At 42.6% G+C, this 144,179-nt stretch overlaps 2 protein-coding genes and 1 long non-coding RNA gene across 5 annotated transcripts in view; 1 reads left to right on the top strand and 2 right to left on the bottom strand.

Annotated features, from left to right (window-relative positions):
* Positions 1-28,969, bottom strand: part of DNAH14 (dynein axonemal heavy chain 14) — a 126,794-nt gene extending 97,825 nt beyond the window's left edge. The window contains exons 1-20 of one of the 2 annotated variants that reach the window (XM_083434374.1): positions 28,756-28,969; positions 27,162-27,326; positions 24,661-24,767; positions 23,208-23,404; positions 22,611-22,745; positions 20,493-20,626; positions 19,449-19,613; positions 18,210-18,322; positions 16,914-16,976; positions 15,523-15,661; positions 14,421-14,552; positions 12,330-12,586; positions 11,740-11,905; positions 10,115-10,403; positions 7,766-7,814; positions 7,054-7,151; positions 6,336-6,499; positions 3,581-3,928; positions 1,029-1,370; positions 169-562 (exon numbers count right to left, since the gene is read on the bottom strand). In XM_083434374.1, coding sequence (XP_083290500.1) covers positions 169-562; positions 1,029-1,370; positions 3,581-3,928; positions 6,336-6,499; positions 7,054-7,151; positions 7,766-7,814; positions 10,115-10,403; positions 11,740-11,905; positions 12,330-12,586; positions 14,421-14,552; positions 15,523-15,661; positions 16,914-16,976; positions 18,210-18,322; positions 19,449-19,613; positions 20,493-20,626; positions 22,611-22,745; positions 23,208-23,404; positions 24,661-24,767; positions 27,162-27,305 — 3,436 coding nt within the window. In that variant the 5' untranslated portion in view covers positions 27,306-27,326; positions 28,756-28,969. Of the gene's footprint in view, positions 1-168; positions 563-1,028; positions 1,371-3,580; positions 3,929-6,335; positions 6,500-7,053; positions 7,152-7,765; positions 7,815-10,114; positions 10,404-11,739; positions 11,906-12,329; positions 12,587-14,416; positions 14,553-15,522; positions 15,662-16,913; positions 16,977-18,209; positions 18,323-19,448; positions 19,614-20,492; positions 20,627-22,610; positions 22,746-23,207; positions 23,405-24,660; positions 24,768-27,161; positions 27,327-28,755 lie in introns of both variants that reach the window. The other variant, XM_083434375.1, reaches the window with a different exon arrangement.
* Positions 28,970-59,324: 30,355 nt separating this feature from the next.
* Positions 59,325-61,032, top strand: LOC310674841. Its single transcript, XR_014509783.1, has 2 exons — positions 59,325-59,544; positions 60,719-61,032. It is a non-coding gene; the product is annotated as an uncharacterized lncRNA (long non-coding RNA).
* Positions 61,033-72,129: 11,097 nt separating this feature from the next.
* On the bottom strand, positions 72,130-133,670 carry CNIH3 (cornichon family AMPA receptor auxiliary protein 3). Of its 2 annotated transcripts, XM_083434595.1 has the most exons (7): positions 132,357-133,670; positions 98,676-98,744; positions 95,496-95,543; positions 77,717-77,829; positions 76,707-76,850; positions 75,034-75,105; positions 72,130-74,278 (listed from the first exon to the last, which is right to left on the bottom strand). In XM_083434595.1, exons 1-6 carry the CDS (start codon positions 132,435-132,437, stop codon positions 75,036-75,038), a joined length of 525 nt encoding a protein of 174 aa, XP_083290721.1. In that variant the 5' UTR covers positions 132,438-133,670; the 3' UTR covers positions 72,130-74,278; positions 75,034-75,035. The 2 variants fall into 2 exon arrangements, with proteins under 2 accessions (XP_083290721.1, XP_083290722.1); XM_083434596.1 differs by lacking the exon at positions 75,034-75,105 and having other exon boundaries at positions 132,357-133,669.
* Between the last annotated feature and the right edge of the window lie 10,509 nt (positions 133,671-144,179).

The following is a 144,179-nucleotide window of genomic DNA, read 5'->3' as shown; positions in this document are numbered from 1 at the left end:
AACACAGTGAAAACACTGGGCAATTTAGCCTTTTGTTGATAAACCTCCATAGCCGAACTAAAGCCAAAGTTGTTATTATTCATTTCAAAACCAAGTTTTTAATATCTAAAGAAACCATTTTTATTTCAATTAATTCATAACTACTGCAATTATATATATTTTTCTTACCTTTTTCCAGAATCTGTACAATCTGCATGAATCTGTTAACATCTCTTTGAATTAAATCCACATCAAGGTTCCAAAAAATCATATGTTTCCACTTAAAGAAAAGCCTAGTCCATTCCTGCCTTGAATCCCACAACAATTTACGCAATACTAGATCACTTTCAATTTCAGAGAGCTCAACAGTTGCCCTCTGACAGTCTCCAGACTGAGCTCCATGTGACATCTTTTCCAAGGAAGCAGATTTCATCTCACTAACTGAAGTGTCAAAAACAGTCTGGTAATTTGCATAGTTCAGTATTTTCTCACTAATATCAGCTGCTTCTTCTATTAGGCTTTCAATAATCTCATTAGCCATCTTAGGCAAGGTTTCACTGAGGAGAAGGACAGGGTTTCGTACCTAAAACACAAAATAAATGATAAAGCAATCCCAAGAATGCTGTGGAGAGGGGGCAGCCAGGAATTTTCATACATCTTGGATAAAAATCTTAGCCAAATTGGGGGTCCACCTTGATCTTGAGTTGGGTTCTAATGAGCTGCTGAAGCTTGTTTCTAAGTCTGGTTAGGGAGAACTTTGAAAATTCTGAGGTATAATTAAAGCAGCTATCCATCACACAGCTTCCATATTACCATTTGCTAGAGGCAGGTCCACTTCCAAAGATTCTTTTCCATCACATCTCTGTTTAACTTAATATATTTTTACATCAGGCACAATCTAATTTAATTAGTTTCTCATTTTACCAACACCTACCTCCGAAAACAAAAATGCAGTCAAAGCTAACAGGGAAATTAAGTGCTCCTACGCTTTGGTCTCATTCCTCTGCAACTATAAACAAGGTAAAAATTATATTTCACTAGTAACTTACTTTGTTTTTGTATTCCCTCAGTTCAGCCTGAAGATTGTCAATATATTCTGCCAATCCTTCATTGAACTTTATAACATAATCATCCTTCATTTTTTCACAAATAAGGATAGTTGACTGAAGATTCTGGAGTGTTCGCACAACAGTCTGATAGAGAGCAAGTTGCTGAAGTGGAAGAAAGATGTCATAGTCTTTTGCAATGAAGTAGAGCTCAGAAAGACTGTTATACTGAATCTTTATATTTGGTAGTTCTTCAGAAATTTGTTGTAGATATAGCAAATGTTCAATGAATCCATCCACTGTCAGTAGTTCTTTGCTCAGCTTTGCAACTGCTGTCCTGATGACCTAAATGCAATGACATATTAATAAAACATTTGAATATATTGTTAGACTGCTGGGAAGAAAAAGGAGGAAGTGGGCAAAACCATCTTGGCTGCTGACTGGAGAAGCTGCAAGCCAGAGACTGGGAAGCATGGCTGGCTACTCGGCACTCAAGATGGCTGAAGGTATGAGAGAAACAAGGAGAGACACTCTGGAGATGTAATGGTGTGGACTCTCTTCCTCTCCATGTAGATCCAGGTGTATATAGGTGTAAAATAAGGCCTATATCTTAAAATGCTACAGCTTTCTCCATGCCCTGAATTCACAACAGGAAAATGACCCTGGGTGAGTGTCTGTACCCCCTTGAATATTGCTACCACTTGACAGAGATTGGCGTGGCATGTAACAATATATATACCCCCCCCCCCACCAATATAAAAAAAAATCTCCAGAACAGTGGTTCTCACTATGGGGCAGGACCCAGAGGTTTGTGAGTAGGGGGTGAGTGTTTCAAGAAAGGAAAGGGATTTGCCACAAGCAAATCCAAAGACACTTTCCTGGTAGCAGACAGTATATTTATCTATTGAAGCATTTATATAACCATTATATCATGAAAAATCAAGGCAATGTACACTGCTAGAACATAAACAACATTAAATAAATTAAATTAAAATGTTAAAATACAACTAATCATTAAGGTGTTCTGTCTCAAATGGTTCTGGAAGCCAATAGGCTGCAGAATATTCATTCATTCATTCATTCATTCATATGAGTGTTTAAGTATAGATCTATCTAAGAAGTCGACAGTCTCAATTGGGGGATAAAGGACAGGGAATTGAGCTCTCAAAAGTAATGGATCTGACTATGAAGTGAGAGCTGGAGCATAAAGAAGGCTGATCGCCGAAGAATTGACGCTTTTGAATTATGGTGCTGGAGGAGACTCTTGAGAGTCCCATGGACTGCAAGAAGATCAAACGCATCCATTCTTAAGGAAATCAGCCCTGAGTGCTCACTGGAAGGACAGATCGTGAAGCTGAGGCTCCAATACTTTGGCCACCTCATGAGAAGAGAAGACTTACTGGAAAAGACCCTGATGTTGGGAAAGATGGAGGGCACAAGGAGAAGGGGAAGACAGAGGACGAGATGGTTAGACAGTGTTCTCGAAGCTACAAACATGAATCTGACCAAACTGCGGGTGGCAGTGGAAGACAGAAGTGCCTGGCGTGCTCTGGTCCATGGGGTCACGAAGAGTCGGACACGACTGAACGACTAAACAACAACAACATGACATAACTGTCTTCTCAGCATACTGAGCAGTAGTACTTTGTGCACTAGCTCTATATTGTTACTAGACTTCTGACTAGCTGTTGAATACTTTCCTTTTTATGCTCACCTTTCCACTTTAGCCTGCTGCAACAAGTTGCTGAATCTCACGAACCTGCTAGGTAATACTGAGTTCAGTAAGTTTATTGTGCTAGCTGAAGGCCATGACAAAAGCACAGAAACAAGCAATTTCAAATACTAAATATAAATCAAGGCATCTACTAAAACAAACAGAATCCTCAATTTCTGGTGAGACTACCACCAGGGAGCCTCCACTACTACACAAAGTGTACTTCAGCTTTAGGCCTCTGAATTCCCCTTACAGTTCATGGCTATTTTGTCCAATTCCATCTTCCTAATATTCCCTGCTGCCAGTGCAGAAAGGGGTACTTTCTGAGTCACTAATGCATTGGAGTCATTCAGTAACCACTAAACCCGCTCTATCGGGGAAAGACTGCTTCCTTGAACATACAAGGGTTTTAGAAAGTGATTCCTTGGGTTAGCGTATAAGGGGCAATAACAAATAACGAATAGTATCTTCTAACTAGGTAATATTAGAGTAGCTTCATCTCCAATCCAGTCTCCCCCAACACCTGCACTAGCAAAGAGACTGAAGCCAGGTAGCTCCCCCAAGGTGAGAAGGTAGTGGTTCCCCGTGAGATTTGCTTACATCTGTGATGGTACTGGGGCAGAAGGAGGCTGTACAGAAGACATTCTGGCTGAGCATCTCTTCTATACACACACACACACACACACACTTATATCCTACCTTTCCAAATATTTCTCTGTCTTTTCTATGACTGGCATAGCTGTTTTGCAAAATTTTGTTTTGCACTGGTGGCAGTGGAATTTTTTTTTCATATAAGGCATTTATCCTAAAAGTTTATTAAATGAAAAACTGAAATACTTACTTCTACAAGATGTACATTCTTTGCATCCATTACTTCATAAAAGCAGCTAATAATTATACTAATGAGAGCTTCAAAAAATGGGAGGCAATCCTTTTGAAAGTTGAAACTCTGGACCTTAAACATACAGATGTTCTTTTCAGTAACCATACATACAATCTCCTTTATATCAACAGTATAGTTTTCCAGAATGTTTCTGAACTCTGCTGTAGACATTTCTCTATTTAGTGAAAATATAGCGTCAGTTGTATTTTTTGCTTTATCAACCATATTGCAATAATTTAAAAAGTTTCTGCTGTAAGATTCTACTCGGCCCAGTGAACAACTCTGAAGAGACAGAAGGTTCAAAATCTGCAGAGTAAAACAGGAAATAAATGACAAACTTAGAAGTCAAAGGCACATTATTCTAAGCCAAAAGGTTTTAGTGATGCAGAAACGATACTGTAATGATCAAGAAAACCCAGGTAGCTAATTCAAATGTAATGCTATTCTGAGATTCCTTAAAACAAGCTAAACTCTGGTAAAGTCCTCCTCCTTGCTGTTTGAGGAAAAGAGAGAGTATGTGAGCCCAATGCCTTCCTTGGGCTCACTGAAGCTCATACTCAGTGCTAAATCATTTAAACACAGCCAGTTAGCAATACATTACTGAAACAGCATGGTTGCAAGTCTGCATTTAACTGTATTTTAGCTAGTGCACACATAATCCAATAAAATGGATCATCTATTGCTACTGGAACATTTTGGAAACCAGGTCCTCTGAGTGACGAGTAGAAAATCAACCCCCATTTGAATTTTTGTGCATATTTATTTGCATTACTAGTTGCAAATTGGCTTTATATTCACCAAATACCAATATATTTGTCAGCTGTCAGAATAAGACATATGTGGGCTGGATTTGTGGCAATATCATATTAATTCTTCTAATGCCATATCATGTCTATAATTGAAGCAGGAAAATGGAGCTAGCAATACAATGTAGTTTCTGGGCACTGGGGGTATTCTGCCAGGTGTATTTGTTATTAGATTAACATAAGAAGAAAGCAATGCCCCAAACAGGCTAAACAGATCTGACCTCCAGGAGTTACATAATGTTGAAAGCAACTGAGTATGAGTTTGTAGGAGAAGGGTAAGAATAGGACGCATTTGCCCTTCTTGAGCTCCTAACTACCTGCAGTATCCAGGAGGCAGGATTAAGGCTGCAGGAATATGCACTATGAGATTAAAACAGCGCCCTCTGCATGCTACATAAATCAGTTTCAAGAAGAACAACTAAAGGAATTACACATTTTCCCTTTTGTCATTGTCTCCAGCAACCTCACCTCACTATTTAAGAAAGCATGCTGGTGTTTGGACATTAGTCCTTTAGCAAAACTGGAGAAAATTTCTCCACGTCAAAACCTACTCTTTTCATTTTTCTTATAACAAAAGCTTGTTACTCTAAAAACATCTGTGATCAATAAAGTTGTGGACATTTCAATCCCAAGATGTTCTCATGTCATTCTTGCTGTTTACACAGCAAGAATGGCCTCTGGCTTACTGCGCCCGCAACCAGTTTGCCTGGTACAAAATGACTGGTCTCCCCATCAACCAGAGGGTGCCCTCTGTGTGGCCGCGCACAGCACCCCCGATCCTCCTGGCAGAACGCTCCTGGTTCACCTCCCCATGTCACAGCCCTTGAGGTTCCAGCCAAACTTCAGTTCAGAATGAATCAATTGTGATGGGCAGAGGAGCCAGGAGAATGGACCAAGAAGGGGTAGTCTTTACTCCGGTCTACTCTTTGCATATGTAAGGGGGCGGACCCTACAGTTTTAGGCCTTGGGCAGAATCCTTTAGCCCATGGGTAGGCAAACTAAGGCCGGATCCGGCCCAATCACCTTCTAAATCTGGCCTGCGGACGATACAGGAATCAGCATGTTTTTTACATGAGTAGAATGTGTGCTTTTATTTAAAATGCATCTCTAGGTTATTTGTGGGGCATAGGAATTAGTTCATTCCTCCCACCCCCAAAAATATAGCCCGCCCCCCCAGAAGGTCTAAGGGACAGTGGACAGGCCCCCTGCTGAAAAAGTTTGCTGACCCCTGTTATCTTCCCTAAATGGGGGCGGGGCGTGAAGTGGTGACACATGCCCCCCTGCAGCGGCGATCCCAGGGTTCCCCATTAAAGGGGCTGTGTTGAAGGGAGTCACTGGCCATACGCTGAAAGGTTGTCAGTGCACTCCCGTGTTGCAGCGAAATGGGGGCAGGCTCTCTGCTTAAACACACGTCTTCCAGAACCAGCCCACTCCCCAGACAGGTCTGTTAACCCTGATGTGCCTCAGATCCCCGGCTGGGGACTGGGAAGGATAAAAACGCCCAATGCCTAAGGCAAGGTCTTCCTACATCTGAAAGTTTAAATAAAGTTGTGGCCAATTTTAACCCCACAACACATTGTCATGCATCATTCATTTCACCCAGGTGGCTCCTGGGGTCGGGGGGGGGGGTGTCTCCACCTGACCACACAAAGAGCTTTTAAGCGCTCCACTTTACCAGGCTCTAGGAAGGCTTCACACCGGCTCTGGGAGGATCCTATGCAACCTTCCCAGAGCCCGGTAAGCAAAGCTGAGAGCTTAAATGCTCTCTGCCTTCCATGGCAGCAAGTCCTGCTTGGCACACCATCTTCAGAAAAGCAGGGATGGTCACACAGGGGTAGTTCCAGGTTTGTTCTGATTATATGTGATTTTGTCTTTACACACTATCCTTACACACTATCCACACATACTTTGCTTCGATAATCTGGATCTGTTCCTAGAATGAGATCACAGTTTGGCCATGTTGATAAATGCTGTCCTGGTTCAGGATCCATAGAAGGTTGCATTATTTTATGTAAAGATTGAGTTGTGAAGATCAACAGCTGGGCATCTTGAGAAAATGGCAGAACTTGATCTAATAAGAGATAATACAATAGTATTTATAAACTCAGAAACTAGCCCTGGACATGGAGTATGAATTCTTAATAAATATAAATCAGCAACCCCACCCCCCACAGATTAATCTATATTTGAAACTTGGGCTAACGACAGAAACACTTTGCAACAGTAACAGAAATATCAATTCAGATTATTTCAATAAACTCTCATGAAACAGGGAGAGAGAGATATAACTATTTTAAATAAAAAATAAAATTTTAATTTCACCAAGTTTGAAGACATCCTTTTGCAGCTTCTTGCAATTGCTTTTTGTCTTTACCATCCTCAACAATGTGGTGTCATCAGGAAACTGGACCTCACTACTCACTCTTATCTCCAGTAACTTATGAACAAGCTAAAAAAAGCACTGGTCCCAATAGAGATATTTGGGGGAACCCCACTTCCTACATTCCTTTTGTGAGAACAGGCAATTTATTCCTTTTCTCTGCTTCATCAGCAGAGAAACTATATGTTAATTAAATAGTAAAAATTACACCTAGCACTGCACATTGTTTGAGTGAGATTACTTACCAATAATGTTTTCTAGTGCATCCACAATTCCTTGGAACTGCATTGAAAACTCTCTTCTATTAGGAGCTAAATAAAAATCTGTAGCGAATGCTGGAGAGCTAGATGAGAAAACAATGCATTTCCTCTTTATTGGCAAAAGGTCTTCAGAAAATGCTAAATATAAAACAGCAAAGAGCTTAAAATCTAAAGTGTAGGGCTATGGGGGGGGTGTTTGTGCAAGAGAAAGACTCACCTAATATTAGTATTGGATTCTAATACAAATAACATTAAGGAAGTTCACAGAAAAAAAATCTCTCTGTTTTCTCCTCTTCTTTCCTCACAGCATTCCCCGTACCCCATCCCATATTGTTCAAGAAGAGCCCTTCTCTGATATTCCGAAAGGGTTTTATGGAGTTCTGATCAGGTGGGTTAATAGTATTCAGAAAAATAAGTAAGCAAAGAATACCTGAAAATAGGAAAACCTAACTGAAATAAGAGATCAGGGAGAGCCAGGACAAAAACAATGTAAGAGAAAAAATTGAGGGGACTATGCCTGCCTCCCAGAGTTCTTTGCTCTCCCGCGTCCATCATGTGATGAGAGACATTACCCCAACCCATTCAGGTCATCAGCAACCATCTCAAATTGTAAAACCACTAAAATAAATATGTATCCCTTCTGCAGAGTCAGCACAGTATATGATCTGTAAAACAAGGCTCCTATGATTAGACATACCTTTTATATTTCAGTGGTTCCACATTAGATTTAGAAGAATGTGTTCTACCTAATCCAGAAAGAAAAGCAAACACTTTTAAAAAAATTAAGCCATTGAAATTATCAATCTTTGAATGTCATCACTTTCCTAAAAGGAAACGTTTTCTACTGAATTCTTAAAACAATAATTTCAAAACATGTTATTTGGATCCATTTAAATTGGAGTTTAATAACAGCTTTGCAATGAAAACCGGCTTGGTCCATCCTGTATGATGACCTTTGTTAGGAGAGATGGGGGAGTGTGCCCCCAGGTGACCTACTCATTGAGCATTGATCTTGATTTGTTTGCAGGGAAATTAGATGGTGTTAGCTATCTAATGAACATTTATTTGGTTTTCAGGGAAGTGAGACGTGTCAAAACAAGCATTGTCTGACAATTTCCAGTACATTTCCCCATCACCTTTCTTATCGCAAAAAGTCTGGTCAACCATAATTTGCCAGTATGAAACAGAATCCCACCCAAATAGCAATAGCCCTCTTGGTTCTTTTGAACGCTTTTGTATATTTCTGGGCATAGGAGTCAACTCCTAGGAGCCGAGGTCCCTTTGGCCCCATCCTAATAATATATTTGAGGGGACCAGACCTCCCCAAAGTGATAGGCATTGCCATTCCAATAGTGTGTGCGTGCCACATCATGTGATTGATTATGCAGTGTGGGACTTACCTCTGCCTGCCCCCCAATATTTAATTCAACTTGGCATCCTTGTTTCTGGGATAGCTGTCCAAGTTGGGGGTGAGCAGTTCCACTTTGTGGTAGTTCCAGTACTACTAAATAATAATTTATAATAATACTTGGATGGCTATTTCCAGCAGAAGGTGCTAGGGGGATGTTTGGCCCCATGGAGCCTTCAATGTGGGGTGCCACTGAGGTTATTTATATCCCCCATGCTATTAATATCTGCATGAAACTGCTGACTGAGGTGACCCACAGCTCTATTTATTCTTTACAATGGCAAGAGTGGCAGTGGATATGCTGTGCCAGTGCCTGGCTCCTGTAATGGATCAGGTGAAAGCCAATAAACTGAAACATAATCCAGATAATGAGCAGCTGTTGGTGGGTAGCTTCCTACATTGGACAGGCAGGATTCAGCCTGTCCTGAAGGAGCGACTGCACAGCTTGGAGGTACTTCTGGGTTTGTTACTTTTTCTTGAGGAATAAGTGGCCTCAGTGGTGCAGTGTGCCTTGCATCCACTTTGGCTGGTGACCCAACTGCAACCCTATCTGGTCAGGGGTAGCCTAACTCCTGTTGTCAACGTTCTTGTAACACCTAGGTTAGAATAGTGCAATGTGCTATGCATTCATTCATTCATTCATTCATTCATTCATGTTTATTATTGAGTTTTATATGAACAAAGTACTTTGTGTTAGATCTAAAGAAAAAGAGGGGGGAAATACAATCTAAATATCCCACCCTCCCATGCATATTACCCAACCTGAAGGCATTGTTCAGATCTAAATAATAATAGTGAAGTTCGTAAAGCCACTAAAGTGAGGAGAATCCAAAGGTTGCTGATACCAACGTAAAGGAAAATGTTAACACAACCATACATTATGGAATGTGGCAGGTACTACTTTTGAAGATGGTTGAGAAACTGCAGCTAGTGCAGAATCCAATAACCAGCTTTCTGACTGGGGCAAGACAATCTGAGCAGATAATGTCAATTCTGGCACTACAGTGGCTTCCAATTAATTTCTGGGCTCAATTTGAAGTGCTGCTTTTGACCTATAAAGTTTTATGCAGCTCAGGGCTGCAATACCTGCCTCTTCCTGAAGAAACGTACCTGGGAATTTCTCCATGTGCCTCTTCCTAGAAAGCTGCAGAAGACTGCAACATAAGAACAGGCCTATTTGTTTTACTCTGCTAAAACATGTGGGATAGGAGGTTTAAATTATAATCTACAGATTTAATCCTCTATCCATCTCCTACATAAACATGGTGTGATAGCTGCAGAGCTAATGTCACTTGTCACTGGGCCCGTCCACATTTCTGCTTGTCCCATGTCTAGAAAGCACAGGTCCAAGCAGTTGTTTTCCTTGCCCTGATCATTTCCCATGCTCTTCGGTGCTAAATTGGAGCAAACGTGAATCTGGATAAAACTCAAAGAGCAATTTGTTCCAATTGAACACTAAAGAGTGGTTTTCCCCACGGGGCAAGCAGTGGGACAAGAGGAAGCATGGTTAAGTCCACTGGCCCAACAGTTAGATCTTGGAGAGATGGTATATCTAATGTGACTCTGAGCTGCGCATCTGTGCTCATGCAGACTCAAAGACTCAAAATTGTAATCTCAAAGAACTCAGGTTACTCTTACTCAAAATGGTTTTTTCATCGCTGGATGCATTTGACTGTAGTAGCACAGAATATTCCGATCCTTCATGTTTGCTTTGTCTGTCACTTTGAGATAATTGTTTCAAATCTTCATCTTCCAATGTTTCATTGAAAGGTACTGATAAGGTTTCTGAGAGATAATCATCATCCTCCTCCTGGATGTATTTTCGACAAAGTTCCTTTTCATAAGGAATTCTAAGCTCTATATTTATTTTAAATATTGGCACATATTCTTCCTCTCCTCTCAGTTGCCTTTTCACATCTTCCAGTATCTAAATTTGTATAAGAAAAACAAAAATGGCTTACATTTTTATTAAGTTTTTAATCATTTAAATGCAAATGGAAAATCTGCACAGTATGAAAAATTATGTGAAAAATATTATTTAAAAAGTGTTTAATTATAAAATAGAAATAATATTCAGAAAAATAATATATTAATAAGGAACAAAATTGAATAATCCACAGCATTAATATATTATAAATCTGTTTATTATTGCTTGAATATGAGGGGTTACTGTTGAGGTAGGTAGGTCCAGAGGCTACAATTGGCGCAGAACTTGGCAGCTAGGTTGCTTGTGGGGTCAAACTACTACTAGGACACAACACTTTGCAGGATTCACACTGGCTGCAGATCTTCTCTCAGGCCAACTTCAAATTATTATTATTATTATTATTATTACTATTAATTGAACTTACACAATGCCCTATACCTGGAGGTCTCAGGGCAGTTCACAGAAAATACTTTTTGGGACTGATTTCTAAAGCCCTATATACCGAAAGACCCAGTTACTTGAGAGACCACCTTTAGGTCCAATAGGTCGCTGCATTCTGCAGGAGTTTCTTCCTAAAGTCCCAAAAATATCAGCAACCTGCTCCACATTAACAACTCATAACAGAGTTTTCAGTGTGGCATCTATGTTTCATTATGACAGGTACCCAATATATGTATTTTCCAGAAACAATAGAAAACATTTTTTATTTTGACATGTTTTTTTCAGCTGGATGAAAGGATCTCTGCTCATTTGCTCATTTGATATTGTTCTTTAGCCAGTTGTTTTCATACTGTTTTATAAAGTTTTCATGATGTTTGTAAAACACTTTGAGACATGTAAAAGGTGATTCATAACTTAATAACAACAAAAATCTATTCTATATTATTATTACTGTTGTTCTTGTTGTTATTAACATTCTGAAATTAAGCTTCTTAATTTCTTACCACTGTGATTCTATTTCAAAAGAAACCCTTGTGCTTAGAACTTAATGAGATATAACATGGAAAAAAATCTTAATTTTATTATACCTTAAGCATTAAAAAAACCCTAGGAAGAAACTGCCTATAGCTGCCAAATAGCGTGTCATGAGGCATGGAGAGACTATGAGAAACGTGAACCTAAAACTCATGTATTAAGTTTGCTTTATTTTTTATTGAAATAAGCTATATTAGGATGATTTTATTTTGAAAAGTGGAGCATGAATGAATTAACAATCAAACAAAGTGAGATATAAATTAATAAAAAATCTAGCATAATGCAATCATGCATTATCTTGTAGCTACATTCAGTCCTTCATAAGGGTTAGATTAAGAGATTTTCATTGAAAACAATTTACCTTGCTTATATCACTGACAGTAATGATTTCTACTTGTGGCTCAGGCTCTTCTGAACGGCGTGATGATGCCTGCAATATCTCAAAATAATTGGCTTGAAACATCTGTTGATGTCTATTCTCAGTACTCGATAAGCTATTTGCTCTCTCAATTGTTTTTTTATATGCCCTGCGTATATGGGGAAAAACTCTAAATTATTTTTGAACAGATATAGGACAAACTATTTCTACTAAGTAATTGCACACACTTTTATCCTGCCTTTTCCCAAAGAGCTCAGGGTAGTAGATACAGAATGATACTGGTAACTGCCTTAAAACATTAAACTACATATTAAATATATCAGAAAGATTATTTAACTATTTGTTAACTATTTAATTGGTGTTTATTATAACAATTAGGAGAATTAATATTATACTTGGCTCTTTACTCATATTCAACAACAAGCATTTGCTCCAAGAAATTCTTTTTCATAATCTTTCGAAACAGGTACCTATGCTTAATCATAATATAAAATGACAAAGGAATCTTATGAACAATACAATAAAGCTAAACATTTTGGACAAGTGTTTTCGTCATAAACAGGTGAAAATACCATATAAGGTCCTCATTTGTCTTCAGTTTTGAAACTGTCATATTATTAGAGCCTTCAAATATCTCCAAAAGAAGGTTTAAAGCATTGTGAACCAATTTTCGAAGCAGTTCTTGAAACATTCGGTCAACAAGCTGAAGAAACCTAGAAAAGTCTTCCATTATGTGCCGCCATCCAGCTATCTCAAAGTGTTTTGGCTTTTTTCTGGCATCACCTGGCAAATGCAGAAAAAGCTTTTCTGCTCCCTTCATTTCAGCTATCTATAATATTTGGGGGGAAATAATTTGGAAAAAATAATTACTATATACTGAATAACCTTTTTATAAGATAAAATATTTGCAATACTTGTTCTAAGCTACTAGTAATTTAGGATTGCTTCCAATGAAAGAATTTTCTCTGGTAACAAAAAACAGTTTTTATCTGGTGAACTTCTGGTCTTCTCATTATGTATAATTGTTAGATTGGTCGCTTCATACAAAAGCTTCTACGTGGCATAAATTAAAACAAAACCAATTAAAACATCAGTTTACAATCAAAATACACAGAGTTCATAATAAAATAGGATGCTGCTTTAAGAACCATTTAGCTCAATTACGAATTTCAAACACTCACCACGCAAGCTAAAGTATTCATCAACAGAATGAAACAGACTAAAATGAACAGATAGTCAAATAATATTATCATGTTTAAAAACATTAAAAGATGAGAGCTCAGCACCAATTGAAATAAGAAAATCAGCATTCTCCAAGAATGCCGATGATAACTTGAGCACCTTGCCCATTTCCCACTAGCCTTTAATTGTTCAAGTCTTCTGGATTAAGAATGATTTTTCCAGTAGTCACACTTCTATTTCTTTTAAGGAGGCTGAGGCGACTCCCTCCCATAAAGAGGAGTTTAATACCTTACCATTGATACATTTACTCAGTATTACCTACACTGGCTGGCAGCAGTTCTCTATCTAGCGATGCCTGGTATTGACTCTGGGGCCCTTTTAAAAGTACAGCATGTACTTTGCCACTAAACTACAGCCTTTCTCCACCAAACAATTCCATTTGCGTGGACAGTCGGAGTCCCCCCAACCCCAGGCGACCCCCGAGCGGAATGATGGCTCAAGACAATGTAGTATGGGATTAAAATTGGCCACAACTTTATTAAGTTTCAGATGTAGGGAGACCTTGGCTCAGGCATTGGGCATTTATCCTTCCCAGTCCCAGCCGGGGATCTGGGAGACATCACGGTTATCCAGAGTGTGTGGGGATTGGACTGGCTCTGGAGAACATACGTTCAAGCAGAGAGCCTGCCCCCCCCCCCCCCCCGTTTCAAAGCCGTCGCAGGGGAGAGCAATGACAACCACTCAGCGTATGGCCAATGCCTCCCCACTCCAGACCCCTTTAACGGGGAACCCTGGGATCACCGCCACAAGGGGGGCGTGGGTCACTGCTTCACGCCCCCCCCCCCTTTAGGAAGATAGACTAAAGGATTCCGCCCAAGGCCTGAAACTGCCAAAGTTGTGACGTTTTGCTACGGGAAGGGCAAAACCTCCCAATGCAGGAAAATTCCTTTCCAGCCCTTCAACAGCGACCCTGACGTAGGAGACCTGCGTACCTGTGGAGAAGTGGTTAACCTGCAAAAGAAGATTTAACTGAGGGAGGGCAGGGTGGGAGAAGCTCTGGAGCCAACTGACACTTCGCAGGTAAGAATCACCTTCTGTTGTGTGGGCAGGGCAGTCCCTCCCGTTACCTGGCCAATCCCCTGGCAACGCCTCCCCAGGCGGGATTGGGCGATTGGCTGAGATAGGTGGAGACCTCCAGGTATCCAGCCTGGGGAGGATGAAGCCAGCCCAAACTACCAGGAGCCGCACTGGGATCCGGGGGGTTTCGTGCGACCACGCAAAAGGTGCCCCCATTTGATGTGGGGAGCGGTCATTCACTTAAAAAATGAATAAAATACACATTAAGACTTGAAAAATACAAAGAAACTCCAAAAGCACACCTTTTTTCTTGCTATTAGAGAATAAAATTAAATATATATGAAGTGATATACAGTACAATATTTAAAATATTCAGAATTAAAGTACAAAAAAAGAGGACTTGCCTTTAAGAAAGAGGTCCGGATTACTTTGATTACTTTATCCTTAAAATCTTGTAGCTGAGTGAGTGCCTGTTGACTTTGTTTGTATTGTTCCTCACAAAATTCATCCAAAGTGTATGTGTGGGATATGTCTATCTAAGAAAAAACCGGGGGGGGGGGGGAATATATATAGAATAACCAAAAATGCTCTAAATCTAATGCAAGATCCTGTGTCCATTGAACCACCTCATTAATCCTTAAGGGCAAAAGCAAGAAATGACACAGCATCAGCACTAAAATGCAAAAAGAGAAAAGTTAAAAATCTGTGAAATTTTGTTCATCTTAATGTTAACACAGCAATCAACTTTGATAGCACTCCTTCTTTTAAACCAGCAGTTCTCTGCTTAACTTCCCACAATAACGCACCACAAAACATAGCAATAAATATACAGAGCACTCCAAGGGAGTGTCGTGGCTGGTTATTCGCATTTGTTGAGGCACTGTTAACAGATGTAATTAAGGGGTGATTAACAAAAGCTGCTGTCTGCAAAATTGGCTTAATATTACATGTCTATGAATCACCAAACTATCACGTGGAAGCAGGGAAGCAGATATGGAGTCGTTTATTGTAAAAAGAAAAAACACATTTAAATCTTTCAATAAATAGATAAATATTATATTTAAAAATAATGTATTAGGAATTACATAGATCACCATGATATTAATCACTTTATCATATATGCAACATACTGTGAAACTGAACTGATGTAATTGATTCAGTTGTTACATGCCAAATCCCAGACTTGATGACCTTGAACCTGAACCAGACCTAAACCAGATCTTTAGTTAAAACTGAACATAAACCAGAACCAAACTAAGACATTTGATTTGATTCTCTTGTTTCTCACACTGATAGTTCATAATGCCCTCATCATTTATCAGATAAAATCTTGAGAAATGGAAACCGTACATTAATGCATTCATTTTATTATATTACATTTTAATTGGCTTCCAGATTTTCACTGGCTTCCACAGTAAATATTTCTGTATAAGTAATTAAATTTAAAGTTGTGCAAATATTTTTTCCTACACTTTTTCTATCCATTGAAAATATTTTTCTTCTCACCTTTATGAAACTGATAGTTTTATCTTCTGACAATTTGTGCTTCTCAGTGTTACTCACGTCCTCACACAACGCTTGAATATAAAGCAAGCACTTTTGTAATATCTCATCAGCCAGAAACAAACGTTTATACAACAGCATTCTGCCAAAAAGAAAACCAGTTCTAAGTATAAAACCCATATAAATTCTCAGTTCACAGTAATGAATGTTAAGTGACATAATAGGGATGCCATAGAAATTCTCCAAATTATGTGTGTGCAGTGGATAAATGGATGTGTGTGTGTACGCGCACGCACACACAACCTTTATCCCCCCTTTCCCCTCCAATTTGGAAATTATATCTCTGACTATATATGCCATCCTATGAAGGTAGACCCTGTTCATTTTTTCAATGTTACTTTTAATCCTTTAACTATTTTCCTCCATTTTTTCAATATTTCTTTATGGCTGGGGAATGACACCAGTTAATAAAAAGTTTCTCTATTTAAAATCACATAAAGAAGGTTCTGAGGAACTCAGAAAAATGGCTGCAGTCATTGGCAGCCGCAGCCCTACTGGGGATAGGATTCAGAGCCATACAGTTTCATCTGTCTCCAGTGGCGTAGCGTGGGGGGTGCAGGGGGGCCCGGCCGCACCGGGCGCAACATCGGGAGGGGGGCGCTCGCACTCGCAGCTCTCTGCCCCTACCTGGCTCACTCACTCTCTCTCACTGCAGTGCTGGCTGTGCGAATCCGATCCGAGCCGCCGGGTCGCCGCCCACTGTGGAGGGGAGGGTGCCAGGCGTGCGGTGCGGTGCAGAGAGAGCGCGAGGGACTATTTGGGGGAGGGACAGTGCAGCGGGGGGGCGGGGGGCGGCGCAAATTACTTGCCTTGCCCCGGGTTAGGGGGCGCAAATTACTTGCCTTGCCCTGGGTGCTGACAACCCACGCTACGCCGCTGTCTGTCTCTGCTTCAGTGGCCACAGACACAATCAGATGCATCTGTTTATCATTCATGGACGAAACAAGTCTCACCCATTATTCCAAGGGCACACTGAGAAAATCCATCTAACTACATCCATCAGGGGTGTAATGTATACTTCTCTGTTCCTATCCCACCACTGTAAACCATAATGGGACACTACACATTTTTGTAAAAATCTGAACTTCTGACTTACCTAATATAGTAATAGAAAATGAAAACCACTGCACAGCTTATTTGCTAACTATATTTCAGAAAAGATAGGTAATAATAATTTATTTCTACTCCGCCCACTTTGGGCAGCTCCCAACGGAATATCAATAAATAATAATAATAAGAAGAAGCGATAAAACATCAAACATTAAAAACTTCCCTAAACAGGGCTGCCTTAGTTTCACAAACTGTTTACACTAATATATTTTGTTCACACCTACTTGCTGTTCTCTATTTTTGATCTCTTAACATTGCTTTTCCAGGTGATAAAGTATTTCCTCTTTCTAGAAAGAAAAAAGTAGAGAAAGAGATCTGGAAGATTGCACAACAAAAAGATAATAGAGCCACCTGTTTACTTCAATTTTGTCACAAAAAGGAAATATTTAAATATTTAAATATTTAAAATCAGACCCTAATCAAAGGTCTCAACTCCAGTAGCAGCAGCATTGTGTAAGCAAAAGAACCGCCCCCCCATCTTTCCCAAGGAACTTGCAAATTACGCAGTGAGGGAGACAGTAGATACTAGAGAGGAATAGTAGAAACAATGGGAAGAATGAATATGAGCAAATACAGTACTAACATTGGTTACTTACTGTGAATGGGCCTTGTAAATTGGCATAGGGAAATGTCCACATGGAAGATTGTGTTTATTCCCACTGTGCACAGCCTGCCCCCTCCCTGTCACCTTGGCAACCCATGTCTGCCCAGGCCCAAAGATTCCTCTGATGTGAAATGTACGAAGTCAACACCTTTTATCATGTTAACACTTCGATCCCAGGTGAGGTCCTGGGCTTGGAAAGGAAGCTTAACCTGTATTTTTCCATTGGCCTGGAATCTTCCCTTCAATACTCCAAATATTGATTCTGACATTCGTTCATTTATTGGGAGTCTCCCCTCGCAACATCCTCAGCAACATATAGGAAGAAATAATAATTCGAATAATAATAATTCTGATTATATTGGGATGGATCAAGAGATGCACTAACAGAAGAAAATCTGGCAGTGTCATACATAGGAGCTAACTCCTAGGGGCCGTGGGGGCTTTGGTCCCCACAATAAAATATTTGAGGGGGTGGACCCCCACAAAGACAATGGACATTTCTTGTCAAATGATGTGTGTGCATTGCATCATGTGATCGATTATGCAGGGTGGGGCATACCTAGGCTCCCACAATATTTTATTCAAGTTGGCACCCCTGGTGACACATGAACAGTTGTGCAAGAGTTGGTGGAAGATATTACTTAACACTGTGCAAATTACAAAGTGTCCACGATGGATTAATTAGGTAACAGCAGGAGAAATTGTGCAATGCTTTTTGCAGGCACACATCTTGAGACCTTGTGGAAAAGACTGTAACCTTGTGCAAGAGATTTATGAAAACTGAAGCACAAAGTTCAATTTCTATTCTCCCTTCTCATGCAAAGATATTGTGTTGTAACAGAAAAAGCCCTTCTGTAAGAGGAACAGCACTCCAGGATTCAGCCTATAATGTACTGAAAATATAATACAATCTTACCTGAAATTAAAACATATATCAATACTTCGTAATGCATAATAAATTTGTCTTTCACACAACCACTCAATTACTGGTATTATTTCCATTTCTTCTTTTCCACACACTGAAGTAAACTAGAAAAATGAAGCAAAACTACTTTCAGGAGTTCAAAGATTTAACTGCTTCTGCTTATTTTAAACTATTAAGTTTCTCTCTTCTTACCTCTATAGATGTGTTATTTTATAATTAACCCTATAAACACATTACTTACCACTATTTATGGTTTTTTACATCTACTTAATAAAAAAAAATAAGAATGTCACACACAGGAATTCTATCATTTTGCCTGAAAACCTGACCATTGATTCTACAATTCAGAAACATTTGTTTTTAGATAATCTCACAATTATGTCACTCGACTCAGTTTGGAGATCCAGCCATCAGTACACAAGCAATTCCAATTAGACCCTTTGCTTTGGAAGGCACACTTTGTGTAGAACAGCGGATTGTCAGATTTTAAATTTATGAAATTTACTTCTTTCTTTTTTTTACTGTGGCCCAGGTGAGCCAACATACACCAAGAATTAAGGACAAGGTGCCTCTGAAAACATACTCAGCTCAGGAGAAAAGTCTACTCCAGGTTTCCTCCCAAGCTTTCTTTGTGTCAGAAACCTCATTTAGTATAGTGAGAGGATGAGTTTTAGTCGTTGCTTTGTTAGAAAACAGGGAATCAGGAATTCTCATTGATGTACAGCGGTACCTCGGGTTACATACGCTTCAGGTTACATACGCTTCAGGTTACAGACTCCGTTAACCCAGAAATATTGCTTCAGGTTAAGAACTTTGCTTCAGGATGAGAACAGAAATCGGACTCCGGCGGCGCAGCGGCAGCAGGAGGCCATATTAGCTAAAGTGGTGCTTCAGGTTAAGAACAGTTTCAGGTTAAGTACGGACCTCCGAAATGAATTAAGTACTTAACCCGAGGTACCACTGTACAGTAGGATCGCTTCTTGCGCGGGGTTATGTTTTTTTTTGGGGGGGGGGGAGCCCGTAAATCACATAAAGTCAAAACAACCTTCTGGAACTGCCTCTGCAAGAGCAACCTTACCTTTCGGAGCTGGCACAAGATCTTGCAGAGCTGTCAGAGATCTTGGGAGATCTCGCAAGGCCAGTGAAGTCTGTGAGCGCATTTCGCAGAGCCCAGTAAGAAGGCAGAGAGCTGAAAAGCCATTTTTATGCAGGCTTTTCCCTGTTGCTTACCTTGGATACATATGAAGCTGTAACAGTCCAATATTCTTTACTTTGTTTGGCCATACTTGGAGAGACTACTTGGAGGTCATATGGATCATAGTCTGCTTTAGGGTCATTTCTACTTCTGATGAGACAATATACAAACTCTCCATCATCTTTCTGCAATGCACCTTTCTGATAACAGAAAATCAAAATGAATTAATGAAGAACTTAACCAGTGTTTCTGAAACTTGGCTCCCCAGCTGTTCTTGGACTGCAACTCCTATCATCCCTGACCACTGGGCCCAGCTAGTTAGAGCTGATGGGAATTTAACAGCAGTTAGGACCCAAGTTTGAGAAACACTGATTAAGCTGAGATTGTAAAGACACATAAGTCTTATTAAAATCAATGTAGCTAGACAATGTGTGAATTCACAATCTTTGGGCTTTGGAAATAAACAGAAAAGCTCTTAAGGATCTTAATAATTATTAATTATGAAGCACCAGCAATTCACAATACGAACATTAAGGTGGCTAGTTCTCATTTTGAGTGCTGTTAGTCCAAAACAGACTGTAAGAAACAATAGCCTAGGAAGTAGACCTAGTGTTGTACAAGAAACAAGTGGTAGCTCTAAACAGGAAATCTTTTATTTAATAAGATAGGATATGGATCTATCTATCTATCTATCTATCTTTCTGTCTATTTATAATCATTAGTCAATACTGTAGTAAATACTGCAGAACATTTAAGAAGCAAATGCAAAAGGAATATTTAAAACATTTAATTATACCACCCAAGTCCTTAAGGTGCAATAGAAAGCTAAAGACATAATATGTAAAAGTTCTCCATCTACCAAATACTAGCTAGAGTTACCTTTCTTCCATGCCAGCCTGTCTAATGAAAACCAGAACCCAAGGCATCACTTCTCTGTTTTTTTGCTAGGATTTTGTGGCACAACCACAATACAGAATACATCAAAATCAAAGACAATTTTTCATTAACTTCAACAGGTTCCAAACTGAATCCTAAATACATAAATTAAACAAACCGAATTGAACTGAAAAGGTAAATACCGGCAATGTGATCTTCTGAAAATTAGCTAAATTTGCCGGTTTAGCTACAAATCCACGTCGTGGTAATGATGTCTCCCACCCAAGTCTATCTCTCAGTCTCAAAATATGAGATACTACATCATCAATAATGGGTTCTGGAAGAGAAAAGAATGTAGTGAGTATTATTTTTGTATAAACATTATAAATGTTCCAAACAACCCTGTAATTTTGGTTAAAGCAGTAATAACATCATCATCATCATCATCCTCATTTCCCCACCCATCTGGCTGGCTTCCTACAAAAGATTAAAAATACAAAGATTAAGTCTTTGTATGTATAAAAATCCACATGCCATTCTAAAATTATGACATTATAAAGTGATAGAACTATGACTACGTATTAAGCTTTGTCAGTCTGCGTAAGTTATTTACAGTATGCACACAAAGGATTCATCTAACTCAGGGGTAGTCAACCTTTTTTACCTACCGCCCACTAATGCATCTTTCTTGGTGGTAAAATTTCCTTACCTCCCACCAGTGCTTGATGGTAGGAGGATTCAGTTTGTGCCATAGAACCCCCTACCGCTCACCTAGAATCCTGAAACGCCCACTAGTGGGCGGTAGGGACCAGGTTGACAACCCCTGATCTAACTAAATCACACTGATGACCTACTGAAATCAATGTGTATGACTAATTTAAGTCCATTAAGAGGTGTGCCTTGTTTGGCATGGGGTGCTTCTATTACATAAACAGTAATTTCTGGTTTGAGGCAAGTCGCTTCTGCAAAACAGACATTCCCAGTTTGAAACATGCTAGTCCTTTTTAATGTGGATGCTGGCTTAAATCAAAGCAGAAATCATTATATTTAAAAACAGGTGAACTCACCCTAATTTACATTCAATTAGCTTGAAAATTATTTGAGTTCTTCTGGGGAGGAAACAGAAGAACCCAGATTTTTCTGAGCCACTCCAGGGCTCAGAAAAGTACCGTATTTTTCGCCCTATAGGACGCACTTTTTCCCCTCCAAAAATGAAGGGGAAATGTGTGTGCGTCCTATGGGGCGAATGCAGGCTTTCGCTGAAGCCTGGAGAGCGAGGGGGGTCGGTGCACACCGATCCCTCTCGCTCTCCAGGCTTCAGGAAGCTATCCGCTAGCCGTGGGAGACCCAGCTCTCCCACGGCTAGCGGAGACCTTGCCGGCACCCAGAAGCTTGGGGCGTGCTGAGCTCCGCACGCCCCAAGCTTCGGGATTAGCACAGCGCTCTGCTAGCTGTGGGAGTGCCACGCAAAGTCGCGCGGCTCTCCCACGGCTAGCGGAGACCTTGCCGGCACCCAGAAGCTTGGGGCGCGCTGAGCTCCACACGCCCCAATCTTCGGGATTAGCGCAGCGCTCCGCTAGCTGTGGGAGTCTCGCGGCTCTCCCACGGCTAGCGGAGACCTTGCCGGCACCCAGAAGCTTGGGGCGCGCTGCGCTCCGCATGCCCCAAGCTTCGGGATTAGCGCAGCGCACCTGGGGGGGAAATAATTTTCCCCCCTTTATTTCCCCCCAAAAAAACTAGGTGCGTCCTATGGGCCGGTGCGTCCTATGGGGCGAAAAATACGGTAACTCTTCCTTCCTTGACATCTTTCCTCAGACCCAAATCTTCTTGCCAACCCTCTCAAAATCCCCTGCATTTCTTCCCTGCCAAACAGTGGTTGAAGCAGGAATTCCCTCCCCCTGGAGACACAGATGACCAAAATGCTGATGAGACGTCTTCTTTGGTGAATTTTTTCCTCTCTCTTCCAAGCTTTTGAAGGTTTTGTTTAGACGCCTTACAAAATTGTTCTGAGTTTAGGATTATTCTGCACTGCAGCATTAACTATTTTATTACACTTTCAATTATGATGATTTTAGATGTGTTTTATTCATTCTAATGTGGGTCACTATGAGAGATGAAAAGTGTATGTGTCACATTTAGATGCCTTTTCAATGGATTATATTATACATAAATTACTTTGCTTAAATGCGTTATTCTGTCTGATGTAAATTTTCTTTTCATTGCTACATCACAGACAAAAATCATCCATGGATAAAACAAATGCAGAAGTACCGACTTCAAGAGTGCATGTGGCAACAGCATTTGGCTTTCAATATACACACCAGTTTTATCGTAACAGGGAGGTTGTTTCTCTCTGATAGTTTTGTGATCGTAACCAGCTTGAAATTTCATGCATGTTCTTCTATGGCAACTTAAACGGGTAGAAACAGGAAGAATTTCAGACTTTTCATTTTCACCTGGAACAGATATCCAATATAATTAATTACATAACCACTGTATTAATTAGAAGCCCAGGATATATGATTACTGAAACTCATTGCCAGTTTCCACTTAATATTCTTTGTTCTCTATAATATTCTCTATTGCTCATGAGTGAATGGCATCCATCTCTGTCAAGAGAAAATAATTTGGTAACTGCAGTAAAAGGAGCTGAATTTAGTCCTTCCTTCCCCAAATGTGTCTCAAATTACATCTCAGTTGCAGTTTGAGTGTGCATGCATGTGTGTGTATACATAACATGTCACACAATAACATACATTTTCAAGTAAAAAATCTGATTTTCCTTATATAATCTCTGCACACTTGCATGATGTGCATAAGAAATTAGGGAGAGAAGGGGGAAATTGCAATTCATAACCATTTCAGAATTCGTTTACTAGCTTAGCTATTTAATAACAGTCTCAGTCTCTCAATTATACCTTTACCTTCAATGGAAACATCAGTTGATACATCACTAGTACAGCTGGATTCTTCCTGAAGAGGAACTAAAGAACGTCTCTCATCATTCATATCTCCCAGTTCAGAGTATCCCATGCTCTGGTGCTGATCCCATTCAGTCAGTTCAGTACATTGACCAACAATTGGTTTTATCTTTTCCTTATGTATTTTTGAGAAACTAAAAACACAAAAAGAAAAATCTGAAAACTCTTCTACATGATACTTTTAGCACATGGAAACAACTTTTACATGCCCCAGAATATGCAGTGCTTGTGTGGAAACAGTGTATTAAAACATCACATTAATTAAGGAGCTGTTTTTAAATAAAATGAATTTTCAGCTGAAACATTGGCCTGTTTCTCATGTCACTTTGCAAATGAACGACATCCTGGCACACTAAGTGAGAATCGCAGCTACTTCATTCCTCACCTCCTCCTGCTGCTGTACTACCTAAAGTTGACTTAGCATTACAGTTAAACCTAAACTTGTGGTTTGGTTCCCACAAACAAATCACAAGTGGGAAGCTAAGAATAAATCTTGGTTACAGCTCTTGGGTTCGTTCGGAGAGACAAACCATGAGTCTGGATAACCACTCAGGCAAACCATGGCTTATGTTCCAGGAGTGCAGCAGCAGTGGAGGGGTGAAGCAATTTATTATGATAAAACTATGAAGAAAGTGAATGCTGCCAGTCTCATGTTTTCTCATAACGCTTATGTGGGGAACAAGGAGACACTTACAGGGGAACCTGATTGGCAGAAAGTGTGCTTAATCTCCCCCCTCCCTTCTAATCTCCCTTGCCAATGTCTCTTCCCCATCCATTTTTAATTATTTTTCTCCCAGCCGCACTCCAAAACCATCTCAGCTGAGGTGGGGGTGCGTAGCTGGATGGAGAAGCATTTTGAGGGAATAGCAAGCCCAGGAAGTAGTTCAGCCTCCAATCGTCCCAACAATTTTCTCCTGTAAGTAATGCCATCATCCTCACATTCCTGTTATCCCGAGAAATTCAGGTTTGGAAACATGCATTTCCCAAGATAGCTCCATCCAGTGTTTGTGTCTTTTGAAGCTTATATAAATGCATATATTATTTAGATAAACAGATCTGTTTCCCTTAAGTAATACTTTCATTGATCACTGAAATAAATAGTCTGCTACATCTATGTTTTAAGAAACAGTGCTGACCCGAGCTGAGAGTCTGAAAGACTCTTGAATCCAGATAATGTAATGGTATCTGATATAAATCTAAGAGACTAAGAGGCACTACAGTGTGTTGGATGGCCAGCTTACTACTAAACTCCTTCTGTGTAGATCAGCTCCCTGCTTGTGCTTTACAGAGACACACTATCAAATCAAAAAAGAGGAGGAACAGTTAAAAAGAGGAAAGGAACAACAAGTTAAATCCTAAGCAGAACGTAGACAATAGAAAGTTTACGTACACATATGCAAAACCCATTTTGCCTTCTCCTGCTTTGACTTTGTGTTTTTTTGAGCCCTCTGCTCTGTAAACAGCTGTGCGAAGCTCAGATGGAATCGCAGATGAAACCTGGAAGGAGTGAATGTTACAAATTGGTATAAAGAGGTATGGCAGATTGCATTACTGGAAAAACTGGTGAATAGATTGAGACTTGCATAGTGTTGCCATTTCTTGAAGAGCAAAAAAGAGGACAGCCTGAGCTGCTGCCAGCCTGAGCGGGTGTATGGGTGCATAGAGTTGCCAAGCCCGTGCACCTCTTTCCCCAGCTCAGGCTGGCAGTGGCCACGGCAAGCAGAGCCACCTGAGGCAATAAATAAATAAATTTAACCCCACACCCTAAAACCCAGACATTTTCATTGAAATGTAAAAATCCCCCCAGATGGGCATGTTGCCCGCCTCAGAGGACATGTCCGGGATTTCCCGGATGTATGGCAACCATAGACTTGCACAAGGCCAAATTTAAAAAGACAATTTTACTGCAACTTGGGTAGACTGTATAGATTTTATGAGTACAACCGAATATGGCAATCTTCTGGCAACAGCTCTTTGTTCTGTATGGTTGACATAACTTTCCTACCTTCCCCCCACCTTCTTTAGTGAACTAGGCTCCCCTGTGGGAAAAGGGGGATTTTATTTTATTTTTATTTTATATAATCTGTTTTTCATAACATCTCTTATATCACTAGGTGGTGCTGTATCCATATGAATATTTTGAATAAAAGTTTAATTATTCATATCACTTCAATCCATCTCAAAGCAGTATATATTTTAAGATTTTGCACTAGTATCTTGGGTGTGTTTCATTTTTTATGTGTATCATGATTTAATATATATTGTTTGTCTTTTGCTTAGTTTGTCGCAATCTTTTATGATCTTGTATATTTTATTGGCATAACACCAAATCAGTTATTGTGTGGTTACTATTATGGAAATTTAAGTTGGTGTTTTATAGCTCTTGTTTTGGAAAAGTGATGCTTGTTGTTAAACATTTAATAAAAAATATTTTTTAAAAGAAGAAGGAATCCCAGCTGGAAACAACTGGATAAGAAAAACCAGTAACATTATTACCGTGTCAGAACTGGAATGAAATGCAATGTAGCCAACATTAAGCACAAGGGTGCCAACTTGGATGCTTGACTGTGGGTGCACAACGTGCTGCACTGCATGTCATAACTTTGCGATGCAGCACGCATGCATGTGCGCTGTAAAAAAAGCTTGGCCAGCACTTCCTCAGGGCGGTTTTTTTCACAGCACAAAATATTGTGGGTGCTATAGATGGCACCACTGATTATGCACTTTAGCATTATAGTCAACCAGTCACTATAGTTATGCCACCTGCACTAGGATACTCATTCTCATTCAAGAGCACATTTTTAAAAAAAAAAACCTACATCCCTGCTCAAGATAGTACAAAGGGAAAGCACGCATCTTTATATCAGTGCTGAAATCAAGTCTCTCAGACGTACTGCACAGATAATTTTTTGAGGAGGACAGGGAAGAACATAGAAGTACTATGCTCACCCCAAGTCTTACTGTATTTACTTGAATGTAATGCACACCTATTTTGGCCAAATTATGTCATGAAAATTAGGGTGCGCATTAGATTTGATGGTATATTTACATTCGCTAGCAAATACCTTTTCGGTTTCAAGGTTTTGAAATTTGAGGTGCACAGTAGATTCGATGGTGAATTAGATTCACGTAAATACGGTATAACAGCAAGTGAAGCAGAGCGGAACAAAATGTTTTCATATTAAAGGTACATCGAAACAAGAGTTTTGATGAAACAGAAAGAGATTCTGATAAGTTTTCAGCTGGAAGAATATTCCAGAACCATAGTACCTCCACAGAAACATCTGACTCTCATGCTCACAATCTGAATACTGTATCATGAAAAGGCAATGAAACTAAGGCCTCTGAGTTTGATCTTAGGTTCCTGAAGGTTACCTGCTCCTTAACTACTTCTGGCTAGAACCAGCACTATGAATTGTGTTGTAAAACAAAAAGAATGCTAGTGAAGCCTGGTGCTCACAGGTTGGAGTTATATGCTCCAACCTGTGAGCACCAGACAAAAGTCAGTCTGCCATATTTCGGACCGGTTGAATCTTGCAGTCGATACAGAAGACATTGCAGCTCATCTTCTCCAGGAAAGATTACAGCTGGAATATGAATAGTACAATTCATTACAAGTCATTATATACCATTCCACTAGATGGTCCAATCACACGAATCCATTTCAGCTTGTGCAGGGTAAACTCCAGTTTATGTCTCATCAGTTACTGTAACATCTTACATTTGGCAAGGGAACTAGCTTTGCTTTACTTACTATTAAAACACCTTAATTTTAAATGCATTGCTACTGCTTGTTTCCAGATAAGCCACTAAAAGAACATACTATAAAGCACTAGAAATTAACAAGCAACTGCTACTCAATGTACAAATTTAAAAACGATAGAATCTCACTGCCAGCGGTCTCGCGTCTTCCATAGAAGCTTGTTTGGGCTTAATAAACTTTCCTTCAACCATATGTGGTACTTTAGTATTCTCTGGTGTAAGCTGGAGACGAGATACCAGTGATTTTTGACGTCCTCTTTTCTTTTTATCCATCTTGGATTGGTATCTTTGGTCCTATTGCCAAGAGAGTTACCATATTATTTTTGAAATGTCGCAACGTGTTTTCAATGATATTTTTCTTTATTGCCAAAAGAAATTATACTCCCCATTTATAGTGGCAACTTAAAAAAAAACCCCTGAGGTTTTGCTTGTCATAATTTTTATTAAAATATGTATCTTATAAGAATGACAATGACCAAGGGTGCCAGCTTGAATAAAATAGGGGGTGTGTGTGTGTCTGCATAACCAATCATAAAACGCTGTGCATGCAAACCCACAATTTATTGGGGTGCGGGCGCCAGTTAGTTAAGTACTTTTATTTACTTGAGTTGGGGGCAGCTCGCCCCCCAACACCTGGCTACACCCACAGCAATGCCCACCAACTTGGGGGGGGGGGTCCGAAGAGACCTTGGCCCCTAGGAGTTGGCACTTATGTTCTTACAAGTCATTTATGCTGGTAATTTACACAGCTGTGAAACTATGAGATACCTTAGAATAAAAATATTTTTCAAATGGCCATAACTGAAACCTTACACTGAGCTTGCAGAGTATCTGTGACATATGATAAAAGCTATTGTTTTGACTCAGGCTATTTACATCTCAGCCTGCCTTTAAAAGGCTAGTGCTCCATACACGTCTAACCTATTTGACCTATGTCTATATAATACCTGTACAAAATTATGGGGGGGGGGGCTTTAACCCTGGTGCAAGCGAACCTACATGCAAATCTATTTAAAAATACATAAAACATCCTAAGCTTTACAACATTTGGTTTTCTCATCAAGTCACATTAGGCAGGCAACCTCTTTCCTGTCGCGTTTCCCATTTGTTTTTGGATTTAAAAGACCTGCAAAACAGGCAGATATTCAAAAAAGTAGAATCTGTTTTCAAATACCTCCATCTCCCTGGTGTATTAAAAAGCTCTCCCTTACAGCTTTTAAGTTGCAGAAGCAAATGTTGAAACTGTATGTTTCAGCACTTTCCGAGGCTACAGAAGACCAAAGGCCTCCAGAAAGGTTGTAGGCCTGGAAAAATAGGCATAGAAATGTAGCAGCAGGGAGGGAGGAATATAGAGGTCTATGGAGCCAGGAGAGAGCGAAAACCTGGCAGGGATAAAGGAAGGGAGGGGGAAGAAACAAACAAGCAAAAAGGAAAAACTAAGGGAAAAAATCCCTTCCAATATGGTGTTGGGGTTTTTTGTTGTGCCCAGAGAAGCATTGCAATAGCCTTGCTCCTGTGGCGAAGGCAGGAAGTAGTTCTGGAGTTAGGGGGCTGTCCTGCCCGATATATTCTTCAAAAAATTAACTTTATCAAAGATCACATGCCTCCCTTAAAGGAGAAGGGGGAGGGGGGAGAAGCCTGTAAATATTTTCCTTAATGCTTCGCCCTTCTCTCACCCCACATAACCTGAGGAAAGTTTCCCAGTCCCTCTCCTCTCACCCACCTACGAAGGATGGTGGGGAAAGATGGAAGGGGTTGTGTTTCTCCGGTACAAAAACAATAGATGCTCTTCGCGGCTGCTCCTTCCTTAAGAATGGCTGCGTTAATAGTGAGTCTCTAGTGACCAGGCCAGCGGGCAGAAAGGCTCATCCCAGCTCTCAGAGGGACCAGCTGACAAAACCCACCCCACCAAGGATGAAGGAAGTGACCGTTATTCCAACGGTAGAAATAGGCCCCGCCCCCTTCTCCGCATGTGATTAGCCGCCCTACAAGGGCGTGAGTGGAATCCACTGCGGCTCCTGGACGTCAGTTCCAAGAGCCAGGGAAGAAGGGGAATAAAGATCGACATTAAGAAGTTATGGAATTATATTGGGGAGAATATTGTTCTTATGGGTGATTGGAATGGTGTGGTCTCGGTCGAATGGGATAGAACTTTTAGAGAGAAACTTACCAATGAAGGTAAATTACCGCTCTCCTTTTTCCAGATGGTGGGCAATTTTGACCTCTATGACTCATGGAGAATTAAACACCCTAATGGGAAAGATATTACACACTTCTCAGAAGCTAAAAAATCAGGGAGGAGGTTAGATGCTATTTGGATCTCTAAAGGGCTGACCCTCTTCTTAGAAAAAGCAGAAATTCTGGGAAGGACTATATCAGACCATAATCCAGTAACAATACATATGGAAATTAAAAAGCAAACAAAGGGAAGGTGAAGGATGAACGATGAGATGTGGAGAGATATGGGTGACTCAAGCAAAAATCAAGTTAGCTGAATTTTTCGAGATAAATGGGAAACAAAATACAGATATAAATGTAGTTTGGGATGCAAGTAAAGCGTACAAGAGGGGTCTTGGAATACAACAAATGGCTAGGCTGAAGAAGATAAAAGACAATAATATCCAAGAGCTAACTAAACAGATAAGAATTAATGAAAAAGAGTACCACCCAAAAGTCAGTCAACATTCTGCTTCCATTGTGCACGCTCAATATCCATGCTGTTTGTCAGTTTTCTCCTTTCTTTACGGTTTCCCTTCCCCTTTCTAAATATATTCTGTACTGCTGCAAACCTTGCTGTTGTTTAGTCGTTTAGTCGTTTCTAACTCTTCATGACTCCATGGACCAGAGCATGCCAGGCACTGCTGTCTTCCACTGCATCCTGCAGTTTAGTCAAACTCATGTTGGTAGCTTCGAGAACACTGTCCAACAATCTCGTCCTATGCCGTCCCCTTCTCCTTGTGCCCTCCATCTTTCCCAACATCAGGGTCTTTTCCAGGGAGTCTTCTCATGAGGTGGCCAAAGTATTGGAGCCTCAGCTTCAAGATCTGTCCTTCCATTGAGCTCTCAGGGCTGATTTCTTTCAGAATGGATAGGTTTGATCTTCTTGCAGTCCATGGAACTCTCAAAAGTCTCCTCCAGCACCATAATTCAAAAGCATCAATTCTTTGGCCATCAGCCTTCTTTATGGTCCAGCTCTCACTTCCTTGAGATTCCCCAAATCTGCCAAGACCTTCTTGCATATGGGTGCTGCTGTTTTGACTATGTCAGCATAGGAACTCTCTCCTAAAGATCAGGAATAGAATTTTGTTGTTGTTGTTTAGTCGTTCAGTCGTGTCCGACTCTTCGTGACCCCATGGACCAGAGCACGCCAGGCACTCCTATCTTCCACTGCCACCCGCAGTTTGGTCAGATTCATGTTTGTAGCTTCGAGAACACTGTCTCGAAGAGAATAGAATAGAATATTATATTCTCGAAGAGAATAGAATATTATTATTTATCCCATGACTGACTGAAGAGGTGGGGGGGGGGGGAACCAAACATCCTATTTCACCCATGCCAATATAATAAACACAATATTAATTGTGTAGCAATTGCAGAATGTGCTCTCCGCATCCCCTCACAGCAATGGAAATAAGTTCATTTGACTCATTTATGAGTTGAAAGGCCACAACTTTATTGGTGTGAATGGAAGCAAGCAAAGGACAGTTCCAGGACATGTTCACACTTCTCGTTTCTCTCTCCAGATCTCTCTCTAGATCTTTGTAACTTGCAGTATACAAAGAAGGTGGTAGATGGGAGGATGGGAAACAATCCAGACCTCCACAAAGGGATGCTACAGATATGAAGAGAAGGATTGTGTGCCCTAAATTGCTAGCCAGGCTCACAAATGAAACCATGTGTGAATTTTCTCTTAACTCCTTAATATATATATAGTACTTACATACTAGTGATTTATAAACTGTAAAATGTGTCCATAATTAAATAATAAATAATAATAATAAATTTTATTTATATCCCGCCCTCCCCAGCCGAAGCCGGGCTCAGGGCGGCTAACAACAGTAAAACAGCACAAACAACACTTTAAAATCATTCATTATAAAATTAATTAATTCAAGCCACTGGCAACCATTGGGCCAGAGCTCTGCGAAGATTGCCAATGGAGGGAGTCAGGCTGTGCCCTGGCCAAAGGCCTGGTGGAACAGTTCTGTCTTGCAGGCCCTGCGGAAAGATGTTAAGTCCCGCAGGGCCCTGGTCTCTTGTGACAGAGTGTTCCACCAGATCGGAGCCACGGCCGAAAAAGCCCTGGCTCTAGTTGAGGCCAGCCTAACTTCTCTGTGGCCTGGGACCTTCAAGATGTTTTTATTTGAAGACCGTAAGTTTCTCTGTGGGGCATACCAGGAGAGGCGGTCCCGTAGGTACGAGGGTCCTAGGCCGTATAGGGCTTTAAAGGTTAAAACCAGCACCTTAAACCTGATCCTGTACTCCACCGGGAGCCAGTGCAGCTGGTATAGCACCGGGTGAATGTGATCTCGCAGCGAAGACCCCGTAAGGAGTCTCGCTGCAGCATTCTGCACCCGCTGGAGTTTCTGGGTCAGTCTCAAGGGCAGCCCCACGTAGAGCGAGTTACAATAATCCAGTCTGGAGGTGACCGTCGCGTGGATCACAGTGGCTAGGTCAGGGCGAGAGAGGTAAGGAGCCAACTGCTTAGCTTGGCGGAGATGGAAAAATGCCGCCTTTGTTGTAGCTGCAATCTGCGCCTCCATTGAAAGGGAGGTGTCGAAGATTACACCCAAACTCTTAACGGACGGTGCTGGCACTAATTGCACCCCCGCAAGAGATGGGAGTTGCCCCCTCAATCCCATATCGTCCCGTCCCAGCCACAGGACCTCTGTCTTCGAAGGATTTAACTTCAACCGGCTCCCACGTAGCCATCCAGCCACAGCTTCCAGACATCTGGTCAGTGTGTCTGGGGCCGAGTCAGGGTGGCCATCCATCAACAGATAGAGTTGGGTGTCATCAGCATACTGATGGCAACCCAGCCCAAAGCTCCGGACAAGCTGGGCGAGGGGGCGCATAAAGATGTTGAAAAGCATCGGGGAGAGTATCGCACCCTGAGGTACTCCACACACCAAGGAGTGGCGCGATGACAATTCCCCCCTAAGCGCCACCCTCTGTCCCCGACCAGAGAGAAACGAGCGCAGCCATTGAAGGGCTGTGCCCTGAATCCCCACGTCGGCAAGGCGGTGGTCCAGAAGTTCGTGATCGACCATGTCAAAAGCTGCTGACAGATCTAGAAGAATCAGCAGCCCCGACCCACCTCGATCCAGCTGTCTACGAAGATCATCTGTTAGGGCAACCAGAGCCGTCTCGGTCCCATGACCAGCACGGAAGCCGGACTGGAATGGGTCGAGAGCCGATGTTTCATCCAGAAACCCACCAAGCTGTTCAGCAACCGCTCTCTCAATCACCTTACCCAGGAACGGAAGATTCGAAACTGGGCGGTAATTGGATAGATCTAAAGGATCTAATGATGTTTTCTTTAAGAGCGGGCGCACCACTGCCTCCTTCAATTCTCCTGGGAATGTCCCCGTGCCAAGGGACAAATTGATGATATCCCCCAGGAGGGCCCGCACCTCATCTGGACACGCTCTAATCAGCCAAGACGGGCACGGGTCGAGAGGACAGGTGGTGGGCTTTCCAGCTCGGAGGAGTCTGTCCACATCGGCTGGGGATATCCGGTTGAAGTGGTCCAATACTGGACCCGAGGACAGTCGAGGGGCCTCCAGTTCCTTTATTGTATCCAAATTGGCAGGGAGGTCATGGCGGAGCAACAAGACCTTCTCCGCAAAAAAGCTCGCAAATGCCTCACAGCTATGTGTCAAATTGTTATTTAAATTTGGCTGTCCCTCAAGGGACGTTAAAGACCTGATTATCCTAAATAATTGCGCCGGGCGAGAGCTAGCGGATGCAATGGAGGCCGAGAAGTAAGACTTCTTAGCAGCCTTCACCGCCATCTCGTAGGTTTTCATAAAAGCCCTATAAGATGTTCTTGAGGCTCCGTCACGGGCACCCCGCCATACTCGCTCTAGCCGTCTGAGGTCCCGCTTCATTTTCCGGAGCTCCTCGGTAAACCAGGGAGCCCGGTTTCTGCGGGGTCGCAGAGGGCGCTTAGGTGCGATCTCATCGATGGCTGCCAGGAGCTGGATATTCCAGCCCTCAACAAGCTCAGTCAATGAGTCGCCAGGGGGAGCAAGGTCCCGCAAGGCTTGGCGGAATCTATCAGGGTCCATCAGCCTCTGCGGGCGAGCCCAAATTGGCTCGCCACCTAAGCAGGGTGGGGGTGGAAAGTCAATCCTGGCTTTCAGAGCGTAGTGATCAGACCATGGTACCTTCATCGAAGGAGACATGATCACATCTATACCTACGCCAAAGATCAAATCCAGCGTGTGACCTGCTTGATGTGTGGGGCCCGAAACAAACTGGGAGAGCCCTAGTGTCGCCATGGAAGACACCAGGTCCAGAGCCTGTGAGGAGGGAGTGGCATCAGCATGGGTGTTGAAGTCCCCCAATACCAATAGGTTAGGGAACTCCAAGGCCCAGCCGGCCACCGCCTCCAATAGGCCTGACAGGGTGGCTGCTGGTGCGCTAGGTGGCCGGTACACCAGCCAGACAGCCAAGCTCTCCTCGGAGCCCCACACTAGGCCAACACATTCAATGCCGGGGATCGATGGCGATGGTAGAGCCCTGAAAGGACAATCTTCCCGGATTAATAATGCCACCCCTCCCCCCCGGCCCACAGTCCGCGACTGGTGGAGGACAGAGAAACCATCTCTCGCAAGGTAACTGTTGCCCCTTCGCGCACCCAGGTCTCCGTCACACAAGCCAGGTCGACCCCCTGCGAGATAAAGAAATCTCGCAGGGTGGCGGTTTTGTTGCCTATAGACCTGGCATTGCACAACACCAGTGACGGAGGTGAGTAATCCTTGCTCACCCTACCCTCGTTCCTCGGGATGAGGCGCAGATTGGAAGGGGTACGAGCATATCCATATCTCGATCCCCTTCGCCTATAATATCTGCCCCCACCGCCATACCTCCCTCGCCCCTCCACGGTAGGAATCCCAAGCCTCATAGTGGCCTCCATTGATGGCAATTAATGTTATTCTTCCGCAGCCTAACACAATAAAACCTTAAAACAATAAGTACAAAAAACAAAAACAGCCCAGAAACAATAAAACAATACAAATAAAAACTGCCAAAATTACAGATTCGTCAAAACTAACAAATTCCCAAGCCCACCCAAACATCCATCCCACCCCCATATATAAAAAATCTAAAGGGAAAGGGAGATTTAAAAACATGTTAAAAAGAACTCTGGACCCCTCCGGGTCCTCCTGGGCAGTAGCAGCATCAGAGGCAACAACTGTCCTTGTGAGGCCCCACCCTGGGCCAGATAGTAGGTGGCAGGAACAGTCCTTGTGAGGCCCGTCAGGCCCCGCCCTAGGCCAGGTGGTAAGTGGCAGAAAGGAGCAGGGCCCTCAGGCACTCACTCAGGGAAGTCCTCCTGGGCAGCAGGCCGCAAGCAGCAAGCAGTCCTTGTGAGGCTTCAGGCCCCGCCCCAGGCCAGATGGTAGGTGGCAAGAGCAGGGCCCACAAGCACTCACTCAGGAGAGTCCTCCTGGGCAGCAGGCAGCAAGCAGTCCTTATGAGGCTTCAGGCCCCGCCCCAGGCCAGATGGTAGGTGGCAAAAGCAGGGCCCACAAGCACTCACTCAGGAGAGTCCTCCTGGGCAGCAGGCAGCAAGCAGCAAGCAGTCCTTGTGAGGCTTCAGGCCCCGCCCCAGGCCAGATGGAAGGTGGCCTAATATTGTATATTTTTAAGGTCATCTTATCTAAACTCCCAGACTGTTGGAAATCTGAAACAGTATGTAAAAAGTCAGCTCAGATCTGGTTAATCCATGCTTGGTTTATCCTCATGTGGGCATCCCAAAGATTTAAATAGTGACAAATCTTTGATTTGTTAATCTGAAATGCTTAAGTCCAAATATGAAATTTGCAGAGGCATTTATTTTAATCAAGCCTGACTGGATGAATCAGGAACAAATGTCACACTAAGGAACTATGCTCACATATTTAATATACCATGACAAAAACTTTAACTACATACTGATGGGCTCATCTGCTTCTCACTGTTGCACAGATTTATTTACAAAACTGCCATTAAAGCAAATAGGAGCCATCTTTATACGGTCAAGAGAGTGAACCCTTTTTAATATATCCCTTAAAATACAGAGTTAATTCCAGTGGAGTAGTCATGTTAGTCTTTTGCAGCAAAAACTGCAATTATCAGTCTGCCTATTCAGTTTTTAATCTGCGATCATCTCAAGGAGTTGAGGCAAAAGTTTGTTACAAATAACTTTCATATAAACGACTGCTTTAAGTTAATGTAATTTAAAAAGGATAAACCTTTCTACAGATTGTATCTGTCAGCTGCTTTTTAAAAAGATTATTGGCATGATCTAGTCAAAGCTAAGTACTTTTAATTTGCATGTATTTTAATGTGAAAATTATATGCACATCCCTTCTCAATGAACTCAATAAGACTTAAATGTCCTTAGTGTCTGCTAGATCATGTTGTAAACATCTTTTCAATAGAATGTACTTGTGGAATACATGGAAAGTATAACAGAAGGGCACATTATTATGCTTTATAAAAAGAAACTAATTCAGAATGGCAGTGTGGCATTCTAACTTTTAATAATCTAGAACAGTATCTGCTCAGCAGGTTATCAGGTTATCAGCAGAAAGACAAGAAACTGGAATGTACAGATACATATCATCACACTCAATCAGCTAAAATCCCACAGAGAAATCATGTGCTGCACATTCAGACCCAGGTGACATGTGATAACTTCATCAAACCAGAAAGAAGAGGAAGGAGTTAGTCTATAGTTACCAATTTAGTTAATCCTCTTGAGGACTGGAGAACAGTAACTTCAGCTGAATAAATGTGAACATTTTCCTCATAAATGGAAGCTTTAAGACATTCTATTCACAAAGCCACCAATAGCAAGAGAAAGGTCATATTTAATGTACAAAGCTGTGAGTCAGGTTCTCCCATGGATGAATATAGTATTCCACTGAAGATATAAACAGTTTAACTCAGAATGGCCCAATACAAGGTTAAAGTCCTGAATTATCAGGGGTCCAATTATTATGACTAAAAAGGGAATAAAAAGCTGGAGTTGCGCTGCTAGTTTTCAAATGGGCTGAAATGACAAAATTTAATAGTACAAAATGTGAATTCCTTTTCACATCTTTTGAGCTAAAATTGGCCCATGGCCACTGAAAATCAGTCCAAATAGGATAGTCTTACTAATTTATAGCTCAAACAGAATTGCTACATGCAAGGTGAATAGTTCACCATTAAGACTACAGATATGATTAAATGGCATGCCTTGATCTAGATATTGTTGGACTTTTAAAAAGACAGAATGTGAATCAGGATGCACATTTGAATACACATAATACTGAAATATGGTGCATTGTGACCAGACAGAATCCATATATTTAGATGTGCATTGGAATGAGGAACTGATTTACATCTGTGGTTCCTTATTCTGCCAATGGTATATGCCCAAAGCCTTGCTTACACTCATGTATCTCATTAGCTGGGTATGTATTCAGCAAGGTCCTAAACTGAAGGCCTAGAATAGTGGTAAATCATTTTCATCGGGAGAGCGTATAAAAAATGCCTCACCAGCATACAAAGGTATGTGAAACCCACAATTCTATTATGAAAAACCATTTGTATATGCAAAACAAAAGATAAATTAGCTACTTTAAAAATGAAAAATAATGAAATGGCAACAGTTGAACATTAAGATATCAGTATTTAACTGTAATGCTATATCTGTACATTATTATTCTGCCACTAGCTTACGGCACTGCATTACAAATATGTATTCAGATTTTCCCTCTTAATATACAAGCAAAGCCTTGAAGTCATTAACATATTAATACCATAAAAATAGCACAGCACAGTCTTCTCTTCAAAGGATTATTCGTAATAAGATTTCTCTGGCCAGATTCTCACTTTCTGCTGTCACGTACTCAGCATAGAACCCAAAGCAATATATAACAGAGTGGCTCTGACAGTAATAGCGTATTTCTGATCAGTTTATTCAATAGGCTCACTAGCTAGTAAAGTAATCTGAATTTTGAGTCATGGAGCCCAATCCTTTGCATAATTAGAAGGAAGTCCTACTGAGTTCAATGGAGCTTTCACCCCAAATCCACTCGGCTTCCAGGTGGGGCAGGGTTGTGGTTGGACCGCATGGCCTCCTGCTGGTGTCGGACATGGGGAACGTCCTGCATCATCAGGAGGTCCCAGCCATGTCATTGGCCCGGCCGGCCAATCCAGCTGGCTGGAGGGCGGGGCTGGAGCTATTTAAACTCTGGTGCGAGCCAAGGAGCTTCCTCTGGCTTGCCTTCCTGGATCTCCTGCTCTCCCTCCCTCTTTTCAGGTTTCAGCATTGGCCTTGCTATGGACCTCGGCTGATCACCATTGGGGGGCCTGATAGGAATTTTTCCATCTGGCAAACTGGCACTGGCCATTTGGTTTTTCCTACCTCGTAGCAATCATCCCAACTTTTGTTGCATCCCACCTATGAGAAGTGGGCGACCCTAGCAAAACACCTGAAGGTGCAAGAGGGTCGCATCCAGACGGGTGTGCCTCTTGTTCAAGTTTCGGAGGGGGATTCTGCGTTTGCGATAACGAAGAGTCAGCTGAGGGCTACGATTCTGCCACTAGACCATATTTGATCCCTCAAGTGAAGGTGTGCAGGTGGAAAGTGCTGCAAGACCCTCTGCTGCTTCCTTGGGGTCACAGAATGGCAGTGCTGCAAAGGACGACAAAGAGAACAGGAAAGAGTGACCAAAGGTGTATCCAGGTCACTTCAACATTTAAATTGAAGTTGGAATTTAAAGGGTGACGGGCTGTACACTAGGAGCAGGAAAACTCACTCCACATCCAACAAACCTCTCTACCCGCGGAAGAGGTAAGATAAACAGCAAACTCAGATGGACTCCAATTGCAGATCCAAGCCACATTCATTAGCATCCCCCATAGTTTGACACGGATGGAGATTAGGACTGGGGCGGGGGGCTCTTTAAGTGCATGTTGTGCATACAATCCATGAAAGAGGGCCTTGCCTCCTCCCTGCAGGCTTTGCACCCAGGTGTGTCTGTTTGGCAGCCCAAAGGGGTTTATTGAAGGTGTGTCCGTAGGGGCTTCCTTCCTCCCGCGGAAGTGCGCCTAGCATCCTAGTCTCCACAGGTGAGAAGCAAAGCCTGTTGAATTTCCTGGAATTAACTCCTGACTTACCTGGTTTAGGGTCATAGTCGAAGGTGCCCCCCAAGAGGGGAAACTTGAATCTGCACGGCAGGATCGGAATACAACAGTTGACTCTGTGCCCGATATACCGTCTCCAATCATGCAAACGAACCTATTTATGAGTAAACGTGTCTCAGCCATATTGGGCAGTGAATGGTCACTTTCAAAGGCCCCTGCCTTCCCCTTTTATGTTTGCAAATGTGGCAATGGATGTGCCAGCTCGAGGTCTTGTGTCAGTAATGGACTGGACAGGAGAGGAAATGGTCAGTGTCATGTCAGATGAAGATGCCAACATGGATAAAATATCTCCAGTCACTCATTAACAGGTCTTCATTTAATTTAAAAGTACTGTGTTAAATAATAATGACAAATAAAGAAGCTGTGTTCCTTATACTCAATTAAATGAAACTATTTCTCCAGTTTCCTGTTACATAAACTACAGGAATCAAACAAAAGTACATAATTAGCCACAAATGTATCCATTTGAAGGGAAATGATACATGAAAGCATTTCAGTACAGCAGACACCCCCTCCCTGCTTTCAAGATGACAACAGGTAGCTTAGTGTTGCTAGGAAACTGCAATGACAAAAAATGTCTCAATGGTGTCTACTTTCAAAATTAAAAAGGGCTGGAGAGAAACGGACAAGATAATGAATACCTAAGAAGCAAGAATGTCAAACGTACATAATTTAAAGCTCTGGATTTTACAGTTGAACTCTTAGAGCACAGTAAGTTCTTCTTTACAAATGTAGACCTGACCACAAGGCTTGTTAACTGCCTGATTAGAAATAAACAAATTGTCAAACCTCATGCAATTAAGATTAAAAAGGCATGGATGCAGAGATTTAAAGGAGGACGCAGCTATTATAACATTTTGGGAGCTGATGTTTACTTCTTCTGGAAAATAATCACAAAAAGACACTTTGGCAGGTGCGGTTTCTCATAAAATAGCGCCTGTCAAAAGTTTTGTTATATCCGTAGCTTTTTGAACTGCATTAAAACTCTTTCAGCAAGACTTCACCACCTCTTTCCCCACCAGCCAGGAGCATGTGTGCAAACCACTTGCTAAATGTAGATGCTCCCTCCTCTGCCAGCTGGCTTTTTCACTCATGCTACAATAGATTGCTGAATAGAAAACTTTTTCCAAGCCTGCATTGCTTGAATCAAAGCTGTCTAGGGTTAGAACAGTCCCATTCAAATACAAGTTGGGGACCTTTATATTATTATCAGAAATGAAGCCCCAGTCATGCATTTATAATGGAACGAGTGAAAGAGCAGACTGTTTGGAGCCAGCTTTACTACAAGCTAGAATAATGTGATTAAAACCAAGATTCCCACCCTCCCTTTTCTCGGTGTCATGTCAGCTGAGCTTGCACAACATAAGGCACATAGAACCAATTGTGCCTCCCTCTCTTGAGAAATTTCAAACACTTTCATTTATGTTCTGTTTCCACCTCCTTGGAAGCGATTGTTGGCCAGGTTGGCCCTGGCCAAGGGCGTAAGCCCGGGTTGGGGGAGGACACAAAAATGGTGCCTCTTCAGTCTAGCTGGTTTTGACCTTTAAAGCCCTTCACAGCCTAGGACCCTTATACCTACGGGACCGCCTCTCCCAGTATGCCCCACGGAGGACCTTAAGGTCCATAAATAGCAACACCCTAGAGGTCCCTGGCCCTAAGGAAGTTAGATTAGCTTCAACCAGAGCCAGGGCCTATTCAACACTGGCTCCGGCCTGGTGGAACGCTCTGCCTCATGAGACCAGGGCCCTGCGGGATCTGATTTCTTTCCGCAGGGCCTGTAAGACAGAGTTGTTCTGCCTGGCCTTTGGCTTAGAATCAATTTGATTCCCTTCCCCTCCTTAAATTTTTTCAGTTCTCCTCCTGTGATGAGGCTGCATTTTAATGTTTTAATTGTTTTAATGTTGTATTTTAATCTTGTTTTTTAAGTTGTATTTCAATCAAATTGTTTTTCTTATTGGTTGTTAGCCGCCCTGAGCCCGGTCTTGGCTGGGGAGGGCAGGGTATATTTTTATTTTTATTTTTATTAGCTAGGAGCCCATCTGTGCACTCTCTAGGTGGCTCCCCCACTGCTCTTCAAGGGACGGGGGGTTGGGCACACCAATACAGCTCTTTGCCAAGGGCACAAGGGAGCCTAGGTATGTCTCTGTCTGAAAGAATATTTCGGTCCTCCTTGTGTTATACTAGTATCATTGTCTTTCCCAGGGGTCAGCAACCTTTTCCAGCCATGGGCCGGTCCACCGTCCCTCAGACCATGTGGTGGGCCAGACTATATTGGGGGGGGGGGAATGAACGAATTCCTATGCCTCACAAATAACCCAGAGACACATTTTAAATAAAAGCACACATTCTACTCATGTAAAAACACCAGGCAGGCCCCACAAATAACCCAGAGATGCATTTTAAATAATAGGACAAATTCCACTCATGTAATGCCTACCCCTGCTCTGTCCTGTTCTGCCAAGGCAATGTGAGAAGCCATGTGCCAGGCCTACTCTTCGTTAGTTTTGCTTACTAATATGGCTACCCGTGTGGTAAGAGCTCACATTGTGGTATTGCACAAACTTCCAGGCAGGGCAATGCTGGTATAGAAACCACAGCAGAGGCTCTTTACATTTCCCTGGTGCTGCAGAAGTAATCCATGCTCCAAAAATTTCTTAACTACCAAATGTCACAGAGACACAGATAATACTTTTTAAGGATATTTACATATATTGTCGGTTAAAAAAACCAAGCAAAAACAAAAGCATGCTTTCAGTATTTTCTAATTTCAGCATATAGTTGCATTTCTGGTGAATGTGTAATTACAGCTTTGTTGAGAAGTATTTATTTACTAAGATGTATTAAAGGTGTGAAGACAGGAGTGCCTGGTGTGCTCTGGTCTATGGGGTCACGAAGAGTCAGACACGACTGAACGACTAAACAACAACAACAATTAAAGGTGTACGTTCTTAAAGAAAATGAATGTGGTCTGTATATGTTAGCAATTTAAACCCACTTCTGCTGAAAATGACAAACATTTGCTGTCACTGACTAGCTGTCTATACACCTTTTATTTAAAGCCCACAACTTCCCACAAAGAACCCCAGGAATTAGTTTTTTAAGAGTGCTGGAAATTACAGCTCTGCATATTAGGACTCTGGAGATTCTTCGGGGAAGGCATGTCCTTTAAATGCACTGTGTGTATGTGGCAAGGTCTAGTCAGTGTTTTGAATGGAGACCCTTTGAATGCCACCTTGAGTTCAATAATGGAAAAAGGCAGGCTATATATGGACTCCATGCATACTTTTAGAAACATCTTTTGAAGACAACATGGGAAATTCTGAAGAACTGATTGCTTTTCCAGGCATCATTTGGGTTGCTGGAGCTGATGGAGTCTTTTATTCTGATGCTCAGTGTTTGAACTAGCATATCTGTCCATTGCATCCTTCTATCACTGACAGTGTAATACCACCAGCAAATGAGATAGCAGCCCATGAGGGCAGGGCCTTAATACCTGATTTAAGTACCAGAGTTCTGGTAGAATATGGGCTGCAGTAAGTGAAGAGGTAAATGCCTACCAGTATGCAAAAGTGTTTGACTCTTTCAAATGAACAACTACAATCAGCCCTTGAATATCTGGAAGTATATGGCTGCATTTGTACAGGGAGAAGGAGACCTGTTATTTTCACATAGGCTTAGACCTAGCCACTCCCATTACATTCGGTGTTTGATTTCCATGGTGAGATTGCGGGTGGCACTGTGGGTTAAACCACAAAGCCTAGGACTTGCCGATCAGAAGGTCAGTGGTTCGAATCCCTGCAACGGGGTGAGCGCCCGTTGCTCGGTCCCTGCTCCTGCCCACCTAGCAGTTTGAAAGCCCGTCAAAGTGTAAGTAGATAAATAGGTACCGCTCCAGTGGGAATGTAAATGGCGTTTCTGTGCGCTGATCTGGTTCACCAGAAGCGGCTTAGTCATGCTAGCCACATGACCTGGAAGCTGTACATCGGCTCCCTCAGCCAATAAAGCGAGATGAGCGCCGCAACCTGAGTCGGCCACGACTGAACCTAATGGTCAGGGGTCCCTTTACCTTTACCTAGTGTCACTGTTCCTTGAGAACACTTTGATGTCATGTTCTGCAGCACTGCACAAACATGGCCAATCCCAAGTGGTTTTTTTAGAACAGGCGTGGTGGAACTTATGATCTGGCCAGTGGGTCAGACAATGAGCTCCCTCAGCACGTCATTTTCACAGGTGGTCACCAATATGTCAATCTCCTGATGACAGCATGATGTCAGGTGACTCATTTTTCATTTGCAGTGTGTCTTGAGTTCTGGGAGCGGAAGACTTGCAGGTATAAAAATACAGAGCTATTTGGGAGATATCAGCTTTCAGGTAGGATTAATATCAGTGGTTGTCAACTGTGCAACATCTGTGCTGCTTGCTGAATTGCGGTATAATGTCGGCACTAACTAGGCCCAGTGCCAGCAGAAAAGGTTCTTTTTTTATACCAATGGATGGGAGCAATAATAGTTAGGTTTCCCATTTCAAAATAGATTTTGCATTACAAAGGCATGCCTGCACAGAAGCCCTTCTGTGGCAATTAATTTTTTTTTATGTTTTGACGGGTATTTGTGTGTCTCTTGCTTCTCATTTTGTTCTACATTGCTCTTCACTCGTTTGTAGTACACATGTGCAAATGACAGCAACGAGGGACAATGTGCTTGTGAATATCTATTCCAGGCTGTCATTTCAGTCAGCAAACAGGCTCACAAGTAAATATCCATTTGCAGCAGCAGGCTGGAGCATCTACCCCAAGCAAATTTGCTCACAAGTAATCATTCTAGTCTTGTTGGAATGTCAGGCTGGAATGTACTCCTGGGGAAGTAGTTCATTTTATCAAATGACAAGCTTGAAGGGTATTAATATTTCTCTAAGCGTGTGTCTAAATTTGCAAAGGACATTATGGGGAATTAATGCTCTCTTTTTTTTTTTCCTTTTCAGAAAGGCTGCTATTCCAGGATAACATCCAAAACTGAAATTCCAGTTAGGGACAGCATACAGCATGTTGCATCAACTGGTTCCAATATGTCCTGGAACATTTCTGGGAGAAACAGCTAGTATGATATGACATAGTCACACAGTCCAATCCTGTATACATATGCTCAGTTTTCTTGTGTTCAATAAGCCTTACTTTCAGAAAGTATGCCTAGGAGTGCAGGCTGTACACACCTGGAAGGAAGTCAGTGGGATTTGCTTCCGAGTAGACATGCATTGGATTACACCGTTAATGTGGTACTTATCAGTGTGTTGAGTCTCTTGAAATATGGTTCATCTTAATGCAATATATGGTCCGTGTTACTTTTCTCCTGAAGAGGTTTTACTAGAAACTGAAATAAAACACCTCATTTGATCGGTAATACAGAAAGGATTAAAAGAGGCCCAAAGAAAGCATAGCAAATTCAGAATAGTAATGAACAGCTAGGGTTCATAGTGATGAAATTAAAATTATGATTGCTCTAAAAGGACTATGGATATGGATACAAATCCTCTCCGATATGTAAAATGCCAGTGAAGGTTCAGCTAGCTGAGAAAATATATATTGCCTCCTTTGTCTCATGTTCCATTTACAAATACACTGGTACCTTGGGTTACAAACACCTCGGGTTACAAATGCTTCAGGTTACAGATTCCACTAACCCGGAAGTAGCACCTCCGGTTAAGACCTTTACCTCAGGATGAGAACAGAAATTGTGCAGCGGCGGCAGTGGGAGGCCCCATTAGCTAAAGTGGTACCTCAGGTTAAGAACAGTTTCAGGTTAAGAACGGACCTCCGAAATGAATTAAGTTCGTAACCAGAGGTACCACTGTACTATGAAAAGCTAATGTTTTCACAATTATGAAATCAGCAGCGTTGACTGTCTATCCCACTTCTTTTTCCTAGCATCTGCATCACAATAATTGTATATTGTTTATTTTGCTGAAAACTCAGGAAAGGGGCTTGCATTTTTTACATTCAATAAAGAAAACACTGAATACAGTGACTGCCATTTGAAACAGCTGTGCCATATAGTGAACTGATGCAAGGTTCAAATAAACACCACATATTTCTGAGTTTAAAATATTCTACCTTATTAGACTTGACATTTGCCTTAAAGTGCCAGCCAATGAAGTAAAACTCTTCTAAAATAAACTGACAGGGCTACTGACGACCTTGCCATCTCAAGGCATTATTTTAGCTTTGGAGTTTCATTAAAGATATAGCAGCAGATACTGACGTGTGCCAGCTCTATAGAATCGACCATTTCAACATTCCTGCGGGACTAATGTGGAACAGCAGCAGCAGAGAAGCAGCTACAGCTGGCCTTAACTTAATCATGAAGAAAGATTAATAATAAATAATAATAATAAATTTTATTTATATCCCGCCCTCCCCAGCCAAAGCCGGGCTCAGGGCGGCTAACAACAATCAAATAATCAAACAATCAAATAATCCAACATTCTAAAAACATTTCATTATAAAAATTATAAAAAATCAAATTAATGGCAACTGTTACGCAAAATTCTGTGCAGGTTGTCAGAGGAGGGAGTCAGGCTGCACCCTGACCAAAGGCCTGGTGGAACAACTCTGTCTTGCAGGCCCTGCGGAAAGATGTCAAGTCCCACAGGGCCCTAGTCTCTTGTGACAGAGCGTTCCACCAGATTGGAGCCGCAGCCGAGAAGCCCTGGCTCTAGCTGAGGCCAGCCTAACCTCTCTGAGGCCTGGGACCCTCAGGATGTTTTTATTTGCAGACCGTAGGTTCCTCTGTGGGGCATACCAGGAGAGGCGGTCCCGTAGGTACGAGGGTCCTAGGCCGTATAGGGCTTTAAAGGTTAAACCCAGCACCTTAAACCTGATCCTGTACTCCACCGGGAGCCAGTGCAGCTGGTATAGCACCGGGTGAATGTGATCTCGCAGCGAAGACCCCATAAGGAGTCTCGCCGCGGCATTCTGCACCTGCTGGAGTTTCTGGGTCAGTCTCAACGGCAGCCCCACATAGAGCGAGTTACAATAATCCAGTCTGGAGGTGACCGTCGCGTGGATCACAGTGGCTAGGTCAGGGCGAGAGAGATAAGGGGCCAACTGCTTAGCTTGGCGGAGATGAAAAAAAAAAAGCCGCCTTTGTTATAGCTGTAATCTGCGCCTCCATAGAGAGGGAGGTATTGAAGATTACACCCAAACTCTTAACGGACGGTGCTGGCACTAATTGCACCCCCGCAAGAGATGGGAGTTGCCCCCCCAATCCCATATCATCCCGTCACAGTCAGAGGACCTCTGTCTTCGAAGGATTTAACTTCAACCGGCTTCCACGTAACCATCCAGCCACAGCTTCCAAACATCTGGTCAGTGTGTCTGGGGCCGAGTCAGGATGGCCATCCATCAACAGATAAAGTTGGGTGTCATCGACATACTGATGGCAACCCAGCCCAAAACTCTGGACAAGCTGGGCGAGGGGACGCATAAAGATGTTAAAAAGCGTTGGGGAGAGTATCACACCCTGAGGCACTCCACACACCAAGGATGACAATTCCCCCCCAAGCGCCACCCTCTGTCCCTGACCAGAGAGAAACGAGCGCAGCCATTGAAGGACTGTGCCCTGGATCCCCACGTCGGCAAGGCGGTGGTCCAGGAGTTTGTGATCGACCATGTCGAAGGCTGCTGACATGTCTAGAAGAATCAGCAGCCCCAACCCGCCTCGATCCAGCTGCCTGCGGAGATCATCTGTTAGGGCGACCAGAGCCGTCTCGGTCCCATGACCAGCGCGGAAGCCGGACTGGAATGGATCCAGAGCCGATGTTTCATCCAGAAACCTACCAAGCTGTTCAGCAACCGCTCTCTCAATCACCTTACCCAGGAATGGAAGATTCGAAACCGGGCGGTAATTGGATAGATCTAAGGGATCTAATGATGTTTTCTTTAAGAGCGGGTGCACCACTGCCTCCTTCAGTTCCCCTGGGAATATCCCGGTACCAAGGAACAAATTAATGATATCCCCCAGGGGGGCCTGCACCTCATCTGGACACGCTCTAATCAGCCAAGACGGGCACGTGTCAAGAGGACAGGTGGTGGGCTTTCCAGCTCGGAGGAGTCTGTCCACATTGGCTGGGGATATCCGGTCAAAGTGGTCCAATACTGGACCCGAGGACAGTCAAGGGGCCTCCAGTTCCTTTATTGTATCCAAATTGGCAGGGAGGTCATGGCGGAGCAACAGGACCTTCTCTGCAAAAAAGCTCGCAAATGCCTCACAGCTGTGTGTCAGATTGTTATTTAAATCTGGCTGTCCTTCAAGGGACGTTAAAGACCTAATTATACTAAATAATTGCGCCGGGCTAGAGCTAGCAGATGCAATGGAGGCCGAGAATTAAGACTTCTTAGCTGCCTTCACTGCCATCTCATAGGTTTTCATAAAAACCCTATAAGATGTTCTTGAGGCTCCGTCACGGGCACCCCGCCATACTCGCTCTAGCCGTCTGAGGTCCCGCTTCATTTTCCGAAGCTCCTCAGTAAACCAGGGAGCCTGGTTTCTGCAGGGTCACAGAGGGCGCTTAGGTGCGATCTCATCAATGGTTGCCAGGAGCTGGATATTCCAGCCCTCAACAAGCTCAGTCGATGAGTCGCCAGGGGGAGCAAGGTCCCGCAAGGCTTGATGGAATCTATCAGGGTCCATCAGCCTCTGCAGGCGAGCCCAAATCGGCTCGCCACCTAAGCAGGGTGGGGGTGGAAAGTCAATCCTGGCTTTCAGAGCGTAGTGATCAGACCATGGCACCTTCATCGAAGGAAACATGATCACATCTATACCAACGCCAAAGATCAGATAATGGTGTTTATATTTAAGATGCAGCTTGCTTAGCATTCCTCTGACTTCACAAGTTGAGTTTGATAAACAAGCGGGTATGAGGGAGAAATTTCACTTTGTTTGCATTTTGATGAGAAGCCACCTAATTTGCACGTTTCAAACCAATTCATAAACTGAAACACAATTACCCTTCCAAAGCCACACCTCTGCAAATTTTGCGATGCAGTTCTCCAACAGACCCATGTGCACAACGTGTGGGGAAAGTGTGCACAAAACACATTCGTTAGTGAAAATAACGTACCAAATTGTATTATATTGCGGAAATTGCATGCAAAAATATGGATATTGGTCAAATCAGCATGCAAAAATGCACATATTAGGAGAAAGTTGCACTGAAATGCCGATGAATTTTAATGAGGATTTAAAAAAAAAAAAACAACTTTGCAGATTGCTGCAGAAATGCAGATAGTTTAATATTTAAGATTAGACAAATAATCTGTCTGTTTACTGGACTTCATTAGTAAGAAGAAATTGATAATGGGAGAGAAAAATCACACCACACTGCCCGCAGTTCCTTCCAGCCAGCAGTGAACAGTGAACTAGTACATTATTATTATTATTATTATTATTATTATTATTATTATTAATTTGTACCCTGCCAATCTGACTGGGTTTCCCCAGCCACTCTGGGTGGTTTGCAGCAGAGGTTAAAAATACATTAAAACATTAGTCATTAAAAACTTCCTTAAACAGGGCTGCCTTCAGATGTCTTCTAAACATCAGGTAGTTGTTTATCTCTTTGACATCTGATGATTTGTGGGATTCTAGGTTCAATTGTATCCATTGTCTGATGTTCCCTTCAACTAAAGCTATCCTTCCAATCTAGGTGGAATCTACACACATATTAAAAATGTTCTGAAAATGCTTTTTTTTAAAAGCGCATTTTTAAAAAACATTGGATTTTCCACAAGGCTCACCATCGCCACCTAATGTTACATCGTATATTGCACTTAAAACACACTTAAACCGTTCTATTAGCAGCTGATTCCCTACATTGCAAACTATAGCTACACATCGGGGTACTGTACAATTTATTGATACTAAATCAATTTAAATCTCATGTAAGACACGAAACCAATCAGTAATATCACAGTAAGGCCAAGCAGACAGAATGTTAGATCCTGGGAGATTCAAATTCAAATCTCTGCTGAGCCATAAAAATTCACTGGGTAGTATAGAAGCTGCAATCTATTAGTAAAGGCCATCATCTTAAATCCTACATTATTATAATCTTTTGTTCTGTGTGATGGAACAGCACTGATTAGGAACTGATACAATGTGAAAAGCTGAGCCTGCTTCTATTTGACTCGTTGTTTTGAATTCATGCATTGAATAATTGCTTGTTCCTCAGGCTGAGCTTCCTGTTAAAAGATTTATCATGGGATTATTTTTAAAAGCTTACAGCAATATATATAAAGAAGATGAAATGAATTGTGATTATTTGTTCATTTAAGTGTCTTTAGTTAAACTGCTTTTGCCTTCCCTGAAATGGTCTCCTGTGCCCTTGCCCAGAATAAAGAGGTGAGTCACAAATATGGAGGTAAATCGGGCCATTACTGTATTAACATTATTATCAGAAGATCAGCAGTGAAAATTATGAGCTGTGTGGGAGCTGGGTAAGGTAGGAGTCACTGTGCAACCTCAACTGCCTCCACAAGCCCAGTTAGGGGTGAGCTTTACTCTGCCCAAAGCTTGAAGCAGTGTACTGGCAAGGCTGCCCCATCTGGACCCACCTTTAGGTGTGGAAGAAGGCATTCTCTTGATTCACTATCCCCCACAAGCCTCTGGTTTATTTATTTGGTGGGTTCAGCATAACACTAAGCCACTTTTTAATAAATTATAATTTAAGGTAAAAAGGTAATGGACCCCTGGACGATTAAGTCCAGTCAAAGGTGACTATGGGGTTGTGGCGCTCATCTCGCTTTCAGGCCGAGGGAGCCGGCGTTTGTCCACAGACAGCTTTCTGGGTCATGTGGCCAGCATGACTAAACCGCTTCTGGCGCAACGGAACACTGTGATGGAAACCAGAGTGCACGGAAACACTGTTTACCTTCCCACCCCAGCGGTACCTATTTATCTACTAGCACTGGTGTGCTTTTGAACCGCCAGGTTGGCAGGAGCTGGGACAGAGCAACAGGAGCTCACCCTATTGTGGGGATTTGAACCGCCAGCCTTCTGATCGGCAAGCCCAAGAGGCTCAGTGGTTTAGACCACAGCACCACCCGCATCCTATTTATAATCTATAATTTAGTGTTGTGTGTGAACTAGGCCATTAATGTATTGTTTTCTGTGTTTATGGGCTTGTCATGGCAGTGGTTTCATCCAAGCTTATAATCAGTCTAGAACCATGGGATTGTGGGTTTTAATCTCCTTAAGGACATAATAAAGCTTCATAATGTTTTAATTTGCTTATATCTGCAGCTCATCAGTTTTCTCACTCCATCATATATCCATAAATACCCATGGACAGTGACCAATGCTTTTTGTAGTACTGCTCAGAAAACCCTAAACTAAGTCTCTCCATGGCAAGCACCACTTGGCAAGGGAACCACTAATAGGGTTTTCTCTTGCAGACTGTTAACAAATGAGCAGGCTGGTATGCGACGAGGCGTTCTTTCCAATATTTGGGACCCAAGTCATTTAGGGTTTTATTTCATCATAAGACACCAACGGTCTAAACTGTTGTTGCATGGAGGGCTGGAAAATGTTGACACACATTTATGAGAAATGTAACATAGACAGATTGAATCAATTTAAAGCAGCTGGAGCCAGGAGCTATTTACAGAAACGTGGCTTATTTTCTCTGTATATTTTGCATTTCTGAAAAATCATACAGCTGCATTTGGAAAACAAAGGCCATACTTTCTAACACTGTTATTTCAGTTGAGCATTTCCTAATTTATACAAACAAAAGAAAGCCCTCGTTTGGGGGCTTGGGGTTGGAATGTGGCTTAATTTTTCATTTAATTATGGTAATCAAACTGTTGAACTCATGGCGTTGTTTGCAGCCCAATTTTACGTATGCCTTCTCAGAAGAAACACCCGTTTGTTTCATTGGAACATATTTCCAAGAAAGTGTAGGTTGCATAGAATGCAGACTGAATGTGTTCCTTCCCTTCCTCCTACTGAAATTTTAGTAATTGCACCAGGAATGTGAAATACTATATCCTCTGTATTAGTATTCCGTAAGTGCAATGTCTTTTGCACTATTGTCTATGGTTTAGCATTTTACAGTGTTGTATAAAATAACGCCATGGCAACCATGTTTAATAACTGTAGAGTGACAATGAATTCGAAAGTAGATAATATTGCAGTATTTGACCAGTGGTAGAATCTGAAAAATAATTTCCATAATGGAAGATCAAATGCTATTATGCAGTCAATTTATTATGCAGTCAAATGTTTTGTCTTCGGTGGGTCATGTTGAATGTTTAAAGTATATAAAACATGGCAGTGTGTGTGTGTGTGTGTGTGTGTGTTTTGAAATGCCTTATACCTCAATTATAATTGATCACGGTAGTGCTGGAGCTCTATTCAGCAGCCAATTCAAAATGTCATGAAAGAGTAACCACCAAACATTCATTTTAAAATTTATTATTGTTGTGTTTTTACTGCCAAGGAAGGCAGAAGTACTGTTTCTGGGGGACAGAAAGAGGGCAGGTGTGGGGGACTCCCTGCTCTGGAATGGGGTAATTGTGCCCCTAAAAGACCAGGTATGCAACCTGAGAGTGATTTTGGTCTCACTGCTGTCCATGAAGGCACAGGTCAACTCTGTGTCTAGGGTGGCTGTCTCTCAACTCCATCTGGTATGCCAGCTGAGACCCTGCCTGTCTGCCCACTGTCTTGCCAGGGTGGTACATGTTCCAGTTATCTCCTGCTTGGACTACTGCAATGCGCTTTGAAGGTGACTCAGAAACTACAATTAATACAGAATGTGGCTGTTAGACATAGCACTGGTCCTAAAAGATCTACATTGGCTCCCAGTACATTAGTGAGCACAATTCAAAGTGTTGGTGCTGACCTTCAAAGCCCTAAACTGTTTTGACCCTGTATTCCTGAAGGCGTATCTCCATCCCTATGAATTGTTCTTCATATTTGTTTGTGAAATAAGCTCTTCTTTCTAAAATGAACATCCCTGGGGTATGAGCTAAGACATGTGCAGAGTGGAGATAGGAAGAGAAATGGAATTTGGATTTTTTAAATCAAATGGAATACACCTAATACATTATACAAAGCAGGTCCCTCTTTAATCCTAAGGATGACTACCCCAAAGTATTTCCCCCCTCCTGAGGCTAAGGGCAAACTGACACACACACCCCATTCCAAGTACAGAGGATGACTGGACTGCCAGCTGAACAACAGTTCAACACTGGCAATTGGGCAGTGTCTCCCAGTGCGTCTGAGGGCAGTTGGCTGGGTGATGTATGATAGGCCAGTGGCCCATATTGTACTGATCTCCTACAAAGGGAAATGGCTAGGAGACTAAGAAGAATTGCGTATAAGGATGCCCCCGCCCCCATCATTCACCATCTGATGTGATTATCTCACACTGCCTAGTGGTAGGCCATCCTAAAAGGATGATTGATTGAGGTGTGACTAGAAGCTCCTGTAAATGTTTTTTTAAAAAAACAACAACACAAAAAACAAGTCTTTTGTGATCTGCGAGGTCTTCCTTCTATCATTTGCTGTTGTTTTGCCACTGCACATTGGTATTGTTATGAGTTCACTTGTGTTGATTACTGTGATGGGGCCTATTGCTATGGTAACAGTAGTGACTAATCTGATGGATGATCAGGGGCTTACGAGAAGGCGTATGATGGTCCCTAATAGCTTAGAATCTCTCCTGCCTTTGGAATGTAGTACGTCAGAATTTGGGAGACAGACAGAAAGACAGCAGTTTAAAATTGGTCATAGGGCAACGTTGGAGTCTGAACTGTTGAGCTAGCTAAAGATGAAGCCTACATACACACCATACATCTGGAGCACATTTAAAGCACCCAGATCCCTGAGAATCATGGGAACTGCAGTTTAATCCTCACTGAGCTACTATTCACAGCTGTCTTACGAAACTACAGTTTCCAGAACTCCTTTTGGGGGTGGGGAGTGGTTTAAATGTGTGGTGTATAGACAGCCAGAATGTCCTGTTCTTAGGGAACCTCATAGAGAAGAAGGTTTACCTTAAATGGTTGGGTGGCATTGCGTGACAGCGCTTCTTCCCACCATGATCCGGCGAGGGACTCTCAATCAGGGAATTTTCCCAGGCTGGTGCGTTCCTAGTTTGGGCTCCACTCTGGCCTGGGAAGTGGATTAAGGGCTGCCTGCCAATTGGCCAATTGCAGGCAAGCTGCTTGGGTATGTGGGTTCCACTCTGGTCTGCTTCTCAGGTTTTTAAACCTGGCTAGCCTCCACCTTAGTTTGTTTTGCCCCCCTCTCTGTCTTAGGAGTCTGATTGCTCCCAAAGTGTCCTGCCTGTATTTCTTTTGAAATACATCCATTCCCGACATAGAGCAAATGCTCAATTTTTGGTGCCACTTCTGACAAATTGTTAATTTCCCCCTTTGTTGGAATAAACTTTACAATGTTCTGTGGCGACCCAGGTATGCCCGTGCTTGGTGTAATATTAATGTAAAACCTTAAGGAAATATGCAAATCTGCAGACAGCCAGGGGCAGTTAGTGGATATCTGCCATTACAGTGTGATTGGCCAAGGTGACTTAATAATAATAATAATAATAATAATAATAACAACAACAACAACAATTTTTTATTTATACCCTGCCCTCCCCAGCCAAGGCCGGGCTCAGAGCGGCTTACAAGCAATAATAAAAACAAGATGAATGATTACAACTTAAAAACAAAAATAAAATACAACATTAAAATAATGGAATGTAGCCTCATCGCAGGAGGAGAAGAAAAAGAAAAAAGAAAGAGAGGGAGGTAGGGAATCAAATTCGCTCCAAGCCAAAGGCCAGGCGGAATAACTCTGTCTTACAGGCCCTGCGGAAAGAAATCAGATCCTGCAGGGCCCTGGTCTCGTGAGGCAGAGCGTTCCACCAGGCCGGAGCCAGAGTTGAAAAGGCCCTGGCTCTGGTTGAAGCCAATCTAACTTCCTTAGGGCCTGGGACCACTAGGGTGTTGCTATTTATGGACCTTGAGGCTCTCCGTGGGGCATACCAGGAGAGGCGTCCCGTAGGTACGAAGGTCCTAGGCCGTGAAGGGCTTTAAAGGTCAAAAGCAGCACCTTAAATCTGACCCTGTACTCCACCGGGAGCCAGTGCTTATCCATTGGATATTTAGCAGCAAGAATATAAAAAGAGCCCAACTGGATCAGGCCAAAGGCCCATGTAATTCAGCCTTCTGTTCGCACAGTAGCCAACTGGATACTACTGGGAAGCATGAAAGCAGCACCTGAATGCCATAGTGCTCTCTCCACTGAGGAATTCCCAGCCTATGGTCTACAGAGCCATACTGCCTGTGACAGTGGAAGTAAAACAATATGCTCTTAATATGTTTACCATGGCAAACACCAATAAAACACCAATGTATCAAGACTGCTGCGTGAATTGACTCGTAGTTACTCAGAGAATACCAATAAATCCTGCTATATTTTATTCAGATGAGATTCCAGCATAATTTCGCTGAAATCGTATTCAGTTCTGCTGGGATGAGATGGGCTAATGCCGTTACAAAATTAATGGAACTATCAAGATTTATTTGGAATATATTTATGTCTTCCATTCCCTGTGTAATATAAGCATACAGCATGTAAATTATTTTACAGCCCTGATTGTGCTAATGAGTAGGATTCATAGAATCATAGAATTGGAAGGGGCCCTGAGGGTCCGACGCCCTGCAATGCAGGAATGTCAAACAAATAAAAGTGTGTGCCTCCCCTGTAAATTATAATCAGTGCATATTTCCTTAACTGTATTGCAGCTCTGAAGTGCAGAATCTTTATTATAAGCCTCTGATAGCAGGGTATCAATTGACGTTTCTCTCCTGCCTAAAGCAGGCATGTCCAAAGTCCGTTTTGGGGGCCTAATCCGGCAGTTTATTTCCTGAAAAAATCTCAACAAAGTAATAAAAGCTCAACAACTTCAATCCTAAGAAAAGGTTAACAACTTTGGTCGGCCCTCACAGCCCTACACTTCATCAAATCTGGCCCTCTTTGGAAAAGTTTGGACACCACTGGAGATACCTGAATGGACAGGGGCAAGGTTCATTTACTGCTTACATATCCTCTTATTCTGGGATGCGGGTGGCGCTGTGGGTTAAACCACGGAGCCTAGGACTTGCTGATCAGAAGGTCAGCGGTTCGAATCCCCGCGACGGGGTGAGCTCCCGTTGCTCAGTCCCTGCTCCTGCCAACCTAGCAGTTCGAAAGCACATCAAAGTGCAAGTAGATAAATAGGTATAGCTCGGGCGGGAAGGTAAATGGCGTTTCCGTGCGCTGGTTCACCAGAAGCGGCTTAGTCATGCTGGCCACGTGACCTGGAAGATGTATGCCAGCTCCCTCAGCCAATAAAGCGAGATGAGCGCCGCAACCCCAGAGTTGGTCATGACTGGACCTAATGGTCAGGGGTCCTTTACCTTTATCCTCTTATTAAAAACAAAAACAAAAAAACCCAGCACTCTAGACAAGCATACGCTACTCTATGCTGACTTTCAACCAATTGAAGTATTGCAACATGCCACAGTGAAAACAAAACCCAAGGAATGATCTGAAGGCATATGATGTCATCACCTTGTTGAAGGTCGGAGTCTTTCCAGTGCCTGGGTGGATGTCTGCCAGGGAAGCACATGTATGCTGCCTTCTGTAATAATAAACAAATGCAGACAAAAAATAGGGGGCGGGGGGAGGATTGCAGCATCAACTTCTGCATGACAAAGGTCTCGGGTTCAATCCCTGGCATCTCCAGGAAGGGCTGGGAGAGAACCAGTCAATACTGAACAAGATGGGCCAAGTGTCTGAGGCTGCATTCATACCGCATGTTATTCTTGAACCAATGGATATTGATTCCTGTTCTTTTTCCTGTGTAGTCCACAGACAGTCTAGGGCAGTGGTTTTCAACGTGTTCTGTGGCACCCTGGGGTGCCTTGAATGATGTTCAGGGATGTCAGGGGCAACAGTGGCCTCTGTCCCTCTTTCCTTCCCTCCCTCCTTCTGATGCCCTCTTGTGTCTCTGCCTCCTAAAGGCTTGCATGGTTTTTTGTTGCAGCAGCCCTGGCTACAAGCTCCCCAGGCGAATGGTCTCTGTGGAGCTGGCCAGGGGGTGCTTTCCAGGCCCCTGTAGGGCAGTGTGAGGAGGCACCTCTCTTTGGGGTGGGGGGTGGGCAGCCCAGAGACCAAGGGCGGCAGCAGTGGCTGCCTGGAGGACTTCCAAGGAGAGAGAAGAAACTGAGGGAACACTCCACAAGGGAGGGTATTTGAAAAGGGGCGAGGGGCTGCTGGCTCTGCAGGCAAAGGGTGACATAACTGGGCTCCTGAGCCCCACGGGGTGCTGCAGAAAGAATGTAGTTGGTCAAGGGAACAGTGGACTCAAAAAAGTTGAAAGCCTCTGGTCTAGGGACTCAGCTACGTTCGTAAAGAAACAGCACTTTACATGTGTTATAACACTGTGACACCAGATAGTGCTGTGGAGACCCATCTCTCGCCAGTGGGATTTCCCTGTATGAAGTTTACAACACATTTAACTGAATCACTTCTTTTATGTGTATAGTTCCAGCTTAGATCTATTGCCCTTTTTTTATCCCAAAAAGTGGTTCTAGAGAAACTTGTTTCGAAAATAAAAGTTCATTGCAGATAATTTAACAAAAGACGATGTTGTTCTGTCCCTCTTTTGAAAGGCTTGTTTACCAAGAGATCTGTGCAAAATGGAACAGACTTTATCCATTAGTCATAATGTATCCTAACAATAACAATAGGAGCCTTTTATTGTGTGTGAGTTTTCTGGTCAAAAGCAACCCAAGTGATATTCATTATGATGGTTGATAATTTCTGCTTGGTCCTTCTGATTGTTATAGGAAGTTCAGAAGCAGGCTGAATGCAGGTAGTATGATATTTTTGTGCCATTGTGAGAAGAAAGCCAACGTTAAGTTAAAGCTAGATACAAATAAAGAAAGCTCAAGGAAGAGATTGTTTGAAAAGGAAGGGAAGTTAAATGTAATTTGAGAAAAATGTCTGAAATGATGCACTCAGGAAGTGAAAATTGAACATCCTTTTGCGTTATTGCAAAGAGGTGGAAAATTACCTTTAAAGAAGAAATTAGATTTGGTACTATTTCTATACACTTTAAAAGTCATGCACTTCAATGTACTGAATAGAGATACAGCTTTGCAGCGGTGGGTCTTCCATAGCGGGCGTGCAGAGGCCAGCTGCATGGGGGAAGAAGAGGGTTGGGAGTCCTTCAGAACAATGGAGGGATGAGTGGAGCTGCTGGGGAAGGAGGAGGTGGAAAACTTCTTCAATGAAGATTCTTATCTTTGAAACTGATGAGAGGCAATTTCCCACTTCTCAGGTAACCTCTCATATAGAGAAGCTTTGGGGGCTGTAGGCTTCTGCTGGGGGGGGCACGAGGGGGGATTTCTTCCCGTGTCCTTCTTTAGGTTACCTTATTTTTAGGATTATCTTTGAATAACATATCTATGGTACCTGTGTCATGCCAGCAGTATTGGGATGATCCATGTGAGTAACCATTTTAGTCCAAATCTCTTTCAAGGTTGAAAACGAAATTGCTGTGTTTATTATGGCCTTTCATGTGAATAAATTGCTAAACGGACAATAAGCTTGATCACCATTTCATCCTCCTTAATGGCAATCATTTTCAAAGACACCTACCTGGAAACAAACTTCATAGCAATTCCATTGAAATAGTCCAATGTAGCTGTACCTGTACAAAATGAAGGGACACTCTATTGAAGAATAGGCGTTTGTTTCCTCCTAATAAGCAGCCATTATGGCTTTTTGCTTCTTGATAGAAAATAATGTAAATGTAAGGCAAGAACAAATGATTTGGCAGCCCAGTTGAACACCATGAAAAACCAGGTGGGTGGTGTGTGGTTTTTTTTGGGGGGACACAAACACTATCCCTTACTTAGTCCTAATTTTTGTCTTTTGGAGCTCTGTGGTAAGTTACAGAATGGGATGGTCTGTCATGAAATGAATGTTAAGAGGAAAGCTGTCAGCTCAAATGCACTTTTGATTTCGTATTGTCTGTCTTTTCCTTGCGCTTGGCAGTTGTACAGCAGCTGCTTCTAATTTTCTCTCCCTGGCTGCAGATGAGGGTGTACTATTAATCGACTTCTAAACCAAGCACATCCTCTACTTTGGTATTTTCAGCAGCTACGAAGAATGGAGAGGAAATCGTGGTGAAACAGATTAGGTACCAACATTTTGTGATGATTCAAAATATATACGGGGTGGGAAAAGGTTAGCTTGGTGCCCTTTTTATCTATTGGTTCAGGGTTTTTTTTTTTTAAAAAAAATCTCCTCAATTATCTTCCAACGATTTACATCCTCTGTGAGCTTCCATTTTAGGGACAGAAATAAATCACTGCGTAGGTACACTTAACCCAGCCAGCCAGGGGGCTAGCTTGCTTACGCATGTACCTGTAGACCAGATTATTTCTCCATACTTGAGCTCTTCATATTAGGAACTGTATTTATCCACCAAACTCATCCTTCTTCTTTCTGTCAGCAATGGACTATCCGAATGTATGCATATATAGCTCACCCTTCATCAAGTGGTGAAGTATTATGGTAAGCTATTAACTTTGCTTTTTATACTGTTCATGGTAGAGACACAGGTGGCGCTGTGGTCTAAACCACTGAGCCTCTTGGGCTTACTGATTGGAATGTCGCTGGTTCGAATCTACGCAATGGGGTGAGCTCCCATTGCTCTGTCCCAGCTTCTGCCAACCTAGCAGTTCGAAAGCATGCCAGTGCAAGTAGATAAATAGGTACTGCTGCGGCGGGAAGGTAAATGGCATTTCCATGTGCTCTGGCACTCATCACGGTCCTCGTGCACCAGTAGCGGTTTAGTCATGCTGGCCACATGACCCAGAAAAGCTATTTGTGGACAAATACTGTCTCCCTCAGCCTGAAAAGTGAGATGATGAACCCATAGCCACCTTTCACTGGACTTCACTGTCATAGTCTTGTGCTGTTCAGCCACGGCAGAGCTTAGTGAAGAAGAAGAAGAAGAGTTTGGATTTGATATCCCTCTTTATCACTACCTGAAGGAGTCTCAAAGCGGCTAACATTCTCCTTTCTCTTCCTCCCCCACAACAAACACTCTGTGAGGTGAGTGGGGCTGAGAGACTTCAGGGAAGTGTGACTGGCCCAAGGTCACCCAGAAGCTGCATGTGGAGGAGTGGAGACGTGAACCCGGTTCCCCAGATTACAAGACTACCGCTCTTAACCACTACACCACACTGGCTCTGGAGAAGCCAGCCAACCAGCCGTATACAAGGTTCAGTCTAGTCCTAAGGTCAGGAGTATCTCAGTTCACATAGTCAGACAATCCAGGGTTCAGGAAAGCTGAGGGTCCAAGGTCACAAGAAGCAAGCAGCAGCAAGGTCTGGCCAAGAACGGCAAATGTTGTTTCCACCAACTGACTGAGGCTGGAACCCCTGCTTAAGAAACCTGGAGCCAGCTGGTTCTCATCAGGAGCAAGGCGGTTGATCAGCTCCTTCAGGCTGCTGCTCAGCAGGCGAAGTCGACTCCTGGCCCATGACATTCACCACCCAGGGGTCCTTTACCTTTTACCTTACTGTTCATGGTTTGTCTACAGATTTTGTTTTGTTTTGTTAGAGCAGTTAACTTCAAAAAGCCAGTTAGCATAAAAAAATATGTATTGAGTATTCTAAGTCTGTTCTTTGGCTGAAATTCTAGAGTTGCAGATGGCATAATAAACATATCGCTGCTGCTGTTTTCAGCTGTCATATGCTTATTGTGATGTGTGTGTGTGTGTTTGTAATGTCTAGGTTGACTGTTAGTTGTGGCTAAACACAGAGGCTACACACAACAGAAATACCTCTTACTGTACACCAGGCACATGCCTGTGGAGGGCAGAGCCTGAAAGCAAGGAAAGCAAGGAGCCTGACTGTGAGGGGAGAGAGTCCATCAGGCAAGGCCTCCTTCCACCTGCCTTGCCCCACCCTCCGGCCCTAGGAGTCTTCATAAGGCAGCTGTTCCTGGAGGAAGAACTGTGAGGGGAGAGACTCCATCAGGCAAGGCCTCTTTCCACCTGCCTTGCTCTACCCTCTGCTTCTCAATGTGTATTGTATTGTTTTATGTACTGTGGCTTGCCGTTGTTTTATTGATTATAGTTTAGATATTATTGTAACTGTTGAGTGGATTTCTGTTTAACTTTTATATGTTGATATTATTATTTTATACTATTCTAATGATTGTTGAATGTTACTTTTTTGATGGAGGTTGCCTATTTTAAAGTTATGTTTTATTATCACATTTTTGTATTGCATTGGATTGTTAAAAGATGTAATTTTTTGTTTCTTCAGCTGTAAACTGCCTTGAGTATTGTAAGATAGAAAGGTGGTATACAAATTAAAAATGATGATGATGATAACGAGCCAGAGAAAAGAATGTGGGTTAAATATGGATACAACTTTATTGGAAACAATACACCCCCAGTTTATTGCAGCATAAGATAAGGATCTGTCTGTTGGGCAGCTTACCTGCTGGCGGACGTCATTGCCCAGCTTGCTTGCTGGGATAACCAAGGGAGTCGGCAAGCTGGTAGGCTCCATGATGGTGCAGGCCAGGGCCGCCAGGCATGTGGGCCCACATGCAACATGGGTGCATAGTTGCCAACTTGTGTCCCTCCCCTCAACTGGGGCAGACGCTTTCCCCCATTGCTTATGGGGATCCCCTCATAAGCAATGGATCCTACCCAGGTTCACTAGTGGAAAAGTTGTGACAGGGTGAGAAAGCCAATAAACAGCCTTGCCACGGGGAAGGCAAAAAAATAATAATCTCACAGCCTACGAGCCAGTTAAGGCTGTGGGTAAAATTCTCAGGCCTGTCAACCATTGACCAAGTGCTGTCCACAGCAAAGATGGCTGCAATGAAGGGAGGATGGATAGGGAACCTGTGAATTGAGCACACTGCCATACTCTTGCCCCATGCCAGTCTTCAGAGACTGGCCACAAGGACAGGCAGAGCATGATCACAGGCTTTGCCCCAGGAACCCACTGAGGCCACCTATAGGCTCTCAGGGGGCCCAGTTCTGTCTCTTCCTCCCCCCATGCACACACATGTACACAAACATAAACACCACATATCTAATCTACACACACAAACACACACACACGGATTTGAGGCACTTGGGGACCATTTAGGATATTGACAATGAAATGATTCTTGTCACTGTTTGTCTCTCAGTTTCAGTACAGGAAACAGAGACAGGGAATGAAACAGAAGGGGTGCAAGATGGAAGGCATATGACTGTTCTTCCTACAAGGAGTGCAGGTCCTTCAGATGAGTGGGAAGAGGCAGAGCCACGACTGAGAGAAAAAGGTGCCATCTTCAATACAATGCAGAGGAGAAGACTGCGGATATTTTCAGAGCAGAGGCAATAACAAAGGAGGCATCCAGAGATAAGTGAAGTGATTGTGTCATTTATAAAATAAAACTATACAGAGTGTCATGATGGGGGAGAGAGGCAAAATCTCATTAAATGCTTTATCAAATGCAAATAGAGCATCTGAATATATAAACAATATCATAAGATAGATTGTTCAATTGTTATATAAACACATCTGAATAAATATTAAAGGAAATAAACAGCTGAGTAGTTTAGCAAATCTTGTAACTGGCTGCACTGCCATAGTATGATCTAACGCTAATTCAAAAAGCAGCATTCATCATCTAGTACAAGAAGAGGTGAATGTAAAATGACATTTTATACATATATCTATTTCTGTTCCGAGTATGCAGTGCACTACCGTTATGACTCTCCAGGCTATCATAACATGATACACTTCTATCTAATGTTTACGAACTTAAATGTGACATTTCCCAATGATTTGTTTCATAACGTCTGTGTGGAAAAAAGAAACAGGATTTACTCATATAGATGATCCTTTCTGCACTTCAAAAATGGTTCTGAAACGTTTTCTTCACTTCTGCTCCGTGATTTCTGTTTCTTTGCTGCATCTGGTTGGTAGCTTGACTCCAGTAATGAGTTAATTGATGAGAAGACCAATGCAATTGGGGGAATGGCTTTTTTCCCCTGCTGCTTCTAGTGCTGCTTAGGAATACCCTGTGGTTTCTTTCATACCGAGCTTCAAATGCGATGTTATTATACCTGACCTCATAAATGGATTGGAGAGTCCAAATCTTTACACTCTCCCACTGTTCAAAAACAAATCTCTCGGAAGTAAGAGCCATTAAAATTCCATTAGAAACAGCAGGCAATAGGTCTAGAAATCTGTAAAACTGCTCTATGAGGGATGAGTGAAAAGGGCACCATTATACTTTATTTATTTGTTTTCTGTTTGGACTGATTAACAAATCAAGTACCTCCTAAATAATTTGGAGTTAGAAAACATCCTGTTCTGTTTATCTCTTTTGGAATAAACGTTCCATCGAAAGGGTATAGACAGAGATTTCATAGAATCACAGAATAATAGAGTTGGAAGAGACCCCGAGGGTCATCTAGTCCAACCCCCTGCAATGCAGAAATGTCAGCTAAAGCATCCATGACAGGTGACCATCCAATCTCTGCTTAAAAATCTGCCAGGAGAGTCCACAAGCTTCTGAGGCAATCTGTTCCACTGTGAAACAGCTCTTACTATCAGAAAGTTCTTCCTGAGGTTTATAATCTCTTTTCTTGTAACTGGAAGCCATGGGTTTGGATCCTGCCCTCCAGAGCAGGGGAAAACAAGCTTGCTCCATCTTCCCTTTGACAGCCCTTAATATTTTTGAAGATGACCATCATATCTCCTTTCCATCTCCTATCCAGACTAAATATACTCAACTCCCTCAACTATTCCTCATAAGACGGCTTCCAGATTGTTGATCATCTTGGTTGCACTCCTCTGCACACATTCCAGATTGTCAATATCCTTCTTAAAATGTGTCTCTCAGAACTGGAGACATACTCAAGGTGAAGTCTGATCAAGGCAGAATAGAGTGGTATCTTACATTTGTGCAACTGCCTTCCCCTGCTTAAGTGTAGAACCTTACATTTGTCCCCATTGAAATAAATTTTGTTAGTTTAGGCCCAGTTCTTCAGTCTGTTAAGGTCCTCTTGAATCCCAGTTTTGTCTTCTGTGGCATTAGCTACCCTTCCCAGTTTGGTGTCATCTGAAAATTTGATGAGCAGCTCCTCAATTCCTTTATTCAAGTTGTTTATAAAGCTGTTGAACAACAACGGGCCCAGTACAGAACCTTGTGGCACACCACGTGTCACTTTTCCCCAGGGTGATAAGGAACCAACAGTGAGCACTCTTGGGGTTGGTAGTTACCTGGGTCTTCTTTTTCTCCCTTTTTGAAGATGGGGACAACATTTGCCCGCCTGCAGTCTGCTTTCCTGTTCTCCAAGAATTCTGAAAGATTATAGATAGAAGCTCTGAGGTTACATCTACAAGCTCCTTTAGCATCATTGGGTGCATAAATCAGGCCCTGGAGATCTGAATTAATTTAAAGTCACTAGATATTCCCTTACTACCTGTTTTCCTATCTTGAGCTACATCTTCCTCTTGCATCATCCTCTATTATCAGCAGGCTAGGTACTGCTTTCCATTTGGGTGAAGACAGAGGCAAAACAGGTTTTGAGCAGTTCTACCTTTGTTTTGTCATCCAATAGTATTATCTGTCTTCTCCACTCAGAGAACCTACTAGTTGCTTGTTCTTCCTCTTGTTTAGGCACTGAATCTTGAGGGCTGAGGGTGGACTGCAGGCAAGCCTTTTGATTTTATCCAGGGCCAATGTCAGCACCTGGCATACTCAGGCACCAGGGTTGACGTACACATCCTGCTGGCAGATGGGCTTACCTGGAAGTGCCAGCCCTCTTGGGATAAGTGTGGTTAGGATGCCTGGATGTTTTCTTTTATAGATTTTGTACTGTACTATTATCTTGCCAGCCTACCTGATTAGAAAATCAGGAGGGAAATCCTTCAACATAAGTGATACCTATAATGAGCACTATTTGTCATCATCTCAAGAACATTTTAAAATCACTAGTATAGATTCTAATCTTTCTAACACTGACCATATGATTGGCTAGCTTCAGTTTTACATTTTACCTCCACTCTCGTGGTATATATATGTTCATGCAATTAATATATCAATTAATGTTGCCATTGAACCTGGAATGTAAGAGTTCTCAAGTGAGCATTCAAATAGAAATGAGTGCACTGTTGGAAACTGCTTCTGTTGGTCTGAATTCAATTGTCTTGGTTACTTTGTAAGCAGAGATTGCTTTTTTGGTACTTCAGATATGATATTGCTTTTCAAGTGCTAAATTAGCTATGCAAAGATTCATCCAGAAATAGATTTGCAAGCATATTAACCGGCTTAGCTTAAATCAGAGAATTACCCTCATTCTGCATAAACTAAGAATTTCTTCCCATCAGCTCCTGTGCTGTCAAGGATGGGGAATTGCTTTGACAGTACAGTTATGAATTATCATATTGGGATCTAGTCAGGAATCAGCTTGTGATGAGACTAGGCTTTACGTTATAATACACAGTTGGCTACTACCAAAAACAGCAGCTGATTTCGCCACGTAGAACCTGATATCATGATACTGTGTATTTGCTGTGCCCCCTGCCAGAGGCAGTGAATGACAGAAGTAAATAATGCACATGACATCAGGACACTGTAGTCCGGATGTTGATGAACTACAGCACCCATCAGCCCCAGTCATTGTTGTCAATGGTCAGGGACAACAAAACTTGGAGGGCACCATGTTGGCAACCCTGACCTAGACAGTATAGAGTGGGTGAAGGGAACGAAATATGCAGCACTATTCTCAGTGACAGCCATGCATTTACTACAATGTCTAGTTCCACAATGTCTAGCATGGAGTGATGGTGGTGCTGCTGCTGTTGCTACGGTTACAGCATCAGTCATCAGAAACAGATGTGGCATAATGGCTTGGGAACTGGGTGGTTTTTACAGATATTTTAAATAAAGCATTTTTAACTTGTTTGGGGGCTGCTATGGCGGAGCTGCACTATTGGTTTTGAAGTGCGTGTAGGATTTATTTATTCATTTGTTCACATCGATGTGTCTCAAGAGACAATGGAAGATTGCAGCATCGGGGGTAAAGTCAAACAGCTGGAGAGTTACAGCACCTGCTATGGATGTAGTGACCTATACAGGATCTACAAACTGATCTTTATTTTTATTTAAATCAACCAAATCTACCACTAATCTAATGTCTAATCCTAATCTAATGTTATCTGCAGCCTGTCTTGTTTTTATAAAGCCGGTCTGATCCCTCTCAATTACCGCCGCAATTACCTGTTGGATTCTATTTGCTAGTAATTTTTTTGTATCAACATCAAAGATACATTCACACATTTTGTGTGATCCTTATTTGATTTGGGAATAACTGTGATATAAACTTGGTTAAATATTGTTGATAAGATGCCTTTATCAGGTATCTCATCATACAACTGATGAAGTTTTGGTACCAATAAATCTGTATATGTTTGTATGCTTCCCCATTCAAATATACGTGCAGATGCTATCTCAGCATCCAGTTCAAAGTATTGTACAGCCTCTGCTCACATTTGTTGTGTAAATTCCTTATCGTTAAGTAGGGAGACATTGAAGTACCAATTTTTCCCTACTTTAGTCAATTTATGAAAATCACGTTTCAGGATAACCGCATTATGATAAGATACATAACTGATGTCAATACTACAATCTTGAATTTGATGGTACAGTGAGGATGAGGTTAAAAAATAATCCAATCTAAAGAAATTATGGTGTAGGGTTGACAGAAATATGTAATCTCTTTTGGTTGGCCATGGTTCTATCAGATTAAATTATTGCATATATTGTCTAAGCGTTTGCCTGACTAAAGATGTTTTCTTCCTTATCGGTGTATTTCTATCTAACTCAGGATCCAATATTTCATTGAAATGTGAGGGGGATCTAGCTGTGACATGTCACCCCATTGATCGCCAGGGTTGACTTGGCTGATCTGGTTGGCTAGGCGGGTGTCCCCTCCCTCCCTCATTGCTCCCAAGGCTGCGCACTTGGTGGAAGAGGATGTCTATCCCAGATATAACGAGTGTACCATTATTCGGTCAAGACTATATGATAGCTGTGCTCCCCTGATAAAACCTCCAAACAAGTCCCTGCAGGCTTGGGCAAAACGGTTGATGATACTCTGGAGAGCTTCCTCAGATTGTGCTGTCAAGTAATAATAATAATAATAACAACAACAACAACAACAACAATTTATTATTTATACCCCACCATCTGGCTGAGTTTCCCCAGCCACTCTGGGTGGCTCCCAATCGAGTGTTAAAAACAATACAGCATTAAATATTAAAAACTTCCCTAAACAGGGCTGCCTTCAGATGTCTTTTGAAGATAGGATAGCTACTTATTTCCTTCATATCTGAAGGGACGGTGTTCCACCGGGTGCCACTACCGAGAAGGCCCTCTGTCTGGTTCCCTGTAACCTCACTTCTTGCAATGAGGGAACCGCCAGAAGGCCCTCAGCACTGGATCTCAGTGTCCAGGCTGAATGATGTCAAGTAAGTGTCATCTGCAAACAACATTTATCAGATAACAACCTGCCACACTTTTGTCTTGGCATGGAGACATGGAGCAGATCCCCTTCACTCCTTGAATGGAAGTGCACACTATTTTCAGTTGCGCCAAATCTCCACTTATGTACTCCTTGGCTCTGACTACCACCCTCACCCACCCCTTGCTGAAGAGCCAAAAACCGTAAAGTGCCCTAGCCAGTACCTCCACAGTTGGCATCCTGACGCAGCTGCTTCCCTTCCCCCCGTATCAGAGGCTAGGCCACTGCTTCAAGTTAGGGTTATGGCATTACTAAGCATAGAGATTGGCACTAAGCATAGAGATAGGGCAGGGGCAGCCAACATGGTGCCCTCCAGACACTGTTAGACTACAGCTCCCATCAGCCCCAGCTAGCATGGTGAATGGCCAGGAAGGATGGGAGTTGTAGTTCAAAGCATCTTTAGGGCTCCATGTTGGCTGCCTCTGTCATAGGGCATTCCAGAAGCATTTTAGCCACTGTAGAAACAGAGACATGCCTACACATCTACATTTTGACAGAACTTTTCTAATGAAATTGCCTCTCATAGCCAGCATAGCAGGATAGATTTGCTCCAGTTTCAAAGCAAAGGATGCCATTGTATCAACCTCGGTACAAGCCACACTGTCTGCCTACCTAACTGGATTCTGCCCCCCTTCTCACATTATGAATTTCAATAAACCTAGATAGTTCTGAATGCTGCCTGTCAGCTCAGGCTCAGTTTGGATAATTACCACACAGTCAGAACTAAAATACTCCTACACAGCACACCGGTGCACATCAGATGCTCTGGAACTATGAATTGCTTTGATTGCTAATAAAACACCTTTTCTTTCATTCAAAATGCCGCAGACCTGAAGTGAACCTGAAAGAAGGCCTGCCTTCCACGCTAATAAGAACTCCCAGCTCCTTAAAGCCTAGATAATTCTACATTACAATTTTAAAGACTTATGCTGCTAAGGAAACTTTCATGGTGTGACATGAGACACACTAACCTTAAAAAAACCACACTATTATTCTGAAGCTAGACAATGTTTTTGAAATGGAATATTAACATAGCTCTTAAGTTTTATGACATCTTTAAGTTAATTTCATAATGCTTTTACACCTGTGGGTGCAATGCTATTATCTCAGCTTATTACAAATGGGAAACACAGGGACACATAAGGCTGAAGTAACTTGATCAAGGTATAAAGTGAAATCTATATGCTGTTACATATTCCAGAAACACTACAGAAAGGGCTACGTTTCATAACAAAGACTTCATGTGGGTGTAACATTCCCAATCTCCTCGCCATAATCAAGAGCAGACCACAGGCTTGTAATCTCCTTTCCTTTCATTCCTCCCCATCTCCTGCTGAGAGATCCCCTTCCCTTCCCCTTTGGAATTAACCATGGTGCTGCATTACATCTCAGCCAACAGTAACACTAAGGGTGTAGTCCTAGTCATACTTACCTGGGAGCAAGCCCCATTGAATGAAATATGACTTACTTCTGAGTAGCCATGGTCAGGATTGTTCTGTAACAGTGGTTAGCTTTAAACCAGTTACCAACCAGGGTTTGAAGTTGGCCAAGTTAGCATTAACAACGGTGCATATGTATCACTATGGCTTGACTTGCTCTGAAAGGGGGATGGAGAAATTCAAACACAAGAACGGAGGGGAGAGAGAGAGAGAGAGAGAGAGCATGCAGTGTGTGCCCCTGCTCTGTTTGCCCTTCTCACGTCAGCCACAGCTATTTGGCAGACTGAAAGGAGTCTGGTTGCAATGGGGGCGGGCATGGAGGAGCCATCCCTATGCACGTTACTCCCCATGGAAATCACATTCCTCTCAACCCACCAGTCAGTTGCTTTGAGGGTTTGGGCAGAGGATGATCTCTCCCTGCTAGGAAGGAGAGGAGTTTGCCTTTCAATGCTCTGTTAGCATTAACACTGGTGCAAATGTAACGCTATACAATAAGATCGGAAAAGGGAGTGGACATTAGGAGATTTGCAGGACAGTGCCATCAAAATGCTGATGACACCCAGGCCACTTATCCCAGGAGAACTTTGCTGTTCTGTATATTGTCACATTTCTATTTTAGTATTTTACAACCGTCAGCTGCCTTGAACACCTTGGCAAAAAGGCAAGAGATAAGTCCAATCAAGTAGTCCAACAAATGGTTCTGGTGAAAGGCTGAACACCCACTCACCATGGCTTCTCCAGTCCAAATCTGATTCAGAGTTGCTATAGATAATTGAAAAGAGTTATTATGAGTGATCATAATCCTTGATTTCCCACATCACATTTAGGTGTACTGTACCCTGAACAGCTGAGGGTATTCTTCCCAAACACAATTTAGTGTGACTGCTTACAGAATGAACAAAATGAAACTTCTTGTTGCTGCATTAATACAATAAAACTAAACTAATAGGTGGGTGAAAATTGCCCTTTTTATGAGCATTGATATGAGCAAGAGATATTTAATATCCTTACGTGGACTTGAGAGGTGAAGAGCCTCTGTCTTAAATGAGCAGAGGACTGAAGATGACAAAGTTGCTGTTAATCTGCTCAAGATTAAATGCGACAAGATGTTCCTTGGCACCTAAGAAGCCATAACTATGTCCTTTCTCAAATAAATGTGTTTAGCTAGCAAGCTATCAAGATAATTGCATTGACTCTGGAAACAAAACATTGTGAAAACAAGATGTTAGCTATCTGATCATCGCAGCAGTCCTATAAATCCTATACACTAAAGCAAATTGTGTAATAGTAAGTTTGATGAGAGAAAATCTTTATTTTCTTTTGTGCAGGAAGGGTATCACACAATCCATTTTTCTGCTATTTACATTGTCAGAGCAGAATCCAAAATGCAACTGTGCCCAAGGATTTGGGCATGCCCAGTGGGATTTGGGGCTTTGGTCAACAAACACGCCCCCCCCCCAGATATTACTCTTGTGGTGAGGTATCACCACCCACGATTCTGTGGAAAACTCTGTCCCTCTTGATTCACAGTTTACAGTTGGCCAATAAACATTTTTATTACATGCATATTTTAAGTTGATTTCTAGTTCAAATAATCTGATTTTTTTTATTGACTTCACACTTGCTTTCAGTTTTCTGAAATTAACCCACACTATTGTGATAAATTATGCTAGCTGTTGAAAAACAGACACCCTTCTTTCATAAGAAATTGCCAAGGCTTGTTCTCACACTGAAGAAACTATAAAAGACAGGCCTGATTCAGAAGGATGCTGATAGTAGCTGAAAGAACTCAGAAAAGTCATACAACTTGAATACCTGTAACTTGGCACTTAACAGGATCCATGTTTTACACTTAAGACCTGTAAAAAAAAGGGGGGGGGGGTTTACAATCCAGATCCAATCTGACATTAATTTGGTCCTGACAAACTACAAGTTGTGGCTAAGCTTTGTGGCTTGTGGTTCATCTGGGGGAGAACCATGAGGCCAGGGATTAACAAACTGCCACATCAAAACATGACTTGGCTCTGGATAGCACAACAGCAGCAGCAGCAGCAGCAGCAGCAGCAGCAGCAGCAGCAGCAGCAGCAGCTTTGAAGTAAATCCCAGTTTTCAATGGGGATTACCCCCAGGTGAATTTGCAGAGACTTCCAATCTTAGCCTGCAATTCTAACCATGTCTACTCAGATATACTGTAAGTTCTATTGAATTCTATGGGGGTGCATGGGATGTTAGGAGAGGGGTAGTTTGTTCACCTTTGGTCCCCATCCTGCACTTAGCTCTCACTTGTGGCTCCTAGAAGCTTTCAGGATGCAGCAGCCACAAACTGGGAAATGGTTTCAACTGGATGGCTAAACCAGAGAAGGGTAACCAGTGGGTGTCAAACCTTGGCAAGTTAGGGACTTCACCTGCATGCAAAGTCAGACACCAGTGGATTGAGCGAGCAAGGCTAATAGTGGGTACAAGGGTCAAGAAGGAGGTTTCTGCATGTGCTGTAGAGGGAAATGAGGGGGCAGATGGTGAGGCCAAGAGAGAGGAGTCTTGTCATCTGGACAGCCCAGGACCTCCATATGCACTGCCCAGCAATGTGCCCTAGAAAGGTCACTTTGGTGCTGCTAACACAGTAAAAACCAGGAGGGAGGCAGCAGCTAAGAGCCTTTGCAGCCACAGCAGGCACTGTGATTCTCCAGCAGTTTGACTTCAATCCTGGAGGTGTACTCCACTGTTTCTCAAGACAGATGGATGCCAACTCAACAACCCCAGGCAAAATGACTTCTGCCTTAGTGAAGTCTCTATCATCTATCTATCTATCTATCTATCTATCTATCTATCTATCTATCTATCTATCTATCTATCATCTATCTATCTATCATCTATCTATCTATCTATCTATCATCTATCTATCTATCTATCTATCTATCTATCTATCTATCTATGTATCATCTATCATCTATCTATCATCTATCATCAGATCAAGAATTCACACACAGAGCAGACCCAGTTGTGTTTAGGAAGAGAATGGGACTACAATATTGATCTGGTGAAACTGTTCAAGCAGCATAGGATGGAGGAAAATAGTTTTTTGTAGCTATTAATTGTAGCACAATTAATAGAAATGTTAAAAGGAGGACACAGCCTGCAATAATATCAAGGTCTGTTGTATAAAGTGTACTTGCACAGTAAACTCACAAATGTGCAATTGCCTCAAATGACAATGTACACATGCATCTTCTTAAATGACAATGTTTGCTGGAAGCACGCAAGGTCTGAGGCAAGCCAAAGCCTCACTTTTTAACTCAAAATCCAGAAAAAGAAAATTGTGGAGGCAGTCCAGGTTCTATATACTGTTCGTTGTGCAAAGTTTCTTGATTTCAGTACATGTACAAACATATCCTGCTAGTCAGGTGTTTGCCTGGGCAGATGCACATACCTATTGCTGTTGATTTTTTTGTAGCTCCTCTCTCTACTCAGCATGCAAGAGGTGAGTAGAGAGACTACAGAGAGCTAAGGAAATGCCTCCTTCCGACATACTTTTCACACTTGTCTATTACTCATTGTGCAGCAGGAAGCCACTCAAAAAGTTTTACAGTAAACGCAGCTAATTGTTAGCAGGGAAAGGATTCTATTTCCTGCATCAATTTGGCGTATTGGGAATCAAACCAGTCAGAACAATGACATTTTATTCATGATCAGTGCAATTACTGTGACTAAATGAAGTACAGAGTAAGGCTAGAAGAATGGGGAACAGCATTCCATTGGAGGGGCTGCTTCCAGCCTTGCAACTAAAGAAATGTATGAAAGCTGATGTGCAAGGCCAAGGCGGTTTGCTATTTCAGTCATAATGTGAGTACATAGTCATTAATCCAAGCTCTTTGGAAATTTGCTCAGTGTAGCACCTCAGTGGACTTGCATCTGCAAGAGAATGCAGATTAGAAGCAGCTCACAATCATTTATTTTTTTATTAACATAAAAGTAGGAAGTGCATGACCCAGGCTAGAAATCACACCTGGGTCCCACCCTTATTTTCAGCCAGGCATAACCTGTTCCCCACCTTCCCTCCAAACCAGATGGATACACTAACAGTGCAATCCTATATGTATCTGCTCAGAAGTAAGGCCCACTGAGTTCAGCAGGGTTTACTTCCAGGGACATGGGTACAAGACTGCAGCCCAACAGCACAATTTTATGCATATCTACTCAGAAGTAAGTCCTGTTTAATTCTGTGGGGTTTATTCGAAGGTGTGTGTGGCATTTTGTGAGGCACTATTCAGCTATTGATCCAGCCATTCACAGAAAGAACTACCCATTCAGAATATGTGTATCATTCACAACAACAAAATGTATTTTAAGAAAAGATTGTTATTATTTTACTTCAAGCAGCCCCCAAAAGAAGATTCTGATTATTGCCTTGTTTAATAAACTTACTAGAGAAGCTACCTTACCAAGGCAATTGTTGCCATACTGCTAACTCAACTTTGCAGTGATTTACAACAGAAAGATGAAATTTTAGTCAACTGGGTGATGGTTGCACACAGCAGACTTGCTGCACCAACATTCCAGATTTTCAAGCCAATAATATGTACTGGCGTTCAATCAATTGCTTTTTATCTTTAACCAAAGCAAAATGTTCTGAGTGAGCTAAGTTTCTATTGCTACCACCTCATGGAGGTCAATGGAACGGCTTTCCAATTTCTACCTGATCCAATGGGAGTTGGCTCACCATTCACATTTAGCTGTACAGCTGTACAACTCTGCACGTCTATTTTGGGGTTGTGACATTCGCTCCCAAGTAAGCGTGCACAGTATTGCAGATTTATGGTGGTTCCAGGTAAAGGCTTAATATTGCAAACAGACCTTTAAGATACCACAAATGGGTCATTTAATCAAATTTCTCCCAGAAATCTACATTAAACAGGACAGGGGGGATTTTTGATACTAACACAGTTATATGGATGCTGCATAAAAACTGCATGCATGAGAAGTATTGATCCCACAATAAACACTCATCTGAAACCCTTAGGCAGTGACCATATACCCACTTACCTGAGTAAGACCAACTAAACTCATAGTCTGAATAAACATGTATAGGACTGTGCTGTTAGTCTATCTCCTCTTCACTGAAATCATGGGAAAAGAGAGACTTCCACCACCAGGTTATTTACTGCAGTCTCTCCTTCCTTTCAGGGCAGGCAGCAGCACCCTGTTGAGATTTTTAGCTTGGCATACTGGCGACAGCAACAGTGCAAAGCAGAAGAGTGAAGAAGTTGCCCCTTTTTTCTGACCCACCTTAATTGTATATTTTTTAATGTAAGGGTGCACATCTTGGGTAACAAATTAGATTATATTTTATGCCAGAGAATTGTAGTTCAAAAAACTGAAGTACAAATTTAAAATCTATTGCATACAGAGCACCCTTAAGCATATTAGAAGTAAGTTCCACTGAGTTCAGTGGGATTTACTCCCTAGTAAAGTGTTAGGGATTACAACTTTAAAGACAATAGAATGAAGTCTACACTCCTGGAGACACATAAAAAATATGTGTGCATAGAGGTTTTAGCGATTAAGCAGTCTACAAATTTTGTTAAATAAATAATATATATATAAGAAATGTGTGTATGTAGCAGACATACAGCAGACACATACAGCCCATATTGGCCAACCAAATTAGCATGATATCTCAGATGAAATTAGAAATCTTGTATACAAAAATTAATAATAATCACCATTTATTACTATGCTCTACAACATCTATTCAATATGCTTGTGGGGGGTGAATAGTCCCATTAACTTCAGGTTCTCTTGCACCATACACCTAAAACCACATGACAAGACTGCAGACTAAAGTAATGTGGTCCTTTTGCAGTCTGTATTGCAGAACATTCTGCCACACCATTCCTTCGTGTGTTATTAGTATTTTTCCTCCAGTAGAGGAAATATTATACTATATAGGATGCTTGACATAATTGTGTCATCATAAAAAACGGACTAGTACTATTGAGTTTACCGTGTCTGAATTGGTTCAGCATTGCTTGGACATGCTACTATAAATCACTGGAGGATCAACCACAAGAAAAGCCTTTAAGTGAGAATGGCTGGGTGCATAATTTGAACGTGTTTCTGCCAATGTGTTCTAATTGACAAGATGCTTCTTTTCTTCCTCAGCCATGTGAATTGCAAAGAGCAATTTAGCCAGGTATTTCCCAGCTTGTGTCCAGCAACTGATTATACTCTGGGAGCAGAGAATCACACATCAAAACTTCACAGCAATCTTCTTGGTCAGTATTTGTAGGCAGCCATCTTGCTTTACAAGCCCCTCTGTGGAAAAAGGGGTAAGGAACAAATCTTCCTCCTTTTGGGAGTTGCAGTTCTATGATAAAGTAATATGACAGAATCTTTTGCTCCCGTCACATGCAGATGAGGCCATATTCAATAGTCGTATTTGTTTTGATCATGCTGGGGAACTGGAAATCCCAAAGGATGTAAAACACAGAATGGTAAGCAGGAGAAGCAGTTTGTTCAGCCATCTATTACTTTCAATTTTTTAAACTTCTTCTAATGATTTCCCCCCTTTTTACATCCAGTATGGTGGTTGGGTTCAAAGCTTCCATTTCTTTGTGGTGCTTCATATAGCAAGCGTGACTGCAGACCAGCTTGTCTTTAATCTCTACCCTTTGTAGTTTCCAGTCTTTAACGCCTTCTTTGAATTAGGAAGTCACTAAAGAGTAGATCATGCTGTATATAAAGAGAAAAGGTACAGTATGAAAAGATCCCTTTGAATATTGCAGCACCTCCTTTAGCTTCCTAACCCTTTCCCCTTATGCTGACCCGGAAGTCCCATTTCCTTCCTTGCTCTGGATGTGAAACCTGCTCCTTTTTGGCAACTCCATATTATATCCAAATTATGATGGATTTACAAGGAGAATGGGGAAACATGCAGGATATTTTTATTTTTACCGTTTCCCCAGTGATTTCCAAGACATGCCAGAAATTCTGCTTTGTCTGATACTAAGAAGAAACCTTTTGCAATAGTGTGTTTGATCTTTGAAATTTCTGCCAGCAATTCCCTGAAGTACAGGAAGGATTTCTATTTAAATGTTCCCCCTCCCCCGCCCTTTTCCTTGCGATGCAAGAAAAATGAAGATTAATGAGAGGGGGTTTTTTCTTTGGAAAAGAGCCATAAATAATGTAATTCTGGCCATAGCTAAACAGTGGAGTCCTTTTAAATACACACAAACTCACACCTAATTAAAGACTATTGCTTTGTAGAACACTTCTAAGGAAACACACTGATATGCTCCAGCAGCAGCCAAATTAGACATGAGCAGACCTCTGTGTGCAGTTTTTTTGTTTTTATACATTTTAAAACCCTATTTTATATTAAAACATCACAGTTGAAGCTCAGGACAACATACATGGTGTTCTGAGGTGGCGTCCCAACTGACCAAACCCAGACCCAAGTTGCTTCACAAGATTGCTAAATCACGTACCTTCAGATATGTCCATAGAGGAACTTTTCAGTAGGAGATAGGTCTGGTCTTAGCATCAAAAGGGACACCAGCCTGGTTGAGGTGGAAAATAACTTATTGTGTGGCAGGGGAGGGAAGGAACCTGTGCTCTGCAACCATTCACTCCTCTTGCTGCTTAAAAACTGATTGTGCTCTCCATTTTCTACATGTTTGGAGCAGATACATGTTTAGAACACATGGATCTGTTGCCATCACCTCTGGTTCAGCCTCTCCGATAGGTAACATGGTTCTTCTCTCAACCTATTAGCAATCTGGGCAGTGTTCTGCCATTCCACTTCCTGTTCCTTGAATTCGGTCCTCCTTGCATTGCCAAACACCCTCCTCTGTCCCCATTTCAGAACAGTCAGCAGTTTACTTTATTCACTGTACTCTTTCCAAATTGATTTTACTTATAAACAGTCTGCGGAGGTTAATGGCAGATTATATAATCTATAAAAGGTATTGTTGCCAGAAAAGTGTTTTGCTGCTTTTATACATGGTAGCTTTCTCCAGGTAATGAAGCATGAGCACACATCCTGATGTATTAACAGCTCACAAAAGAAGTGTGTTAGGTCTGGTGGCACACAACTAAGGTAGGGCTGCGGCAGTGCAATGGATTAAGGGGCAAAAGCAGCTTCTTAGGCTGTGTACACGTTACCATCTTAAACCATAACTAGGTTATTCTTTCTCTTAATTTGGATCAGAGCTAATTGGGTGAGGGAAAATGCATCAAAATGCAATATTTCATAAGAAGCAAGCAGGGCAGATACAGGATAGATATAGATATAGATTGTGGTTAAAGTCATGTGTACATTTCCCTAACCAGTGGTGGATGCAGATTAAATGGGAGTGTGTATGCAGCCTCAGAAACACTGCCCCACCTCCTTTATGGCACTTCAAAGCTTCATTGGCTAGATCCTAAATGTGCCCAAGAAAATGAAGGAATACCTTCATGAATAATTGGCTAGGAAGTTGTTCTAATATTCTAATGGTCTTTCATTAGCTCTTCTATCTGCGGCCGGGGTGGGGGTGGGGAATCTCTCATTCCATATATATATATATATATATATATATATATATATATATATATATATAGAAGTACTGGAAATCCCTCGCTTACAAACACACCCTGAAAATTGCTAGCTTCCTTCCATTTTGGTCACTTGGGTGTGCCCAGTGGTTTTATAGTATTCTGTGCGTGTCACTCTGTGATGACTCAAAAATAGGAGCAGAAATTGGTACAAGATGTGTACCAGGGAAGGAAGAAAATGTTAAAATGTATAGACTGCTACACAAAATAGTTACTCATATATTGTTGCGCTACACCTTAATAGAGTATCAGAGGTTTGCACAAAGAATCTGAAAGCCTCAGCAAACAGTACTGGTAATTACCCTGCCTGTTCTTTGTTAAGTGTTGTTCTTAGTTGCAATAACTATAGATCTTCTCTACCCTCTGTCCACCCACAATCGCTCTACCCTCTAAAGCAGGTGTGCGGAAATCAGTGGCCCCCCAGATCCACCCTCTAAGACAGGGATATGGGCCTCCAGGATGGACAATGAGAGCTGTACTTAAACAACTCTGGAGCACCAAGATTTGCCCACCCTTCCTCTAAGGTCTTTACCACTCTCTTTGAGGGAAGTGAGACCAAGCTTACCAGTAAAGATAGTAGAAGAAGGAGAGGAGATAGAAAGCTAGTTTACACCAGGCCTCTCTTTGGCAGTAGATCAAGGTGTCTGCATTCATTACTGCAGGAGGGTCATATGCTAGCTCTGTACTGTCTGCTGGACAGTGGAAATACCTGAAAAAGAAAAGGAAACACCTGGTGAAGGAAAAGCCTATACACAAGCCATGTCATGAGAAGCTAGGGGCTGTGGGATACTTAAAAGGCAGTCAAGCCAACAATTCATGTTTTGCTAGATAGGCAAATGATAGGAGCTGAAGCTGACAAGAGTTTTCCTGAAGTTTGCTAGAGAGGACTCTGTGAGAGACAAGGGAAGGGCGTAGCTATCCTGCCTGCCAGGCCACGCTCTCTTCCTCTTTCTGCTCTTCCAACAATGTAGAACAGGGGTCAGCAACCTTTTCGAGCCATGGGCCGGTCCCCCGTCCCTCAGACCATGTGGTGGGCCGGACTATTTTTTTTGGGGGGGGGGACGAACGAATTCCCAAGCCCCACAAATAACCCAGAGATGCATTTTAAATAAAAGTACACATTCTACTCATGTAAAAACACGCTGATTCCCGGACCATCCGCGGGCCAGACTGAGAAGGCGATTGGGCCGCATCCGGCCCACGGGCCTTAGGTTGCCTACCCCTGATGTAGAACATCTGCTAAGTCTGAGCTCCAAGCTCAGACTCCATTTTAAGCTAGACTTAAGTATGTATTTGTAATTGAACTACCATTTTAAGCCTGCCTGAACAATGCTGCTGTATCTGTTACTCTTCAACAAGCACTCCGAGTGGGCAAATTTTTACCTTTTACAAGACTGTTTGTGTGATTACTGTTCTAAAGGAGAGGAAAGCGGGAACTATTGGGAGAATCCAGTCTGCCTTAAAGCCTCCTGGATTACTAAAACCAAAAGGCTAAAACTAGCCTATCTAAGCTTCTCTGGAATTGACAGATGCAGCAAGGCAAACAATGAACTTCCAAGCAGGAATATGACTTACCTCCAGAAGTGATAGAAAAGCAGAGGAATATTCAAGCCAAGGGTCAGCCATTCTTGAGCACACAGAAACATTATACAGAAAAGGCTATGGATCGAATATTCTGGCAATACTAGCTGGGAATAGGGAAAAGAAAACAGAAAGGATTGTTCAGTTGTTGGATATAATAACTCTAAGTTGTTGTTGTTGTTGTTTAAGCCACCTTGCCAGAAAACGAGCTACACCTACAAATCTCACACTCTGCTACACCATCTGCCAAGGCCTATTTGGGTGATGAAAGACAATGATTCTTGGGATCCTGAGCAAGAGAATTCCTGGAACCGGCCTACGCCTTCCTCTACTTGTACTAAGAAGTTATTTAGCCATTTGAAAAGTACCTGGGGGAAAAATCCAAGATTATCTGCTGTGCTTTGTGTGGGAGACTGACAAGTCATTGGTGTGTGCATGTGCTTGAGAATGAATAATTAGGAAGTTTTCAACATTTACAGTCTCCTGTACAAGAATGAGGTGAATATCTGGAGAAGGCAGAAATTAAACATTACTCCTTTTCTCAATAAAAAGTAATACTTTTTGAGACCTTAACAAAATTCCAAAGCAGAACTGGTATCTATAATGTAGTTGCAAAACTCTAGCATAATGTACATGGGATGCCAACTTTGCATTTATTTACTTGAGGCATTTACACCACAGCCTTTAGCAAAAAAAGACTATCAGAGGGACTTAAAATTCAGTACTAAGTATTTAGCCTACAGACAGAAAAAGTATTTAGCCCACAGACAGAATATAGTGTGGGAAGTCTGTATCAGAGCCTAAGGAACAGATTTGAAGCAGAATGCGTTCCATATCCTCTTCCCATGTTGTCCATGAAAGACAGAAATCAACTATTGGGCAATTGTAGTAATGGATAGTAAAAGTGAATTTGTAATTGCATTCCAACCTGCCTGTGTTGTAAGCATTTTTTCACATTTAAAATTTTCTCTGTATGCACACATTCATTCATTCTCTGTGTGTATGTTGATGGCATCTGTCTGTCTCAGAAGACAATGGAGGAGTGAACCTTTGGGGGTGAAGACAAATTGCTGGGCAGTTGCCCAATGCAGGAGAGACATGTTTTGTTGCAGCTGGAGCAGATGAAGGCATCCATGTGTGCTGCTGCAGTGTGTTTGGCCATAATTAACATGTGTTGCATGTTACCCAGTTTCCTCTCCTTTTCCAAGCTGCTCTCATCTGCTATTTCCCTCACTGTCAACCCTCTCTGAACTCTGTGAAATTAAAAAAAAAACCTTGTCCGTTCTATTGATGCCTCGTTAGTTTCACTGTTGTGTTAAATTCAAGTATTACTATCTATACTTGTGCTGGTGCAACTATTCAGGCCCTTTCAAAGAGGCAGAGTAGGGGAAGTGCTGAAGAAAAGGTCAATGACTTCCCCTGACTTTATCAGTTTCCACCAGATACTAGGGACCAGGCATTGGTGAAAATTAGCAAGGCTACCTTATTAGTTTCACTAGATAGGAGAGATGGGGGAACATGGTAAACAAAACAGCAGTGGAGTAGACAAACAGGAAAGTTATTGATTGGATCCTTAATCCTTCCTGGTTTGTCTTTTGGTCCCAGTTTACACACTGGTCTCAGCTGCTGGCTTTGTCTCTTGACTGATCTCCTGGTGCAATTCTAGGCTCGCGGGTCAGCTCAGACCACTGCCTAGAGCTCAGGCCTGACAGGGCCTGATCCCTTACCCAGTTATGTCAAGATAGATTTCCATACATTGCAGTGCGCACAGCATTAGTTTATGTCTGAGACACAAGCACTTAGCATGGTTGGGCTGCTGGCCAACCATTAATGTTTGGATAAACAATGTATGACCTGACTTAGCCTCACATGGAAGTGTTGTGTGTAGCAAATCCTATAGTCTGTCACAAGTGGCCTTCCAGTAGTATATTCCACACATCAGACAAATGGTGAGGGCATTAAAGAGCATTTTTAAAAGCTAATCTTCAGGCTCCTCTTTCTCTCAGAGACCTCTGAAGCCTGCCTCCAAGAGCTAATTCAAACATTATACAGGCAAAAACCAATTGACATGTGTCTGATTGATGCGCGATCGCACAAGGCGCCAAACCCAGAAGTGACTTGAAAACATCAGACCAAAAAAAGCCAGACGGAAACAAACCTATATACCGGGAAAACCCCATTTATGTGGGTTCAATATGTGCACGACTGCACACATGGGCATCACATGCTGGACCTGGAAGTGACCTGAAAACGTCACAAAATCATCACCAAAACGGGTGGGGTGCGGTGAGGCAGAACTGGATGTTTGCAGGCTTTTAAAATTGTGTTTCAAATATAAACAATTTCACTTAAACACGCAGTGCCTTGCAACGCAACCTCAAGGTAAATAGGGGGTTGCCTTTCTCACAAATAAAACTGAGCAGTGTACAAAATGATTCAATTTTATGTAATCTAGCTAGAAAGCCTTTAAAATGGCCTCTAATGAAATAACTTTTCAAATTCTCTTTTCTTCCTCAAAGGGTCGTCTTTTACTATTATCATGCCTACAGCATATCAGCCCACGGCAGTGGTTTAAAGGGGCAGGGATCTAGTATCCCGCAATGTCAAATACTCTCTCCAAATGACTGTTTTTATTATCTTGTATAGTGTTCTTTGATACTCTGATTTTTATTTCCATCCTGCCATTTTCTGAAGGGTTCGGAATGAGTAATAGAATGTTAAATACAATTTAATAGGATGTCTTAAGGGTGGGGGAGTCCATCTGTTAAAATCTATTGCAATCACTGCTAATACCTTTAAATGTTGGGTTACTTCATTTGATAGATGCCCACCATTTAAACGCTTTTTATCTGTGACCACAATCTTTCTTGCTAAGAAGGTTGTAACTATGCAATAAAGGAAAAGGAAAGTTCAGTGGTGATAAGTTATTACCAGTGCCTGGCTCCTGTACTGTGAAACTGCCATGATTTATCATCTGTGAAAGATATAACATGCTGAAGATGCTCTCAACGAAAAGAAAATAGACACAATGTGATCATAATGGTGGCAGACACAGCAGTGTTAATAGTACCTACAAAGCAAGTTCTTTCAAAGAAAATTTATACCAAACAAAGCCTAGGGCTGTGTCCATACACCTCCACATTTCCTATCCATGCTAGTGGGTGATGTTAGTTGGATATTTTCACACTGGATGTTGTTGTTCCCTCTCCTCAATTAGTAAAGGATCCCTGGATGGTTAAGTTCAGTCAGAGGTGACTATGGGGTTGCGGCACTCATCTTGCTTTCAGGCCGAGGGAGCCGGCGTTTGTCCACAGACAGATTTCTGGGTCATGTGGCCAGCATGACTAAACCGCTTCTGGCGCAATGGAACACTGTGACAGAAACCAGTGATTGTCAATGGCTTCATGGAGGACTCTGAAGGCCACATTCAGCCCCCAGGGCCAGTGTTCCCTACCTGCCTATCACTTGCTCTATTATACCACGCTGTACACTCCCTGTTGGAAAAGGTGCAGAGAAGCACCAAGTCTTCTCCAAGGTGATGCTTGTTGTTGTTTCACAAGCGATATACTCAAGGCAACGGAACACCGTGACAGAAACCAGAGTGCACGGAAACGCTATTTACCTTCCCACCACAACAGTACTTATTTATCTACTTGCACTGGCATGCCTTCAAACTGCTAGGTTGGCAGGAGCTGGGACAGAGCAAATTCAATCCGCCCAACCTTCTGATTGGCAAGCCCAAGAGGCTCAGTGGTTTAGACCACAGGATTCCTTCCCTTAATTAGTACCTCCCCACTCACCATAAATTCCAAAAACCTGAGGTCTGTTGTGAGCATACACACAGGTATTTGTTCAGCTGTGTGCATAGCTTTTTTCCCTAAAAGATAATTTTTAGAATGTAAGTTTTCTAATAAACCAGATCTGCACAAAAGAGCAGGAATTATATTTTTTTTAAAAAAATGTGTATGTCACTCCAAGCCAGAAAATCTGAGGTACGGTGTGGGCATTCAAACAAGTACGTGTTTGTGTTAGGGTGCGCAACAACATTCCTACCTGAGCTGGCAGAGGCAGTCTCAAAGGTGGTCTTGGAGAAGCACACACAGTGGTGTTGGATGACTTAGTATCTACACAGAACCACTTTATCTGGTCAGACTCTGGATTATATACGCAGTACTTCAGGGACCAACACATGTGGCACATCATAGCCATGATTTGGTGTTTGCCACTGAGCAAATCACAACTTTTTGCAGAACTGTGGAAACCTGAGTTTAGGATTGGTTCCCAGGTGAGCTCTGAACAATTAAATAGGTCAGACCAGGCATGGGCAAACTTGGCCCTCCAGATGTTTTGGGACTACAACTCCCATCACCCCTAGCTAACAGGACCAGTGGTCAGGGATGATGGGAGTTGTAGTCCCAAAACATCTGGAGGGCTGAGTTTGCCTATGCCTGAGTCAGACAGTAGTGGAGCACAAGTGGCACATATCTGGTACTGTGTATGACTGAACCCAGGTAAGAACACACAATCATACCTAACATAAAGCAGTGATGGTGGCAAATAAATCCAGCTTCTTTACCATCATTACCATCATGAGATCCCAAGAGAAGGAAACCCAGCTTTCCCAATAAGGCTCAGACCCGCTTCTTGAACCAATCTTGAAGAAGGCATGTGAATGCCATCTTAAGAGTCAGCAGAAAATGAGTAATAACCTCCCTCAGACCATCTATGGACCATCAATTTCCTCAGCTATTTTTTTAGTTGGCATTTCAACTCTTTCTACTCACATATGGTAACACTGCAGGAGGACAAGCCAATTAGTGAACGACATTTTAAGTCTTCATCATCTCTTTCTGGAAAGTGAAAATGTCTACAAAATATCCCTGTGGAAATCTGTGATCTGCTGTGATTTGTTCTACATTGCTTACTAAAACAGATAATGTGAAATTTTATCCCCCAGCCCACGAAAAATCCTTACAGGACAGGAAGGAACCATGATTTTCAGAGCAAGGAAATAATTGAATTTCACTTTGGGTTTCCTCTTAGAGCTGAAGGACTGTTAGCTGGGGCTCATTGAGAAATATCAGCTGCTAAAGGAACACCTCTGTGAGGATAACAGCCAATTACCCTATTTAACAGCTATTAAGTGGTGCTAATTGCAAGCTATAGACCACAAGCAGGATAGGTTTAGAGCAAGCAAGGGGAAGCAAAAGAAACCGGATGATACAAGCAAGTAGCAGCACTTTAAAAATGTGTGCACTGAATTGGAATAAGCACCCAGCTGGGATGCACATGGTGGCAGCTCCCTTCTTATGTTGTAGACCTTAAAATGCTTGGGAACATTGCATGTGCACCGTTAAAACAAACCTACAACCACCACAGCAAATAGAGACTAAAAAACAGATGTGGACCATCTTCACCTACATCAACGTTAAGAGATGGGATATCCATCAAAGAAAAGAGGGACCTTTCCCCACATATGGTGGGCGTGCTTAAAAGAAAACATGGCTTTCACAGACAATTCTTGGCAGCAGTTTCAAGATAACAGATCCAAGTTCCACTGGACCCTTTTTTCAAAATGGATTATTCCAGTTAAATACTCTATGTGTGGTACAAAAATGTATTAACTACCTACTGAATAGGGGATTAGTTCCAGGAAACATATTGCACTAGTACTCCATCATCAGCACTGATTTGTTTTTCAGACAGAATTTAAGACACGGAACCTGATTTTTCTCCATGAAGTTTATTAACTGATGTAGTTAAGAAAGGCTTCACACCAAGGTCCCTAAGTAACCTTTAAAATCAACGAAGTGCACTTATTTAAAATTGCACCCAGGCATTGCATTCAACTAGTATTGGTATGGCAGGGGGGTGCTCAGTGTCTGCCACACAGATTTTTTTTTAGAGATTTGCCAAAGCCAAACCTAAGCATTTTTAGAAGCGGTGTAATTTTTTTGTGAGAGGTGCTTTTTGGGAGCCTAAGTTGAATGGGAATTGGGATATTTTGCATTTGTTTTGTTTCTATATTTTATATAGGTTTTCAAACCACTGCTATACCTGCCACATATCTTTGGGATGGTCTTGGCTACATGCATAAAGAAACGCTACTGCTTTGATGGATCACAGCCACATAGAAGAACTTCAATATTACAGCACAGCATACAGCTATATTTCAGCTAAGTACTTACCTGAGCGTGACCCACTAAACTCAATGGGATTTACTTCTGAATAGACAAGCAAATATATCTATAGCTCTATATCTATAGCTCGATAGCTCTAGCTACAGCTCTAGCTCTAGTAATGGCTGGTGTAGCAGGGTAAAGCAACAGAGCTGCCCTCCTGACACCCGCATTACTATAGCTTACCTGGATAGGGCAGGGCAGGTTAGTAGTAAGGTTGCGGCTGTGAGGATGCATTGGAAGGAATGCACATGGCTCAGACCTGGCTGCTACCCTGCGCCACCAAGGTAAGTGGCAGCAATGAGGGTGTTGAGGGAGTGACTCCTTAGCTCCACCCCACTTCATTGCCTTCTCTATTTGCATGAACACATATCAGCAATCCTATGTTACCCTTTCTTTCCATACAGATTATTTTGCACTGCAGCCCTATTTCTCATTCCCTCTTCTCTTTCAGTAGCACTGACCTATCAGCACTGCCTCTACTGCTATTCCAATTTGTCTGTTTATTTACCAGACAGATCTCCCTGTACCCCCATCTTTCAGATACCTTCCTCTACTTTATATTCCTCCATACCAGGCATCCCCAAACTCGGCCCTCCAGCTGTTTTGGGACTACAACTCCCATCATCCCTAGCTAACAGGACCAGTGGTCAGGGATGATGGGAATTGCAAGTCCCAAAACAGTTAGAAGGCTGAGTTTGAGGATGCCTGCTCCATCCCAAAGTCTTTCTGCACTCATATTCTCTATTTCTACCCCCACATGCATACTTCTCTGTCCTTCACAGATATCTCAGCACTTCCATCTCTGCTACTCCCATTCTCTCTATGGTGCTACTAGCTTACTGGACCACCTCAAAATATATTCTTAAAATATGGAGATATTAAGTGTCCAGAATAGACAAAAAGGATGGATTTTCAGTTCCACGTCTGAAATCCATTCCATCTGAGTAGTCACATTATAATTCCTTGCAAGGCAGCAAAAGAGTTACCACTAAGCTTAGCTTTAATTAATGCCTATTTCCCTGCTGAAAGTGATCTGTTTGAGACCCATCTCTTTGATGTGAGGCTAAGAACTAAAGCTTGCAGATTGTGACATCTTTGCATGAACTTCGGACCAAAGCAGGTTCACAAGGACACACAACTGCCAAGTGAGTGCTATAAAACTAGATAATAGTGATGATGATCGCACCAAACTTCCCTGAAATATGTCTTTAATACTTTTTTTTAATGAGCCACAAGCTAGGTTAACTTTTCTAATGCATGTAATTTACAAGTAATTACTTTATTTATCTCTTTAGTTGTACAGAGAATCAGTCAAATTATTTGAAAAGAAACAATTCCCATCATTATTGCGTTTTCTCTCCACAACAGCATAGGGTATAATTACATTTTTGCCAGTAAAGAACTGTCACAGATTACCACTTCGCAGGAAATCGCTAGCACCTTCTCGCTATCTCTTGTCAGAAAGTAACATCGGCTCTCAACAACCTCTAACCAACTTGTTGGAAATTATTATACAGTATATTATTTTGCCATTTCTGACTGAGATGGGGCAACTCTCCTTACCAAATTCAAGGAACATTTGAGGGCCGCCTTCTCTTCTAGGTAACCTTTTAATGGCCGCGTTGCAATGGTGGGTGGGGCCAGAGGCAAAAGTGATAAGAACAGAGGTTTTCAACCTTTGAGTCCATGGCTCCCATGACTGTTAAGTTGTGGGTGAACATATCAGACGACACAGCGATTCTTCAGACAGCTCTTGTTTATTCACAGGCCAGAACAGAACTGAACTGAAGGGTTCAGCCAGTCTGCTTATATACAGCTCCACTACAACACAACAGTAACAACTTTCTGTAACTCTCCAATCACTGAACGTCACTTTCAATTCCTTATTTGCATATGTGGACCTGAGTGAAAACTATCTACAGTAACCCCCTGCTTGCCCAGGGTGAGAACTTCAGTACATAACAGTGACCAACTGCATTCTTTCTACAGCACCCTGTGGGGCTCAGAAGCCCAGTTATGTCACCCCTTGCCTGCAGACCTGGCAGACCCTCACCCCTTTTCAAACACCCTCCTTTGTGGAGTATTCCCTCGGCATCCTCTCCTCTCCCCTCTTCTTGGGAGTCCTCCGGGCAGCCACTGCTGCTCCCCCTGCCCCAAAGAGAGGTGCCTCCTCAAACTGCCCCACAGGGGTCTGGGAAGCACCCCCTGGCCAGCTCCAGAGGCACCATTCGCCTGGGGAACTTGTAGCCAGAGCTGCTGCAACTAACAGCCATGTAAGCCTTTGGGACGCAGATATGCAAGAGGGCCGAGCAGGGAGGGAAGGAAAGAGGGAGAGAGGCCAGTGTTGCTCACAGCACCCCTGACCATCATTCAAGGCACCCCAGGGTGCCACGACACACTGGTTGAAAACCACTGGTTTAGAACAATGCATGTAATTGTTAGCTACGTACAGTAAACTACTTTCTACACACACACAAACAGTCCTCTCTTTCCTCCATCTAGACAAGCAGGAGGCATAGATTAGAGATCAAAAACACATTCCCGCCAGGCAAAAATACTCAAGGAGGTTGTGAAACAGGACTGGTATGGGGTGTAGTCTTGGGTGATTGTGAACGGCTTAATGGAGGGACTTTGAGGGCCACATTCAGCCCCCAGGGCCGGTGTTCCCCACCTGCCTTAGTCTATCACTTGCTCTATTATACTACACTGCCCACTCCCTGTTGGAAAAGGTGCAGAGATGCACCAAGTCTTCTCCAAGGTGATGCTTCTTGTTGTTTCACAAGAGATATACTCAAGGCAAAACCTTGATTCATACTTTGTGAAGTACAGTCGTACCTTGGTTCTCAAACAGAATCCGTTCCAGAAGTCCGTTCGACTTCCGAAAACATTCAAAAACCAAGGCGTGGCTTCTGATTGGCTGCAGGAGCTCCCTGCACTCAGTCAGAAGCAACTTCGGACGTTCAACTTCCAATAAACGCAACACTCACTTCAGGGTTTGCAGCTTTTGGGAGCCAAAATGTTTGAGTCACAAGGCATTTGAGAACCAAGGTATGACTGTAAACACTTTTTGCTGGCAATGAGATTAATTTTTGGACGTGGGAAAGGAACCTGGTTGCAAGGGAAATGATATGGAAGAAGCCTCTGTAAGCTGATTTCTCCAGAGCCTTTCAAAAGCACTTTATTCCCCTCCACCTGTCTGCCACCATTATTATTATTATTATTATTATTATTATTATTATTATTATTATTATACCACCCTTCATCCGAGGATCAGAGGGCAGTTTACAATATAAAAACACAAGAATACATACCATCGTAACAGACAAAGACAACACCTTCCTCCCGCCCCTGCCTGCAGTTTAAATGGATTGTTTAATAATCCAAAGGGCTGGAAGAAGAGGAATGTTTTTGCCTGGCACCTAAAGATATGTAACGAAGGAGCCAGGTGAGTCTCTCTGGTGAGTGCATTCCACAAACAGGGAGCCACTGCAGAAAAGGTTGGCGCCCTCTGGGCCTCAGCCATATCATAGAGGCACCTCTTTTCAGTGACTCCTGCAACCTTGCAACAGCTCTGCAGTTTACATAAACAGCAAATTGCTCCATTTCTCCTCTGACAAGTGAGGGACACTTTACAGAAATAGTCCAAAAATAAATGATTCATGAAACAATAAAGGGGAAAGGATTTCCATGAACTAGCTAGAAGTTTTGTACTCAGTGTATTTTTAGCCCAATAGAAATTTTGTTCTCGGTGATAAAAATGTAAGGAACAGAAACAATGCCTTAATAGAACTTGTCTTCAGGACTTGAGTTCAGAGTTCACCCAGAATCGTAGGCAGTCTCAAGGGGCATCTAGTCCAACTTTCTCAATAAGCAACAAGACTCCATTCTGTCTTCTTGGTAAAAATTCAAGCTCATCTCTTTCTGACTAAGGCTGCAAATCTATGCACACTAACCTGAGAGTCAGTCCCAATGAAATCATTGGGACTTACTTTTGAGTAGGCTTGTATAGGGTTGCACTGTAACAGAGGCAAGATGCTTTAGCTTGCTACAATTGTTCCCGTTTATTACATTTTTGCTTACAGCCAGGACAGTACATGTTCTAGACCAGTACATTAAAGAGCAAAACTCACAGAACTTAGTTTTCTGGGAATCTCAGTTTTAATTTTAAGAGAAGTAGGTTGCTAGCCCTCATGGCCCTCAAGATGAGCCTGAAAGCAATTTTTAATTGATTTACAAGCAACTGTATGCATGTCTACTCAGAAGTAACTTCCATCATGTCCAATAGGGCTTACGTGGGTACATAAGTGGGTACAGGCAGTATCCTTAGATGTTTCTAGTTGATCAAAAAGCACCCCCATATGGGACACAGGTACTCAAACATTCTTTATCTATGCTATATTACCACGAAAATATCAGATGTCCCCTTCTCATCTGAGTCTGAATGTCTTATTGATATGTCTGTCGTGATGGCCATTAGCCCAGGTTAGGTCTGCCAACAAGAATGGAGCCTCCATATTCAGAAGCAATTTGCTTCTTATTACAAGGTGATGAAGGCAAAGAGCAGTATGCTCTTTGTGTTATTACATTGTGATATGCTATTATGCTGTGAAGTACCCTGAGACCTGCGGCTATAGGGAAGTATACAGATAATAATAATAATATCAAAGTTTAAGAAAGCCACCATAAATTGAACACCATTCACACACTCTTTAAATGTGTAACCAAGAAGAACACTGAAGTGAAATTAAGCAGAAATATTCTGGTTCTTTTGCTTATAGCTGAACTGTTGTGTTTTTCCCAGAGCAGGTTTTTTTTAAAGAAAAACACACCTTTCCAACACTTAAAAAAACAAAAAACCTAAAAAACTGTCTGCTTATCTTCCTATAGCTTGCAATATGTTCTCAAGTTATTTCTAGGGCAAACAGACCCAAACAGCAAAGTATGAACTCACAATACAGGAAGAAAAATAAACAGGAAGAAAACAAGGGATATTATCTGGGCCATCATTAAGAGACTTGCTGTCAGGATTCAGGTCTCACACCTGGAACAGCAACACTCCAGGGATATGCTCTATTTTCATATTTCATTTAGCACCTGGAGGGGTGGGGCAAAAGATAAGTTATTTGCAGTGCTGTAGTGTTTTCACCACCAGTCTGTCTATTCTGGGATATTGCTGGGAGACTAGAGCAAATTTCTTACAACTAGTCAGTTTCACATTATACTAAACCAAACCGTGGCTTAGCTAGAGCATGTAAGCACAGGATTTCCGAAGAAGAGATTGCAGCCACTTTGTTCCTACTGCTGTGTGGCTTAGCGTATTTTCTGAACCCGGGTTCGTGGTTTGCTTCTTCCAGACAAACCATAAGCTGCAAACAGACCTTGGTTATAGCTTGTGGTTTTTCCTGGAGCAAGTCAACCATGAGCCCAAGATATGAGTAAAAATTACATTGAAATTTATATCATTGGCAGAGCTCTTACATGTACATTTATTTTCCTTTATAATGAACATCAGTATAATATATCCTTATATTGTTTCTATTATAACATCAATACATTATATTACAATTTACAGTTGTATTTTAGAAAAATATGAATCCTCTTGAGGTTTAACCCTTCTTAATTATTATTTTGTAAAATTGCTGTGAAAGAAACGTAAGATGCTTTACCGGCATTATGTTTTAAATTAGTTTTTAAAGCGTATCAAACATTTCCACTGAAGATCAACAAGATGCGCTTTAGGAGTACATGTTCTCCAGTTTCCTCTCTGCCACCAGAGTGGAAATTGTTGCATACTGGCAAGTGTAACCCTCCATCCATCATGAGCACAAGGTACCATAGGACAGCTAATTAACGCAGCTAGGATTTCTAAGAACCTGACCACACCACAAGCTTGGTATCTTTACTGCTTGGTATCCCTTTCTGGCAAATGCAGATGGCATCTAGCCAAATCCTGCACCACCTGACAAATATTATTGTCATACTGGCAGCCTGGACGCATGATGCAGCTAAGCAGGTCAAGGTCTGGTCAGTGCCTGGATGGGAACCACCTGGGAACCACATACCTGCTGCCTCAGGTTCCATGATGGAAGACAGGTGGTACTGCAACTGAGTAAAAGGAATATTCATTTCTAGTATTCTCCAGGAATCCATCTCTATTTTATATGTGTGAACTTATTATCATCCTTACAGTTTTACTTTAGTTTATTGCAACTGATAATACAATGTGGGGGCAACTGCCTCTTTTAGTTTTCTTGTTCTAATCAAAAATATAAAACATACAGAATCAAGGTAGTTTGTTTCTTTTTAACTGCCCATGAACTTCCTTTTTTTATAAAAAAAAAATTAGAACTATTTACAAGTCTTGCATGGTTAGCAGCACAGCAAGTGGCTTAAATAGAAACCCTAAATATAGTTCTCACTTTGTCTCAAGCAGAGTTTGCCAGGCCATGCTATCTGTGCCATTGTCTCATAGGACATTTAAGCTATTAAAATACGAATTGAACGCAGCAAAGGGTTGCTTTTTTTTATTTTTACAAGTGCTAGTAAGTCTTCACAATTCATCTCTGTTGCCTCTTGACGCGGGTTTTGCTACTACTCACACTGTTGGAGGAGCCTTCTACAGGTTTCCTGTGGCCCATCCAATGAGTCAGACTCAGCAGTGTCATGATATAGAGGAGGTCTGAATGGGGAAAGCATTATCCACTGTAAGAAAGATTGCAGTGAGTGAAAAGCCGCTAACAAGGCAGCCATCTTTGGACTCTAATGGTTGCAGGCAAAGTGCACTCACTCCATCTCTGTTACAATCACTGTCAATGGAGGGGACCCATGGTGGGCCATTTTCGGTTCTCATTATGTTTTTTGTCATGGGGTAATTCATCAAACCTAAGAATATCTCCTGCACTCTGTTCAGTAAAATTGCCAGAATGCATCTTCCTGCTGCCAGGACTTCAAATAGCTTCATTTCTACTAGCTGATAATCCAGGGCAGGTATAAGAGTGAAACTGGGAGCACAAGGAAAACTTGTTCCACATAGAATCACAGAATAGGGAGAGTTGGGAGGGACCGAGAGGGTCATCTAGTCCAACCCCCTGCAATGCGTGAATCTCAGCTGAAGCATCCATGACAGATGGTCATTCAACTTCTGCTTAAAAACCTCCAAGGAAGGAGAGTCCACAACCACCTGAGAGAAACCGTTTCACTGTTGAACTGCTCTTACTGTCAGAAAGTTCTTCCTGATGTTTGGTTGGAATCTCTCTTCCTGCAACTTGAAGCCATTGGTTCAAGTCCTACATTCCAGAGCAGGAGAAAACAAGCTTGCTCCATCTTCCATGTGACAGCCCTTTAGATATTGGAAGGCGGCTATCATAACTCCTCTCCGTCTCCTCTTATCCAGGCTAAATGTATGCAACTCCATCCACCATTCCTCATAAGAAAGCACAGGAGCATTTGTCAAAAGCACAGGATCATATCCAATATTGTGTGAGTAGAAGGCAAGCTTGTCCAATGGATGTTTCCCTCCCCTCCTTCCCCCAAAAGCCTCTGCAGAGGGTGGGACAAAGCCTTTGTCTTTGAGATTAAGCAGATCAGTTTCCTGCCCAATTATTTTTAAATTTATGGTATTTTCAGTGTATGTCTAAACATATTGCGAACCCAGAGGCTTTCAAATAGGACTGGGTGCACTTTTATATAAATATAGTTAGAAGTAGAACTCTCTGAAGTCTGGAGGAATTACTTCTGAGTAAGAATACTGAGTATTAGGACCCTTCCAGACTGGTATTATAACTGCAGGTATATCCTGAAACCTGTTACTGACTCATTAGTGCAGTAAAGGTGTCTTTATTCAGTTTCATTAGTTGTTCTGCGATGCTCCCCTGAAGCTACCTCATCATTGCTATCTGAAGGGCAATAGAACAACAAAAGCAGGACACACACACCCCAAATATCTGTGATATGAAAAGTTGTGGCATTTCAGCAGGAAGTTGCAGGATATGCACTGATTGGAAACTTTTGCAGGCACAAAGAGTATTGAAAGTGGGATTGCTTTTGATTGCCCCATAAGAACAAACCACAATAAATGTGCAATACAAAAGACACCTGGAGGGGTCCTTACATTGCTAGTCCCATCTAACCATAAAGAGCACGGGGAACCTTGGCCTCCAAGTAAGCATCAACAGTACAGTCAGTTATGCGGGAGTTCTTGCCATCCAATGTGACTAGTCAGTGAAGTTTTACAATTCCTATTCAGCCCTTTCTAAATTAAGAAGCAGGTTGACCTAAGTAAGTCAGCAGCAACAACAATGATTTACAGAGGTAATCAAGGAAGGACTATAAATTCTATTTGTGGCTTTAAGACCAGCTCACCTGCTCATTTTCTAAGAACGTAAAAGCAAAGGCCCATCTAGTCCAGCATTCTGTTGACCCCAGAAGCCAAGAAGATTCCTCTGGGAAGCCCACAAGCAAGACATGAAGGCAACAACCTTCTCCCTTTGCTGATTTTTAGCAAGTGACAAGCTGCACATAGCCATCCTGCTAGTCGCTGAGTTTCTCTCAGTTTCTAATTTCCCAGTTTTCCATTATTTGGGGGGGTTGTTTTTAAGTTCTCATGAATATTCATCAGCATTTTCATGTGAATTTCTCCAACTATACAATATTTTAAATGCAGTTTCCCTTAACACAATACATTTGTGTATGTTATTTTCACAAATATATGCATTTATATGCGCACTTTAATGTACACATTTTTGAATACATTACTTGACCAGAGAACAGCCTTGCGAAATTCAGATAACCGTAAATTTCGAAGGATAGCTTTATTTCAGGTTGAATATTGTTTTAATAAGTGTGAATTTGCCTTTAAATACGAACTTAAATTGTTTTCTTCCCCTCATCCCCACTAGTAACCAGTAACAGGGCACTGTACATTTAGGGGTCTCTCATCACAGAAAATTTGTATACCAAACTAATAAGGACTGCCATAACAATTTTCTGCATGCATTTTCTAAGTATGTCATGTAGATTGGTCCTATAAATCACTAACACACTTTCAGACAAAGATGCTAGATTTTTAATATAGAAGGAAGAGCCTTAAACAGCTGGGTAAAAGGTTGTACAGTAGTTGCTGTATAGAACATTGGTCTTCATCTGATGGCTCCTGCCCAACAACTGGACGGTGTTCTACCCTAAGGTGGTTTCTGCTCTAATCATGGAGCCCAGTTGTACCAAAACCAACAGTAATAGTCCCACAAACTTCAAAAATTGTCATGGTTTGAACCAATCATTTTCACAAAAAGACCTTAAGGTGAAATCTTTCATTAGCCCAACTCTTTAAAAAAAATGAAAAAAGAAAAGTGCCTAACAGATTTTGTTTTTCATTCAAGTGAGTTATTTCAGGAGAACGCTTTAGGAAGCAGAAAATGCACACACAACACACTGCACTATCCAAGGCCACACAAAGCAATATAATAATGAGGCTGCATACCTGAAGTGTGCCTTAACAATTGCATCCATCTTCCCCAACATTTTACTTTATTCATAAACTAGTTTAGTGTTCTAATTGCTCCCCAAAGCTCTGCCGCTAACCTTGAATACCCCAGAATTGCTATCCAGAGAAAGCTACTGTAAGCAGTTGTCTGCCGTGAGTACTGCCTTTCTGTTGAATTATCTTGTTTTCCTTTTTCCCTAAAGCACATATCCCAATTAAAAGCAGCATTTCCCCGAAGACCTCTGGAAAAGGGGACTGTATTAACAAACAATTTAAGAGTATGAAAAGTAACCTGTTCCCTAGAGTGTGCGATATGTGGAGGATGTAATTAACGGAAAGGTACTGCTTCTGCTGTTAGCAAGGATGCTTAGGTTCAATAAAAATTAAATACCAGTGTGGGCAAGACATCTCCAGGCAACACACATATATTAATAAAATTACCACTGTCTGTTGCTTTACATTACAAAAACTGGGGCACGACTTGGAAACTAGAAGGATGCTGACTTAGCAAGTAACACAATGAAACTATTTCCAGGACAGCAGTAGTGTTAGTATCTCGGAGCAAAGAGAAGATAGGAAGCTGCCTAATAATAATAATAATAATAATAATAATAAAAATAATAAAAAATTTTATTTATATCCCGCCCTCCCCAGCCGAAGCCGGGCTCAGGGCGGCTAACAACAATAAAACAGTACAAAAGTACAGCACAAACAACACTCTAAAATCATTCATTATAAAATTAATTAATTCAAGCCACTGGCAACCATTGGGCCAGAGCTCCGCGAAGATTGCCGAGGGAGGGAGTTAGGCTGTGCCCTGGCCAAAGGCCTGGTGGAACAGTTCTGTCTTGCAGGCCCTGCGGAAAGATGTCAAGTCCCGCAGGGCCCTGGTCTCTTGTGACAGAGTGTTCCACCAGATCGGAGCCACGGCCGAAAAAGCCCTGGCTCTAGTTGAGGCCAGCCTAACTTCTCTGTGGCCTGGGACCTTCAAGATACTCAGACAGATCACTGATCCATCAAGCTCAGCACTGCCTATATAGATTAACAGTGTTTCTCCAGGGCTTCAGATAGGCCTCTTTTCTAGCCATACCCAGAAACAACAGGGATTCACCCTGGGGCCCTTTGAATGCAAAGCTTCATTCCAAGTGCTCCCATCAGTGAGCTGGGATAGCTCAGTTGGTAAGCATGAGAATCAACCTCAGGGTCATGGGTTTGACCCCTACGTTGGGAAAAAGACTCCTGTATTGCAGGGAGTTGGGCTAGATGATCATCAAGGTCTCTTCCAACTCAGTGCCTCTATGGTGAGCTATTGTCCTTCCCGCAAAAACAAAGAACACAAGTAGAACAGCTACAGTGTTTCCAGGAGCAAGTGAATAATATGTCGACGTCATGCACATTTAAGGACCTGACTGAGCCAGCCAATTCCAGACTGATTTAAGGTGTTTAAAGGTGAGCAATCGCATATATAGGATATCCACTTGTAATGAGTTTGCTGTCGGGAACACCAGTGTGAGACTGTTGTTTTCCAAAGCACTCAAGGTGTGGGGTTGCTGTGAGAGCCACTGTGCAGGTAACCTCACTAGAGAATTAACAGAAGATCGTTTATTGCTCAAAAAGTTACGTAAAGAGAAAGCAGCAAATGCCTTTCCAAGACCCTTAAAAGAAGTGCTCAGTTTTCCCTTTCAAATGTTTGAAAATCATAATAAGAGGCTCACAATAAAAGGTATGCCATTTATCAGATTATTGTTGCATAGTTATAGAAAAAAGCGTAGGAACAAAGATTTAAGGTTGTATGTCAGGTTCCAAATGATGCCTCCTAAAGTCATCTGCTTCCTTAAAAAAAAATGAGGCTAATAAAGTGAAGCCAATGATGTTCTGAAAAGTTCATTTCTTTTTAGAATATTATTGACTGATTGGAAGTCCCTCCTAATTAGCTTCCTTCCTTCCTTCAAAGGTCACATCAGTTTCAATTTCCATTCTGCCGTTATCGCCTCCTTGCTGGAGGAGGAACCTTAGGAAAGGTCCAGTGCTATTTCTAGCAACACCGATACGATGGCTCAGATCCCTTTGAACAGCCCAAAGCCCACAGCTGACGTGGGTTAATTCCTACCTTTCGCAAAAGAAAGCAGATTCGTTCAATATTTCTCAATCGCTCTCTCTGTCAAAGAAAAGAGAGAGAAAGGGAAGGGTGAAAGGGTACAATTTAAGACACTCATGAATCAAGGAAACTACCTCCAAATGGAGTAAACTCAACACAAGGGTTATACTGTGATGAAGAGGGAGTGCACATGTATTGGGGTTAATGCCCATGAGGTCACACAAATTATTTTGACACGATGAGGATTAACTTCTGCAATTAGGAGACTTTGGTACCCATGGAGGCTCCCTATGCAGTTGAAAACTCTGATTTTCTAGAAGTCTCAATCACATGGGGAGCTGCTTTGGACACAAAAAGCTCCCCACTGCAGTTCATCCTCATTATGTGAAGAATTATGGTGAATTAGTGTATCCTTGAAGACAATGCTGTACCTGTGTTGACTCTTCAACCCAGTAATGACTGAAAAGCGCTTGACTTGGGTAGAGTTCCATTAATAATTAATCAGTGGTAATAAAATCTGTGCCCACTACTTCAAGATGTAATGTTGTGTCTAAGGAAGTAATCCCATTCATGTAAGGATATCTGCTTGGACAGTGGAATTTCCTCTTCCTTTCCTCTCCCCATGTGTGCTCCCCCAAATGTGCTCCAGAGGGTTGGAGGAATCCCCAGAACAGATTTGGGAAGTGCGTAGGGGAAGAGAGGAAGGGGACAAATAAAATGATTGCTTTATTGATTCCATTGCACATGCAGAAGTCCTTCCTCGGATACAAACTATTGTAATGCATTATCCACCAACATGATTCGGATAATAATAATAATAATAATAATAATAATAATAATACATTTTATTTATATCCCGCCCTCCCCAGCCGAAGCCAGGCTCAGGGCGGCTAACAACAATAAAACAGTACAAAAGTACAGCACAAACAACACTCTAAAATCATTCATTATAAAATTAATTAATTCAAGCCACTGGCAACCATTGGGCCAGAGCTCCGTGAAGATTGCCGAGGGAGGGAGTCAGGCTGTGCCCTGGCCAAAGGCCTGGTGGAACAGCTCTGTCTTGCAGGCCCTGTGGAAAGATGTGAAGTCCTGCAGGGCCCTGGTCTCTTGTGACAGAGTGTTCCACCAGATCGGAGCCACGGCCGAAAAAGCCCTGGCTCTAGTTGAGGCCAGCCTAACTTCTCTGTGGCCTGGGACCTTCAAGATGTTTTTATTTGAAGACCCCAGGAAGCAGATTCAACCTCAGATCTAGTAAATTCGGTCACTTTAGTTAAGGTCTGTGTTCATTCTTACATCTGCCATTGTGTAGCAGAAGTTGCTTCCTCTGTAGGGTAAAGGTTACCAGCACTGAGTGGCTCCACATCCTTACAAATGGGCAGTGCATGATGGCAAGGGTGAGGGCAAGGGGTGTCTGAGTCAGCACTGTGTAGACACCCTTTTTTTCCCTTTATGGCCAGAGACATGCAACAAGTAATTGCTGCTTTAAGTGTAACCATGGTGATGAACATTGGCAGACCTGAGCTTTGCCCAAAAAGTTTAAGGAAGCCCTCTCTAGTCTTCCAGTTTAAGCTTGGCATTTCAGCTTGGTTAAGCAAACATTGCCACTTCGCTTGTGCGTGTGTTTTATTTATTCATTTCACTGCTCAACATGCTTCACCGGTTTTCAAAGACGTTGGAAAAACCCCTCCACCTTCCCTTCAGGTTCTATTTAGGTAAACATGGTTACTGTGCCTTTCACCTATGGAATATATCAGCTATTACATCAGAGACAAATTCTCTCACCTCATAAGCAAGTTTAACTTGATTTGCTACAGTGGCTATCTCCCTCTTACACTGTGAGACTTCGATCTGCTTCTCTAGGCAAAAATGGACATGAATTCCTACAGCAGTCATGAGTGGTGAGCATACACAGTCATGCAGCTTTGGAGAGAGATAACTTCTCTGCTGTAGAGCTTGAAATCTGTAAAAGGGAAAATGATTCCCTAGGATGAGGCGCTGGCTACAGCCAGGCATCAAGAGGAATTTAAATTCTACATTCCCTCTGGAAATAAGAGGGTAGTTATTAAAGGTTAACAGACTTAAGCAGCGCAGCATCTACAATCGGTCTTTTAGTCATTTAACTATGGTCCATAGGCTCACATAGCTGTTTTTCAAGCCTATCTTTTGGAGAGATGCTATTCCTGAAACCTTTGGAGCTGCCACCAGTCAGTGCTGGGATAAACAGTCCATAGCCTAACTTGATGTGAGGAAACTTCATATATCCACAATTTTCACTTCTTTGCCTCCATATACAGCTGTTTCAGATGTTATGGAAAATGTAGATTCCCCGCTATGTAAATAAGCCATGGCAAGTCTCAAGCTTGCATACTCCCTCCTCCTCTCCCTTCTTCTCAGATGCTCCAGAGGAAATTGGAAGCATCTCTTTCCACTTTTAAACAAACCAGTATTCTCTGGCTAGGTCCCAACCCAACATGGAGACGTGGTTTCTTTAAAATCTGTAAAAGCTCACACAAATCAGGTTTAAGCCACTGTTTCTGATCCAGGCTTGTTCATTAATTCAAGTTTAAACAAAACAGAATTCATTGACTCTGAACATAAAACAGGGCACTGTGGTTTGTTTAAAACTCAAGAGGATGCTTTTGATCTCCTCTTCTGGCATGCAATAGGAGAGGGAAAGAGGAGCATGTGAGACCAAGGCTCATTCACATAGTGGGAACCATCCTCTAACCTCTCATTAGGCCCACTGTCAGGATTTCTGGGGATGGGGTAGTTTTCTCACAGCCATTATGGTGGAGCAATGGAGCAAAAATCTCTCTATGAGCAATGCAACTAAAATGTATTTTCACTCATATAATTACCCACAGGGAGTCAACATGTCCATATGATGAGAGTGGCCAGATAATCAACTGACCACTTCGCCACATGACAAGCTATATGTAATGGGTGTTGACTTTGCCCTTCAAAAGCACAGCTGATTTTCAGTTATGTGAGTCAACCCTTGGTATGTGCCTTTTTCCATTCCAACACCCCTCATTTCTGAATCAGAAATAATTATATCAAGACTCACCCTGTTTACATATTAAAATAAAATTCACTTTTAGGCAATCCTGATTCAAATCCATATTTTTGTTGACAGTTTAGCATTATTATCAAAACTAAATTACTATAAAATAACAGAACAGAACTCACCGCATGCGCTGGGTTGCACTGATCTATAGGGCTCTTGAAGTCTGTCTTTAACTCATCAAATGCGATTATCTGCAAGGGAAATTTTTCAAACACTGAAATTACATTACTTGCAAACAGGTCCCGTCCCCCCATTAATTTATCCTCTCCTACTATGGAGAAAATCCATCCTTTCAATTATAATAGATTCAATCCAGATTATCTCCAAGACAACTGGCACTTGTGTCATCTGTGCATAGTCAGGCTACTTGGCGTGAATCTGTTGTACAAAAATGTGAGAATGGCAGTTGTTTGAACTTCCATATCTGAGAGATCAAAACCATGGACAACTTCCCAGGTCCCAAGTACTTTCATCCCACAGACGAACCAGAAGAGCAACTGTGTCACTCAGTAGCAGCAAAAAGATCTAATGTGTGTTAGTGCCATAGAATAGGGATGGAGAGCCTGTGGCCCTCCAGATGTTGTTGGACTTCAATTCCCATTAGCCCTAGCAAACATGGCCGAATATGGGAACTGTAGTCCAGCAAAAAAAATTAAACCCAAAACTGGAGTGCCAGAGGTTCCCCATTCTAGCTTCAGAGGCTAACTGGTCTGTCATGTCATTAGCTCTTGGTGATACTGAGGCATTTTTATCTTTAAAAGGCTTTTCTCATTATTTTTCTTTATGCTTTTGTACATGAAGATTCTTACACGTAGACAAACTGGAGTGATTTATTGGGAGGTGTGTTCTGCCCACCCAGATACATATTCCAAATATTAATACTCGTGTCAGCTTCCTGAAGTGTGTGTTCAGATCAATATGTATCTTTATGCAGCCACACTTACACTACCTTTTCTACATGACTATTGATCTCAGTGTTCATAACAAATAATGTGAGAATCAAATCTAGCTTCAGACAGAGAGCAAAGCTCCAAAAATGTACCCCAGCAACCTGAGTGGACATATTATGGGCCAAAATATGTTAGGTTCTCTGGCTTCTACCTTCCACCTGGCTTTGAGGAAGACTTAGAAGGGGAGGGGGCATTGCCTAGAGAACCGTCATCCTCCACTCCAAGACCTTCCAGATCAGAGGATGTGGTATTACTGACTCTTCAGACTCAGAGGGCAGACCCAATGGAGTGTACACTGCTGTACCTGTGCTTTAAGACTCAGTGGCTGAAGAATCATGCACTGGCCCTTTAAGGACCACAGATAGCTCCCAAAGGGAATGAGGTTAACAGCTGGCCCAGGCCAGACAGGCCTTCATGCTGCTCAGCCAACAGCTCTTCTTAGGCGAATTCCAGCCAGTTTCTCCCACAATGATCTGTCCAGGGTCCTGACTGGCTGTGCTTTGCCTTGCCTGTTGCGATTCTGAACAGCTTATCTTGACTTTATTCATTTGGGTGTATCCCTGCTCATTCAGTAAGTAACACTCCTCCAACCCAGCCTAGGACAGGACAAAGTTGAGAGATGATACTTGTATGTAAGGAAAATTAACCTGAACATTTCCCACCCCACCTCAGTTTAAATAGGTGCTGGGGGAGGGCAAGCTGGATCAGAACAATGGTGTTTGGTGGGGGGGGGGGTTCATTCTTGCCCCCTACAGATGTTTTGATGAGAATCACTCCCAAGGGTCTTTTAATCCTAAGAAGCTCCTGGCACTTATGTGAGCTCACTTCCAGAGGCTAATGGCAGATGGGAGAGTTTTCATTGGTATCACACGCTGCAGGTAATCCAGCGTCCCCTCACCCTCATGGTGGAATATACATTACAAAAACTGAGTGTGTTAATTGCTTATACACTCAGGCCCCGCTATCCACATCCTCACTATCATAAAAATCCACTTATCTGCACATAAAGAATTAAATAAATCTTGCAGCATGCTCTGCAGATTCAGATATCCGGACAGTCGACTTCCTTACTTCCTTGTTTGCTTGTGCCTTGCTGGTCGGTAGCAGCCATTTTCAGGCAGAAACCACAGAGTGGAGGGGGAGTGAGATCAGACGAATCAGGAGAGATTGGATAAATCAGTTTTTTCCCCTTTGGAGGTTGGGGGAGAGTTTGGCCGAATACCACATCAGAAATATTTCCATAGGAAATAATTTAAATCATGGACTCGTTATGTGAATGCTCACCTAACAAACAATTTCTGGCGAATGTGTTCTGTTCATTAAATGGGCCCTGCATGCATACAATTAATATCATTCTTACTTTGGCCCTAACTCTTAACGTTCACAAATGCAGCTACTTTGCTTTAACATTCAGTTCCCCTAGAACGTGCCAATAATTATGCGGAAATGTGCCAACAGCTAGCTATCTTGTTATTCCTCCTTAAGTGGACCTTCTTGGACCTAAAAGTGTTAAACAATTATCATCCAATGGCTAATGGTCTCTTTTGGGGCAAGGTGCTGAAGATGGTGGTGAAGGTCCAGATTCAGGTTTGCTTGGAGGAAATTGAATATCTGGAAGCATTTCAGTCTGTTTTCAGGCCTGGTCATGGTACTGAAACTGCCTTGATCACCTCAGTTCATTACATTTGTCAGATACAGAGGAGCATCAAAAAGATTTTTTGGGGGCGACTTTTGATACCATTGACCACAGTATCCTTCCGGAGTGGCTCAGAGAGGTTAATTCGATTATTTGTGTTTCATATGATCTTTTATTTCATTTTTGTCTCATGAGTATTAAAGTAGTTTTCAAAACTTGGCCAAAGACAGTGCTTTCCTTCATTAACAACATTTTTCCTGTTCGCTATATCTGTAGCATATTGCAAATTCTGAATCACCTAATATCCCCGTTTTTAAAGAAGTATGAGTAACATATGGGACCACACAATATGACATCTTGTTTTGCTGAGGTCATATTAAATAGTGATTCACGTTGGGCTCTTCATTCAATAATACCCTGAATCTACTGCTATTAAATTGCTTTTTGAAAAATGCAAAATACTTTAATTCCAAGTATTTTCTTATTTTATTTAAGAAAAAATATATTTTTAAAATGCAATGCTTCCCAAAGTTGTTTACAAAAACGTACACAAGCACTCCTAATACATATTTTGGTAAGTGGTTTGTCAGTCTGACTAGCTCTCTATCTGAGCCAGTGTGGTGTAGAGCGGTAGACTTGTAATCTGGTGAACCAGGTTCGTGTCTCCACTCCTCCACATGCAGCTGCTGGGTGACCTTGGGCTAGTCACACTTCTTTGAAGTCTCTCAGCCCCACTCACCTCACAGAGTGTTTGTTGTGGGGGAGGAAGGGAAAGGAGAATGTTAGCCGCTTTGAGACTCCTTCAGGTAGTGATAAAGCGGGATATCAAATTCAAACTCTTCTTCTCTATAGTTTTGGCCACCTCTTGAGATATCATCGTGAAACCTGGCATGAGGGTTCCCAAGATAGATGCTGGACAGCATTTTGAATCAAATGGACAAACTGAAATGTCACTTTCATTTGACTTTTGCCCATTTTCTGGTATAGGTTCAGACACCACTAGATATCGTCACCAACCTCAGCATGAGGATTCCCAGGGGGGGAGCTGGAGGACTTCAGCGCTGTGTAGATGCTGGGTGCCATTTTGACTCAAGATAGTGGACCAAAGCATTACTTTGGCGTGACTTCAATTTTTTGGCATAGGTTCTGCCACCTCAGGAGATATCATTGCCAAACTAGGCATGAGTATTATGGGGGACAGCTACTATTGTTGCCCTGGGAGTCACTGCCACCACTGTTGCAGAAGCCACCACCAGAGGGTGGTGCCACTGAGATCTCTGCAGCTGGTAATCATTTCCATCAATGATAGGTAAAGGGACCCCTGACCATTAGGTCCAGTCGTGGCTGACTCTGGGGTTGCGGCGCTCATCTCGCTTTATTAGCCGAGGGAGCCGGCGTACAGCTTCCGGGTCATGTGGCCAGCATGTGATATAAAGGCAACAAAGGCTTGGCACACAGAAGCACTCATCGGGGGGAGGTGTTAAAGTGGTTGGTATATGACAGCTGTTCTGTTACTATTGGCCATATGCAGAAAAGTTTAACTAGAAAGTTTGTGTGTGTGTGTGTGTGTGTGTGTATCTCCTTCGCAAGCCACATCATTAGTCTCTATATTAAAGATGCCACGCCAAGGCAGCACAGTTTTTGAAACAGAAATAAGAATTGACGTGATTTAAACTCAGATATCATCAATTAAGAGGATTTGCTCTTATCATTTAATTCCTCCTGACAACAGCTCAAGCACACATGGGAAAATAAGCATTATTTTAAAATAAGAGTCAAATGATTGCAAAAAACAGTTCTGGGAGGAATTCGACAAAGTGCTGTGCTGATCGTTCTGTCAGGGCAAGCATCCCAGTTTGACAGACGGAAAGAACTTTGTTCTGGGGATCTTCCCACCCCCCAAGACCCAAGAGTCAATTTGGGGAGTGTAGGGGGGTGAGAGGGGGAGAAGTCCCATTGCACAAGTGGAATTCTTTGCACTCATCTTCCGCTTATGGGCCTGATTAGTTGAACCCTGCCCTTTGTTTCTACTACTGAAAGTAGATTTGAAACAACCAGCTTAGCTGATAACGTATCTTAGCTGCAGCCTGCCAGAGATCACATCTCCTGCCTCTGACTCATTTGCTTCTTACCTACCAGTGTCAGAATTAGACCCCAGCTGCAGCCTGCCACAAAGCTAGCCTGCAGGCCTGATGACAATACAGCAATGTATTAAGTACTGTGTGGACCCTTTATTTTAATTCCATTTCCAGCTAATTGCGGGAAAACAATGCCACAGCAACACTAAAGATCTCTGACCTGGAGGCAACCATTCTTTGCATATTTAACTATGTGATACAAAAGTTAAGTTTCATTCGGCTCCAAGTCCAAACCACCTTCGCCAACAGCTACCAGCACATTCCAGCTGAGTGCTCAAAAGATACACTTGAAGGAAGCTTCCCATCTAAACTTTAGCTCCTGTCTACTATAGCTGTGCTGTATAAGACACTGCAAATCCTAGTTGCTGGTCCCCTCTTGCAAGAACTTTTTATTCTGCTCATAGAATAGGAGACTCAGGGCCAAATGAGGTGTGACATTAATTTTGTAAAGGAAATTAATGTACATAGGTTTTTAGCTGTGTAAATAGCTGGGGAAGCATGACCAGCTTCAGGGCTGGGGGCTGGGTAGAGAAGGGGGAGTTTAACTCTTTCTCTCCCTGCACTGGTCCTGGCAAAAACAAAATGAGCAGGATTGACCTAATGAGCCCATCCTTGCAAGACCTGTGCAAGGGAGGTATCATGAGAACCTGCAGAACAGTGTGCAGGGGAAGAGGATCGTTCCACCTGGCAAACTGATATGCTTGTGCAGATGGAACGCTGGTCTTAGCATGACGTTGAATTTCACCCTCTATTATTATTTATGACCTCCCACATATGTATCTCAAGGCAATGTACAAAATATAATATTGCTTTCCTGAAGCTGCTGTCCAAATTTTAAGGACAGTTTGCATTGGTGCCAAAATGGAGGCTCCCCTTAGAAATGCAAACAGCAGCTTTGGAGGGGTGATTTTATCAACACCATAGGAGGGAAAGAAGTAAACTTTCCCTCTCCCTACCACCCCAACCTCACCCTGCCAGGCTGCTCAGGCTTCCCTTTGACTTCTATTTTCATAACAAAAAAAGTGCACTCTAGTTTCGTCTTAAAGAGTAAATTACATATGTCATGCAAATCCATGTAAAACAGCCTCAATGACCATTGTTTCTGAAGAAAAGCATGTCTGGAAAGAACCTTTTATCAGAGAAAAGGTGGTGAATAGACAGCGGCTACTTAACGCTTTCCACACGGGCTTTCTTCCTGCTCCAGTTCTCCAATCTGTATTTTTTTTTTTATCCAAATGCTTATTTTCTTGCTTTTCAAAACTCTTGGGGGTAAGCAGTGGGGGAAACTCTATGGAGTGGGAGGAAAGGCTGGTGGAGAAAGGAACAAGCACCCTCCTTGTCCTCCATCATTTCACTCAAAACTGGTCCTTTCCAAAATTCATTTTCCCCTGAGAGGCTAGCCTTTGTGCTGGCAACAAACACATTTCCACGTAATGTGCAGATTTTGCCTTGACTTATGAACATACTGACCATACAGACTTCACACCCCACTCCTTAACACCAGTTGCATGTCCATGTAGAATGAGGCTCCAGATTAAGCATCCTTGTGACATACAGTTCAATGATTCTGTCGTTTCATTGCCTATTTCAACAGAACAACAATTGGGGAGGTATTTATAGATGTACATATTCTTCTAGACAATGACAGCTTTGAATACAGAAGGTATGAGATGAGCAAGAGGCTGTGCTTCATTCAATTTCCATTCCCTTGAAAAGAAATAGAAAATTGTTTGGGCTTGTTCAAGTGGCATCAACCGAGGACCTGTGTTTTAGGGACTTGTGTTTCTGGGTTCTGAGAGGAATATCTCTGTGTTGGATGTGTTGACTGTGTTATTCATATCAAAGGGTTCTGAAAGTAATGTTGTTTGCATCGCCTCTATTGTCCGGTTTGATCAATATGATTTTGGACGGACAAAGGAACATTTAAAAAATAAAAGAATGCAAAACTAAGTGCAGAGTGGTACACTGGAAAGCCCAGAATGGACGAAAATTGATTTAGCTAAAGGAATAAGATGTTAATGAATGCTTTGGAGCTAAAGTGTCTTTATATTGTAAATTATAGTCACTAAAACTAAATTGGGTAAAAGGACAATGGTTGTCCTATTCATCCAGTGAAGAGGCAGAACGAGTTCAGTGTGGCTGCCCACCACAAGGATCACTACAAAGAAAGGCAGCTGGAAGGATAAAATATATTCCCTTTAAGACAGATTAGCGTGTATGCAGCCATGCTGATTCCTTTTCCTGCAGAGACTGTCCGCAAGAGTGCCAATTACAGCTGAACAGCATAGTGAGTATCTGTCCATTTTGGATAAGTTTGCAGTTTGATGGCATTGGAATCCATCTGGAATTCCACGATAAAAAGGTTTCAGTCTGTGCAACAAAGGGAAAGCCAAAGCAGTGTGAAAAGACAGAGCTAACTATGGCAAGCTGCAAGTGGATTTTATTTCTTATAAACATTTCTACAGCATTTTCACCGCTAGGGCCCAACACACCGAAAATTGTATTTCTCCCCAAAGTGTCATCATATATATTTATTCCCAGAAAGGTGACTACATTAGCAAATACAACAAAGAGATCTGACACTTTAAAGACTAGAAATATATATGATGTCATAAGCATTTGGGGTCCAGAGTCCACTTTATCAGCTGTATCTTACAACTGATGAACTAGACTCTCATCCATAACATTATTTGCTGTTTTCGCATATGTATGGTTTTCCTTTGTGGGCCTGGGGTGAGAAATTAAGACATCCTATTCTTCAGAGTTTATGACTGAATATAGGGATATTCTGAATATGTGATCACAAAGAACAGCTTTCCTATATCTGTACTACCAGTCTCTGGTTTTTGTCCATTAAGACTCATTTATTTATAAGCCTCACACTTTTTCTCATCAGGTGGGCTGTAGGGTTGTGACTTCAAATCCCAAAGTCTTCCTACCTGTTAGAGAAGAGGTTGCATCTTTGGCAGGGTCTCTAGCTCAGTGGAAGTGTTGGTAGAGGAGCAAAAATATGGCACAGAAAGGAGAATTCCTGGATGCCAAGAACCAGGTTTGGGGCAAGTACTCTTTGGCAAGAGAACCTCAGCAGAGATTTAAAATCACAAAACATGGAGCAAAGTAAAGCATGGAAATATAGTCTTTTCGATTTTTAAAATATGCCCTTTAAAATGAATTCCAAAGTTTCCCTCTTCCCTGAGCACAGAGAAAGACCACACGATTGGTAAGTTAAAAATGGTTTACTTACAAACTCTCTGAAGGTCCGATTCATGTGCTTTTCCATACAGCATTTAGAAACAGTTGTACAGGCAGTAAAACTTGGCTTAGTTACAAATTGGTGAAGGAAACTATTGATATAGGAACTCAAGAGTGGCTTGTGAGGGCCATGTGCTCTGAGCTGGAACAACCAGCTCAAGCTTCTTCACACACTGAGTTTCTCAGGTAGACTGGACAAGAATGATAAGCCTGATTACCTAGTTCCTCCCAAGGTGAGGGGAAGTGATCTCACTAAGCCTGGCAGGACAGCTTACTCTATGGTATTAACTCCTTCATGCATTAATTAGAGTTAAGACTGTTGGTTATATGAGGCTGGTTATCTCACAGGAAGTACACCTGCTTTGCATACACCACATCCCAGACTCGGTTTCCAAATAAAAAAACCTCTCGTATCAGAGCTGAGAATGAGACTAGACAGCCTCCATCAGTTAAGAATAGACAACACTGGACTAGATGGACCAATGATCATCCTCTATTTGAGGCAGTTTCACATGTTCATCTTGTTCTAATGACAGTAACCACAGCAACAGGAAGCTACCAAACCACCCATCATCAATGCCAGGCTAAACATTTCAAGAAATATATGATTGGATTTCATGGATCTAAATAGCAGTTTGGGGGCGGGGGGCAATCAGAACTGCAGCATGCAGGGAGAGGGAGCTTAGCATTTTCCCCCACACTGAAATTCTACTGAAAATCACCCTCCAAGCTAGTTTGCCGCAAAAGCGAAACTGCTATTCGCACTAATTGGCAGTTCACAGTTCACATTTATGTTTCCGTCCATTTATAGGATTCCTTGCCCTTCAACAGGTTTATTTTGTCCAGTGCATCAGTTCATCTACAGACTGTTTACATGAACCTGATTTAATGAACTTTATTTGTGGAGAATGGAAGCTAGTAAGATTGTCAGGTCACATTCAAGATGTGTTTTGAGGTTTTATTGTTCTTTTAATACTTTGCTTGGAGCTGTCCAAAGTGGCTGGAACAACCCAGTCAGATGGGTGGCATCTTCTTCTTCCTCCTCCTCCTCCTCCAGATATTGAAGGAACTATAGCCCACAGCATTCCTGGTCACTGAATGTGCCAGCTAGGACTGACTGGAGTTGGAGCAGGGCCACAGCTCAGGTCCCAGATTCAATCACTGACCTCACCAGGAAGGGCTAGAATGACCCCTGTCTGAAACCCAGGAGAGCCACTGCCAGTCAATGTGGATCAGGGGGAGGGGTTTTTTTGGCAACACATGGCCTGAGATCCACTTGTGGCCCTCAAGGCCTTTTTGGGCAGTCCTTGGCAACATTTGGCGTCTCCAGCCCTTGCACTGCCTTCCCAAAGGCTATTTAGTGCTTTCCAAGTTTTGGGGAGGGAGGTGGGAGAGCTCTAGGATGCTGCCAGAGCATTGTGCCTCCTTCCCAAAGCACTACGCCTCACTTATCTAACTTTTGGAAGGAAGTGCAAGAGCTGTGGGGGTCATCAAATGTTGGCCTTAAACCCCCCTGCCCAGACAAGGTAGTGTGTGGCCCATGGGTTCCAAGTCTTCTTGCAGTCCACTTGGAATGAAAAGTTGGGCTGCCCTAATGTAGACAGTACTGACTTAGATGGACCAATGGTCTGACTTGGCTGAAGGCAGTTTGACATGTTCCTATGAATACAACAACATCTGGAAGCCACAGGTTGCCCACCCCTGCTTTAAAGCTACCAATTAAAGCAAAAGACCCATTGGTTTCTCCATCCTGCTTCATCTTCCTTTGTCCTTTAATTTGCCTTTTCTACCTGCCTGATGTAGCAGCCAGGGAAGGGAGGCTAATGAGGAGCAGAAAGGGAATGGGCAACAGAGACTATAGGTTCTTTGTTGGTAGCTTTTAAAGGGTCAAAGACAATCTCTTGATATTTAAAAGGGGTGCCTAACTCAATGTGTAACTCACCCTCCCCCCCAAAAAAACAACAACAAACCACTGGTTGATTCGAAGCTGAACTTACAGTACTATCAAATCTTAGCTTCATTTCTATTATTATCATTATCATTATCATTATCATTATTATTATTATTATCATTATTGAAATGCAGCAGGGATTTCATCTTCGGCCTGGGAAAGAAATAAAGCCAAGCTTTAGCCCAAGAGATAAGGAAGGCAAGCGATAAGCAAGCTTCCAGCTTCAGTCTCCCTTCGGTGCCAGCCTAAGAGGGGATGTTTGATACAGCTGTAATCTCTTTCTGTGCATCAAAGTCTCAGTCCTATTGGAATTTACATAGATAGAGCAGGTGTGATGCTTAATCCTCTGAGATAGTCAGAAGTGAGCAATCACTCCATAATGTTCCACTTATCAAATCAAAATTACATAGAGCTTTATGTCCATGAATCATTTTATACAAGCAGCCAAATGGGTTCTTTTCCTGCAATTTGTTCTTTTCTTAAAGTGAGACTGAATGGTTATCACTTTGTTTAGACTGAGTGCATGGAAAGGGAGGAAGATGACACAAAAAGGAAGAGAAAATGGAAGTAGTTCTTAAAATCTGAAGGGGGAGGCAAATCTAGCTCTAGCACCCAATGTGATATTCTTAATATCATGATACGAAAAAATAAGGAGCTTATATTTAATAGAAAGAACACTGTGAGAGGCATCATTTGCCTTCTCGTTGAGTTAGTTAATGTAATGCATAGATAGATGCATGCTATATACTATATGTTGATGATCAGTTCATGTTGTATTTAAAGCACAATTAGTATCAAAACAAATTGATTTCATTCATATTCTGCAATTGATTCTGCATCCAATGTCCATTAATGCCAATTGCAGCACAAAGAGTACCTCCCCTCCTTTTAAATTATAGACTCCGTCATTCTATATTCAAAACAGTTAAGACATCTATAATATCATACATTGAGGAGACCAATAGCTACTTGCCACAATGAGTGTAGAAATTGTCCCCCTAACATACAATGGATAGATTTAGAGTTTGGCCCAACTGAGTGACAGAAGTCCCTTCACAATGAAGGGACAAAGTCTCCACACATCTATGCAATTAATTTAGCAATTTTGTGCATGTATACAGAAAATGAATTGTATATGAGATTACGATTTGAAAGCAAATGTTCACAATGAAAGTTACATTTTTTAAAAGCTACAGAATCAAACAATATTAATTCCTAATGGGCAGGGGCAGATTAGATCCATAAACTTTAAATAGTGGTAAAATTATTTTACTTAGTTGTGCATTTTGCTTTAGAGCCAGATTGTATGCAGAACTCCAGCAGCATTATACCGTAACAGAACTACAGCCAAACTCTATCAATGATCTTTCCCTCTCTCTTTTTTTAACTACCTGCCTTTAAAACCCAGCAGGCTCCCTAATCTCAGAAACAGTCATCCTTCCATTAGCCAGATGGGTAGATTAGCCCGTTCTTCAGCACAGCACTGGTTGTTTAGTTTCTTGCTGTTCTCATAGAGAACTTAACTGTTACATGCCTGGTACACTAACACTTTAGCATCCATTATATATCATAAGAAATATAAGAACTCTGCAGGATCAGACCTAAAGCCTATAGCTGGCATCCAGTTTCTTGCATCCAGTTCCTCTTGCTATCATTCCACAGTAATTGGTATTCAGAGGCCTCCTGCCTCTGGTTCTGCAGGTAGCATATAAGCATCATGAATGGTAGCTATTGATAGGCTTAACTTCTCTGTGGTGGTGTAATTTAAGCATCTAAGGGTACAATCCTATGCTCAATTTGTAAGCATCAACACAGGTCAGCGTGAGGGTTTACCCAGGTGCATACAAACTGATGTCAATAGGATTTCACAAACGCCCCAACACACCAGCAGCCCCAATACACTACTGCCTTGACATCCCAGAATGGCAGAACAATCCATTGACACAGCTGTACAATCAAGAAATAGAAGCAGGATGAACAGGGGAAACACAGTGGTGTCATAGCTGGGACAGATGAGGTGGCACAGTGAAGGAGGACACTTGTGCCATGTGCTATACTCCCCCAGGTCATTGCCATGCTCCCATCAATGGTGCAACTTTCACCAGCCCCAGCCCTTGCACAGTAGTTTAATGTTTTCTTGACATGCACAAACTTACAGTAGCTCTTGAGGCACACTAAACATGCACACATGTGCTTCTGGTAGCTGAGGAGCTAGCAGCCATCCTTGGGCTTGTGTTCCTATAAGCAACAGCATGACAGTGCCCACACACCCCAAAATTAAGTAGCCTCATCTGACAGCACAAGCTCAAGCAACCTGTGACTTCGGCATGGAAGTTGTCACTGTGCCTGCCTCTTCAAGCCCCTCCTGGTCTTGGATAACAGTGAGGAGGGGGACAGAGGACCCCATCCCTTCAGACACTGTATCTCCCTCAGCTTCTGGAATGTCATGTCCTTTCTCCACTGACTGCTCAGACCCCTCCTCATCCTCCAGCTCTGGCTCCTGCCCCGAGGGAAGCACAAAACCCCATAAATGGCTACCTGCTTCCCCAGGATTAGCCTCTGGCCCTGTTAACCTCTTCCACCCACTCCTCAGAACCCTGCCAGTCCCTGACGGGAATGGTGGAGAGGAATCCCATTCCTACGTCTAAGCATGATCTGGCTTTAGCTGGACTCTGATTCAGACAGCCTCTCTGTCTAACTGACTACACAGGGTGGTTGTGGGGACAGAAACTGGGGAGATTACGTACTTCACATTGAGCTCCTTGGAACAAAGGCAAGATGTAAATGCAACTGTGTTTGCCGAGTCCACAATACATACAAAACAAGTGCCATGGCATTAAGTCCCACACAAAATGTTGTGGTAGTAGCAAGTCCCAGTTCTGAGTAATGCAAGAGCAATTGTTAGATTCGGCTCTTCTTATCCCACACAGAGTGTTCAAATTGCCTGGTGTTTCCTCCCTCTATTTCCTGCTTTAAGCGCATGAAGTATCGGCAGGTGGAGTTCTGCTTATAGGAGAGGATTCTGGCTTGTAATTTGCAATGAACACTGAGGCAACTAGCACAAAAGTGTTTTTCTCTAATGGCTCACTCTATGCTAAAGAGAACATGAACATGAAGGCATTTCAGAGTCCAAAATGAAAGCCTTTGCCTCTACTGTTGGCTACTTCAGTTAGGAAGCTCCCCAGAACTGGCTTAAGCAAGATTCAGGGATGCCCAGACTTCTCTCCAAAGAGCTCGGGGCAACATTGGGCTTCTAGTCCCTCTTGGGAGCATTTGCTGAATTTTGGGTAAGGAGCAATTAGTGTCTAAGACATAAAACTAAAAATAGATGAGAATATTTTAAAAAACCCCACAAAACCCTTAATATAGTCTAGCACAACCAACATTACCAGTCACTTTAGAATTCCCAAAGGGAAAAAAATCATATTTTTTCCTCTAAGAGTTGTCTAAAAATACTGGTAATTGGTGACCTATTTTCAAATTAAATGGTGGGGGGGGGCTACCATCACTACTTATGTGCACAGGACTGAATCACTGGATCACAACCAGAGAATGTTTGCTGCTGTACTTTTAATTAATTAATTAAATTTCAGGATAAATGACCTCTAGTTTTTTTATAGAAGGGAAAGGTTGTTTTTAATATGTACAGTATACTGTATATTAAAAGCACTCTCCCATTGTATCCGTTTGCTTGAATTTAGTTTATTCTAGATGGTTATCACAACTGAATTACGTATCTGTAATTCAAATGTAAAACATAGGCTGGACAACATAATAGTTCAGCAGGGTTCCCCCCCCCCCACCCTCCAGAGAACTTCCAGCAGTTTGAAAGAGAAAACACTGCACTCATCTCATTTTTGGCTCTGACTAGGGTTGCCATATTTCAAAAAGTGAAAATCTGGACAAAAAAGTTGTAGGGGTTGTTGTTTTTTTTTTTGGGGGGGGGGGTTGTTTGTTTTTGCAAAATCTCAAAAAAAAGAAAGAAGAAAAATGAAGTTTTACAGCTATTTTTAAGGAAATTTGACAAAATCTACACTTCCATTATGGGACCCCATACATCCAGATTTTCCCAGACATTTCAGCGATTTCTGCCTGTGCACCCTTTCCGAAAGCCAAATCCCAGCTACGTCCAGCAAATTCCGGACGTATCGCAACCCTACCCATGACAAACAGCCCTTGCAGGGGCTTGGCATTGGTCTTTAAACTAGCAAACCCTGCTGGAGGCGACAGTAGGCCAAAAGAAGTGCACATGTACAGTACTGGAAGGGAAGGTCTCTCAAATCACTTCCAGCTCTTAAAAACTATTGTTTGTCTCCAGTCTTTCCTGGTTCCAATGTACTGGACCCCATCCACCTCTAGTCATGGCAAATAGTCACATGTTTATGTGGGGATCCATATTAACAGCTGCATCCAGCCAGTTCAATTGTCCCCTGGTAGATATCATGTTGGAGAGTCCCATGGACTACAAGAAGATCAAATGCATCCATTCTTAAGGAAATCAGCCCTGAGTGCTCACTGGAAGGACAGATCGTGTAGCTGAGGCTCCAATACTTTGGCCACCTCATGAGAAGAGAAGACTCCCTGGAAAAGACCCTGATGTTGGGAAAGATGGAGGGCACAAGCAGAAGGGGACAACAGAGGACGAGATGGTTGGACAGTGTTCTCGAAGCTACAAACATGAACTTGACCAAACTGCGGGAGGCAGTGGAAGACAGAAGTGCCTGGCGTGCTCTGGTCCATGGGGTCACGAAGAGTCGGACACGACTGAACGACTAAACAACAACAACAGATATCATGAAGTGGAAAGGTTCACACACACACACACCCATATGTGTGCTTGGCATCTGTAGGCAGATCTCCCTTCTGGATTGTAGCAATTGTCTTCATCTTCTCTTTGTAAAGAAACTGGTTAATGGCCCTGCTGGAGTGGAATCAAACTTTCTTTCCCAATAGTCTTTTCTCTATATAATTCAGATCCTTTGCAACTGTCCCACCTACACCCAATATGTCCCTGTTTAATATTGTCGTTTTTTTGCTATTCACACAAATTCGCTTTACATGCCAGGTAGGCATATTTCAAGGCTGAAGAAACAAAAAAAAGCAGTGGTTACATTTCTCAACAGGATGTGATTAAGAACCTTCTGCATGGTTGAAACACTAGCAATAACCAATCTATAGAAAGTTGGGAAACCAGGAAAATAAAGGACATTCACAGTGTAACTTTAAGCAAAGGGTAACAGATGGGAAAGCAGAAGACTTGGGGGAAGAGGGGGACTTTGTTCAACAGGAAAAAGCAAAAATCTCAGGATATGTATAAGCAAGAGAGCCACAGTTATCTCCAGGCATGGGCCAATTTTGTTGCCTACTCTCCTTATTACACAGCTTTGTGCTTCTGAGATAAAGCAGCTTTTTTCCGGCAGTTTCCTCTATATTTGAATTTTGTTGCCCACTCCCTCATCATAAAGCTTTGTGCTGCTGTGATACAAAACTGCTTTTTCCTGTTTAGAGGAAGCAGCTTATTTGAATTTAGTATTTCAAAAATTCCTTGTAATGTGATGGTAGCTTGCCTTACACTCTGTCGTGTAGAAGTGGCTAGCTTGCTTAATGCAGCTTGATTAAATCTTTTAGTCTGTCAAATGCCTAAGAATATCTCCTGTACAGTGATTAGCTTGTCTGCTCTACCTAAATCTTCTATCACTTACAGTGCCAGAGTCAAAATGCTTGTTTAAAAAAAGAAAAGAAAAACGGATACTGTACTAACATGAGATGCCTTTGTCTGTCACTTACTCAGAAATATCACATAGTACAGCCCCTCCAAGACAGAACCACTTCAGAAAGCTCTCCTACCTCTTTCTCTTTCAATAATCCAACAACAGCTATGAGACTAGAGATAAAGGACAAGCCAGCTATTGATGCACTTGTTTCATCATGAGCAGCTTACACAAAACTGGCGAACCCAATGTGTTGTGCACAGGGTTGTCCCCTCTTTCCTTTGAGTTAAGAAGGGGAGAAGTGAGTTGCACTCACAGCAGCGGTTGCAGGAGTAACAAGGCAAAGTACAGTGGTACCTCCAGTTATGAACTTAATTCGTCCCTTCTTAACCTGAAACCGTTCTTAACATGAGGTGCGCTTTCGCTAATGGGGCCTCCCGCTGCCGCCGCGCCGCCGCCGCACGACTTCCACTCGCATCCTGGGGCAAAGTTCACAACCAGGAGCTTCTACTTCCGGGTTACCGGAGCTCGTTACCCGAAGCGTTTGTAAGGAGGATGGTATGTAACCCGAAGTTCCACTGTAGCTGTGCTTGTCCCTTGGGTTACCCGAGAGGCAAGGTCCAAGTCCGGGCTGTGGTCAAAGGTGCAACATGGAGGCAGTCCGTAGTAGCTGAAGCTGGGTGCAAGGCAGGGAGTCGGGTGAAGTCAGGAACAGGCATGCAGGCAAGGAGCCAGGGTGGGCCCAGAGTTCAGGCAGGAACTAGCAACCAACAATGTTGCTCCCGCAACTTGGGACTGGGGCTAGCCAGCTTTTATCTGCCCCGAGCCATAGGGCGGCCCCGATTCTCTGGTGACTCGCCTCTCCTGGCCTGGAGGCGAGCACTCCTCCTGTGGTAACTTAGTTCCTTCTGCCTCTCTGCCCTGAGCCTCTGCAGCTCAGGAGAGACTGGAGGGTTACCAGACCCAGAGGCAACCTCAGCTTCCTCTGACGGGGCTGAGAGTGCAGCACCTGCAGGCAATGGGTCTTCCATCCCCTCAGGAGCCAGAGCAGACTCAGCTGATGCCTGCACCTGAGGATCCAGCACAGGTGAAGACCTTTCAGGCTCATGCCCCAGCCCCGGCTCAGCTGGTTCTGGAGGTGGGGAATCCTGTGCAGGCTGGGATTCCTCAGGTTCTGCTTCTGTGTCCGAATCCCAGGCCATCACAGTAGCTGCTTAAATATGGTTGCCATAGATTAGCACCCAAAGCCTTCCACTCCTACTGAAGACCCTAGCAGTGCATTCTCCCCTGGTGAAAAGGAACAAGAAAGAAGAGTGTGTGCGTTTTCTGAAAAAATATGAAAATAGCCTCAGTACAGCACACTCCACAGGCTTTTCCAAGCAAGTTGTAGTTATTTCCCCTTCCCCCTCTCCTCTTTATTCCCTGCAAATAAAGTGCTGTATTTTTTGCTCTATAAGACGCACCAGACTATAAGACGCACCTAGTTTTTGGAGGAGGAAAACAAGAAAAAATATATTCTGTGCAGCGATCCCTCTTGCTGTTCTGGCTTCTGGGATAGCTGCGAAGCCTGCATTTGCTCCATAAGACACACATACATTTCCCCTTACTTTTTAGGAGGGAAAAAGTGAGTCTTATAGAGCAAAAAATACGGTATTCAGATTCCAGGTGTAGCTGATGTGGAAGACTTTGTCGGTTGATAGCCAAGATGAACTTGCCAGAAATGACAACGGGCTTTTCAGCTTACCATAACTAGATTAATCATTCCCTCCCCACGGAATGAGTGTGTGTGTGAATAGTTCCACTCACTGCTAGTCTAGGACTCACTGCAGCCCCCAACTGTCTACCCACCACCACATGTGGTCCTCAGGGTGAAAAACGTTGCCCTGCCCTGACTCAGGCTGCTTATTCAGTTCTTTACCAAAGCACCAAATAAAGATGTGCATAAAGGTGACAGCCTGGCTTTGAATGTGACACAAACTGGGATTTATTGCTCCCCCAACTGTGCTCCCACCCTCAATTACTGGGTCATACTAAGGACAATTCAAGGTTGAAGCAGATATAGGCAAGTAATCACATTCCACTGCTGCCCATCTGAATCCATTTTACGGACATGCAAAGGACTTTAGTCTTCGCAGTTGACAATCTGGAACTTTCTGCAAGTACTAAATGGGCTTTAAAATTTCATTAAGCTGGGGAAAAATATAGCAGGCAGTGGCATTCGTTGCGGAGTGTGGTCCTCTACTACTTAGTCGGCGTTCTTAACTGGATACCACATGATTGCGGAGTTAGAACAATGCCTGGGAAGTTAACATTCAAATCTTTACCGGCTGACTCACAAGGCAAGAGAAGTTTGACATTTAAAATGGATAGGAGGAAATTTAACTTCACAGGATCCAAACAGCTTAGTCCAAAGGAAACAAAGTCACAAGGCGCCCACTTGTATATCACATCCATTATCAAAGAATCCTAAAGGGCAAGCTGTTCCAAGTTATGCTATAGACTCAAAATAGAGCTTATACAGACTGAGTGCCAATTTAGTCATAATTTTCCCATTCAGAGAAAGCCTCGAATATGAGCAAACTTTGTATGATTTAGTTAAGATGCAACACTATGGCCTCAGCATTGTAAGATTTCAGTCACTACCTACTGGGACCTGCGGGTGCAAAAGGAGATCCACCCTCGGAAACCTCCCCATTCATCACATTCCCTGCACTGTTGCTGGTGTTCCAATAGTGGCAATGGTGAAAAGGGCATTTAGCAGGGTAGATGATGGACAGCTTAGGACTCTCTGGATCCAAAGCCCTTCTGTTTCTTCCAACGCATCCCAAGAACAGAGGGAAAGTACACCAGACTTAAGAGTTGGCTTACTTATTGTCACTCCTCTTGCATGCCGCCCCTCACACTGCACACTCATTCAAATATAAAACGAAATACAATAATAACTGAGAAGAACAACAAGGGACAAATGACAAGCCGGAGCCTTGCTTGCAAACAAATGCGCCCTACACAACCCTATAGACTGAAAATCTTACTGCAAATAAATCTGCCATGCGTATTAAATATCTATCTATTATTTTTTTTTAGTAACTTTTTGAGGGTAAGCAATCTAGAAGTTAGCACATTTTCACTGTGTTCAAGACCACAAAAGCTCCAAAAGAAGAAGAAGTGCTGGCTGGTGTTCAAGTCACATTACACAAGTTCTCTGCAATAAAAGAGCACATGAGACTCCACAGGAAAATTCATGCTTCGGTGGTGATGAAGACACAAAGACATTTGGAACATCTGGAACTGCTTGTGAGCAGATGATGGTAACCGGCTTATGTTAAAAGATGCTTCCAAGGTGAACCACAAAAGTTTCTTAGTAATAAATTTGTTAAGTCTTTGAGGTGCCACTAGGGTCTTTGTTTTAGCCTGCAAAATATGGCTGAAATCCTATACCTACTATACCTGATGGAATTTGCTGCTGAGCAAACATGTACAGAATAAGGCACTGTAACACAGCTACCCTTATGGATATGGTTACTGATTCTTAGGCAGAGCTAATAAGAAAACATGTGCTTACTATAACATGTAAAGTACAATGGTTGCACTATGGAGGTTATGCTGGACTTCACATGAGAATTTCAGTGCTTACGTATTTTTCTGCGCTATAAATATCTCTGTGTAGGAAAATGACATGCAGTCGTACCTTGGTTCTGAAACGCCTTGGTACTTGTACGTTTTGGCTCCCAAACACCGCAAACCCGGAAGTAAGTGTTCCGGTTTGCGAACGTTTTTTGGAAGTCGAATGTCCAACGCAGCTTCCACTTGACTGCAGGAAGCTCCTGCAGTCAATCGGAAGCCGTGCCTTGGTTTTTGAACGGTTTCAAGAGTTGAACGGACTCCCGCAACGGATCAAGTTCAAGAACCAAGGCACCACTGTATATGCATCCAGCCTGTTCAATAGTGACAAAAATCAACTGGACCAAAGTTATTTGGCTCTCCCATCATCACCAAATCCTGGTCAGATTTTAATACTGCTCCTTGATTGAATTTTGTGGCAAAATAAAAAAATAAATTTTATTATCAGGAATGACATAGTCTATTTTAAGAAAAAAATAGTGTAATTAGTATGTAATGTAAATATTTATTTTAGGTCATTTCAGCATTGCAATCATAATACCAGCAAACAAAATTATGCCCATAAAATCCCAGACAAATAAAATTTTAGAACAAATGGTTCCTCCAACAGTCAACTGCTGTCTCAATCATAAAAAAGCATATTGGCATAGTTTTCTTCAGCAAATTATCCTCTGTGGGTAATTAATATTGCTTTCTATTTGGTTGGCATCCATCTGTCTCAGGAAACAACGGAGGAATGCACCTTTGGAGGCAGACAGTCAGTTTGTGCATCTATAGCAGTGACCAGAGGAGAAATGGCTGCTGGAGGAGCAGAGAGAGAAGATACACCATGGTGCATCTGCAGCACCAGCACCAGATGCCTCCAGATGCCCCAGCTGCAACAAAACATGTCTCTCCCATATCAGTCTCTACAGTCACAGCAGGGGCTGCAACCTACCAACAGTTTCTATTTACCAGATTGTTGGTTGTTGCTTTCCTAATTAATTCTGGATTAAGGTTAGTTGTTTGTTTAGATTAGGAAAGCATAACTTTGCAGAGATTTGGACATGCACAACTTCATAATTTTTTATCTCAGAAGCAATTATTCTAAAACAAAAGACAGTGTGTGTGTGATGGCCTGGGATTCGGACTCGGAGACTGAACCCGAGGAATCCCAGCCTGCACAGGAGTCCCTGCCTCAAGAACCAGCTGAGCCGGGGCTGGGGCTTGAGCCTGAAGGGTCCTCACCTGTGCTGGATCCTCAGGTGAACACCAGCTGAGTCTGCTCTGGCTCCTGAGGTGATGGAGGACCCATTGCCTGCAGGTGCTCCACTCTCAGTCCCGTAAGGGGAAGCTGAGGTTGCCTCTGGGTCCGGTAACCCTCCAGCCTCTCCTGAGCTGCAGAGGCTCAGGGCAGAGAGGCAGAGGGAACTAAGTTCTCGCAGGAGGAGTGCTTGCCTCCAGGCCAGGAGAGGCGAGTCACCTGTGGACCAGGGCCGCCCTATGCCTCAGGGCAGATAAAAGCCAGCCAGCCCCAGCCCCAGGTTGTGGGAGCAACACTGTTGATAGCCTGTTCCTGCCTGCACCCTGTCCTGCTCTTCTGCCAGAGTCCTGACCTCACCCGACTCCCTGCCTTGGACCCAGCTTCAGCTTTGACAGACAGCCTCCATACTGCACCCTCTACCTCGGACTGGACTCGGACCATGCTGCACGGTTAACCCTCGGGACCAGCACCGTGTGCTTGTTCACTTACCTTCGTTGGGGGCTCTTCCACACTTGTGCTTCTCCCTTGCATTCTAGGCACAGATCCAAGGGATTTTTCAGTTGTCCTGCTTCTTTTCCCAGGAAAACCCACTGTTTACCTCTGAATCATATTGAATGTCAATTTGGTTTTCTGTAGATAGATGTTTGTTCCAATTCAGCAGTAAACGGCAGGTTTTCCCGGAGAAAGTGGCAGAGTACGCGAAAAGCCTCTCAGACCTGTGGCTAGAAAACAGGGGGCAAGCACAAGTGTGGACAAGCCCTGGGTGTTGCTGTTGGTTCCTGAGAGGGAGTGGTGAGACATGGGGAGCTCAGTGTGGTGCAGGCAAATAAAGAACACATCACAAAGAGAACCCTACACCTCACCCCTCTCAGGAACCAGAAGCAACATTCACAGTCAGGAAGGCAGGTGAGCAACCCCACTTTCTCAGTGCCACCCTTCTAAACACTACTGCTTCAGACCACGGCCTGGCCATTAAAAAGAGACTTCTTTTTAACGAGTTTTACTTTCTTTCAGGCTGTCAATATGGGCTATGCAACAGTATTGTAAGGTGAATTTATATCTGGGGGATGGACGACTGTACTCAAGGAATGCTAATCAACAGCTGGAAGGAAGTGATAAGTGAGATGACGCAGGACTCTGTCAAGGCCCAGTGTTCTTTATTATCTGTACAACTTGTCTTGGAAAAAGGAGTAGAGAAGGTGCTTATCAAATTTGCAGGTGGCACCGAAGTGGTGACACAGCTAATAGCTTAGAAGACAGGGAAAAAAAGATTCTAGATCAGGGTGGTCCAACACATGGCAGGAGGGCCGCATGTGGCCCTCAGTGCCTCTTTTGGCAGCCCTCAACAACATTTGATGCGCACACACCCTGCCCTTGTGCTACCTTCCCAAAGCTGGCTAAATGAGGCTCTGGAAGGAGGTGTGAGGGCTCTGGCAGGGTCCTAGGATCCTCCCGTCTCCTCCCCAAAGCCTAGTTGGCGTTTTCCCAGCTTTAGGAAGGAGGCGGGAGGGCTCTTAAGATTCTCACACCTCCTTCCCAAAGCCCAGGGGCTCACTTCACTTAGCTGGCTTTGGGAAGGCAGTGCGAGGGCTGCAAGGACATAAAATTTTGGCCTCACTCCCCCCCTCCCTTGCACAACAAAGCAGTGTGCGTGCAACCCACAGGTTCTGTGGTGAAGTACTCTTGCAGCCCACTTGGTATGAAAAGTTGGGCAGCCCCTGTTCTAGATCATCATGACAAAATGGAGAACTGGGTCAAAACTAAAAAAGCAAATGTCAACTGAGACAAATGTAAAGTCCTCATTTACGTAAGAAGATCCAGATGTGCAAATTTAGGATGGCTAAATGTGAAATAGATGGAGAGGTTTTAGTAGGCCACAAGCTAAACATGAGAGTGGTCCTTTTTGATGTTGCTGCTTACAGTGCTCTCACTCAGCCTCCCCAAAAATATCCACCAGGACCTCATTTTCTGGAGGGCAGAAAAGACCCTACAAATCTAAGATCTTCCAACTTTCCACTTACAGCTATAGATACAGCAGTACATGTGGTGCAGCCTTGATTACTCTTTGAAAAAAGGTCTCTCTGCCCCCACACTGTCTAGGCACAACAGGTGGGGGAGCAAATTATAAATCCAATTAACTGTGAATTTATTTTCTGGTTGTAAGAATACAGGTTTTTAAGGATTAACATTTTCCTCTCCCACTTTGCAATTTTTAAAGGTAGCGGAAATTTGTGTGGGAGTGATATGCTCCTGTGTTCTTCCACTTACAGAACACAATTAATTCTTGGTGGTTTTAATGGCTATTGTTCTCAAAACCCATATATGCCGCTGAATTAGCACGTGAAACGGAAGGATTGCTTAGACCCATGGTAATTTCACCAGGCCTTTGTGGCTGTACTGCATAGATGATGTAAAAGAGAAGCAATTAATGATTTATAATCAGTCCTCCATATAGCCAGTATTTTGAAACGCGTTGCGCTAGCTGAAGTTGTTGTTGAAATGATTAAAAGGCTTCTGACTGCTAAGTACTAACGATTATTTGCAGAACAATAGTGCCAAAGTAGGGAGGTGGAGTAATCTAGAAAGTTGGTAAAGATACTAGCAGTGTGCATCGGCTCTGTGTAGGGGCCAAAAAATGAGGCAACTTGGGATGACTCAGGGGTCTTCTTCCTCCTCTTCGGAGTTCAACCACAATTTTAATAAATCCTTCCAAGTCAGATCAGGGCCCCCATGAAGCCTTGTGTCATTTCTGTATCTTTGGATCCATGGCTTTTGCAAGAAATCAGGGTGTCAAAAATATTGCCTCCAGAGCACTGAAGAGCTCTGAATTGTTGTTGATCAAAGCAGTGGAAGGTTTGTTTAAATAAATAAAAAAGTTTAAAACTTCATTTAAGTTTGTTTTTAGCATCATATCTTGCTCTGCTTTAACAAAACCCAAACTCAGCTCTTTAGAACTCCCCACACAATTTTCTGGACATTGTGAGGCCTATGGGAGTAAACACAGAGCTGTTCCTGTACAGAATCCGAGCTTGTTGTGGCTTTGTGGGGGCCCTGACCTGACTATGATGGGTGCATCATACTTTGACTTGGAGGAGGGAGAGGAAACACCTTGATTTGCCTAATTATTCAGCTCACACACAGAGCCGATACATAGCTCCAGTAAATGCTTCCCCAAGGAAGTTTTGTACTCCTGGTGTTGAAAGAGGTGGTGAAATGTCCTATGTTGAAAAAACATATTTGGACCCCTGTAATCTGAATAACTATCGCCCAGTATTTAACATCCCTTTTTAGGCAACGTATTCAAATGGGTTGTGGCAGAATACCTCCAGTGGTTTTGGGTCAAACTGATTATTTAGATCTCTTCCAGAATAACTTTTGGCCTGATTTTGGAACAGAAACTGGTTTGCTTGCCCTGGTGCAACCTTTCCCAACCTGATGCTCTCCAGATGTTTGGACTACATCTTTCTCATCAGCCCCAGCAAACATGTCAAATGGTCAGGGATGATGGGAGTTATAATCCCAAACATCTGGATGGCACCAGGTTGGGAAAAGATGCCCTAGCTGGGAAATAGGCAGGAGGACTGCATCCCTGCTGGTTCTCCTGGACTTCTCATGGTATCCTTCTGGGTCTTTTTTAAGGGATAAGCAGTGGATCTCCTGGGGCTGATGTGGATTGGGGGCCCAGTACATACACACCCTGTAATCTATTTGCAAGAACTGTTGCTTATGTACACATATAAACTTAGTCTAGCCTACCTCACAGGGCTGTTACAAAGATGGAAATGGGGAGGGGGTGATAATGTACACAACCTTGAGCTCCTGGGAGGAAAAGCAAGATACAAATAGACAATGTAATTCCTGTAAAAATAAACATACACAAAGCCAGAGAAGCCGTCCCCCTTGATCTAACTGCAACATTCCACAGTCCTGATACTTTACTGCAAAATACCAAGAGAAGGCAAAAAGATTGCCAACACTGGAGATGTACCACATACGCCACACATAATAGTTTTTTGTCAGAACTGCTCGGTCAAACCCAGACTGCTCACTGCTGAGATATTGAAGAGGTGATTGGATCCAGTTTGCCCTACCTGGTTGTTCTGAGCTCAGATTCGCTGGGGTTTTTTTTTATTCTCAAAACCAGCAGTGAAGGAGGCTGCTACCAGACAATTAAGAGAGTTTGGAAGAGAAATATGGAGTGCTTTGGTTTAACTAGGGTTCTGATCTCCAGCATTTATAGGTAGGTCTTGGAATCAGTAACAGGCTCTAAAGATTTCTTAAGAAGTCTAAAGGGGAAAGAATTAGATATTGCAGCTGATATACATACGACTGGAACTCAATGGAACCATATAAATCTGTATCTGCTAAAGTGAAGGAGTAATCCCTAAAGTTGATACACAAGTGGTATCTTACCCTGAGGAAAATGACTGTATTGCACCCCAGGATGTATCCTGCCTGTTGGCGGGAATGCCAGTCGATTGGGACTTATGTACACATGTGGTGAACATGTCTCCAAGTACAGGTTTTTTGGGTGCAAGTGTTTCAGGAAGCATCATGGGTCCATGGGTCTACCACTCTCCACAGCTGGCACTTTTAAATTTATATATAGGTCTTGACTTAGATTCAAAGTATAAAGAACTTTTAAGTCATTTAACTGCAACAGCAAGGTCTGTGATAGGGTTTAATGAATGAATATAGATCAATAATATCAAAGGTTAACACAAAGGTTAAGAGCTACTTATGGGCAGAAAGATACTTTTATATCTGTTTGATATACATTTATTAACTGTTTAGCAGCCCAGGAAAAAATAAATTTGTATAGTTAGAAAATAACCATCAATACATTTTGATGGCATCCTAAAATGCATGTAAACAATCTAGGTAAAGTCTTTTCTGAGAGATGGAGGGAAGTGATGCCGAAGAGTCGCATAGGTGAAAGTGAAGAAGACAAAGGAGATGTCAATCATGGTGATAGTGAGAGGAGGAAGGGGGTGTCAGCAGGTTGATCAAGAGGGATCAGAAATATGTACAACAAAATAAAGCAATTATCTGCAAAAGGGGATGCTGAAACAAGTAGAGGTGGAAGATGGGCCTTGAGCAGAGATTTTGGAAGAAGATGGGATACATGGAATGAAATCAAATTAGGAAGTACTGCAGAGGAAATTCAATAAGAGGGTTATTATGATGTTCAAGTTATGCCTCACCCAGCAAGGGATGGTGGGGAGAGAGGAGAACACCTCCTCACTCCTTGATAACCCTGCCAACCCTGAGAGTCATCTTACTGGAGCAGAACTGTGGGGGTAGAAACCAGCTGGTGGTGATGACTGCAATCCAGCCAAAGAACTGAAAAACTAGCACCACTAAGGCAAGGAGTGTCAGGGCTGTGATGAGGTTTCTTTCCTCCAAGATTGTTGTTGTTTTTCAGAGTGCCTCTTGCAGGGGTTGAACTGTCTCATGGTTAGGGTTACTCCTTGGTGGGAGAAAGGAGTAGTGGGGAGGTTGATGAGGGTCTTGGATGGAAGACAGCAACCTGCATAAAAGCTAGATTGCTGTTGGTGAGTCATCTGATTCTCAACTAGCCTCTGCCATGACTCTTATAATCATGCTAAACTATACCTCCCCATCCTGCTGTGGCATATGTTGCTCCCATCCTGGCTGCCCTCATCACTATGGCAGAATAGATGTGAGTCAACTAGAACAGCTAGGGCCAATGCACATACTACACACAGGGGCAAACCCAAGTCTCTCCCAGCCTTAGCCGTGCCTGCTTGAATCACATATTTGCAACATTCACACTTTACATTTTAGATGTACACTTAAAACATCCTACTATCAATGCAATGTGTGTACCAACAGCAATATGTAAGCCTATAAATGCTTGCCTTAAGTATGGTAGGTAAAGGTAAAGGGACCCCTGACCATTAGGTCCAGTCGTGGCCGACTCTGGGGTTGTGGCGCTCATCTCGCTTTATTGGCCGAGGGAGCCGGCGTACAGCTTCCGGGTCATGTGGCCAGCATGACTAAGCCGCCTCTGGCGAACCAGAGCAGCACACGGAAACGCCGTTTACCTTCCCGCTGGAGCGGTACCTATTTGTCTACTTGCACTCTGACGTGCTTTCGAACTGCTAGGTTGGCAGGAGCTTAAGTATGGTAAGTAAAGGTAAATCAGCATTATTATCACACATATTGCAGGTGGGGGTAGAAGTTGAGAGACAGTGGCTTAGGAACGTAGGAAGTTCTTTTCTACGGATTCCATCTGGCTCAGGACTGCCTACACTGATTGGCAGTGACTCTCCGTGGTTTTAGACTGGGGCCTATCTGGAGATGCTGGGGATTGAACCCAGGGCCATCTGCATCCCAGACAGATGCTCTTCCACTGAGCTATGACCCTTCCCAAGCTTATGGTCATTCTGTTTACTGAAGGCCACCTAATGAGGAAGCAATATTCAGACCAGGGACTTACTAACTCACAGCTCAGTCTCTTAGCCATTACACTACACCAGCTTTGATAATATCACAAAGTGTTTGCTCTTTTTTAAAAAGTATTTTAAAGTTTTGTAATTGCCTGCTATCTCTTCAAAATGAGGTAGTGGTTAAAAAAATGAGGCTAATTACAATTTCACATTATTTCTCAACTGCTGAAGAACAAGAGAGAGCACAGCACTGACTCTCCCACATTTAATTAACCATTTAACCACAATTTTCTTCCTTCAGATGTATGTTTTATGCATTGTATTATGTTCCTCCCTCCCCATATTGGCTTGTATTATAGACATCCTGGTTAAAGTGAAGAGGGTTTTTCTCTTTTATTCTTTATTGCAAAACATATTTGACTCAATGAGTTTCAAAGTATATAGCAATTTAAAAATTATTTGTGTTAAGAGGTTATCTGAGCTACCACTGAAAAGCACTAGTGAAAACAGTTGCATGGCAACATACTTTAAAAACAGTTTAATATCTAAGAAGTCAGCAAAGAGAACTGAAAAGAATGGTGTGCACTTTAGCTGAAGTAAAACATACTTTACTGTGCTCAATTGCAGCTCATGTGAGATTTTTAAAAATCCGTTTTGAAACATATTTTTGTTAGCTAGACACAATTGAAAATTTAGCAGTAGAAAGAAACTGAAAGGATCAATCTGGTTGCATCGATTTAGGCAATCATATTTTCAGTTCCTTTCATCTTTGGTATTGATTAAGGGCTAAGAAGCTGTGCCCCTCAGCAGCTTCCCCATGGCTGATTTCACATGGTGGTGTTAACCTTGAAGTGGAGATAAGAGGTACCTTTAAAAATAGGTGTCAACTAAGGCTTTTGCACTAAAGGCATTCTTTGGACTATTGAACTTGCACTGGTCCTGATCATTTCTGCTTCTTGTGCTGGGGACAGCTTTGGGACATTTAGGCAGTTTGAATCTGTGCACCCAGTGCTCAAAAAAACCCTTTGGCTAGAAGACCCCTTTAAAAATTATTTTAAAATAGTGCATTGTATTAGCAAGTGCCATACACAGAGATATGTACAACTCTCCACGTGAGAAGCAGGGACAGAGGGTACCGGAGGTCTTGCAGAATGAAGTCCAGAATGATTCCAACTGCAAATAAGGACAGGAAGTAGCACATTTGTTTTCCATTTCACACCTCTCACATTTCCTGCGAAAACTTTTTAACAAGTCCTAGCTAAACAGATGATCAAATCTGAAAAAGAACAGTTTTTGAAGATGATCTATGTTTTTGCAAGAGAGATCAGCTCACACATTGGGTTGTTGTTGTTGTTTTAAATGTACACAGTGTTTTAGAGAGGGACATGTGACTAAAGTGGAGATCAAGGCAGGTGAGTGCCTAGTGGTAAGAGCACAGCCTTCCAGAGAGATAGCCTTCCAGTTCTCTTTCAGCTTCTCCACCCCCGGTGTCTATCTCCGTGGTGCTGAGTGCCTCTTCTTTTCCTTTGCCTCCTGCTTTCATCTCCACAGATACTGTTGTGGTGGCATTTGCAAGCAGGCAGTTGTTATAGTTACTTGCTTAATTGCAAAGAAAACCTCAGTGGCTGAGGGAGTCAGAGCTCTCTTGCCCTTCAAATTCCCTGAGCTGCTTTGACAGAGGGGGGAATTAAGTGGGTGTGTAAATGTGTTTTTTATATCCTCATCTTTTAAAGGTGAAAGTGCTGAAAGATAGGTGAAAATCAGTGTCAATGCATTTTAGAAAATGTGGACAAGACAAATCTCAACTTGGGGAAAAGATGATCAGAACGTAATGCACTATTTTACATCTGAGTAACACTAAAAACTTGTCAGGAAGTGTTTTATTGAGAAAAATCCGTAATGGTGTTGAATAGCACCAAAACTGTAATGTGTATGGAGCCTGGTTCTAACTTGGACCCTTTTGCCTAAAAGTGATGAAGAATGCATGGAGCATTATTATTGGGCACTGCAGTATGGAATATCTGGACACAGGGTGTGGGACAAATTACTCCTTGATTACAAATATCTAATGAGCTGTCACATGAAAGATGGAGCAAGCTTGTTTTTTTCTTCTCTGGAGGGTAGAACCCAAACCAATGGCTTCAGCTTATGAGAAAGGAGATTCTGACTCAGAATCAGGAAGAAGTTTCTGGCGGTAAGAGCTATTTGACAGTGGAATGGATTCCCTAGGGAGGTGGTGGACTCTCTTTCCTTGGAGATTTTTAAGCAGAGTTTGGATGGCCATCTGTCGTAGATGCTTTAGTTGAGATTTCTGCATTGCAGGGAGTTGGGCTAGATGACGCTTGAAGTCCCTTCCAACTCTACATTTCTATATCTCATACATACAATCCTCCTAACAGACAGTGTTCCTAATGGCATAGAATGCAGTCCATACATAGCAGAGACACACAGCGGCAGCAAACTTCTTCTGGCATGATATGGTCATTTCGCTGACACATGTTGCTGTGGATATCTAATGACAACAAAGATGTACATTCAGCATCTAGGAGGCATGGACTATTTCATCCAGCCCAGACACCAAAGCTTTGCATAGCTACTATATCTGTATTTACTGATGTAAATGAAAATACATTAAAATGTAAAATATGAGTATATTCTTCTCTAGGCTGAGTCAAAGACAAACACTAGTCAATCTTCTACAAGCCAACAACAGCTCATACTTATCTGAATCTTCTACCTTTGTCAAAATTCTCTTAACACAGGTACCCAGGTTTCTTGGGGCATAGTGTCTGACAACCAAGACACAATAAACTCTTATATGAAAGAATACACAGGTCCTAAGCAGAGTGTATTAAACTTAACTAACTACCAATATGTTCTCTGTGTAGGGCAGGGGCAGCTAGCATGGTGCCCTCCAGATGTTGCTGGACTCAGCTCCCATCAGCCCCAGCAAGCATGACCAACTAGCAGGGGTGCAGTCCAACATGTCAAGGGCCCTATGTTATCTACCCCAATCTAGCACACAAGAAGGAAAATAGCAAGCAGCCCTCTACCAAATCAGAAAAATAGCTGACCATCCCCATTAAAGAAACCTAGAACAAGTACGGAATGTCATGGTTTCCTCACTAACACAAACATGCACTTTCTCACTCCATAAACTCAATGACAAGCATTTTCGCGTAAGCCACTTACCAAATGGAACCAGAATTTCCCATAAAATTGAGTCATGTGAATATATAAAGAGATTTCATTTGAGCCAGGGTTCAGCAAAGCATAGCATCAGAACCTTACTTAAATGCTATGGCACAATCCTATAAATGTGAACAACACTTGACCATGTATGGAAATATCAACACCATCTGACCATGTGCAGATTGCCTCATGAGTAAATACAGTAACTACAATCCATATCAATGCAATTAGAGAGGCATTGTGGGGTCACAATTCAGCCCAATAACTAAATAAAATAACACTGTCCAATGGAATATACCCAATGGATATTACTTTGCTTTTTTTGTTGTTCAGTGATTCATTCAGTACTGCAAATGACAGCAATGTGCCAGGCAATCACAGGACAGACTTCCATTCACTATGGTGAATGTGATGACATCCTCTGCTGATCAGGATAAGCCAATAGCCTTCCTTGGAGCTGTAGGAGTAGGCAGGGATCACCCCAACACATATGCAGTGATTCCATCCCCCTCCCCAGCTTCAAGGTAGGAAGGAAGGCCAGAGGACTTATTTTATCTATTCATTCATTCATTGCAACATTTATAACCCACACTTTCCTTCTCAAGCAGGTGTGTTCAAAGTAGCTAACAAAAGCAACTTTGGGATTTGTGTTGCCAGTGAAGCAGCTAAATCAATAACCTGGCTATTCTTTCCTGTGCCAAACAGAGGGGAGCAGGGACTGCCCTTTAAGAGGTGCAATGCAAGGTTAATGACCAGGGGAGAGTAAGGGCTTAACAGCCACATCTTCGGCCAGCCAAACCTGTAGAGCTCTGTATGAGTGACTAATGTACTAAGTGTATTGAGAGAAATATATATTTAGAAGTGCTATTTTTAAAAAGCATCTCCTTATTTATGATAAATAGATAGCTGTTTAGATAGGAGATTCTGATGGGCAAGAATTTCTGGTGACCAATCAAAAACAGTACTTCCATCAAATGTTGATACCTGTGTCTTTAGATAACAGACTCTGAGGGCCCAACCTGACAAGACTTTAGAGTTCTGTGATTCGATCTTCCATCTCTTTTTAATTTATTCCAAAAGAAGCCAGGGGGGATTAGATCAGGATGACAGTGTTGAGGGATGGGACTTAATCCTCCTGCCCATCATTTTGCTCATCTAAATTCCCCCCTCCAGCTGATACTTCCCTCATTAGGGCTGCTGTTGAATGAAATTAAAAGAGACAAGAGATGCAATTATGGATCTCCAAGGACTCATCTACTTCATCCCTTATAGGCAAGAGGATATTCTGAAGGCCTGGACCTCAAGAACAGCATCCCATCAAAAGGTGGCATCTATGCATCTGTGCTTTCAGGTAGAAGATTCCCAAGAGCAAATTTCTGATTACCTGACAATCAAGAACAACATGTTTTGAATATGTACATAGCTATGTTTTCAGATGGTGGATAAGGGTTTTTGATGTCCTGGTTGTCAAAACAAGCACCCTAACAAATTTGGGTCCTTACATTCAGGAAATATTATGCATCCCCACCCCTGGATTTGAGAAGGTGGTACTTATCCGAGTGAATCTGCTTGATAAAGATAACTATTTCCCAAAACATTTTTTAAAAATCTAATTTACCAGTAACTTCCCATGAATCAGCTATATAAAAAGATGGTTTTCCAGATGGAGGACCAGGCTGAAAACCAGTCTGAACAAAACATACCTTGTCTAATTTTGTTTTGTTACCCATTGAACACTTATGTCTAGTTTTTCTGAATCTTGTCTAGCGTATCCATTTGACTACAGCACATTCTGGCACAGAGATGGAGCTGCAGGTGATATCAAATGAAGATTGCTACTAGTATCTGATGCTAAGTACAACAAGAAGAAAGCCCATGTTGTGGGTGGAAATTTCAGGGAGGAGGAATGTAGCATTTATTATTTGCTATGTTCATATCTGACCCTTCTTCCAAGGAACAAGGATAACATATGCAGCTCTCTTCTTTTCCCCATATTATCATCACATATACCCTGTGAAATACGATAGGCTGAGAGATAGTGGATTGCCCAAGGTCACCTAGTAAACTTCATGGCTTGGTGGAGATTCGAACCAGATCTCCACAGTCCTAGTCCCTAACTACACCACAATGGCTCTCCTGACTTGATCATCATAAAATCCTATCAGTAAGGCAATCTGACAAGCTTGTTTCCCCAACCTTCCCTCCACACACCTCCTTTCAAATGTGTGACATATTTTGTGGACTGCTCCTGGCTTTCTACCAAGTAGCTGAGTAACTTGTCTGGCAAAGTATACAACTTTTTAGCCACTGAGAAAAGCCGAACTCGTAAGGCTGGGGCTGAAAATAAACCTGATAAATGTGTCGTTCACAAATAAGATCACTTAATTTGTCTACACCTGATTAGTGACAATAAGTGTTCAGATTCAAATAATGAAGGTGGGGTGCAACAAGGTTACACCTGGTAGTTACACTGACACACATTTGCCACATTCCCTGTCAGCCGGACTTCTAGCGCCAGTGTGAAGGACGTGCATATACATACAGGTCCTCTCCGTACAAATCGGAATTGTAACTGGCCAGGATTCCCATTCACATATGACATCTTTGGGCATATATCTGTGCAAATGCAAGTCGCCTTCATACTAACTCAATGAACACCCATTAGGGCAAGGGTTATTATTATATTTATTTATATCCCGCCTTTTTCCTGGATCTGGACCCAGTGGTCTGTGAGCATCATTCAGGTGGTCCATGGCATGTCTGCATTAAATATTCACATTGACTTTACTTGTATCTTAATTGCTTCTTTTATTTCTTATATTGTATATCATGCAGTATCTAGCATAGCACATTACAATTGCTACAGCAGGCAGAAAAATCATTAAGTGGTCCACCAAGACCATCACCAATGTTCAAGTGGTCTGGGGGTGGGGGCATGCTTGGGAACCGTACTGCATTTGGGGATGCAACTAGCCTGTGTAATTCCACTACCCCTTGCATCCAGTCACTGGAAATGGGGGGCAGGGGCTTCTGTACACCCCTGACAACCAGCATCTGGATGTGTCAGTTGTCTCTATTGAAAAGCACTGCCCACAAGGCGATGTTAAAAGCTGTAGCCTTTGCTCTCCCAGATGTTCCAGTCATGAAGGGATAAGCATGTCTTGCACAAACCAGCCTTCTTCTGGAAAAATTGGGACGACAACGTCCATCGCCCCTGGCCGTCGGCAACATTGGCCAGGGCTGACGGGAGATGGGATTTCCAGATGTTGGAAGGCACCAGGTTGACACAAGTGCGAACCATCTACGAGGAACAAGAATAAGGCTTGCATGTGCAGCATACGTTCAAAACTCATCTGGAGCACATTTTTGTCCCTCGAAGAACTCTGGGCACTGTAGTTTGCTAAGGGTTGCTGGGAATTGAAACTCTGCAAAGGGTAAACGACAATGCCCTGAATTAATTGAGGGGAAGAATTCATAGCTGTCAACGTTTCCCTTTTTTTAAAGGGAAATTCCCTTATTCCGAATAGGATTCCTCGCAAGAAAAGGGAAAAGTTGACAGCCATGGAAGAATTTGCTTCGAATGTAAGGTTGTTTAAAGAGAAGAGGTGACTGGAAATGGTGGAAAGTGGAATTTGTGTGTGTGAGAGAGAGAGAAAGAGAGAGTAGGGGGAGGATTTGCGGGAAAGAGCTACTCACGTGCCAAATAGCGAAGAAGATGAGGGCCGCACACAGGACCAAGGAGAGCATGTAGCAAAAGGCAGCAAACGTGAAGGCCATGGCGGGAGCAAGAGGAGCCTGGTGGGACTGGCGCGCATGCACTCAGCCCGGGCAGGAAGGCGCCTCCTCGGGAACTCGAGGCGGGAAGAGCTCCTTCCTCTCGGGAGGCCGCCACAAGCTCACTTCAGAAAACTCCCACCCTGCGCGGGAAACCAGCCCCTCAGCAGGCATCCAGGAGGGGAGCAGCTTTTGAAACCTTCAGGATGGCTGGAAAAAGCTCGCCGGTTCCCGGGAAGGCGGAGAGCGCAAGTGCCCCGTTCTCCCTCACACACACAAACTCGAGTCAAAGTGGGCTAGGCGGAAAAGTCGTTCCGGATGAAGAGGAAAAAGGAGGTCCGGCAAGCGGCGAGCACCCCGGGGATCCCAAGCCCAAGTTCCCGGCGCACCCCGGAAAGTGCCATGGCTAGTGGAGGGGGATTTCTTCGGAGCTCCGGGTTTCGCTGCGCCCATAAAAGAAAGGACCTGGACAGAAAGGGAGCGGGATGGAAGCCTCCCTCGATCTCGGTTCTCGCGCTATGGAGATGGGTTTTTCTTTCTCTCTCTTTCTGCCTGCAAGCGGCTCTGTGGCGGGGAAGCAACGCTTCTGGTGCTCCCTCGCTTCTTCTCCTCCTTCAGCAGGAGTTCCTTTGTTCCTCAGACCCGCGGCGAAGATTCAGTCGCATCCCCGCCGCCTTCTCTCCATAGTCGACGGGGGGGAAGAGCCCTCCTTCCCTTAGCCGGTTGCAGCAGCTGCTTGTCTTGAAGGGGGGAATAAGGAGAGTCCACCTGCTGCTTCTGGATACAAGGGATCTTGGACTCTCTCTCACACACTCATACATACGGATCTCGCTCCTGGCTCGCACCTCCAGCAGCACAAACGAGGCGGCGAGGAGGGGACTTTCTTTGGGCTCCTCCCGCGTCGCAGCTTCCTCCTCGCCTTCCCCCTCCAACTTGTGCACGCACACACCCATGCACTCCAGAGTTGTCGAAAGCCCCGAGGAAACCACGTGGCCGCCCAGGCAAGTCCTCTTTCTGGTCGCCTCCCGGTGCCCCGCTGCTGATCTATGCCCAGCTGACCTCATGGTGGTGGTGGGCAGTGCCAAATCGCCTTCGCCGTCCATACAGCTGTGGCTGAAAAGCCCACATTTCCCACCCGCGCAACTCACCCCAGACTTCATTTGAGAAAGGTGGCATGGGGGGGGGGTGGACACATTGCAACTTCAAAGCCCATGAGAGCACCGGGAGAAAATCTGTAGTCCTGCAAATGTTGTTGGACTACAGTTCTCACCATCCACGACCACTGGCCATGCCGGCAGGGGCTGGTGGGAGTTGGGGGGATGTGGTAGTTCTACTTTGCCTGCAAAAGCCCCATATTCAACCTCAGCATCTCCAAGTAGAACTGAGAAAGACTCCATATCTCAAATCTGGGAGAGCTGCTACCAGTCAGTGTAGACAATACTGAGCTAGGTGGTGCAATAGCCTCATTCAATATAAGGTAGCTTTTATCTGGAGGGCTAAAGGTTGCCCCATCTCCACTCCACTGCAAACTGTTGGAACTGGGGGAATCGGGAAAGGCAACTAGATGATGTGGCAGAGATTTAAGGTAGTAAATGATGTGCAGTTGTGAACAAGGAGAATTACTCCTCTCCATCTACCCAGAACTGTTAGGCTACACTGCAAAAGTAAAAAAACTTATTTATACCCATGACTGTGTGCACTGGAGCCTACAACCTGGGAGAGAGGAAAAGCTGACAAATCAGCGAAATTAGGCTGCGTGCACATTACTGCTTACTCCAACACACTACAGTGGTACCTTGGGTTACAGACACTTCAGGTTACAGACTCCGCTAACCCAGAAACCTTGGGTTAAGAACTTTGCTTCAGGATGAGAACAGAAATCGTGCAGCGGCAGCAGGAGGCCCCTGGTACCTCAGGTTAAGAACTGTTTTAGGTTAAAAACGGACCTCCAGAACGAATTAAGTTCTTAACCTGAGGTACCATTGTACCACCATTGGTGTCTGAAACCAAATACACACAACATGAGCCACAATCCATAGGTATCCCGCAGCTTCTTGAGAAATGCTCTTTCCCTTAAACTAGCTTCCAGATGTTTAGAAAATGGAAGCGATGGTCAAGGTGAGGTGCGTACATTTCAGGCAGCCATTGCACATGTGCAGAGGACAACTTCAGTGAATTGGAAGTCAGTGAGGGAAAACAAATCAGGTAATGGGCATCTGGGGAAGGCATCCCCACCCCCCTCTCTGGTGTCAACAGCAACATAAAAAGGGACTTGGAAGAACAATAAGAACATACATTTAGAGAGATTGGAAAACGTTTATTGAATATGTGGGAAATCTCTGTGTACAGCTGAAAACGCTGGCAGCATTAAGATAAATTCAACAGTGTAAATAAGTTATGATGGATGTAATAATGGAATACTGAATGGTATAGTTTCTGTAAAATATGCAGGGATTTATGACATATAAAATGAACCATGGAAAGAGGAAGGGAAGTCATTGATATCTTAAGGATGTAAAAATGACTACTTACTGGGAGGTAAATTGTAAAACAGAAAATTTAATTAAAATTATATATATGAAATGCGACTTGAAACACAGCAGCAGGGGGCTGGGACGCCCTTGCTGCATTTCAATACCCTAAGGTGTACATGGCCTTAGCCCCTGATTGACCCTTAATTTCCTGTGGTCCTCCCCGCAGCAAAGTGGTTGTCTTTATTTTTCCAGCCTGCCTCTGCTGAACAGCACTTTATCCTCCATGACAGCTTTATCTCTTATGGACTTCCTTTACTGACCAAGAGGGCTATCGCTAGGCCTGGGGTGAAAATTATTAGATCAGACCAAATTTAAAATGTAGGGGTTTTTTTACTAATAGTTTTGAAAACGTTAGTGTAATATTTATAGGGATATATACACAGTTAGTGTAATATTTATAGGGGAGGAAACGGATTTCAGAAGAGCTTAATAGTTAGCCATAACAGCTATTAAGAAAATAGCATATGTTGGGGAATGCCCCCATCTAAACCTTATTCATTATAGTAATGTAATCATTACTGATAAATGTCTACCATTTCTCTACTTTAGCCAAGACGTAACATACAGGAAGCTGCCTTACGCTGAGTCAGACCATTGGGCCATCCATCCCAGTATTGTAGACACTGACTGGCAGTGGCTCCCCCGGGTTTCAGACATGGGTCTTTCCCATCCTTACCTGGAAATGCATGGGATCGAACCTGGGACTTTCTGCATGCAAAGCGGGTGCTCAGTTACTAAGCTCTGGCTCTCCCCAAAATACTCTCCCCAAACCTAACAATAAAGCCATTCCTTTCTTTCAGCTCACTGACAGTCCTGCTTCCAGTCTTCTTGCTTCTTGTTTTAGTTCACTTTTGTAACTTCCTTATTGTGATTTGTATATCTCTCTTTCCTCTGCCTGCTCTGCTTCACCTGCATACACTATTTTAACTCACCCATCCAGTGTTCTAGCTAACCAGAAGTGCAGGAGTGTTCAAGTCAGTGACTGAACACTGCCAGTGGGGGAAAAGAAACAGGAAATTCATAGCTGTCAACATTTCCCTTTTTTTACGGGAACTTCCCTTATTCCAAATAGGATTCCTCGCAAGAAAAGGGAAAAGTTGACAGCTATGGGAAATTGGGGACATGTAACTAGATTTCCAAACCCCTCCCTTACATTTCAGTTTCCTGGGTTGACCTTTCTGAATTCCCAGCAAGAACAGCCGCCGAACAGAAGGCAACCATTTTGTACCTAAAAGCAAACACAAAATGGCCGGACAGAGTTATGCTTTACGTCAGGCATAGGCAAACTTGGTCTCCAGATGTTTTGGGACTACAATTCCCATCATCCCTGACCACTGGTCCTGTTAGCTAGGGATCATGGGAGTTGTAGTCCCAAAACACCTGAAGGGCCGAGTTTGCCTATGCCTGCTTTACGTTATTGACCTGTGAACTGCAGAGGACTTCATTGCAGTAGGGATGTGGTGATGGACGAACCAGCATAAATGTCTTTGCTAAAAAATAGAAGAAAAACCATATCCTTTGTTAACTGCTCACAATACTATTGTATTAGAATTATTGCAGACCCTTAAGATGGTCATCCCTATTCTGTGGGTGGCACGGTGGTCCAAATCTCAGACCCTCTTGGGCTTGCTGATCAGAAGGTCGGCAGTTTGAATCCCTGTAGCGGAGTGAGCTCCCATTGCTCTGTTCCAGCTCCTGCCAACTTAGCAGTTCAAAAGTATTTCAGTGCTAGTAGATAAATAGGTACTGCTGTGGCAGGAAGGTAAATGGCGTTTCCTTGCACTCTGGGTTCTGTCACAGTGTTTTGTTGTGCCAGAAGCAGTTTTGTTGAAAAGAAGACAAACTTAACATCCCCCTCACCCTGCTTTTCCCCAGCCTGAAGGCATAGTTCAAATGTAGACAATAACAGCAAATTTCATACAAGCACTGAAGTGGAAAGAGACTGAAAGCTGCTAATATCAATATAAAGGAAAATGTCAACCCAACCATATATTATGGAATATGGCAGGCACAGTTTGTCCTGTAGTCTTTGTTCGTGTGCTAGATGAATGGCCACCAGTCTGCTACAAAAGTCTCTCAGTTTTTGAACTTTACAGTTTCTAGCTATCAATAATCTTGCTGCCAGTAACCAATTAAATGCTTATAAAATAAGCCTTGGTTGTCCCCGCTAAATATATACCCAACAAATATTGTATTATTATTATTATTATTATTATTATTATTATTATTCCTCTTCTATTTGAAAGTTGAAATACCCAACAATGCTTTCAAAAAAATTATTAAAGATTTTCATGAACTACAAAGAACGTGCAATGTCTCTCATTTTTTTTTCTTGATCAGGTTATAATCTTTTGGCTACGTTCAAAGTAAAATGTAAAGCTATATGATATCCAAAGGTGAGAGTGGAGGGTGGGAGGTAAACTCTTGTCGTTTTGTCAACTTGGTACGTACATGGGGTTTTTATGTCAGTGTCAATTGTGTAGGTTCTCTTTCTGTATATTTATTGGTTTACATTGACAATGAGAGATATTTTTTAATAGGTTTTCCCAGTATTTTTGTTATTTCTGCAAGTATCCAATAAGTATCCGATTCCTATTTCCTTTCCCCCAACCTGTCATAATTTGATGTACTTTTGTCAGAGTCAACATGTTCTTCAAAACTGAATGACATAACTAATTATTTTCCATGCCCAGGATATGTTTGCAATGCTGTGTGTTTCCTGCAGCAGAAATGAAACTTTTTAGTGAGCCACTGCTGAAATTTCAAATTCTTGCTGCTCTGCTCAAATAGGACTACTGTAGTGCCCAGCAACCTACTGGCGGCTACTGCCACCCATTGTCACATACCCTGGTTTTCTTCTCCCTCACCAGCAGAGTTCAGTGGCTGTATGTGCTTTACTGTGCTAGACTGCAGGGACACCTTCCATGGCTGAGCACCATCAGTGACCTCACAATACAACCGATGACACTTCAAGTCCTTAAAAAAACACCCACTTTTCTTCCAAGTCATCTCCTCAGTTGTTGTTGTTGTTATTTTATTTGTACCCTGCCTATCTGACTAGGTTGCCCCGGCCACGCTGGGCGGCTCCCAACAAAATATTAAAAACACAATAAAACCAACCATAAAAAACTTTCCTGAACAGGACAACCTTCAGATGTCTTCTAAAAGCCATGTCATTTATCTCTATGACATCTGCTGGGAGGTTGTCCCACAGGGCGGACGCCACTTCCGAGAAGTCCCTCTGCCTTGTTCCCTGTAACTTCACTTCTCACAGTGAGGGAACCACCAGAAGGCCCTCGGAGCTGGACTTCAGTGTCTGGGCTGAACAATGTGGATGGAGACACTCCTTCAGGTAAAGGTACAGGACCCCTGGACAGTTAAGTCCAGTCAAAGGCGACTATGGGGTTGCGCCGTTCATCTCGTTTTCAGGCTGAGGGAGCCGGCCAGTGTTTGTCCACAGACAGCTTTCCGGGTCCTGTGGCCAGCATGACTAAACCACTTTTGGTGCAACGGAACACCATGATGGAAACCAAAGCGCACGGAAACACCGTTTACCTTCCTGCCACAGCAGTACCTATTTATCTACTTGCACTGATGTGCTTTCGAACTGCTAGGTTGGCAGGAGCTGGGACAGAGCAACGGGAGCTCACTCCATTGCGGGGATTCAAACCACCGACCTTTTGATCGGCAAGCCCAAAGAGACTTAGTGGTTTAGATCACAGCGCCACCCGCGTACAGGGCCAAGGCCATCTAGGGCTTTAAAGGTCATTTATTGCCTTGGCTCTGGCTTATAGTCTGATCTTGCCTGATCTTCAACCCATCTGTGATCATGTCTCCTTCCACTGACAAGTCGTCCCACCCCCCCCGCCCAGCTTATCTGTACCAGAATCAGAGTGCCATTGTAGCCTGGTGCAAAGCTAAGCTCCAGATATGACCACCACATTACCAAGATCTGCACTCCAGACCTTTATCTGCAGAGGTGCTTTTTTTTTAATGAAGTTTATTTTATTTATGTATCTTAATTTTAATTTAAGGAATGTTTTTATACCACCTTTCAGTGACAAGATTATTTCTAAGGTACATTGCATAAAATAGGTATTCCTTTAAAAAGCTCAACAACTTTCAGGTTGTCCTGGTTTGTACTTTTTGAAATATGACAACCCTAATAAAAGGCATACTTGCAAATAATATATTTTTTAGTTCATATGAGGAAGTTTTATTTTTAGTAGGTATGCTGCTGCTTTTTCTTTTATTTTCTTGCCTTATGGGGATGACAGTATTTTTTTTTTTTTTAAATCCAGCGGCAAGGCTAAAAAATTAATAAACTAGCCTGAAATTATTTGCTAGAAGCAGTGCTATTAATGATCATTCAGTACAACACATTAACTAGATTTCATTAACTGGAGCAAAACAATTGCAAATTATAATAGGCTTCACAGTTATGCTGGAACGTGGTGAATACAGTAACATTATTTGGTCTGTTTGCCTTTTTACATCCGAAAGCCCTTTCTTCCTACAAATGTGGAAATTAAATTATTTCTCAATAACCCAGTGGATTTTAGACTGCAAAACAATATCTTTGAAGAAACAGTCACTGTCATTTGTACAGTATTGTATTACATTTCCTCCAACACCTGAATGTTTATCATCCACATTAATATGGATGGGGGGGGGGGACAGCAGATGGTTTGTGGATAATCTGTAAAAAAAACATTTTGTTCTGAAGCAGCTCTACAATAAGAATACACAGAACGTGGATGAGAAGTCTGCAGCACTGTAGTGCAAATTGATTCTTAAAGTGTTTTTGCTATTCATATTTGTTTCCTTTCTCCACACAATAATGTCCTTGCAATGGTACATAATTTCTTTTTTAAAAAACCCCAAAGCATTTCTAAGCACTGGCTGTATCTACAGCTACTTCCACCTAATCGGACATATTATGTTAAACTAAGGTAATGATGCCATGGCAGAATTGTAGACTGATATCCTAGCACAAATGTTGAGATAAAAGAAGCAGCTGCCAACCACCACTATGGGTGGGGAACGATGGAACCTGAACTGCTTTTAGGTTGGACCACTACTTTCACTGTCTAAGCTGAAGACTAGCACCAGAAAATTAATTTCCAATGTTCAGGTACAATGAAAGATGAGGGTCATTAGATAAATGGCATGGGGCCAGGTTAGTATTAGGAGTATCATCTTCCCCCCTATGAGTCTGCCTGCTCACTACATTCATCATCTGAGGCAGGTGTGGGGAACTTGTGGCCCTCCAGATGTTGCTCAACTACAACTCCCATCAGCCCCAGCAAGCATAGCCAATGACCAGGGATGATGGGAGTTTTAGTTCCAACATCTGGAGGGCCAAAAGCTCCTCACACTTGATCTGAGACCTTGTGGCATTTTCCTCTGCCTCTCAAGCAGGCATAGGCAAACTCGCCCCTCCAGATGTTTTGGGACTACAACTCCCATCATCCCTAGCTAACAGGACCAGTGGTCAGGGATGATGGGAGTTGCAGTCCCAAAACGTCTGGAGGGCCAAGTTTGGGGATGCTTGCTTGAGAGGCTCAGATGTCCCGGACATGTTGACAAGGTCTTTGTCATTCTGGGGCAAAGAAGGCATTCCTCTATTATCAGGAGTTTGGCTTCTTTTAACAATTCTCTCGCTGTTGTGGTTTGTTGTACTGCTGCTTTCTCTCTCACTTTTTTTATTTGCTTGCTTGCTTACTTACAATATTTATAAAAAGAGTTCTAAGGATGGCTTGTGAGAAGAAATTTAAGATTCAGTAACTACTATAACAAGCGTGAAAAACATAAAAACAGTCACAGAAAACAAAAGCAGCTGAAAGCAAAAACAGATGGAAAGGGCTGCAAAATGAAAAAAGTGCCAGGCAAACCTCTATGGAGAGGGCATTTGACAACTGATGGCCCGCCACTTAAAAGGCCCTCTGTCCTGTGGCCATCTATCACAGCTCACTTACCAGAGCCTCAGAAGATCTCAAAGTCAAGGTAGGTTGATATGGAGAGAGTTGGTCTTTCAGGTACCCTGACCTCAAGTCATGAAGAACCTTAAAGGTCAAAACCAACACCTTAAACTGGGTCTGGAAATGGTTCCGTGAAGGTAGCAAAGAACTGGCATGATATGTTTACATCATCCAGTCCCTTTTAGCAGCAGTACAGCCATATTCTGAACTAAGTGAAGATTCTGGACTGTCTTCAAGGCAGCCCCACATGCAACACAATTCAGTAGCCCCCCAAAAGGAAGTTACTAGATGCATGGGTAATAGAAGCAAAGCTCTCTCTTTTCAGACAGGGTCACAGATCTCCATTATTAATTGTCTTGTTACATGCACCCCATATCTAAAACCCAGATACTAAATTGCAGCAGACAGGAGTCCAGTCTGCAGCCCCCCCTCCTCCAGAAAGGTATGCTGGGGGCCCTCTCAATCATTCCTGGCACCTTACACCTCTACTCATTTTTTTACCTATGCATAGTACACACAGAGAGAGTCAGTATGAAGGAGATATCACCAACCAAATTGGGCAATCAATACACAACTGATTGGTTTGACCTGGTTGCCCATGTCACTCAAACAACACATATTCTTGGGACTTTGCTTCCGGTTATCCAAGGAATATCCAATGTTGTATCTATATTTGTGCTGTTATTGCACAGGCCAGGAATAGTCTACATGATACCTCCAGATGTTGTTAGACTCCCTAACAATTGGCCATGCTTGGTGGGGCTGATGTGGAGGGCACCAGGTTGGCTAACCGCTCAGTTAACCAACAGGATACCACAAGGGTCCTCCAAATGAATTACTCTGGTTTTGAGCATTTTTTCAACTTGTGAGAGCATTCACGAGCTGTTGCATATGTAATAGCACTGAATCACTTACATATAACAATTACAAATACATTTATTCAGAAAATCCACAAGTTGCAGCTTTGATGCACATATGGCATTACCAATCTTTGTTGTTGGATGAAAAGGTTAGATTTCAAAAACATGGCTTTTGCTTTTGCATATTCTTCTGCATTTAATTAAGCATTGTTCTAAATTGGTGTAAACAGCTTGAAATAAAAACTGTCTAGTTTTCACCTTGCAGAAAGAAGAAAAACAGACAAAAGCTGTAGTCTTCAAGTCTCTTGTCTTAGAATAACTGGTCCGTCTTCAGCACATTATTCTGCCTAAGGTTGATCTGTGGTGTTTCCTGGAATGTAATTTGTACAAGGACTAAAATTACATTTTTAAAAGGAAAAAAATGAGAGGGTTTGAGTTTTCTGTTTTGCTTTTTTTCGAAGTACATTAAAGACCAGGTGAGTCAAAAGCTATTTTAGTGACACCACTCAAAGCTACCTACATTAGAGAATTATAATAAATAAATTCAGACTTTCTCTGAAAATCAAAAGGGGCTAAAATAAAGACTTAGTGAGAGTATTATATTATAAAGAAGTAAGCCACCTGTTCCCTACATGCAATGTGGGTTTCCCCATTTTATTTTAATTTTATTTTGAAAATAGATCTTGTCAGGATGTTCTCATAATTAAGATTTCACTGCTTTTTATAGATTAGTTCCTACTTTCATGACAGAACCTTGGCTAGCCCATGGGCATCCATGGTGAGAGGTGGGGCATGGGGGACAGCCCCCCCCCCGCCCATGAACCATAATCCCCAGATTCCTGGCTTTATTTTCTTTTTTAAAGTGTAAGTTCATAGATTCGGGAGATCCTGAGATATGAGGCAAATGTACAAGGACTATTATTCTCTTTCTTTGCATTCTTAGAATCTAGCCTGCTCCCCACTTCCAGGGTTTTGCTTCACCTTCCCCTGAAAAAGTCCTGCAGATGCCCAAACACTGGCTGAAGACATTTTGCCACCTGAGGTGACATTCTATGTACAGAAGCCAGTGAAAACAGCAGTTGAATCTTGCTGCAATAATAGCAATGAGATCATGTCTTCCACTACATCATGTCATCATGATTCCACTACATCATGTCTTCCACTACTGCATGGCACACAAGCTGTGTCCTCCAGCAGAAGGCTACAACTAGGAAGCTTAGAAGGAACAGCCAGAGGACTGCTGCCACTGTCCCACAGCATCTGCCACCTGAGGCTGTCACCTCACTCTGCCTAATAGAAGGTCAGCCCTGGACACAGCAGCCATAGGTGTGTAATCATTTCTTAAGCCCTTCTCCTACAGTACAGTGGTACCTCGGGTTAAGAACTTAATTCGTTCTGGAGGTCTGTTCTTAACCTGAAACTGTTCTTAACCTGAAGCACCACTTTAGCTAATGGGGCCTCCTGCTGCCACCGCGCCGCCAGAGCACGATTTCTGTTCTCATCCTGAAACAAAGTTCTTAACCTGAGGTAATATTTCTGGGTTAGCAGAGTCTGTAACCTGAAGCGTATGTAACCTGAAGCATATGTAATCCAAGGTATCACTGTATTAAATAGTTTCCTGAAGCCATCATACCACTCAGAATTCTCAAGGAAGTGTTGATTGGGAGATAGGTGAAATGTAATTTCTGGAGAAATGGAAGTACTAAATAAAATCATAATTATTCATTACCTAAATGAAGATAATGATACTTGTCAACCTGAGAAACATGAATAGTCAATAAAATGCCACTGCTTGCAGAAATGTCACAGACACATATAGATGTGGTGATTTGAATTGCATACTACCTAGAGCCGCATAATGATAGCCTTTCCACTGTCTTGACCATTTAGAATGAAGTTCTACTGACCCAGCTACTGCTTAGCATTACTACTATGGGATGTGAGTGGCGCAGAGCCTCTTGGGCTTGCAGATCAAAAGGTCAGCAGTTTGGATCCCTGTGACGGGGTGAGCTTCCATTGCTCTGTCCCAGCCTAGCAGTTCGAAAGCACGCCACTAAAGGTAAAGGTACCCCTGCCCATACGGGCCAGTCTTGACAGACTCTAGGGTTGTGCGCCCATCTCACTCAAAGAGGCCGGGGGGCCAGCGCTGTCCGAAGACACTTCCGGGTCACGTGGCCAGCGTGACATCGCTGCTCTGGCGAGCCAGAGCTGCACACGGAAACGCCGTTTACCTTCCCGCTAGTAAGCGGTCCCTATTTATCTACTTGCACCCGAGAGTGCTTTCGAACTGCTAGGTTGGCAGGCGCTGGGACCGAACAGTGGGAGCGCACCCCGCCATGGGGATTCGAACCGCCGACCTTTCAATCGGCA

The sequence above is a fragment of the Podarcis tiliguerta genome (assembly GCF_965153285.1).
Source record: "Podarcis tiliguerta genome assembly, chromosome: 3".
NCBI classification, from domain to species: Eukaryota; Metazoa; Chordata; class Lepidosauria; order Squamata; family Lacertidae; genus Podarcis; species Podarcis tiliguerta.
This window is presented reverse-complemented; position numbering and strand designations above follow the sequence as displayed.

What these genes read in the sequence shown, in the direction of transcription:
- CNIH3 (XM_083434595.1), bottom strand. Translation starts at nt 132,437, where the DNA reads ATGGCCTTCACGTTTGCTGCCTTTTGCTACATGCTCTCCTTGGTCCTG. An exon ending in AGTGCAACCCAGCGCATGCG is followed by an intron (nt 95,544 to 98,675) that starts GTGAGTTCTGTT and finishes TTTCTTTGACAG; the next exon opens with AGAGAGCGATTGAGAAATAT. An exon ending in CTTTTCTATCACTTCTGGAG is followed by an intron (nt 76,851 to 77,716) that starts GTAAGTCATATT and finishes TTTCTTTTTCAG; the next exon opens with GTATTTCCACTGTCCAGCAG.